Raw genomic sequence first — 144,179 nt, forward strand, 5'->3', positions numbered from 1 at the left:
GGGGGAAGGGGTGAGTAGGGTGTTCGAGGTGTGGAAGGGGGAACTATATATATCTATATACAGTGCTACAGTGCTCAGGGTTGTGAGGTTTTATACAATAATTACAACTATATTTACAAGGGACACACAAAGAAGGATGACGGTTACTCACGTGGCCCTCCGAAACTCTCCGGTGAGTCGCGGCCGCTCTCCAGCCACCTCCTGAGGACTCCACCAGTCTTCCGACCAAACGTCGCCGTCGGCGTCCTCCTCCTCTTTCTCGACTCTCCGACTCCTCGCTCTCCGCTCCGGTTCCTCCCTTGCTGTCTCCTGCCACGAGTCCGCTGGTTGGAACCTCCTCCCTTGTGGACCGTCGGCTTTTCTGTCTTCCGGGTCGGAGCTGGGGGTGGACCTTCCGGGGTCAGGGAGAACTGCTTCCGGTGTCCCGTTTTTCGTGATCGGGTCCTGTCGTACCTGCAGGGGATGAGAGAGGGGAGAAATCCTGGGGAGAGGGAACAAGGTGCAATCGGGGTTAGACACGCAGGATCCCGCGTGAGGACGCTTCCCCGCTGAGGTAGGGACCGTGACTTTTCCACAATGCCCCACCAGGATTGCAGTGGTGAACATTGCAGGATGTGGGGGTGTTGATATTAGCCTTGCCCATGGGGTCGCTAGTTTTGGGGGGTGAGTTCAACTTGACTATGGATGGCTCATGTGACCAACTTCCACCCAGAAGGGACCGGATGCAGGGCTCACAACTCCAGGAGTTCGCCAATGCTCTGGGGGTGGTGGATATATGGAGATGGTCGCACCCTCACCATGCGCACTTCACATTCCAGTTGGGGGTACATGGTAGCCAATCATGGATTGATTACTTGTTCACACATTCCCAGGACATACACGCTTTTACTGACTCCACCTGTCTGGCACGAGGCATATCGGATCACTCCCCATCTTGACAATATTTGGTGCACAACGCACTCGGCGTCCTGGCCCAATTATGATACACCTGTGGGCATTGAAGATTCCACATATTAAGGAAAATCTCCGACAAGACGGATTATTATTTTACTGAAAATGTGGGATCGGTCACGTCAGCAGTAACACTCTGGGGTGCATTTGGGGCAGTTATCAAGGGCAGGGCACTGTCCCTGATGATGGGACATAGAAATGAACGTATTAAAAGGGTGTCCGAACTTGAGAGAGACATACTGCAGATGGAGGAGGTCATTTCACAGACCCGTGATCCTGGCATCCAGCACAATATCAACATAAAGAAACAGGATTACAGACAGCTCCTCTTGGAGGAGGCCACTATGCGCTCGTTAGCTGCTCGCCACCGGATATATGAACAAGGTGAGCGCACGGGTAAACTCCTAGCATGGCTGGAACGCAAAGAACAGGGTGCAAGATGGGTGCGAGAAATAACAGGCCCTGACGGTACACTGATAACTGACCCTCAGGAGATTGCTGATGTCTTTGCGTCTCATTTTGAAGAAGTATTTAAGGTCCTGCAGAACTCCAAGGCTTCCCTGTCACAAGATCTCCTCGCCACCATCGAGGTAGTGAGTATCCCACAGCAGGATAGGGAGGTACTAGAGTTGGACATCTCCGCGGAAGAGGTCCAGAAAGCGATACAGGATGTTCGGTCTGGTAAGGCGATGGGTCCTAACGGCCTCCTTATCGAGTTCCATAAACCGATGGCAACGAAATTAGCTCCCTACCTGTTGCACTTATACAAGGAATGCTATAATTCGGGACATCTCCCGGCTGATATCCATACAGCTGCCATTCTGGTAATCCACAAGCCCCAAAAAACAGTAGAAGATTGCAAATCGTACCGACCTATCTCGCTGGTGGCAGTGGAAGCAAAAATCCTGGCCAAGCTCCTGGCCAATCGACTGCTCCCATATCTTAAGGATTTGATTCACCCAGATCAGTCTAGCTTCATGCCGAGTAGGAACACGGCTCAAAAATTTGCGATGGATACATGGGGCATTGGGACGAATAGCAACCCTAGAGGAGGAAGCGTTTCTATTGTCACTCAATGCCACAATGGCATTTGATACCATAGAATGGGAGTATCTTTTTGCTGTCCTGGCTCGCATGGGGTCGGACCCAAATTTATCAGATGGATCGAGTTACTATATACGCAGCCCAATGGCGCATTTCGTGGTGAATAACCATCATTCTGCCTCTTTTCCCCTTTGCCGTGGCACGAGGCAGGCTTGCCCACTGTCTCCGCTCCTATTTGCCTTCGTACTGGAGCCACTCACTGTCTGGATCAGATGAGAACCAGGTATAAGGGGCATGAAATGGACATGTGACCATGAGGACGAATATCGCTTTATGCTGACGATATCTTGCTATATTTGGCCTCTCTGGCACGTTTGATGCGACAGGTGTTACACATCTTCCATATATTTGGGGCACATTCAGGGTACCAGATGAACTGGTCCAAATCCCAGATGTATGCATTATGGGGTGCACCGCCAGCCAGTCCTGGGGGATATGACATTCCAGTTGAGAAATAAGGGTTTCGATACCTGGGCATTGTTATTATCTCCGACGCTAATCTCTTCACCAAGTGGAATCTGCAGGCTCCCCTTCAGCGCCTAAGGTCGGATATAAGGCTCTGGAAATCGCTGCATCTCACTCTCCTGGGACGAGCATCCCTGTTTGAAATGCTCGCCGTTCTGCGCTTTCTATACGTTAGGCAAAATGCTCCCAACCCGATTCCTGGTTCATACTTGTCGCGGATTGACGAAGTGGTGCGGGGGTTGCTGTGGGAAGGCCGAACTCCGTGGATCACCACCAATAAAATTACCATGGGGTGGTATGACAGGGGTATAGGGCTGCCAGATATGAGTCTTTACTAACAGTCTTCACAGATGTCGGCCATTAATAGATGGGTGTTTGGCCCGCACGATGATCCTAGTTTCCGAACGGACCACTGGCTCATGGGGAAGGGGGGCTATAATAGGGCATTGTGTTCTAATTATCGGAAGCTGCAACTGACTGGTGCCACGGCTCGAATGGCAGAAGTGTTGCATGGACTCCAGGGGAAGCTGGGATGGCGTAACCGCCTGACTAAGGCAACTCCTCTCTGGGAACCCGATATATTGGGACGCCACAGCACCTGTCTGGGGTTCCACAAATGGGACATGTTTGGGATCTCCTCTGTGGGTGACGTGGGTTAAGGGGAAGAAGGCCACATTGCAGGATCTTAAATCTAGGTATCAGCTCACCCCCTCAAGAGACTTTTCGCTACCTCCAAATTAGCCATACCATTGATTCAGCCCTCACAAGGGATACCCCCTGTAGGAGAGTAGCATCTGCTTACTATGGTTACCCCCACTTTTTCCCGTGTTTCACTGATTTATCAACTTTAGTCTGGCTGGGGCCCTGCTAACCAGGACCCCAGCCTAGCTGCTTCCTCTCAAAACTGATTGCATGTACACTTGGTACACTCCAAATTGGTTACTGGGTTACCCTTGAGAGTCCCTGGTATATGGTACCTTAGGAACCAAGGGCATAGGTACCCCAGAGGCCTACCAGGGGCTGAAGCATGTATTTTGCCACCCCTGGGAAGCCTTCCAAAATGACACCACAGGTCTGCTACTGCAGCCTGGGTAAGGTGGTGCTTGCACCCCTGACTTAGATATAGTATATCTATATCTACCTTTTAAACAGACACATATAAACCTATAAGTCCCTCCTATGGCAGGCCTTGACAATCCTGAAGGCAGAGTGCTTGGTTTTGTGTGAGGGGGTGCCCTAGCATGAGCTGAGCCCCTCTGCAGCTTTCAGAACCCCTTCCTTATAGCTTTTCTGTGATACAGCCATACCATATACTCTTAAGTGCATTAAAACCTCATGGTAAATGCCAACTTTGGAATGGCTAAACTAACAATACAAATGGCAGTACTGGACTAACTTAATTTCTAATAGCCAAAGAACTGTTATGAATAAAGCATAGCAGTCTAATGTAACATTTGTTACTAATTTATTCAAATAATTTTTCAAAGGTTTTTCTTATTTTTCAAGAAGAATTTCTTGTGCATATCACGAATATATACAAAATATACAAATAGATACAAACTTTTTACAAATTTTTATAAAACAGATCATAAACCACTCTATAACACATCCACACTGATACTTTCACACCCCAAACATAACATTTATATTCCTAAAACAAAACAAATACCTCTGAGGTATGGGTCCGTGTCAATATAAACATTTCATTAAATCATATGATACAATATACATTGTCATTTATAATGTAGATAACACCAGTAATTTAAACAAAACAGATCATATTATATTTTTGGCTCAGCACTTTTTGACTGACACTGGACCAACAAGGTCGACGCATTTCAAACCCCCTAGTTGCGGGGTTCTCCTCAGGACCAAACACGATGTCTTAATTCTCCTGTGTATGGAGGCACAATCAGGTAAGGGCAAGTCTTCACTCTGTTGGGTGTTGGCTTTAAATACCCGGTCTTTGGCGTGGTTGTCGTTGACCCGGGCTTTTACATGATGTAAGTAAACAAAATCCGTTGTTTTGGAAACGGCGGAGCCTACAAATAAATTGTGCTGCCGAGCGTTCTCCTACGCAAAAAACAGCGCGTCGTCAATAGGAGAACTGGCATTTGTATTGTTAGTTTAGTTTATATTTGACTTAGCCTTGCTGGTTAGGAGTCAAGACCCAGTTTTGTTCTCTTAACTTTGGAATGGCTGCATCGAAACATGTCGTGTTTGGTGTCAAACACTTTGGAATACTACCCCCTCCAGTTCTAGCGGCGGGGGTAGCATTCCACCCTTCTAGATGGAGAAGACATGTACACACTGGTCTAACCAGTAACAGTTAAATAGAGCCCCAGCTCCGGCAGGCGAGGCTTGGACAATAGGTTTTCTGTCCAGAGAGGTGTAACCACCTCCACAGACAGGCTTTAGTGTATTGGAGCAGGGTGGGTGCATTAACTGAAGGCTTTTCAGACAGTGCCTGGGGCACACAAGGTGTTCCCGTGCATTTCCCAGTTCAAACCGGTTGCTGGGGCACTCAGCCCCAGCTCTGGCGCGAAACTGGACAAAGGAGTAGGGGTGTAACCACCCCCTCCCCAGGTCCTCCCATAGGTGGGACCTTAGAGTTACTCCATCCCCTAAACTTAGTATAAGTACAGGAACCCAGTCCCTAGGACTTTAGATTACCCTGGACGAAACTCTGAAACATATATCTTGGACCTTCGACATTCCATTTCGACTGGAAGACAGAAGAAATCTCCCTTGGGGTCAAGGAGTGACTCCCCTGTTCAAACAGGTATCAAAGAAGCATCTTGCTGGTCTGCATTTTCGAGGCTCCCGCCAGATCCCGAAGAATCTGCGACACAGGACACGGACTACCAGACATCTCTGAGGTCGACATGAGTCCCCAGCAAAGCTGAGGCCTGTAGCCATCACGAGAGACGTGGGACCGGAACTCGTGGACATCCAGCACATTTGCTAGTACATCAACTTCCCGAGCTTTCCCAAAGTTGTACATTGGGCTACTTGTAGTCCAAGCCCTGAACACCTTTTGCATCAAAGATTGTGGGCCTACACTCCACGAGTATTCCGTGGGCCCGCTTTTGGCATTTCTGCTCGAGGCTCCTTCGCGATCCCTGGTCCGTTGACTGGTGGGTCCCTACAATGTAAATACTTTGTTTCTTGGGCTTTCCTGGTAGCTCCAGAAGTGCCCTGACTCCCCTCCAAAGGGTAAGTCCCTCAGACCTTGCTGGTCTGCACTGAAGTCAATGTTTCCATTCTGCGTGGGTTGCTGTTGCCAAGGCTTGTTGGGTCCAATCCGGATACCGACCCTGCAGCACTTGACATCCGACGCGGGACAGCATGAATCCAGCTCCTGGTTGCGTCAACGCCTCCTGAACCTCGTGGCTGAAGAGTCAACCCGACACGAAAAGACACCTATGCACCCGGCTTCCCTAGGTGAGATAACACGAGTACTTTGGTGCTCCCGTGGCTCATGACTCTCGAAGTGTCCAGTACCAAAGAGGTTTGTTCCTAGTCCACTACTAAGTGTGTCCTTATTCTTTAAAAATCTAATTGCGACTTTCTACATAGAAGTCAATGCTGATTCTCGGCTGTGTTTAGACACTGCACGCATCCCCGTGGGTCTCCTGCGTCTCTACCTTGGGTGGTTCCTGGTTGCCCCAGTGGTTCTACAGGCCCTAGACCTCGCTTCTATCTCTCTTGTGGTTCTTTTTCCACTTTCTTAGTATATGGTTTGTGAGGCCCCTAGGGCAAAACGTATACTGTACTAATTTACTGTGTGCTATTTAAGTAATTGTATTGTACTTTTGCCTCTAGCCTCATAAAGAGACTAGAGGGGTGTGCTTAGAATAAATACCCATATTTTATATATATACCTGGTGTGGTTCTCCTTTCATTTGATAATTCATGAGATTATAGACTGGTAAACCACGCTGCTTTACATTCCTTCAAGACTTAGCCTGAAGGCTGCACTCCACAGCTACCACTAGGATTGCTTTCTATAAAGGTTGTCTTTAAACCTACCATCAATAGGGGTCATTTGGACTGGAGCAAGGTGCCCACTAGAATAGTGAACAGAATATGCCAGGCCAACTTCTCACACCCCCCTTCCAGATTCTTCTCAGTTGGTGGACCGACTGCTGCTGGACCCAATGGACCACTAAGCTATTTTCCTCACATATAAAAAACTAGTAAACAATCGTACTGACCCAATGCTGAAACTGCGGCCACACTGGGAGACTGCCTTGGGAGATATAGATGATGAAGAATGGAGAAAGGCACTCGCATCTCCCTGAGAGGTGGCGGTCTCTATGCGACTACGGCTTGTCCAACTCAAAGTTCTTCAACGGGTCTATTTTGATGCCACTTTATTGTTTAGGCTGGGTAGGAGGCCTGATCCACTCTGTCTCAGACGCTGTAACTAGACAGGCACATTTACATATATCCTCTGGGACTACCCCCATATACAACAGTACTGGGAAGAAGTCACCCAACAACTCGCCAGGACATGTGACAAACCTATTCATACCTCCCCCAAACACTGCCTCCTCAATATCTGGGAGGTTACAGGCAGAGCAGTCCTGGACCTTGATGGGGTGGATTATCGGCAAAAGCAATATAGCCCAGAAATGGGGGAGAGACATGACTCCACGCCTTAGGGACTGGGCTAAGGACATGGACTGTGCCATGATTGGCGAAAAGGCGGTGTATATGCCTACGTGACAGTACCATTCCCAAAGGAAACCCCTCCTCTCTAGCAAGGTCTGGGCCTGTGAAATGCAGAGACCAACTGCAGTGCATGAAAAAGACACCAGTTCCCAAAAGTAGCCCGGCACATTTTACCTGTTCATTCACCAATACTGTAAATTCTCCCTATTCTATATACAATCTAATATAGCCTCGCCTAGTATTCAGGATTCCCATCAACTGAAATAGGAGGGACTGAGGGACTGGGTGGCATTGCCTTCTTAGCACGAAACTCATGCAAAACTGGATGGATTGTCTGTGACCAGACCGGTTCACCTTGACACCAGCAGGACCCTACTTATTTTGCTATCCGAAAAGGACTCACTTAACAAGGGGCATATGTTGGATGAATCACAGTAACGGAGAGGTAATCTGTAGAAATCCATACTGCATCTCCCACATTAACAGCCAGCCTCAGACTATGATGGAGGTCTGCAATGGTCTTAAATTGGCTTTTGCCAGTCCATAAATGGCTCAGGGTAGAGCTCTGTATTTTTGGGATGTCTTGGGTAAGATGCTGTCCTGATGGGACAGCAGAGCTAAAATAGTCTGGAGTCCAAATGAAAGGGTGAAACCTTGAGGAATCAGAGACGGTCCTCCATTAGCCAGTCTGAAGATGGTGGCATGGGCCAAGGGGTTTCTGGAAAAAGGATGGATTAGGCTTGCGGAATGATATGAAGTACTCACATATCCGATGTTATGGACTGCCAGTGGGGCAGGTGATAGCTGATCCTGCCACCAACTGGGTGCCCCTGATAGTAACTAAATTGGTTTTGAGGCTGCGGCTGCCAGGGGGGTTAGCTGACTGGGTTGACCTCGGGCTGATTGTTCCACAAGGCTTGTGGGAACTGTGTCCACAGCCACAAAAGGACTGAGGAGTCTGTTGGCCGTGGTGGCTGAGCAGGAAAGTATGCGGTTGGTAGCCCCTACTATAGCCACAGAAGAGACAAAAGGCAGAATGGGGTTGGTGTGGGGCCATGGGTAGGCTCAACCACCTGGCAGGGGTTAAGCTGTCCTTAAAGAACTTCAGAGCTGAACCTGCCTCGTTTCTGAAGAGAGGGGTACCATCGAAATGAATGTCCAGAAGAGATGCCTGGACAGCCCCAAAAAGCCAGCAAGGAGTGGCGTCTGAGTGCCACTGACAATGCAATTGCTCTGCCCGGGGAGTCAATCATTTCCAGTCCGCAGCAAATGTAAAACTTTGCTACATCTCTGCCATCTGCAATAGCCTGTCACAGTGTGGCTCAGTCTTCGTCCGAGACCATCTGCCCAAACGGCACACGGCGTTCACTGACCACAGTGCAAGACTGGTGAAAGAGAACGTCTTCCTGCCAAAGTTGCCCAGCCTCTTGGATACCCTCTCCAGGGGTGTGGTAGGGAATGCGCCTGGGTTGACTTTAGAGGTGGAGGTCAAAATGACCATACTCTGTGGCGTCAGGGCTGGGTGAGGAAATGTGGATCCCCACTTGCAGGGCGATGGTGGAGGGCAATTATCCTGTGCACAGGTGCCCCTGTGCAAGGCTTGGCCTAGGCCTGAGCAGGACATCAATCAGGACTTATTTAAAACAAAGAAGGCGTCCTGAGGGGGTGACTCCCGGGTGAAGCACATGCCAGTACCTCATAACAGTCATCATCGACTTCCTCAAGGGGTTTGTAGCTATAAGCATCCTCAGATCCTTCCCAATCATACTCCTCTCCAGGTGTGTTGAAGAAGGAGAACCTGGCTTTAACTCAGTAGGTTGAATTCTGATCGGGCTAGATTCAGCAACGAAGGTCTGGCTCCATATTAGAGTCAGGTATGATGATGGTGCCAGTGCTGCTACGAGGTGTTGGTGGCACTGGGAAATACGTCATTGGAATGGGCTCTGGGGAGGCCATCGTTTTCGGAGCCATTATGGATCCTGAAATGGATCCAGGGATCCCAACTGCCACCTACGGCGAACTAGCCAGTAGAAATTCATTAGGGCACCCACCAAACCTATGGGACCATAAGGCCCTCAGAGGGGTTGGCCTGCCCAAAAATGAAGTGCGTGGCCTCATAAAACTCATAGAGTTGGGCAGGGATCACTCTGGCTCAAGGAAACTCAGGGAGGCAGAGAGAAGACCCAGAAGCAGTCTCCATGTGGGAGTGGAGCCCAGAGTGACATTGTTCCCCCACCTCATCTGAAGATTTGGACAGGCACGGTGAAGTCGATGAGCACTTTGACTTATTACTTTGACTTTTTGTGGGACTTATCAGATGACTTTGAGTGCTATGATGAGCACCTGGAATGACTCTGCGAACGGGTTAACAACCTTTCTCGCGAGTGTGACTTGAAGCGCCATGGAGAGGACCGGCGTTGGGCAACTAGGTACTTCAAACAGCCTTGAGTTTCATGGTGCAGAGTTCCTCAAAAGTCTTGGAGTTGTGGTCTGAATTCACACAACACTGACAAACCAGAAGGGGGTCTGTCACAGATATCCATCTGTGACATGATCCATAGGGCTTAACCACACTGGTTTTTTGGGGGACATCCATACACACTGGGAAACAATTCCTAAAAAAAGAATCTCGATAAAATGTCAAAAAAGTCAGTCAATAAATGACTGGAGGTAGCCCTCTCTTGATCTGACTGGCACAGAAAGAAAATAACTGATGTCATCACGCTGGGGTGGTGCTTATATAGGCACCACACACTTCACTTCTGACGTGGACGACACCGAGCCAAAAAGACCACCTACCGGTGCGCAGAGGTATTAGTCAAAAAGTTTCCCAATCCAGTCTGATGCCTGGGGATTATTCAAAGGTAAGGAGACTGTGATTAGAAGTCTCTATCAGATATCGGCTCGCAGAGAGTGTAAACTGGCTCCACCACTCACTTTCCAGTTTTATCAAAGAATCTTCACCATGTTTACTGCCAGACCACTTACACCTGGTAACTTGGTCTGCTTCAGGCAAATAGTCTCTGTAGTGTCCGTGGGAGCTCCAGGGGATCAGTCTTCCCTGATCCTTTTTCTGGCAAAACAGACAGTCCTTGGCGTGGGAGGACATTACTACCCACAGTTCAGCAGTTTCTCGCTCACTTTCAAGTCCCACACCACATATGTTTGTGGGTCTCTCTGTCTTTTTTGTTCAGACTTCCACTTGGGGTCTATTCTCTTGGAAGTCACATAAGGCTGGGCTTGGTTGCTACTAGGCCACACACAAAATTCCAATACTACCCTCTAGTTAGGACATCTGTGTGTCCTGGCCTAGCAACTGTGGGAGTGAACAATCTTACTTTTATCTTCTACCCACTGTTTACTGCAGTCTCTGGCTTACAGTGAAAACTCAGTTCAATGAGAAGCCAGTTCAAAACATTCAAAAGATGACTTTAGAATCTTAAAATGGGCTGCCATTGCCCCATTTATATTGCTGCCCTCCCATGGAAAACCAAGGCTGGTGTCACCCTGAATGGTTTGGTGATCCCTAAACTTCCATAAAAGAACAGGTCAGAACTATATTTCTCTCTGTGTCCTCTGAAGCTTTATTGCAAAAGTGGAGCTAGTACCGCCTATACATATTCCTAATTTACTATTGTCTTTCAGGTCTTCCTTGGAGGGTGGCTGCCAACCACTACTCCAGCGTAAGACTTCAGACTGAGGTTGTGTTAATGGAATCTGCCCTTCAGCAAGTTGCTCGTGCAAAGAACAGACAGGTTGCTTGTGATCCTGCGGCTGAGAAACTAAATAAAATTAACTGAGGACACTCATAATGATCAAACCCTTCTTGCCACAAAAGGATTTCAAGCAGGTGGTACAATCACTGGTCTATCAAGGTTAGACTATGGCAGTGCAATTCTCTGTGGCCTTCCTAAATACGCCTTGGCTCCACTTAGGGCCTCGCTGAACTTTGCAACAAGACTGATTACAGGCTCCAAACGAAATGAGCACATCTCCCCAGTCCTTAAATCTCTCAACTGTCTACCTTCTGAAGCACAAATCCAGCTAAAGATTGCAATCTTGACGCACAAAGCCCTGCACTACAATACCCCCACTTATCTAGGGCAAAAACTTGAATTATCTTGCGGGGTGAGGGCTTCCAGAAGCGCCTCTACTTTCCTCCTGAAACCTATCATCCTTCGCAAATAGCGAACTTGCCACCGAGCCTTCTCTGGTGCTGCCCCTAAAATATGGAACTCTCTTCCTCCAGATGTACGCAGACTCGCCTGGACGACTGCTTTCAAACTGAAAGCCAAAAGATTCTTAATGAGCAAATTCCTACCATAAGAGGTTGTGGTACTCATAAGGTGGCTATCTCTTGGTTCCTGGCTCCATAGTACAGCTAACAGTCACGGACCATATTGTCTGTTTAATATTGTACCTTTTATGTGTACCATTGATTACTGTTTATCATTTTTTTCTTCTTTCTTTCCTCAATTGCTGTGTATATTTCATTTTGTCCTCTCCACCAACTTATTGTAAAGCGCTCTGATATCCTTCGAGATCTTGTTCGCGCTATATAAAACTTAATAAATAAAAATAAATAAATAAAAATAAACTGATACACTATATAGGAAACATATGCATTCAGAGCCAGTTATTAGTTTCACAATGCGCTGGTCAAAATTTTAGCCCCATCTAAAAGAGGAAAAGGACGGCTACTGCGTGAAACTCCAGATTTTCAACAATACATCAGTAATCAGAAAGCTTGTTTGTTCATTTATAGGTCTCTGGCACATTTCAGTGCCAGCTTGCCAGTCTAACAAAAAGCAGCAGATCAGAAGCATATCACAGGAGTTGAACTGTAAGGCATAAGCTGTTCCATTTTAAAGGAATGCCCAATTATTTCAGACCACAGACAGAACAGACCACAGTGTAAAAAACTTTTTGGCATAATATCAACACAATGGGAGGGAGAAACTGCACAAAGGAAACAGAACTCAATCAATGTAAAAAACCAAGTATCATTTAATAAGTGTATAAAAATTCATATTAAAAACAATCAGTGAAAACCATAAATACAAATCAATAATACAAGGAACAAGCTAAACGATATTCATGTAGTACATACAATATACATATATTAAAAATATCTATTATAACGGTGGCAACGGAGTCAGACAAACATATGAGAGAGCTATAGGCTTTATCAATATTTTTTGCCAAGTTCTACAGCACCATGGCTTCTGTGCAGTATTGTCAAAAAGTACATTTTAAAAAGCACTATGACGCGGCCAGCTTTGGCAGCATCATAGGCCTTTTTAGGTCTCGCCTAGCATTGCTGCACACATGCGTAGCACGCTCGGCGAGTTTTATTGCAGAAGAGTACTTTTACAAAAGGCTTTTAAGCCCCGCCCCTCTTTTCCATTGGCTGGAATCACCGTTTATGCTAAACGGTGGCCAGCCATTGGAAAAGAGCTATGTGTGCTGCCTCCCTTTGGCTTTTTGTGCCGTCCTACTTGGCCTGCCTCGTCTGCTTTCCTTCTGTCGTAAGCGATTTCTTATCTTTATGGAGCCATGTGCTTGAAACACATGGCCCCATAAAGACAAGAAATCGCTTACGACAGAAGGAAAGCAGGCCGCGTGTTTTTTTTTGCATTGCGATTTCACTTTAAAGTGAAAGCGCTATGCAAAAATAAACAGCGTATGACTGGCGAGCGCTTTTTTTTGCGTGCGTTCTTTATAGCGATTCGAAACGCAAGGCGATCTTCGGACAGGCCGATGAGACCCTGTGCTGGTCTACAGAAGCCTATTGGGAAATGAAAAGATTCCGGCCCAGCCATACCTGCCTTTCAGAGTCCGTGGCTTAGTAAGTCTGATTAATTTTACCTCCCTAGGTCCCTTTAAGGGGCCTTCATTAGGCAGTGTGCATTGCATAAATGCAGTTAGTCTGTCAAAATACATTTTAAAGAAAAAGAAACATGAAGAAATCTTACCAATCCAAAGAGAAGATAGTGCAAATAGTAATTAAGGCAAGAATGCGGATTTCCCATCTCCACGCATTCACACCTTCCGAGCCGCATTCCGTGGGTGTAAATCTCCCATGATCCCCTGGGCGCAGAGTCAGACCGCAGTGCCAGCGGCAGCCCCGAGTACGTGCCTAGCCTCTCCCCTCTCTGCTGGGGCTCGTGCGCATTGTTTCGCCCGCCTGGATAAGCGTTTGCTGATGCACTATGGCTTCTCTCAGAAATAATATTTACCCACAGATAAGCAACCTGCTGTTAGCATCCTATTTACAAGGCCGTCAACCGGTCCTGCCGGAGTTGGTGCTGAGGCATGTCCCGCCCACCGGTTCAGGCGAACAGGAGCAGAGGCAGCTGGGTGGCAGGGCTCAGCACCGCATCTTATTTTAGGACTAGCTTGACTGAAGTGGGGCAGGAAGGTAAGCAAGTAACCCCAGTCTAACACTATGTCCAAAGGTGGGAACATAAACCTGGTGCACTCTGGGACGTGAAACAAAGCCCTAGAACCAGAACCTATTGCATATCAACAAAATACCATGTCTGCAACCCTGAAATTTAATTTGACTACCTAAGGTATTCTGAAAATTGTAGTCCTACCTGTCAACTCACTCTCATTTGATGTCTCCACTCCCCCACTTTGCAATAATGTACACCCTCCTTTAGGATCATGCCTCCTAAACTTCCATTAAGCCGCCCTCTCCGCAGACATGCATCACTCTTCAAAATGTGTTTTTTGGGTATCTGCATCCTCCCAGACATTTCAAATTCCTCCATCGTCAGGACATCCTATGGGGTAGGCGCTATAAGGACTGATTCATCCGTTCATTCATTCTCCAACCAATTAAATATCTGACCCCACCCTAGTTTGAGGGGAGAGACAACTGATTAATAGGTATACATGAGGTGAGAAAAGTTCTGTAGCCTCGTTAGACCACAACCCACGCTAGTCTGACACAGTGACCACAAAGCTAGGACCAGAGCCCAGGCTACTCTGAGGCAGGGAGATCAGCTGTATAGGGCCAGCGTACAGAGCATTCTGGGATATAGAAGCCAGCGCTGAATGATCCAAATCCAGAGCATTCATGGGCATGCCTGAGAAGGGGAGTTTATTCTGGCTGCAAAGGAACTCCCTATTACAGCTCCACAATGAGACTGTTTAGAAAGTCAGTGCAAGATAGACTACTGAAAGAACTCATGAGGACAAGGCAGAATGTAGGAAAGAGGTGAAGTGGAAAAGAGAGAAATGGATCAGAGAGCAAGCACGTTGAGTTGTAGCACAGACAGGCAACCGAGGGGCTGGTCTTCAAGTGAGGGGTTTGCATCACTTAGATGAAGCTTGGTATGATCTTGGGAAACTCACTCAGTTGAGAAGCCCAATCTTAAATAAGATGTGGAAGGTTAGCCCCATGGGAGGACCTCTAAGGGGACACCCTCAATGGTGGCTTCTATTTGCTGCATCACTACCTGAGGAAGGGAGTGTCATCATATACCTGGCATTAAGCAGGCCAGCTAGTCTGGTGAAGCTGCTTCCTTGATGGACTACTCCTTCCTCCTAGCAAAAACAACAAGCATTTGCAATGCAAAAAGTCTTGCAGTTACACAAGTTTAAGCTATTGGCATTGTAAATGACAATGCCTTTTATTTATGTTTTTAAGACAAAAACAAAAATAAAAGGCATTGTTATTTGCAATGTCAATAGCTCAAACTCGCGTAAATGGGGACCTATTGCATTGTAAATGCTTGTTTTTTTATAGCTGGCGGGGCAGGTAGACAGGCTGAAGGTAACAATGAAAGAAGCAGGAAGGACGTGTCGGGGACAATACAGATGTGGGAGGGTGTGGGAAAAAGCAATATAACGTGGACAATGCTGCCTGCTGCATACTCCCACACTGTGGTACAGAAGAGATGAGAGTGCATGAGGCTTTTTACAGTAAAGTCACAGGTGAAGCAACCTGAGCTGCCTGCCTATGAACACAAAAAAATTGGACTTTCCTACAGTGATTTCCTAGAAAGGCTGAGTTTGTTAGAGTTCAGTAACAATATCCCACTGTCAAAAAAGATTATGCCTAGCACAGCTAAATACTGAATAGGCAGGACGTATCCCATTTTTTGGGTAGATGGGTTGCTCTACAACAAGTCTTCTATCCAGTAATATGGAGGCTGTAAGAGATTAATGGTCACTGGAACCCTTCCTGCAACTAGCTCCATGGGTGGCAGGCTCCCTTTCAAAGTGGTGGGACGGGTGAAGTGCCCCAGCACTTCACAAAACAAAAACCCTCCAAAACCCCAAAGTAAATCACCCATCCCTCCAAAAGATCAAAATAAAATCCCCCCTCCCTCCAAAACCCCCCATAAAACACCCCTTCCTCCAAAATTAAAAAAGCACTAGAATAACATATAACATTTTAAATAAATGAAATGAGTAGTACTTACCCACGGCGGCATGTACTGCGTCCTCATCGGTGTTCCGCTTCTGAATCTGCAGTCGAGTTCCCCTAACCAATCCAGACGCTGCTCTCATGCTGTTAACCAGCATGAGAGAAGCACCTGGATTGGATGGAGCAGGCTGGCTGGATGCTCCTTCAGACCCTGTCGGCCTGTGCTTGGTCTCCACCAAGCTGTCTAAGACAGGTGAGTGGAGAGCTTCAAAGTGTGCATGCCATTCTGGCTGGCACAAGACAGCTGGCCAAAATGACATGCACACTTCGAAGCATCCAGCAAGCCACTGCTTCTGTCCTCTGCTGCCAATCGGCAGCAGAGGACATGCCCCGCATGTCTCTGGACTCAGCTGGCTGCTGCTGTGCGCACGTCGGAAAAATAAAATGGCAAGGAAATCTTTTCATTGCCATTTTATTATTCCTGCATGGCTGGCAGCAGGTGGGTAGGGCGACCCTCCCCCATCCTAGTGCAGAAACAGCTTCTGGCTAGATAATGGGGATACTTTAGTATTTGAGGATGAATGTTAGACCTGTCACTGACTGTTGCCCAGACCCATTACGTTGGCTTCTCTTCCCAGAAAGGAGAGTATGTTAAACTACTTGAGAGGTGGAAATCTAGAGACCCAGAGAAGGAAAATACCTGTAAAGTATTAAAGATAGAGCTGAGTGGTCACACCGTATTGAGGTAATGGGATCCAAAGAAGATGTGGGCTAATGTACAAACAGTTTTGGGGTTTCAAATCTGTGATTCACAAAATCACAGGGTTTGAGATAGCAATTAAAAAACATTCTGTGTCTTTACTGTGAAATAATGTTTATGCCTGCTTAAAGTACTACTACAGAATTTGCATTTTTGTATATGATAATGCCTTTTAAACGTACCATCTTTTATTTCGGTCTTCCACATTGCACTATTAGCCTGAGTGCTAAAGTAAGGGTAACCTTGTTTTGAAGTTGGCAAAGACAAGCAAGAAAGTGCAGAATTGAGGAGCAGCTTAGCGCGCATCCAAGATGGTCGCGTGAGCTGTGAGCTCCCGAAACCCTCGCCGCCTCCACCGTCTATCCTGGATCGAATCATGTTTCTGACTACGGGTTATTGTAGCTGAGACTCTCCTGATCTGACTGGCCTTTTTCAAAATTTGAATCGGACGGCGGACACCCGAAATACTCCTTCCTGATGCCTGAAGGCCTACACCGTGAGTCATCCCGGGACTTGGGCATCCGAAGCACCCCGAAAGTAGTTGAACAACAATGGCGTATGGAAGGGGACGACTACCCGGAGTCTACTTTCGGTTTAGCTTTTCCTGTCTAAGACGGCTGGGAGACGGCTGCCTCTTGATCTAGCTGGCCTGTATGCACACTCGTTTGACTGCTCTTCACCGGTGCCCTGCACTTCGATTTCTCGCTCTTTTTCCCCGTGGGGAGCCATTTTCACCAGGTCCCAAAAGCCCCCAAGGGGCGCGCAGCCCACCATGGCGGGCAAGTCCGACAGCGACAAGCGGTCACTCAAGAACACGACTCGTGGTGGCATTACACAGACCACCATTATGGACCGATTTGCGCGCAACAAGGGCTCGCCTAGCGGGACTGGCAAAACCCCTGAAGACCTTGGTGGTGGCCCCCCTGAGCCGGAGGAGCTGACTCTTCGAGACGTGATGGGCGCCATTGCGAGTATGAAGTCATCGATGGGCCAACAATATGAAACTTTGGCGGCCAAGATCGACACTGTGGCTGTGGATGTAGGCTTGATTAGGGCGGACTTGGCCAAGACTAACTAGAGAGTTAAGTCGCTGGATATCAAAACTGCCAGCCTCACCACCGACGTCTCCCATCTCCAGACTGAGATCCGGACCCTTCGGACCTCGAGTGACCAATTTGCCCGCCGGCTTGAGGATTTCGAAAGTCGCGCTAGGCGCAATAATGTCCGCATCGTCGGAGTTCCGGAGTCCTCAGCCGATCAATCGGCGGACCTACTCGTTGAAGATCTGATCCTCAACCATCTCGCCCCTAAGGGCCTAAGTAACTTTTTTGCAGTGGAGCGTGCCCACAGAGTTCCGGGCGGAAGACGCAAACAGGGGGCTACGCCACGACCCATCATTGCGAGGATCTTCAACTACAGAGACAGAGACGCCATTTTACAGGCCTCGAGGGCTAGCGACCCCACCAAATTTGAGAATGCGTCAATCAGCTTCTACCCCGACTTTACTCAATCGGTGCAGAAACAGAGACTGGGATTTACTGGGGTGAAGCCTAGACTGAGTGACCTGGGCATGAAGTATGCTATGCTCTTCCCCGCCCGATTGCGCATCGAACATAATGAGCGTGTGCTGTTTTTTTATATGTCAGAGGTGGTCAGTGACTGGCTGGACACACTATCGACGCAACGGGACAATGCGGAACACTCCAACGGCGCAGAGGGAGGCCAACGGGACCAGGAGGAGTAGGGACACCGGCGTGTGTCACCATCGTACCGTGATGCAGTGGATTGTTATCCTTTTTTGGGTCAATGACACTCTTACAGACAAACCCTAGGGCGGCGGGGAGTTCGGGACTTTTCCTCCGCCTGGGGTGTTTCCTTTTCTTCCTGTAGATTAGTTTTCTTGGGTAGGGCGACAGGCACATTGCAACTTGGGGAGGATTTTTGTTTTATCGCAGGGGTGCAGGGCGGGGGGTTGTTTGTTCGGGGCATTTTGGGGGAGGGGGGGTTCTTTTTTTCTGTTTGAATTGTTTCCGAGGCTACGTATTGTTGCATAGTTTGATCTGTGTTTCCTTAATGGGGTTGGGGGGACCCTGCCACTGTTTCTGGGATGGGGGGTAGGGGGTTGAGAGTCTTGAGTTGGAATGTCAACGGCTTGGGGGACAAGATAAAACGGGGGATTGTACTTCAATGTTTAAAACGCCATTCCCCCGATGTTGTTGTATTACTACAAGAAACGCACTTGGTGGGGAACACGTTCCATGCTATGAACCGGAGGGGCAAAAGTTATGAGTCGAGAGCAACTGGGCCGTTTGTATGGTGTGGGCGACAAGGCGGGGAAGTTGATAGCTTGGCTGGACAAGAAAGAGAGACTGAATCAAGTGGTGCCGGTTGTTGAGCGAGTGGATGGTGTACGTGTGCCGGATCCGTTGGAGATCGTGGAGGAGTTCGCTTGCCACTTCCGAGCGGTGTATGCGTCGGTCTCGGACCGGCCGGAGGAGGACTCACATCTTTTGCTCAGGGATATCGCTTTGCCTTGGTTGTCCGACTCTGACAAAGAGCTAATGGAGGCGGACTTCTCCACCGATGAAGTAGCGCTCGCTTTTCGCTCCATCCGCTCTGGAAAAGCCACGGGCCCGAACGGCATACCCATCGAGCTGTACAAGTTGTGTCCGAACAAAATGGTGTTGTATCTTCGCTCGATTTTCTTGGAGTCAGGGAGAGGGGTTTGCTCCCCCATGATCAGCGATTGGCGTCTATCGTGGTGATACATAAAGAAGGAAAACCCCATGAGTTGTGTACCTCCTATAGACCCATTTCACTTCTTAATGTGGAGCCTAAGATTCTGGAAAAAATGTTAGCTAATCGTTTGATTAAAGTGATTGGAGACTTGGTGCACCCAGATCAGTCTGGCTTTATTCCGACCCGCAACACTGCGTTGAATTTACGCCGTCTCCACGGCGTGCTGGCGAGGGCAGGGACGCTACGCGAGCCGGCCATTTTGGTCTCTCTGGATGCTACTATGGCATTTGACTCAGTGGAATGGCCGTACCTATGGGCAGCTTTGGCGAAGTTCGGCTTCGGACCGGTATTCATTGGATGGATCCGGCTACTCTACGAAGAGTCCCTAGCCCAGGTGGTTGTTAATGGTAGAGTGTCGGCTCCGTTTGTCCTAGGGAGGGGTACGCGACAAGGGTGCCCTCTGTCTCCACTGCTCTTTGCCTTGGCTTTGGAGCCCCTGGCCGCTTGGTTGTGGTGGGAGCCATCACTCAGGGGTATCAGGTGGACTCCCGGTTTTGAAGACCGCATCTCACTTTATGCGGACGACATTCTCCTTTACCTCACTTCCCCTCGGAAATCTCTGGGGGTGCTGTTCGACGTCCTTAGTTCCTTTGGGAGGAACTCTGGTCTAGTGATCAACTGGGGTAAGTCCTGTGTTTACTCGCTCACGGACGATACACCACTCGTACCGCACAACTGCCCAATACAAATTTCGCCGTCCGGGTTTAAGTATTTGGGTATATATGTCTCGCGTGATCCTGCAGTCAGGTATCAGCGCAACTTGCTCCCCCCGCTTCTCCGCTTAAAGGCAGATGTGAAAGCCTAGGGCAGGCTGCCGCTGTCCCTTGTGGGCAGAGCAGGTCTCTTTAAAATGATGCCCCTTCTTAGATTTTTATATGCGCTTCAAAACACCCTGGATCTTGTGCCTTCCAGCTACTTCCACGAGATCGAGAGCCTCCAAAGAAAATTTCTGTGGACTGGACGTCCCCGGATTGCCTTGGCCAACCTCACGCTGCCTTGGTACGACGGCGGTATAGCGTTGCCTGATATCAGACGCTATTACTGGGCCTCAGAGTTAAGCTCAGTTAATCATGCAATGTGTGGCCCAGCTTCTAACCCGGCTTTTGCTATGGATAAATGGCTGCTGCCGGGCGGGGACTACTACAGGGCACTTCACTCTAAACGGTCAGATGCGGCGTTAACGGGGCCCACCAAGGTCGCTGTGCCGGTCTGGTACAACGCTAATGCTGCCATGGGCTGGTCGGACATTATCACTCAAGCGACTCCACTCTACTCTTCCGTGAGGTTAGGCAATTTGTGGACTACCAAGGGCTTTGAGAAATGGGACCTCATTGGTATTAGTAAGGTGGGGGACCTTTGGTGGAAGGACAGGATAAAGACTTTTGATGAGTTGCAACTTGAATATAAACTTGGCAATCGAGAGTACTTTCGGTACCTGCAGGTCCGACATGCCCTCTGCTCGGTCTTTCCGACTGGCACTCTTGTTCCGGAGTCCTCACCCCTGGAGGACAGAGTGCTCGACGGCCATGTCCCGGACAGTACCATCTCCCTTATATATAAAAAACTGATAAATGATCGAGCAGACCTTCTTTTACAGCTCCGTGCGGCCTGGACCAGCGATGGACTGGAACTTGACGATGAGGATTGGCATGCGGCGATATCCTCCCTGAAGGAGGTGGCAATCCCGGCCCGTCTGCGACTGGTGCAATTGAAAATCCTACACCGAGTGTATATGACGGGCCCTCGATTGTTACGTATGGGGTATGCTTCGTATGGCTTGTGTAAGCGCGGGTGTGGAATGGTGGGTACTTTCCTTCATATTTTGTGGGAATGTCCGGCGGTGGTTTCTTTTTGGAATCGTGTGCATGGTGTTATGGAAGAAGTGTCGGGTGTTTCGATTTTGCCTGAGGCCCGAAGGTGTCTTCTTAATGTGTGGGAGCCCAATGACTACAACGTGGCTCAGACACAGTGGGCCACCTTGGGTAATATGGTCGCCAAGCGTGACATTGCGCAACTGTGGGGATCGTCGAGGGCACCGAGTCTGTCGGCCTGGTCCAGAAACATGGACTGGTGTATGTTTCATGAAAAAACAGTCTACGTCGCTCGGGGCAGGCCCAAGAAGTGGGGGAGGGTGTGGAATGAGTGGAACCAGTACCGTGGTGAGATTTGCACTCCCCCTTTTGTGCCTCCACCGGAGGTGTTGCACTCCCCTTAGCGTGACGTTCCTTCTGGTCTTGATTTTTGTTCATATATTGCTTGCTTGCTCTCTTTCCCCTTTACCCCTCCCGCCTGCTCTCCCTATAGCTCTTTAGCTCACTTGTTACTGAGTAACAGCCTTGGATGTGGCACTCCCTCCCCAGAAGGATCACTTGTGTATAAGCTTTGTGTCTTGCCTCCACAGTTATTTCTCTTTTTAGTTTCATGGTTTGTTGTTTTTAAAAAAAACATGAAAGAAAAAGACCTTATTTCTCCTGTGATTCAATGTATGGCTATGACATGTTTGTTTAATTGCCGCCGGGCCCTCGGGTTGTCGGCTAAAGTGCTGTGTAGCTCACTCAACTGTTATGCTTCTTGGGAATGTTGACAGCCGACCCGGAGTGGCTGCATGCTTGCTATTGTATTTTCATGTTTGTCAATAAAGGTTTAAAACAAAAAAAAGAAAGTGCAGAATTAGTGAAGTCAACTTTCCACTGTACTTCTAGCCCAACGTATTGTTGTCTTCCCAAGAGACGAGCTAGGCATATGCTCATTTGTGACTATCTTGAATTTCCTATTAGATCACAAAATCTATCCTCGCAATTCTATTCTCTGCCTGCTGCATTATGGAAAACGTTTTCAAGAAAGTAAAAAATTAAAAGAATGTAACATTTTATGCTCCAACAGCTTAGTCGGTGAAGAGCTAGTCTGTTGAATTTGCAAATGCACACTTAGAATATTTTTGCATTAAAAATGTATTGGACTACAGTGGGCTTCTCAGAGTGTTTCTTTTATTCTACAGAACCTGGTATATTGTGTGCCAGGAAGTGTCTAAATTCTGACTGTTAGAAATGGGGGTCTCTAGTTGGTAGAGGTAAGTACCTTTGTCCAAATAGGGACCCTTGCTTCTAGTCAGGGTAAAGAGGATACACACTTTAGATAACCCCTGCTCAACCCCTGGGTAGATTGGCACGAGCAGACAGACTTATCCCAAAGGCAATGTGTAAAGTATATGTACTCAAAACACACAGTAATGTAGTGATAACCCTACAAATGGACATGACACCAGTTGAGGATAAATAAAGTATCTCTATCTAAACTCAACAAGACCAAAATGACAAAAATCCAACATAAATGTAATAAGAATATGACTTTAAGAAGGTTTAAAGTAAATGGGTTCATGGAAAACTATGGATGTGTGGTTTCTCACAAAGTACCTGTAGATGCACCAAAATTCACAAGGCAAAACAGCAGCAGAGATGGGAAGTGTCCAGAAACAAAGAGATGCGTCAGTTCCTGGGGGAGGTGATGTGATAGTTCTACTGCACGCAGGAGAAGTGATGCATCAAATCGGGTCTGTAGGGGGAAGTGATACGTCGACTCCAGGACGGTTCTGGTACGTGGATAATGCATCTGGAAAACTTGCCGCACCGGTGCGATGCGTGGAAATCCGGGATGCAGCAGTGATTGATGTGGCGTAGTCAAGCAGCGCTGTGTCGGTTTCTTCATCAGCAATATCTCGATGTGTCATTTCTTGCACTGGCGATAGGCACTGTATCGGTTTCAACAGTGGCGCAGCGATGCGTGAAGATTCTTCTCACACAGTGGTGCTGCGTCAGAAAAGCAGCCGCAAGAAGCGCGATGAGTTGATTTCTTCAGTTCTTCTTTTCTTCCAGCTCGCAAACAGTAGGGACAACCTCCAGAGGCCCAGAACTGGAACAGGCACCTTCTGGCAGGTCAGAACCCTTACCAACAGAGTTCAGGGGAGCTGGGGGTGAAGTCTTTGTGACCCTGAGACTTCAGAACAAGAGGCCAGCGCACACAGACCCTGGAAGATCTTCAAGCAGGTTCAAAGCAAAGTTTCAGTCTTTGTCCTTTCTTCAGCAGAAACAGCAACTGCAGGCCAACCCCACACAGCAAAGCAGCAGTTCTCTTCCTCAAAGCTCTTCAGCTCTTCTCCTTGGCAGAGGTTCCTCTTGAGTCCAGAAGCGATCTACCGTTCTAGGGTTTTAGGTTTAATACTTATTCACCAAAATGTCTTAGTTCTCTCTGTGCAAGGGTCTTTGAGCCCAGTCCAAACCAGTTCTGTCCTCAATGGTGTAGCATGGTCACAGGGGGTGGAGACAGTATTGTGCAAGGAAGACAGACCCTATTCAGGTGCATGGAAAACTCCTCCCACTACTTTAAATTCAGCCACGGTCTATTCAGCTCAGCTCTTAGTCATCTAGGAAGGGGCTGCCCCCCCAGTGTCTGTCTACAGTGAATTTCTAAAAGTAAAAGACACACAGATGATCGATGGAATGCAGAGCAAATCAAACATTCACCCCCAGTCAATAGATCTGGGTTAAATCCATTGTTCTTTTGCTCAGCATGCCACTCCAGTTTACGCACAGCCATATGCAATGCAGTCGTGACCCTATGCCCCATGGGAAAAGTCCAGTCTAAACTGCCAAGCCAGGTCTTCCCTGGACCGGAAACAAGCATCCTGGGACCAGTTTCGGTGCATCACCCCTCCTCAGCCAGGCTAGCTTGAATCCAGTCGCACAGTGAGCCCTGGGACCCATGTCTGGGCATGCCCGGCGCACTTAGGGCAAATGACACACAGATGATGGCTGAATGTTATGTTATGTTAAATAAATGTATATCGCGCGCAGCTACTCGGCAGGGTGTCCCGGCGCGTGCAAAGGTAAAGGGTACCAGGGGGACACGTAAAAGAGGAACGTTTTAAGCTTTTTCTTGAAGATAACATGATGCTGAATGCTCCGCAGAGCCAAGGGCAAAGCATTTCAGGCCAGGCTAGCTTTCCTGACAAGTGAACAACCGCCCAGCCTTTGACGATTGAATCTGGGGGTCTGCAGCAGAAGTTGAGAAGAGGAGCGCAGCTGTCTCACTGACAAATCTCTTCTGAAGATAGTTGGGGCCCCTGCCATAAAGGGCCCTGTGGGCAATGGAGAGCATTCTGAATTTATTTTGAGTCTCAACAGGAAGGCAGTGCAGAGAGCACAAAGGAACACGCACACTGCACCTATTGGACAAACCTAGCATTAGTCTGGCAGCAGATTTTGAACAACCTGCAATTTTCTTAAGAGGTAACCAGGAATGCCCACATAAAGGGCATTGGCGTAATCCAGGCAAGATAATATTAAAGCACAGCCCACCGTTTCTTTAGCAGGTCATGGAAGAAAGGGGAGAAACTTTCTCAGTGGTTTCAAGGTGCCGAAACACGTCCCAACGAGCTTCTTAACTTGTGTGGAGAACTGCAAATTCTCTGAAAACCAGATCCCTAGATTTTTAGCAGTATTGTTCCCTGCGCTAGGCAGGGGGAAGCCAGGGGGCCACAGCTTCGCTCTGAAATCGACCAGAAAGGTCCCATACAAGAGAACCTCTGATTTCCCTTTGTTGCACTTTAGCTGAGACTGTGCCAGCCAGTGGAAAACTGAGGCTAAGCAGTGTTGCGCAGACTGGACAGATTCATCGTCTCTTCCCCAAGAGAACAAAAGCTGAGTCTCGTCAGCAGAGCAAATCAAACATTCACCCCAGTCAATAGATCTGGGTTAAATCCATTGTTCTTTTGCTCATTTGCTCACCATGCCAACTCAGATTGTACCCAGCCATATGTAAATTACTCTTGACCCTGTGCCTCATGGGAACAGTCCAGCCTGAACTGCCAAACTAGGTCCTCCCTGGACAGGAAACAAGCATTCTGGGACAGGTTTCGGGGCATCACTTCTCATCAGTTGACTAGCTTGAATCCAGTGGCACAGAGAGCCCTGGACCCACGTCTGGGCATGCCTGGCGCATTTAGGGCGAGCAAGCAAAAGTCTTGACCCTGTGCCTCATGGGAACAGCCCAGCCCAAACAACCAAGCCAGGCCCTCCCATATCTCTGTACTGGGGTGAAAGCATGACATTATTCTGCATTCTGTCCATCAATTGTTCTTTTTGCATTTGTTAGAAATGGGATTTCTGGCTACTTGAGACTTGCGCCAAAGCGAGGCAGAAACCACCACTCTAGTCAGGATAAGGGAGTTACACTTCTAAAATAACCCCTGCTCACCCACTTAGTAGCTTGGCACGAGCAGCCAGGCTTATCTTAGAGGCAGTGTGTAAAGCATTGGCACATAACCAATAGTAAAACAGTGTATGCACTACAGAAGGACACCACACCAGATTAGAAAAAGATCCAATTTTTATATACTTAAGACAAGACCAAATACGATAAAATCCAGAATACTATACTTCAAAATATGCTTTAAAAATAGTTCCTTGATGTCGATAGCTCTGTCCGGGGCTATCACGGCATCGTGAACAACAAATCCAAAAACAGTTCTGGCTGACTGCGGGGTCGCAGGCCAACTACGGTGTTGGGAAGACCAGCAAACAGAACCTTTTGGTGCAGCGTGCGGTGCTCCCAGGTCACGGTGCGAGCAGCGGCTCGTGGCGGCATCAGATGGCATTGTCGGTGAGACCAGGGTCGAGGTGCGAGATGGAGGCGTTGCTAGTCATGGTGCTAGCAGGTCACTGTGCAAGCAGCGGCGTTGTCCTAGCTGAAGCATTGTCGTATGCTGATGAACTAGAGTCGATGACACCTGCATCAGTGGGCCAAGGCTGCGGTGCGGGATGAGGGCGGTGCGTCTTGTAACTTATGAGCGTCGCCCCCGAACCGCGGTGCAGGCAGCGGTATCTATTTCGGCGGGAAGTGGCGGCCTCAGCGTTGTCGTGTAGCGAGGCTGTGCGGAGGTCACGGTGCGAGCAGCTGCTCTGTGATGGCGTCAGCAGGCATCGTCGGTGAGACCAGGGTCGCAGTGCGGCATGGCAGCGGTGCCCTCTGCGGTGCCAAAGCTTCGGCGTGAAGCAAGGTGGTGCAAAGTGCGGTGCCCACAGGTCGCGGTGCGAGCAGCGGCTCGGTGATGGCGTCAGCAGGCGTCGTCAGTGAGACCAGGGTCACTGAGCAGCGTTGCGGCAGAGCCCTCTGCGGTGCCTTCAGGATACGGGTTTGGCAGAGTCGTTGTAGACGTTGTCGGGTGGCGTTCTTCGGGTTGCAGCACAAAGCACACAGTCCCCAGTGCTGCGGTCGGAAAACCTGAAGTCTCTGCTGTTCCTGAGACTTTGTGAACAGGGGGCAAGCTCTACCTCATGCCCTTGGAGAGACTCACCAATTCGGTTGAAGAAAGTCCAGTCCAGGCCTTTCACTGCCCAAGACAGAAGCACCCACTGCAGGTCAACCCAGCAAAGCACGCAGCAGAGCTGTCATTCCTTTCAGCAGTTTCTCCGGCTCTTCTTCTGTGCAGACTTCTTTATCCAGATGAGTTCTAAAGTTCAGGAGTCTGGGATCCAGTATTTGTACACAAAAATCCTTTGATCTGCCAGGCTGAGGGTGTCGGTGTCCGGCCAGAACCAGTTGGGCCTTCTCTGGCATGAATTCCTGGCAGGAAGTGGAGACAGCTTTGTCAGAAGCAGACGAGGCCCTTTGAGGTGCGAGGAAATCTCCTCCCTCTTCCCCATCGTATCCCAGGTCTATTTAGCCCTTTTCTGCCCTAACTAGACTATCGGGAGCCACCCTGCTTCCCAGCCCTCTGTCGTCCAAAAACCAGACAGGCAATCCACATTCCAGCAGAGGCACACGGGATGACCGAGCAAAATAATACCCACTTTCTAAAAGTGGCCTCTATGAACTCAGAACGAAAAGGGTATCCTCGCTAAAGGCTGCTTCTTTAGATGCTGAGTTCAGGCATACCAAACTTCAGTCACTTATACCTTTTTTGGGCTACGTACGTGGGTGGCGCAATCCGTGCTGCAGGCCCACGAGTAGCGGTTGACTCACAAGCCCCGGCACCCGCAGTGCCCTTTACTGGGGACTGACAAGTAAGTCACACATCCAATCATAACACAATTTGCCACAGAAGCACCAGCGCTTTACCACTGATCAGCAGTGCGAAAAGCCCGCAGAAACGTTATACCAGCAAAAACAGAGTCAAAACCGGGAGGGCAGTAAGCAAAAACTCGAGGGAAACACGCCAAAAGATGCCAAGTCTAACAGCATTACTTTCTAAAAGTGGCATTTTGAGGCACACATATTACAATCCATCATTATTAAAAGATGTATTATTAGATTCTGAGATCAGGGAGCCTAAACTTTATTTCTCTTTCTTGTCCCAATGGGAAGTTATACTTGTAAGATTTTCCAAAGTATTTCCCATTCCATCCTATAGGACAGATAGCCTTTCAATAGTGAAAAAAGAGATTGTTGATATTTCACTATCAGGACATGTCACACACACCAGTATATATCCTACCTTTTATGCACTGCACCCTGTCCAGGGGTGTACTTTGGGCCTACCATGAGGTGCCTTACATGTAAGAATAGGGGAGGTTAGGGAGTGGCAAGTGGGTGCACTTGTCAGATCGACCTGGCAGTTTAAAACTGCGCGCAGACACTGCAGTGTCAGGGCTGAGATACCTTTTCGGGGCTACTCATGTGAGTGGCACAATAAGTGCTGCAGGCCTACTAGTAGCATTTGATTTACAGGCCCTCGCAAACTCAGTGCACCTTACTAGGGACTTACCAGTAAATCAAATATGCCAATCCTGGAAACACCAATCCATAAACACAATTTATACAGAGAGCAATGGCACTTTAGAACTGATCAGCTGAGGTAAAGTGCCCAAAGTCCTATAGCTAACAAACCCAGGTTAGGAAAAATAGGAGGAAGAAACAAAAGGTTTGGGGATAACCCTGCAAAAAGGGCCAAGTCCAACACCGACACTAAGGTGGCAAGAGCTTCACTGGACTCCACACAATGACACCAGACACCAAGGCATGGGAAACATTTCTCCAGTGGGACTTGAGCTGGACTCAGTAATCTAGCTGGACAGTGTAAGCATGCTGAACTAAATTAAGATGAAGCCTGATCATGTTTACTATTTAATACTTTGCTTTACTTCTTCATAAGAGATGTGTTGACAGGTGCACCAAAGTTTTGTCTGGATAGGAGATCACATGATGACAGACTAGTTGGGTGGGCAAGAATTACACCTGGTGGGCGAAATTCAAATGACACCAGCGTAATTCATATACTTTCAGGAATTTCATGTTATGGTTTTTACATAACATTTGCAGCTTCGCCGCGAATTACGAATTTAGCGTGCATGCATGGGAACAACAGAACACGACTAGCTGTTATTTGCAGTGCTTTTGTTGAAATGCATCCTTGCGTGAAAAACTAATGGCGAAGATGCATTTAATGTTAAAATATAGTACAAAACCACAGATTTGCATTTCAAGTAATTTCGCTGTAATTGTGTGAAAGTAAATTAAATATACCCCCACTAGGAAGGGGTAGATTGCCACAGAACAGATGGTCTGTGAAATCTATGAAACTAACAAGAAAAACCTCTAGACTGACCTATATCTCTTTTGTTATGGCCATATATGGCTCAAGATTGCCCCAACCGCAACATCACTGTTGTGCGAAAAAATTGGTCACAAAAATATGTATTTTTTTATTTCGGGGTCAATTGAGGAGGAGTTAGCCTTAAAACCACTAAGGTACTGGCGACGGCTCTGGGTCACACCGGAGCTGATTAATTACAGACAGGAGCTCAGAGAAATACTTACCTGTACGAGCGCATGTAAAATACCCTGGCTCATCTTCATTAAGAAGGAATTTACAAGGTTGGGATTGCCTGTCCTATGGGCTGACCCTGAGAGGGGCTGTAAAGAGATTTCGCGCACCATGCTCGCGAAGGCATTCCGTGCTGAGAATCTGCAATCTCAAAAATGGCTCTAGAACTGCCTCTTTCCTTATGGTGAAAGACTCATACCACTTCGAACGATTCTTAGATGACATCTACCCAGCTCTAGCTAGAATATTGTATGTACAATGGAGGCATGGAGTATTACCTGTAAGAGCCTTTACTAGTAACTGGTCTACTCCTGCCCCGAAAAAATCTCTTTCCTGTGAATGTGAGAGCGAATCGGAGCTACATGTCTTCTTCTTTTGTCCTGACTATCATAAACCCAGGAAGCACTGGCTTGTTCCCTTATGTAAAAACCTTGGTTTCCGGCACTGTATACATGCATTTAGAGCTGTGGTTCCCAAACTGTGCGCCGCGGCGCCCCGGTGCGCCGTTATCAGAAGCCAGGGCGCTGCGCACAATGTGGGAAAGATAGCGTCTGGCCTTTGTAGGCAGTAAAATATTATGCATCTTTTTTAGGTCCTACCAGGGTCTGAATGCAGGATGAAAGTATTCAAGCTCAGCGCAAGATATGCAAAGTACCGGGGAGTTACAAATGCCACCTGCATCATGCCGGTACAATGGTTTGGCCCAAGAGCGTACATAGTGCGTATGTACGTGTTTTCACAGACGTAGCCTGTGCGCCATTACTGACAGAAGTAGCTTCCGCTTCATTACTGGCATACGGAGCTCGCCTGGCCTGTTCTGCCGTGCCTCGCGGGACCCTCAGCAGAAGTTGCAGATAGGTATGTGCGGTCAAGACAGATTAAAAAAAAGTTTATAAATATGTGCGCTAAATTCTCTACGCTAGTGTTCCTCTGTTTGATGACAAAGAGACCAGGTTTTAACGTCCGGGCACCTCCGCCATTGTAGGAAGGTGGACTCCTGACTATGGTTACCCCAGATTTTTTGTCTTGTGTTTAGCTGGTTTTCGACTTAGTTGGCCTGGCTCCCTGCTAATCAGGGCCCCAGGCTATCTGCTCACTCCTTAAAATGGACTCCATGCACCCTAGGTGCATAACAATATTGGTACTGGACACCTTGTCAGCCCCTATATAGTGCACTATAGGTGCCATGGGCATAGGTGCATCCAAGACCTACCAGGGGCTGCAGCATAGCTTTTGCCACCCCTGGCTGGTTCTTAACTTGACACAACTGGCTGATCACTCAGCTGGGGCAAGTTGGTTTAATCCCCTCTTGCTTAGATATAGTATACCTATATCTAAACCTATATCTGGACACATATAAACCTATAGGTCACTCCTATGGCAGGCCTTATCAATCCTGGAGGCAGAGTGCTTGGTTTAACGTGAGATGGTGCTCGAGCATGAGCTGAGCCTGTCTGCAGCTGTCGGGACCAACTCCCTAAGCTGTTCCGGGATAATGCCATACCATATACTCTTAAATGCATTATAATCCATCGCGGTTATGTGCTAACTTTGGTTTGGCTTTATCAAAACATGTCGTGTAAGGTGTCATACGATTTGGAATACTATCCCCTCGACAGTCCTGTCGACGGGGATAGCATTCCACCCTTCTAGAGGGAGAAGACATGTTACTTTGCTAAAACGCGGTTGATTTCTAAAAGAGCCTCAGCATCACAAAATGGATGCTGCTGCCACCGACACGAGTTTGACCTCCTGCTGCTGACCGAAACTTGGCAGAGGAGGCCTGGACAAAGGGTTTCCTGTCGCAGGGAGGTGCTACTCCTCCCCAGACAGGAGATAGTGTATTGGGGCAGGGTGGGTTGAATGAAACCAGACACTGCCTGGGGCGCACAAGGCTTCCCCTTGCATAATCCGGTCAAACCGTTTCTGGGGCACTCCAGCCCCAGTCCCAGCGCGAGTCTGGACAAAGGGAAAGGGGTGTAACCACCCCCTTCCATGGTCCCACCCATAGGAGGGACCTTGCAGGTGATCCAGCCCACTAGATTGGTATAAGAATGGGAGCAGTGCTAGTGCACTCAGATTATCCTGACTGAAACTTATGAAACGAAACTCTGGACCCTTCGACATCCTACTCGACGTAGAAGACTGAAGAATCTCCCTTGTGGTCAAGGAGTGACCACCCTGTGCAAACAGGCACCATCCAGCACCTCGACGTTTGCTTTGTTGCAGTTCCCGCCGGAACTTGAGCGACAGAGTTCGACAAGACCCAGCGTGCCTGCCTTCTAACAGCCTGATCCACAGTCCCTGCAGATCTGAGACCCGGCGACCTAAAGCGTGGGGCCCGCCATCTTAAAAAGACCCCGAGACGCTGACCGTGCAGCCCACAAGTGACCCTCGAAGCTGTGCATTGGGGTTTGAGAAACCCCAGCCCTGAGCCTCTCTTGCACCGAAGCTCACCCCTCTACACTCACCAAGTGCTGCGTGGGGCCCTTCTGCATCTTTTGGCTCAACGTGTTGGCCCGGTCATTTGCCCGTTGGCTTGTGGCCCCTGTGCCGACGAACCTTGAAAACTGACTTGTGAGTCTGGTTGCTCCAGACTTGCACTCGCTCCCCTGAAAAGAAGCACCCGCTCTGACCCTCCTGGTCCGAGTGATAAGCCATCTTCGAATCCTGCGTGGGTTGCGCTTGCCAAGGGTTGTTTGCTCCAATCCGGAAGCCGACACCACTGACAGCGAGAGCCTGCGTGGGACAGCTTGTGATCCACTCCTGGACATCCTCGGTGCCCCAGAGTCCACGTGGCAGCGGAGAGAAGCTACTCGTCAACGACCTGCTTGCGCCCGACATTGCCTGGTTCCTTCCTGGTTCCACCCTGGTCACTGCTGAGTGACCCAGACTCTGTCCCCCCTGCTTTCAGATCATCTTTAACTTCTATCCACGGATCACACCGGACACTTCTCGTCTCGACGCCTGCAACATCTTCAGCTCCAAGCACCAGCAACCTGCGTGACAAAACCCGACACTACTTCGCACCTGTGTACCCGCTTCCTGTGGGTGAGGTAACTCAACAACGCCGGTGTTCCTACACTGGTACACACCTCTAGTGTATGTGTCTAAAGTTTAGTCCTTCTAGGTTGAGCGGAAGTCTTCTTTAACAGTAACTTTATAACTTTTACGCACCATTGACTTTGCATTCGTGCATGTGTGTGCTTTAAGCGCTGCACCCGAATCCCGCTGGCTTTTCCCGACTTCAGCATTGCTAGTCCCTACTGCTCCCAGCGATTCCCTAGGCCTAACCACTGTTCGATTGGTATCTCTTATACCACTTTTTTAATATATGTTTTGCGTGGCCCCTGGGCCTCATCCATAATTGTGCATTTTTTTATATGTTTAACTGTGATTTTGTTTAAACGCTTGTGCCTCTGCACTTATAAAGAGTACAGAGGATTATTCAATTAATAAATACATATATTTTTATAATATATAACTTGTGTGGTGTCCTTTCATTTGATATTACAGGATTGTGATTGGTAAAACAGCTTGCTTAACGCGACCTCTTGAGTTAAGCCTTTAAGGCTGCTTAGTCCATGCTACCCTTAGGATAGCTTGTCTATAAGGTTGACTTACAGCCATCACCATAAGGGATTGTTTGGACTGATACAAGGTGCCCCCAGAATTGGAGACATCATATATCAGGCCAACTTCTCACAGCCATCATACACTGCTATAATGCTGTGCGTGCGGCCTCCCTCCTTTCACAACCTACGTGTCTCTTCTCCGTGAGCCCTTGCCAAGTGCTTTTCAGGTTTTAGACTTTAGGCCTCTTGTGAACTGATGTCAGAGGTGCAGAGCGTCAGGACATCAGAGTTATAGTGCGCTATAAACAAAGAAACACATGATCACACGCACACTCATGCATGAATAAACACACAAACGCCGTGCACCGGCTTCATTTCTAACAAGCCCCATTTTCTTTCTTTTCCTGGGGAGAGCGGAATTAATCAGGTGTCAAAAACATGCTTATACAATTTGTATTTTCCAGTTAGTCACAAAATGCATCCTCACCGGGAGTTCCACTCCTTTTTTCTGACAGTTTTATAATCATGATGATCGCCTACAAATGCCCTTTCATTAATTCAGAGTGCAATCTCCTCAGCCGAGTTGAGACGACTTCAGATCCTTTCCATTACCTCCCTCTTCTATGACCTTCCATTCTTTTCCTCTGCCTCCGTTGTATGTTCTCTCTTCTGTCCTCTTTCCCCCTCTTGCTTTCATTTCTCTTTTTCATTTTTGCATCTATTTCTTTGTTTTCCGCTTCACTGAATTCTTCACATATCCAGTGCTTCCCGTTCTATTCTACACACTCTTCTCTTTGACTCAGTTTCACTCTCCCCCTTTTTTACTCCCTAACTTCTTACCTATGTCTCGCCTCCTTCAAAGATTTCAAATGGGTCCTGGTCAGGTCAACGTAGCTCACCTATGCCTCGCTTTTCTTTTGGGTGCGTGCACTTTTCTACTTAGAATTGAAAATGCCAAGGAATGCTGCGTGAATGAAATAATTATTCCCACAAATGACATGGGACGATTTCGCCAAGTGATAAGCCAAAATCACATTGAGGATCAAAAGGAGAGCTGAAACCCACCGCATTGAGTAGGCTTCCAGCTCGGTTATGGAGCCTCTGCACAGCCGATATTCATTGAGGGGAGGGGGGTGGGTGCAAACACCACAGGACATGAGTGGCAGACTTACAATCGTTTGGGAGGCAGTGGAGAAATACGCATTGTTTGGCACAAAGTCTCCTACCTATGACCGCGCCTTCCCTCACATGGCGAAAAATGATTCAAAGTTGGCAAATCTACAAAAAAAAAGTGGCAGATAGGCAGGGGCACTGCACAACATTGGGCCTGAATATGAACAGCACTTCAGTGGAGGCACGTGAATGACACTCCATAGAGAGCGGGTGCTCTGTAGGCACTTCATGCGTTCTAATGCTTGACATGGGAAGTCGCATTCTGCCATTTGGTTATTGTCAGCGATTAATGATCTCTCCCTGCACACCTGCAATAGTTCTTATTTTTACTATTTGTACTGCAGCCACCGCTCCTCTTCTTGCAACATCTATTGCTAACACCCCATGTGTAGTTCTTGCCACAACACACCCAGCTGCAGCTCTGCCTCTCGCTGCATCTACTGCTGCTCCTTCAATGTACTGCATCTTCTGCGTCCGTTACTGTTACACTCATTGCTGAAACCCTACTATAGTTTTTTTTTTTTAGTTCCTCCAGTTGCATGGTCTATTGCTGCATTCCTGCTGCATCTCTTGCTTCAGCTCGTCTGCCAGCAGTTCTGTAATTCTATGGCAGGACCGGAGGCTCAGATTATGCTTTTCTTTCTCTGCAATTTATTACAATAGGAAAATCACAGCAGCCTCAGAAAAGCTCATAACGTAAAAATGCTCATATCAGAACAATGAAGCATTATCAATACACAATCCAGAAAAAATGTCTCTGGGACTACAACTCTCATCCTAACATAAACAGTCTGCACGGAGTCCTTCTTCTATGTCCACAGTCCATGGATAGAGAGTCCCTTCTCCATGTTCTTCCTCTTTCTTCGCTGCTCCCGCAGCCAGATAAGTGTTTTTTCCTTCCTCGCAGTGTTTTGATGCTTTTTGGGGGAATTCTGGTTTATTTATACTGTGTTTTGGGGGCTATGGGTCTCTGATGTCATTTTGTCTTTATAGAGCCCCAGACTAGTCGCGGAAGCGCCGTGGGCTTTCATTTCTGTGCGTGTTGCGGTGCGCTGTCACCCGCTAGAGGGTGCTGCTGCGTCTCGTTGGTCTCCGGCGCGGGTTTTCTCCTCACAGGGGAGCCGCGCTGAGGAGACCAACTGCCGCGGAACCGAGCCCTCAAGCTGCCTCACCTAACGCCCGTTTCTTCGGGTCTGTACTCATTTTCCCCTTGTTGAACGCCGTAGTGGGCGTTTGTACTGCGGTTTTCTGCCCAAGTTTGACGCCTTAAGGCAAGACTGCACTCGTGTCTGATACTGGTGTGGTAGCGCGCTGTGAGGTGGCTGACCTGGTCCCTCTGGGGTGGGTCTGCGCGCTGTGGGAGTGAGTGCACCCTATTGTTGCCAGTTCCTGTCATTAAAAACGTTATTGCAGTCCTCTGGTCTGCCCTAATTTACAGCGACACCCGCGCTGGTTGGGTAGTGTGTAGGACCCTTGTGTTAGCTTTGGGCAGCATGGAGGGCGAGTACTATGAGGATGATTCGCAGTCCTACCTACAGGATGAGGAGTTCTACCAGGCAGTAGACAGCTCCATCTACTGTTGCGTGACAGAGGTAGTAGCTCCTATGGAGGAGCGTCTCTCTGCGAGCATAGTGGAAGAATGCGCCAAGCTAGCTCAGGCGCAGACAGGAATCCCTTATGCCCTCCCAGGTCCATCAGGTGAGGGTCCCCCCGCTCCTAAGAAGCCCTGCAGAGAGGGATTACCGGAGGGCGCTCAGGGGGTTGACAAGGGAGCCTTTGAACGCCTGCGTGACGCTTTTTTGGCTAAGGCAACCGAGTCCCCGCCTGACCAACCTGCGGCCCCCGCCTCCGCGGTGGCTACTAGAACGGCCCCTTCGTCTCCGGGAGATTCCCCGGATTCGGACGGGGATGAGGAGTCCTGGCGACCTTCGAGCTCGGCCGCCGAGTTACCACGCGACAGCTCAGGTATGCTGGACCCGGATGAAATTATGCATCTGCGGTCCGCATCCTGGGCCCCGGGTGACAAGGTGGCAAAGTTTGTGGCTAGTCGGTTGCGTAAACCTCTGGAGAAAGAGGCCAGGGGATGCCTCCGTGGGGAATGTCCTAGGCCCACCTTGGAAGGGAAAGTTGCCATGACACCGGTTTTAGATACCAAGATGGCGACATTTCTAGCGAAATGTATGAAAGATCCACGTAAGGCATTGACCGATCCTGGCGGTCGTGTCAAGACAAGCTGCTTGATGCGGTAGGGCCCATTACAAAAATCCTTGATATGGCGGAGGAAGCTAAAGTTACTGGGACCGCCATTTCTCCCGACGTCCTGTCAAATTGGGCGCAGAGGGTGATTATATTCTTAGGCAACGCCAACTGCGCCCTTTCAACAGAACGTCGGAGGTCTTTCCTGATCAAACTAGACCCGAAGTTGGGAGACTTGGCCTCTTCGGAGGCAGGGGCGGTTGCCCAGGGCGGTCTCTTCGGAGAACCGTTTATTAAGGAGTTAGGGAAGTTTGTATCTACCTTCACCTCCCTTGATAAGGCCCAGACCAGTATCAAACGCGTGTTCCAACAGCGTTTCTCCCAAGGGGCCGGTTGCGGTAGGGGTCGCACGACCGGCCGTGGCAGGCAGAATGCCAGCAACAGAGGGCAAGGCTCCGGGCGAGGGCAGTACAACACCTCAGCCAATTTCAACTCCTTCTACCCTACAAGAGGGCAGCGTTTCGGAGGACGAGGCTTCAGGAAGAACTCCGGCGCCAACAACGCAAACGATGAGTGTTATCCCAGCAGAACGGGTTCAGATTGGCGGTCGGCTAGCGGCCTTTCGGAGGGCGTGGGAGGACCTTACAGCGGAGGCAAGGGTGCTGCAAACTACCCGCGGGTTTCATATCGAATTCTACGATCAACCTTTTCAGGTGAGCCCCCCGCGACCTATAACCTTCTTGTGTCCGATGCCCAGTTGATAGACGAAGAGGTCGCGGAGCTCCTCCGCAAAGGGGCCATTCGCCAATCAACTCGGCACCACTCAGGCTTCATCAGCAATCTTTTCTTAGTGGACAAACCCGGCGGTGGCTGTCGTCCGGTGATCAACCTCAAGGAGTTCAACGGATGGTTGATTTATCGTCATTTCAAAATGGAGGGGATTCATCTTCTTCGGGATATCCTCCTTCCGCGGGACTGGTTGGTACGGTTGGATCTCAAGGATGCTTATCTTGTGGTTCCAATCTATCCTCCACACCGTCGCTTCCTCCAGTTCCTCTGGCGGGAGCAGGTGTTCGAGTTCACGGCCCTGCCGTTCGGTCTATCCTCAGCTCCATGGTGTTTCACGAAAGTGTTACACCCCGTGGTGGAATTCTTGCGGGTGCAGGGGATTTGCCTGATCGTCTATTTAGACGACATTTTGCTGATGGTGCAATGTCCACACAGCTTGCTTTCCCAGCTGTGCCGGACTGTGGACCTCCTACAGGAGCTCGGTTTTGTCATCAATGGCGACAAGTCGGTTTTTGTACCCTCTCAGAAGGTAGAGTTTTTGGGATTTGTCGTAGACTCCGTCGACGCTTCCCTCAGCCTTCCGTCGCGGAAGTTGTCCAAGATCAAGCATGTCTTGCGACAGACAATTGCAAAGTCTCACACGTCTTTACGACAAGTTGCCAGAGTGGTAGGCCTGCTATCGTCTTTGATTCAGGCCATCTTTTCGGGCCCTCTTCACTACTGGGCCCTATTCAGCGTCTCAAGGCTTATCATCTGCGCAGGGGCATGTCATACGACCAGATGGTTCCCCTCTCGGACGAAGTCAAGGACGAGATGTCGTGGTGGCTGACTCACATGGAGGCCTGGAATGGCCGAGCGATTTTCGGGTCTACCCCGGACCTCGTTATCGAGTCCGATGCCAGCAGAGTTGGTTGGGGAGCGCGCTGTGGAGATTTTTTCACAGGCGGCACCTGGTCATTGGAAGAACAGAAGTTGCATATCAACTGTCTGGAACTTCTGGCGGGTTCGTTCGCAGTACGCTGCTGGACCGGAGACTCTGTGAAATCGTGTGTCCTACTGAAGATGGACAATGTGTCGGCAGTGCGATACGTGAACCACCTAGGGGGCTCGAGGTCCCGTGCACTGGCGAATTTGGCAAAACAGTTCTGGGATTACTGTCTAGACCATCACGTATCGGTAACGGCGGAGTATCTGCCGGGTCAGGCCAACCAGGTTGCAGACTGGCACGCCAGATACCTTCGGGACTCCAGTCTGTGGATGGTGGATGTTCAGGTCTTTCGCTGGCTCAACGAGCTGTGGGGTCCTTTCTCAGTGGACCTGTTTGCGTCCCGCTTGGACCATCAACTTCCGAGGTTCTTCAGTTGGAGGCCGGATCCGCTGGCAGAGGCCACGGACGCGTTTCTCCAGGACTGGAGCAAGGAGAGGCCCTTTACGTTTCCACCTTTTTCGATGGTGATGCGGACGGCGGCTCAGGTTCGCCGGCAGGAGGTGGAGCTGGTTCTGGTTTCCAGTTCTTCTGGAACTTTCCTGGGATTCTCCAATCCTACTCCCCCGGTTTCCTCACCTGCTCCTCAATCCGGATCGGGATCCGCATCATCTCATCGTTCAGGGCTCTCTCCGCCTCATGGCATGGAGGCTTTCAGGAGACGTTGGTCGCTCCCAGGCCTTTCGAGATCAGCTGAAGGTCTGTTGTCCAAAGCCTGGGCTGTCAGTACGTCGAAGAGCTACAAATCCGCTTGGTCTAAGTGGGTTCGTTGGTGTCTTCGACGCAACTTGGATCCCTTGGTCGCGGGAGTTGTTCCCGTGTTGAATTATTTGGCTGAACTGGCCGTGGATGGGTTTGCGTACCGCACAATTAATGCTGTGCGTTCGGCTATTTCAGAGGCACATCATCCAGTTGACGGTTCTCCGGTTGGAGTACATCCGTTTGTGTGTCGGCTTTTGCGGGGCATCCGATTGTCATTGCTGCCAGAACCCCGATACTCTGTCCTTTGGGACGTCAATGTGGTATTGAACCTTTTTCTATCTTGGCAACCTAATAGGTACCTGTCTGTCAAGTAACTCTCGGCGAAACTGACAATGCTTTTATGCTTAGTGTCCTGCCGGAGAGTGTAGGATGTGCGTGCTCTGGATGTCTGGCACGCGTGTTTTCACCGGATGGTGTCACTTTCACGATTGGTCACCGCACAAAGTCGGCTTCTAGAACCATTTCGTATCTGGCTTTCGTGGATGTTCCAAAGCTATGTGTTGTTCAGTGTCTAATAGCTTATGAGGATGTGACTTGGGACATTCGCCCTCCGGGCGAGAGACAATTGTTAATTGCCTTGCGAAAACCACACCATGCAGTCTCTTCCCCCACCATAGCCAGGTGGGTGCGCTGGGTCATGCAAGAGGCAGGTATTGATACCAAACGCTTCGGAGCTCACTCTGCCAGGGGGGCCATGGCCTCTAAGGCTTTCTCGGTGGGAGCTCGTTTAGAAGATTTGATGCGGGCCGCGGACTGGTCCTCTGATTCCACCTTTAAGAAGTTTTACTTTAAGCCTGTGGTGGATATTGCAAATTTGGTGGTGAGTAAGCTTTAAACAAGCATAATCTGAGCCTCCGGTCCTGCCATAGAATGGAAATTTGCCTAGCTTATGTAACGGTAAGTTTCAATTCTATTAAGGACACGGAGGCGAGGATTATCCCACCCAGGACGTCTTCGAGCGACATCCCGCCCGTATGGCAGTAAGTAACCAGGTTTTTCATGGTTTATCGCAGTCATTGAAGAGGCAAGGGGCTTACTGGATTCAGGAGGATCAGTGGCAGTGATCCTCCTGGATCTAAGTGCAGCCTTTGACACGGTCAACCACCGTGTCCTTCTGCATAGACTGGCAAATGCAGGACTCACCGGGACAGCAATCAAATGGATTGAATCCCTTCTGACAGGACGCACTTTTCAAGTATGGGACGACAACCACCACTCATCCACCCTCCCACTCACCAGCGGCATCCCCCAGGGCTCTTCCCTAAGCCCGACGCTTTTTAATGTCTATATGGCCCCCCTTGAGGACGTGGTAACACCATTTAACATCAAAATGGTGAGTTACGCTGACGACACCCAACTAGTCGTCTCCTTGTCCCAGCTGATTGACCATCCTGAAAACCTGACCAAATGCCTCATAGGTATACACAACTGGATGAACGACTCCTCACTTAAACTGAATGGGACAAAGACAGAAGTAATGCTACTTGGCAAACAATGGACAACCATCCCCCCCACACTTTGGCCCGATGTGTTTGGAGAAATTCCCCCCCTAAACCTGAAATCAAGACACTCGGGGTGTGGCTTGAACCACAGCTTACGATGAAAACCCAGGCAACCAAAACCTCGGGCACATGCTTTGGGCTTATGCGCACGACCCGTAAAATCCTGCTCTTACTTCCACCCATGTCCAGAAAGCTCCTTATCCAGGGACTAGTGTTGTCCCGTCTGGACTATAGCAATCTGGTCTACCTAGGAGCCCCCGAGTCTACATCACGAAACTCCAGCGGACACAGAACGCGGCAGCTCGCATAATTACCAACACCCCCTCCAGATTATCGGCCAAACCAGCCCTCAAATCCCTGCATTGGCTCCCTGTACGCCAAAGGGTGCACTTTAAAGCAATGTGTATTACACATAAGCTCTACAACGGATCTGGTCCAGCGATCCTTAGTAAAATGATCACACCTTACACAGCAACCAGATCACTACGATCTCAAAATGAGAATCTAGTCAGCACCCCCAGATTCAAAAGAGCCCGCACAGGAGGTCGACAATTCTCCGTTCAAGCGGCTAAGGCCTGGAACGCACTCCCTCGCGCCCTCAGACTGGAATCCAACTACCTCACCTTTCGTAAAAAACTTAAGACCCATCTGTTTCCCAAATAACACCCTTCGGTCACCTTACCTCCTCTCCCCCCCCTCAATAGGATTTCAAGTCACACAGCGCGGGGATGCCCTTTGGTCACCAGGCGCTCTAGAAATCGCTAAAATAAATAAATAAAATAAATGGTTTATTCCTCATGGTTGAATTTTGGTCATGTGATTGTTTTATTCGGCTGTAAGCATCTGTGTCTTCCGTTACAACGCTTACGCTGTTCTATTTTTTCTGTTAGGAAATGACGGTTCCAAATCAGACCAATGAACTGAGTGCGTAATTCGCGCGTAGAAAGAGGAAGAACATGGAGAAGGGACTCCCTATCTATGGACTGTGGACATAGAAGAAGGACTCCATGCAGACTGTTTATGTTACTAGGATGGGAGTTGTAGTCCCAGAGAAATTTTTTCTTGGATTGTCTATTGATAATGCTTCATTGTTCAGACCCTCCAGCATTTCGCGATTTCGCGATTTGCAAAATAATCGCGAAATCAGCAGAAGAGCGCGATGGCCGCGATATTGAACATTTCGGCCGCGAAAAATGGACTCCGGCAGGCAGCAAAAAAGATGGTGACAGCTTATTGGCTGTATGCGCACACGTTACTCCGTGGCACTGTACAGCCGTAATAGCCTGTTAACTCCTGTTGCACGCCTTAAGGGATTTATGTCCATGCGCTTTGGAAGATGAGGTGAGTCTCCGAGAATTTTGAGAAAGCCAGGCAGTGTTTGGATTTCAGCTCGAGAAAGTGCTCTTTCATCTTTCTCGGGCATTTTCTTCTGTTCCTACGGCAGCCTCAGGAAGGAAAAGGCGCGGGCGGGAGGGGGTGGGGGGGATTGGGGAGGATTGTTGGTCAATCGGCCGTGGAGCCCTATAACCTCCCACCTTCAAGCTTGCTGAAGGAAAACTGTGACTTCAGCAAGCGGCTCTTAACTCTCCATTCGTTGCCTTGTGAAATGGATCCAAAAAAGGAAAGAAACATTTTGTTGGTCTTTCCCTGGCATATTCTGTTCGAGCTGCAGACTCGGGACAGCAGGGGTAAATAAATAAAAGATACAATACAATACATGGAAAAAACTGCATCCAACTAGACTTAAGTGTTTGCAAAGTGACCAGAATGATTTCTGTCACGTGCAAAGACATTAGCGCCACTTTACAGATTGGGCCAGTTAATAGTGCTGGCGTTTTAAACTCTTTCCTGTACCAGCATTGTTGTCAGAAGAGAGGGTGAGGAGATGATGTCTCCATGGCTAGGGGTGTCTCCAACATCTCCATGGTCCGGAGTGTCTTTGACGTCTTCATGGTCAGGGGCGTCCCTGGGGTCTAGTGTGCTTGACTGAGCTTATACTCCTGGAATGTTACCACAAAGGAGAATATAGCAAAAAAACTCGAAGTTTATAATGCCTATTGCATAGTTAAATACTCTGCTAAATCAGTTTGCGTAGATTTAAGGCTAAAAAGGAATGATTAAGACTAAAATAAAGTGCCGCAATAATGCCGCTAAATTTTCATTTTTGTGCCGCTAAATTTGCAAATCTATGCCGCTATATCCTGGGGGGTCTGATTGTTGTGATATGAGCATTTTTACGTTATGAGCTTTTCTGAGGCTGCTGTGATTTTCCTATTGTAATAAATTGTGGAAAAAGAAAAGCATAATCCACGCCTCCGTGTCCTTAATAGAATTGAAACTTACTGTTACATAAGCTAGGCAAATTTCGATTCTTGACTTAGTTTCTCCAGCTGCAGTCAATAACTTGTCTTCTATTGGATTTAAAGCTGTACCGTTGGTTTTGTTTGCTCCAGCCCTCTTCCTGCAATTCCTTGCCCTACTGTCTGTTCATCTTGCTTGTGACCTCTCCTGCTGCACAACTTCTGTATTTCTTTTGTTCCGCCCTTCATACCCCCACATCTGTAGCATCCACCGATGCCCCTCGGCTATTGCATTTATTGGTTTTACAAATCTAGCAGCCAGACTCTCCTTTCATGTGTGAAAGTTTGAAAATGATTAGACCAGTGGACTCTGCCAATATTTATCAGAGTCTTTGGCATGTTCCAGCAGGTAAAATGCAAATCCTGAATAAAACATAAAAAAAGAAACTTGCTGCATTGAGGATAGAAACACAAAAAGGATTGCTTTGACCACAAAATGCATGTATGAAGTACAGATTATTAATCTGTGTGCTATCGAGATTTAAAATGATCCCTCCTGCATTGCAGTGCACAAACTCCATAATAAAAGGTGAAATGCCAATGGCATGAGGTGGGAGAGTGTGTTCTGTGTGGGCAACCATGTCAAGTCAACCCAACAAATACTTGAACCACCGCAATGACTAATGGTCTGCTGGTAGTTTGTGAATAGCTAGCAGCTGCTATCCTTTTTATCCCCTTTCCATTGCAATGCTATTTTTGAATGTAACACCAGAGCATACATTTCTCATGTTCATTTCCAACATTGCACTAGCAGCAGCACTTTGCATGACAGCGCTTACTTCAGTTATTACTGAGGTGGCATGCTGGGTGTGGTTAAATAAAGTTGCATATGGCTATTAATCTGTAGTATTGTTTCTCACTTAACGAGTTTTTATTAAACAACTGTTATCTTTTTATTTTGTTACAAATATGATTATAATACCTTTATTGCATCCCAATTTATTTAAGGAAGCCAACAGGAAGTACTCCTGAAGTCGTGCTTACATCTCCCCCACCCACCCACCGGTAAAAAAATGGTGGGGAGCCACGTCCAACTGCCAATTAGGTCAAGGGAGCCACGGGTTAAAAAAGTTTGGGAACCATTGATTTAGAGTATTAAAGACTGACACATCCGAACCCATTGTTTTTGCTGTTTTTGCATTTTCTAGCAACCATGTGGTGTATCCGCATAGTTTTAATCACTCATGGTTAAGTCTTGCATTCAAGACAAGTGACTAATTCTACTTTGTATAGTGTTTTTATTGGCAACTTATTTATTGCTGTAGTTTTTTAATGTCATATGTAAAGTCTCTTGCTATGTCTAACTGTGAATGTCACCTAATTGTATTATTGCCATACGTTTTAACTTGTGCTTTTATGGTATATTACCGAAATAAAGATTTTATGAGGATGATGATGAACATGCATTTGCAAATACGAAGCAGATTTACTTCGCTCAAAATTCAAGGTCGTGGATCCAGAAATTATCACGTTTACTTCCACTTAACAGTGGTTTCAACTAATAAGAACAGATAACACACTTGAGCTTATCTAAAAGGCCGAGAAGCCAGCAGGGCACTGGACCTCAAGTAAGCAAGAACTGGATACTGACCTCCCAGAAGAGAAAAAAAATGTCTCTTGTCCACAGAAGTTGCTCGGACCTTCTGTTGGCATGTATGGTAATTTTTACAGTGACAATCAACCCATCACTTCAGTTTCTGTACGTTTGTCTAAAACATGGTTCAAACACGCGTGGCTCGCCACAGGCCTGATCCCTCCAGTACTACCCCTAGTACTCTGAACCTACCACGGGCCTCGACGCACCAGGGGCAGCTGCGTTTGCACCTAGAGCTGCGTGTGGAGACACGTTGTGCAGAATCGTTGGGGCCTCTGCCTGGTGCAAGCCTCATTCTGCTTTGTAGTGGGCGTCCTGGTGTGTAAATAGGCCACGCTAAGCTCTCAGTAACATCACATAACAGAAAAGCCGCATGAAGCAGCAGGTCAGAGCTTCCTCATCCCGGCGCCGTAACAGCACCCGACGGTTCATATTTTAATAACATGTCGGGAGCCGAGCTCACGGGCATACAGTAGTAAATGGTTGGAGGACAGGGGCAGTTGAGCCTCTCCCTCTATGCCCCTCAGGGGCATCTCTGGCGCATTACAAACCCCGCATATCTGAGGCAGCTCGCTCCACACCGCGGCTGCCGCCGAGCCTGATCTTTGCATTTCCTCACTCAGCGCGCTGTATTGACTCGCGTCCGCCCCTCCCCCGGCACATGTGCCTGTGCAAGCTGAGCTCATCGCTCCCGTGTGAAATGTGTGTCAGTGGGCCAGGCGGTCACATGCCGCCGACACGAGCGAGCTGATACTGCAGCGGCTGCCAGCGCCGCCGCTCGCTGCCCGCGGGCACACAGGGAGGCAGGGCGCCGCATATATACACCGCGCTGAGCGCCGCCGCGCCAGTGAAGCCAGCGCCTCGACGCCGTCCAGGACACGTACTCTGCGTGCCTGCGTACGTACGTGCACCGACCCTGCTGCAAGGTGCGCTCCCACAGCAGCCTGCCCACGTACAAGTGAACGTACCACCATCGCTGCGCATCCACCCAGCCTGGACACTTGTCGTGCACGCGGGCACCTGCAAAAGACCCCCGGTTCATATCGAATCACCTGCAGGCCCTGGTGTGTCTGACTCCTGCTGTGTGCTTTCAAGCCCTTCTGCTCGGTATCCGGAGCGATCATTTGTGGTTACATTAGACTCGGCGCCTATGCAGTGGCACGTGGGTGCTGCGCTGCACTTCCTGCCGTTGGCACCGGGACAGAAGAACCCCTGAATCCCGGCCTCTGACGTCTGCCCTGCCACCTGCGCCACCACTGGACCCGGCTCTCGATTGGTGTCACCCCAGGCCGTGGCAGGTCATCCTTGGCGTGCCCCTGCCGGAGCTACCAGGAGTAAGGAGCGCCCTGCCAGCCGCGGAGCCGGCAAGGAGGCGATGGACGGCAGCCCAGGTAGGCATGTCTTCATGTCTCTGCAGCTGGGCTGGGGGTCGAGAGGGGCGAGCCAGCAGTAACAGGCTCTCTGCATACGCTTCACGTTGGGCATCGTCGTAGCATGCCAGTGGCCGGGGCAGTGCTGATAGGGACGGCAGTTTATGATAACGTATATTGTATTTTGTAACATATTGGAGCGCTAAGAAGCAGGCGCTTTTTAAAACACCCAAATGCTGAGATCTGAAGCTCTGCATCACGTTGCGATCCTGTGCCAGCTGAACTGCCTCTTTTATTAAACAGAGTTTTAAGCACAGGGCTCGGGAGTCGTAACTGGCAGGGAGTCCTCGGTGCCCCAGGGCTCTCCAAGGTGCCACGGATGGCAGCAAGCCATGCGTGCTGTCCTGACACTGGGCGTCCTGTGGCAGGGCGCGTCTGGTACAGGAGGGAACAGATGCTGCGGAAGGCGGCCTCCTCTGCGGTGCCAAGCGAGGGCTCTGCGATGCCCTGGGCATGTGGCAGGTTACAGACAGGTAGCCTTGAAAACCCTTTGCCTCCCGGGCGCCCGCCACCAGCGGGAGCTGCTTTTGACATACAATGTGGTGAAAAAGAGCTGGTCACTCCCCAGGGGATCTGTACATGTCTGGGGTAAGCTATGTGCCTTCCTTAAATAGAGACTGGAGTTTCTTCTAGCTCCCGACCCACGCCCACTCCTCGGACTCCGTGGGGGAACCGAAGGCTGGCATGAGGGAAAATTAGTCAAATTGAGTTTATTATGGGCACCGGGGTGGGGGGTGAAATGGGTTTTCGCCAGCGTGTGAGGAGAGATCGGAGCGGCTTGCCCGCAAGGGTTGGGGAGGTATTTGTAAAGGGCATTCCTGTTGGCAGAGGGATGTATATCCGGAGGGAGCTGGGTACAGGGTCTCAGTGCGGCTCGGGGTGCAGGCGGCACGGCAGGAGACAGCCGAGGTGCGGGCAGGGGGTAGGACGCGCCCCCGGCGGCGGTGTCAGCAGCCGCAGCTCTACGTGTGATTCACACATCGGGTGTTAAGTCTTGAGGGAAAGCTTACTGGCCTCGCGGTTCCTAGAGAGCGCGCGCAGGGTAGAAGGGCACTGTACAGCGAGGGCACCTGCCACTAGCAGTGCAGGGCAGCAGTGACTGCTAGGGCACTGCAAGGCTACAGCGGCTACCGGAGGCGCTGCAGGGAGAGAGTAAATACAAGAGACACTGCAAGGAGAGATTATCTGGAAGAGATACTGCATGGAGAGAGTAACTACAAGATACACTGCATAGAGAGAGTAACTACAAGATACACAGCAGGGAGAGAGTAACTACAAGAGACACTGCATGGAGAGAGTAACTACAAGATACACTGCAGGGAGAGAGTAACTACAAGATACACTGCAGGGAGAGAGTAACTACAAGATACACTGCAGGGAGAGAGTAACTACAAGATACACTGGATAGAGAGAGTAACTACAAGAGACACTGCAGGGAGAGAGTAACTACAAGAGACACTGCAGGGAGAGAGTAACTACAAGATACACTGCATGGAGAGAGTAACTACAAGAGACACTGCAGGGAGAGAGTAACTACAAGAGACACTGCAGGGAGAGAGTAACTACAAGAGACACTGCAGGGAGAGATTAACTACAAGAGACACTGCAGGGAGAGAGTAAATACAAGAGACATTGCGAGGAGACATTACCTCCCGGAGGCACAGCATAGAGATAGAACCTTCAAGAGACACTGCAGGGAGAGGGCAACTACCTGGGCACTGCAGGGAAGTAGTGACTGCCAGAGACACTGCTGCAAGACAGTAACTACACGAAGTACTGCAGGGCATTGACAACTACAAGAGGGACGGCAGGGAGAAAGCAACTACCAGAGACACAGCAGGAGATAGTAAATGCCAGAGGCATCCATGACATTTGGGGGACTGGATGAACTTATTATTAGTTCGAGGCACTACATGTCTCTGGACAGCATTAGTGACTAGTGTGGAGAAGTGTGGCTCGCTGGTTAGAGGAGGCAGACCTGGAAGCAGAGGTCAGCCCGGGACCAGGGTTCAATTCCTGGCTTGCCGGGGTCTTGAGTCCTAAAATGTCCATGGACTTGACAATTCTCGCTCTCTGCGACTCTGGGCAATAGCTTGCTTAATCTCCACAACGGCCCCTCGCGGCGGCATGTCTGGCTGCACCTTGCGTATACCCTGCTGGGGTTATCTCACAGGGGAATATCAGGACGGGTCCCCTAAGCAAGCGCTTAGAAAACCGCTTGGTGATTTGCGCTATATAAATTCCTGTACATTTACATTTAAAGAGCAGACAGTGCTGGTGATAATTTCCAGTGGTAGTGACTCTGGGACGTGAGGGAGCTGTCTCAAGGGATGTATGCGGAAATTAGGACTTTTTGCAATACATGGAGTATTAGGATAAACTCCTGGATGTTTGGGGGATCTGTTATGTACCTCACTTGGCAGGTCGGGATGGTCTCTTCCCATGAAGAGGAGAGTCAGTACTGATTTGCATAAGGCAGGTCTCTGTCTAGAGTGGCACAGTGGGCGAAAAATGATAGTTAGATGGTACTCAAGAGCGATTGCCAGTGTTTTATATTATTTGCAAGAATTCCTCTCATCACCTTTTGTGAGTTTGGTTATGGAAGTCAAGTCACATTTTGGTGGTCTATGAATTCTTGGGACTTTATGAGGTATTTGGAGTTGTGTGTGTGACTTTATGGTGTGTGTACACTTATTTGAAAGAAGTAGCGATTGGGTTCTTCAGACTATGATTATGCACACTAAGAGAAATGTCCTCCTGAGACAATATGGGACCCAAACTCATATGTCACCCTTTGGGTTTATATCCTTATTGAATTTAGAACTTGCTTGATCAAAGCGGTCGTGAAGACATGTTTGAACGTCTTCTGTTACCAGTCTGCAAATGTTTTCAATTCTGATTGTAATGGTGCTCTGGATAGCAGGAGCACCCACTCGCCAAGGAAAGGTTTTTATTTCTGTATATATTGAGTTGTGCGGGAACGGGAAAAGAATGTAGCCCAATCTCCTATTGCACATGTTCTTTGGGCATCAAAGTTTTTAGGTGGTAACGCCCCCTGCTCCTGATACTGTGATGGCAGACATGAGAGCACATGTAGCCAATTTATTCTGAACTCTAGTACACGCAATACTCCAGTTCAAAATACTCTGCTTGACATCGAAAGTTTTCATGGGATTCGCCTCGAGCTTGTAGTGAAGAAATTCTCCCATTTCAGCTTGACGTGGGCCATGCAGCCAGTTTCACTGCGACTACTGCAGGACAACAACGTGAATACATAGCAAGTCAGCGGCTGCCTTCCCAGAATTAGCTCCAACTCCCAGGCACACTCATGGACCTGGTAGCAGCCGAGGATCATTTGATCGTTCTTAAAAAGCTTCTGACTTTGCTCTTCCTACTGAATTCCAGGGTGGTGAACGCACCAGTTCCATCTAGAGCTCAGTTTTTTTCTGAGCCCTACGGCCACTTCAGTGGTATGTGGCGCAATATAAATAGCTTTCATACTATTAAATTGGGTAATAATAAAGCCGACTATCTGTGTCACTTAAAGGTAGCACAAACTGTGGTATGAAGCAAGATATTATTATTGTCCTCACCAAGAAGACATTTTTAGGGTTCAAAGGGAACTTTTGGCGTTACTCATGTTGAACAGTTAGACAGATGCCTTCAAGCACATAACAAACACAATTCCAAGAAGAGAATTTCCAATTGTTGTTGGTATTCAGATTTTTCGTAACACAAACATCCCAGTCTAGCCATTTCGTTGTTTGGTTTTAACCAATACATGTGTGAAAGGTTGGCCTGGTATATGATGTCCACTAATTAAAGTGGTCACCATGCATCAGCCCAAACAACATTTATTGTGATTTAAGAGGTCAAAGATAGCCTTAGAAAGCTATCCAAGTGGTAGCCGTGGAGAGCAGCCTTCAGTCTTAGACTTGAAGGAATGTTAAGCAGCTTCTTTTACCAGAATGTAACCTTAATGTATTGGTTAAATGAAAGGAGAACCACACAGTAGTAACAAAAATATGTATTTATTGTTATAACACACCTTAAATACCTCCTAGTATCTGCTACACGCAGATAAACACAAAGCACACAATACTGTAGCACAGAAACAAATGTAAGTAGCACTAATACACAGTGAGCTCCAGGGGGGGGGGACCAAACCATATACTAAAATAGTGGTATAAGGACCACGATTCGAGTCAAGACAATGTCTAGGTAAGTCCTTTTATACCCATGGGAGAGGGTTGGACAGATTCAGGGGAACCACCCAGGGAGGGTCAGGACAGTAGGGAGGATACTCCCTTGTCCTTTGTCCAGTTTTGCTCCAGAGCAGGAGCCAACGGCTCCCAGGACTTGTTTGAACTGGACTATGCACAGGGACACTAAGTGTGCCCCAGATGCAGACTTCCAGGCACTTTGGAAGTGCACCCACCCAGCCTCAATACACTAAATCCGGTCTAGGAAGAGGTCACACCTCCCTGTGAGAGGATGCCTATTGTCCTGCCTTACCCTGCTCGAGCTTGGCTCAGAAGCAGGGGGGCAGGAATGTGTCTCTGGTCGGCAGCAACCATTTTGTGATGCCCAGGTCGAGAAGGCTGGTACCAGGAAGATCAGTAACCCCACAAAGCTTGCTGCAGAAGGGTGGAATCATACCTCCCACACCGGTTACCGATGTGGAGGTATGAATCCAAGGTGTTTGATACCAAACAAAACATGTTTTGTTGCAGCCGTTTTCGAGATAGCATTTACAGCGAGGTTATAATGCACCTCTACCTATATGTCTGGCTGCATCCCCGACAAACCAGGCGAATGGTCTCCAAAGGCTGCAGAGGGGCTCTGCTCATGAAGGGGCACCCTCTCACGTAAAATCCAGCACCCTGCCTTTAGGATTATCAAGGCCTGTAAGAGGGGTGACTGTAGGTTTTAAGTGTAGTGACCTATAGATATAGTAAACCTATAGGGAGAGAGGTGTGGCGCCGTGGCCAGGGTGACTGACGTTGGAATCTGGGGATCACCGTTCGATCCCCAGTGCTGGCGGCAGATTAGCCCAGCACCATGTGACTCTGGGCAATAGCTTGCTTAATCTCCCCCCCCCCCCCCCCCCCCAGCGCCTAGAGACCCTTACGGGTGACTGTACGCGCTTTACAAATGTGTGTTAATTAATATCTAAAGTAAGTGGTTCATGCACCATCTTACACAGGCTGCAAGGGCAGGCCTGTAGTTCCATTTTGCATGGCCTCTCGTGGTTGGCATAATACATGCTTCAGCCCAATGGAGGCCTCTGGGGTACCTATGTCCCTGGTACATGTGCACCATATCCTAGAGGACCGGCAAGGGTACCTCAGTATCCAATTTGGAGTGTACCCAAGTACATAACACAACCAATTTAGGGAGAAAGCAGATAGACTGGGGTCCTGATAAGCAGGATCCCAGTCAGCCTAGTCAAAAACTAGCAAAACACCAGGCAAAAAGTGGGGGTAACCATGCAATCAGATCCTACCTTCCTACAACATGTTTCGTCAACCGACTCCATCAGAACTGTCTAATTCTAAGCTCAAGTTATCCAATTTCTAAGTGTTTATCACTGTCCGGTATCCGGGCATATCATCAAGTCCATGTTCCATATACAGTAGTTGTTCTCTATAATGTCTTGCTGAAAGAGAGTGCTCAAATTCAGCTACACCCACCGTACAATCGTTATAATTGTTGTACAATTGTTGTAAATGTATGTGTCCGATTGTCGGTGTAGCTGAATTTGAGTACACTCTTTCAACAAGACAGTTTATAAAACAAGACTGTAATTGGGAATTAGGATTTGATGCTATATCATGAGTTTGCAGAATGATAAACATCCTAAGTGATTGCATAACTTGTGCTCAGAATTGGATTGCCCTGGTGAAGTCTTTTGACGAAACACATTGGCAAAACCGAAACAACTGAATGGCTTGGCTGGAATAACTGAATAAAGTACAGTCAGAATACCAACAACGATTGACACTACTATCCTTGGACTGATATATATGTGTGTTGTGTGCTCGAGGGTTTCTGTTTAACTTGAGACCTATTTTACCTTTGTGGAGTGTTGAGTAGCCACCCCTTCCATATTGCGTGGTACCTTACTTATATGGAACTTGGTTTGATTATGGCCTGATTGTGCGCAGGCGTAATCTTCCTAGCTACTGGACACTTGGCAACTTTTGATAGACAGCTCATACAGACATCCATGGCCAATGGGATGGGAGATAGGAAGCTGCAGCACAAGTCCTAGGGTACAATGGTGACAGCTGGGACAAACTGTGCTGATTTCTTTTGTTCAGTTGTGCACTACTCACTTGAGTTGGTAAAGGGTGCTTTAGGAACATTTTGAAATAAATAAACATAATAATTTAGCCTGCTTCCTATGCTAATATTACCATGCTCTATGTTGGCCCTCCAGCTTACTGGTAGGCCGTTTTCAGGACCTGCATGATACATGGAATTTTCTTTCGCAGGAGATCGATTACAAGCTTTTAGCAGGGGGTGGCGGATATTCTGACAGAAGGACCTGATTGATTCCCCTTTAGCAGGGGGTTAACATGCTCCCTTTAGCAGGACCTGATTAGTTCCTCTTTAGCAGGTGCTGACCCATGCCCCATTTAGCAGGAAGTGACTGATCTCTCTTTAGAAGGAGCTTACTGATGCCTCCACCTCCACTGTTCCTCCACCAGTGGCCACGGTACACTGAATGCCTCATGTCAGCACTCTGGAGTGGGGTTTGCTAGCTGTGGCTCGCAGAAAGATACCCTATAATAGTGGGGTCAGGTCGGGCTGGACAGCAGCGCCCCTTCGTGGCTTATTTTTGGAATCAGCCATCCCTATTCACAAGATTACGCTGGGGGATTGGAAAGTCGACCCGTCATGAGGGGAATATTTTTATCCAATTCACTAATCAGTCGTTAATGAGGGCTTAGGGCGACTCGGATGGTGTAGGTGGGGATTATCACAAAGCAGCAAAAGATGAATGGACGGGGGAGGAGAGATCAGAGGCAAGCATCAGACAGGAGACGGAAAGAAGTAAAGGTCTGAAGTCCAAATGAGAGCACTTGTTACAGAGGAGTGCGGGCGGGGGGGCAGAGGAAACTGGCTCTAGAGGGAAGATATAGTTCCAGAGAGGACCGATTCTTCTAGAAGAGCAGTGGTTCTAGAATGGAGCGCCTGTTCCAAAGGGGAGAAGAATGGTACTGGTTCTAGAGGCTAGAGGAGAGATTTTATTCTAGATGGGGCGCTGGTTCCACAAGGGAGTGCTGTTTCTAGAGCAGTCTGCTGGCTGCATGGATAAGTGTTAAACCAGCGGCTCTATATGAGTACAGATGAGAACACCGGTCTCACATGGGTGGCCCGATTCCAGAGGAACCTTTCATTCCACAGGAAAGCTCTAACACCAAACAGACACTGAATTCAGAAGAAAGCTATACTGCCTATTGGGAGCCCTGATTCCAGAGGAGCCTATAATTCTAGAGGGAAGAACAACTTGTACAATGGAGTGCTTGTTCCAGGAACCCTTGGTTACCCTAGTGTAACCAGGAGGAGATCCCAGATGATGAAGCATCTCACCTCGGTGATTGGTGGGAATCTGTCCTCCTTTTAGGATGTCCCTTTTCCTTCTACTTTGACACTGTTGTAGTTTCTTTACAAACATTGGTCTATATCACTACTACCTGACATTTAATTTGAATTTATGTACGGCTTCCTGGGCCCTGTAAACCCGTGGATCTTTTATAGTGTTATGCTTGTTCTAGGAACCCCTGATTTCGGAGGGAAGCTCTAATTGTTACTAGGAGGCCTGATTCCAGAGGACCTCTGTTTCTAGAGGGGTGCAAAAACTGTAACTGGGAGCTCTGATTCCAGGGGAACCCCTTTTGCTGGAGTGAAGTTCTAAATGCAAATATGAGCCCTGATTCCAGAGGCATTTCTGATTCCAAAGTGAAGATCTGATTGTAAATAGGAGCTCTGATTCCAGAGGGAACATTTGGTTGCAAGTCAGAATTCTAATTTTAGTGGAATACTTTCATTCCTGATTGGACCTTTTGAATCCAGAGAAGATAGTAATAAAAGATACGTTTTTTTTTTAATGTGGCAGCCCCCCACTGTACATTTGCTTTTTCTAAGCCTTGGAAATAAGTCAGTTTTTATGATCTGTTTTCCTTACTGTGTCACAGCATACTACCGTTAGGGGCATTCAGGAGATACGTTAGCTTCATTTCATTTTCTACTAAGAGAGATTTAACTTAGTTTTAGAAAGGGCGAGTGTGATTGCTCAAAGTATTGTGATCATGAGTAAAACGATCAGAGAAGATATGAGCCAATTTTGTAACTGGAAGCATGAGCAGAAATTGTAGCTTCGTCCACTTGATCGAACTATATCACCCTGGGCATATCACCTAAGTTATCTTTGCCACATTTTTCGTACGTGAAAAACTGAGCGCACTACAAACAAAAGCATCACTCATATACGGTAGAATTAGCTATAGTGCTGTCCCATACATGGTGCTAATAATAGAGATAATGATTGCTGTTATAACTTCCATTGCAAACTGAATTATCAATTGGTTCTCTTTTATAGCTTTATTGATTCACCTCCCATTTAAATGCTTTTTATTAGAATTCCATCGACTTCATCAAAGTTGCTCCTAAATCTAACCTACATCGTTATCTACGCATTAGAGGGCGTGCTGTAGGCTAGAGTGGCACATGTTTAGAGATGGTGGAAACAAACAGGGCTTGAGAGGATAAAATGTACTTTGCCTACTGCATCAAATTGATGATCTTGGGGGCAAGCAAGGAATTCTGAATAAACATAGAGTCAGACACAAGTAGACGTGTAGTAGCAATGGTAAGATTTTAGAATATTGGGTTGATGGGACTTAGGCAAAGTCGAATACATTTAGACCTATGGGGAAATTGAGAAAGTGTAGGACAAGCTGGTGCTTTACTGAGCAAATAATGCTGGGACACAGCCAGACACAGGTGGAGATACAGTGAAATTCAGAGATTTATGGGGCGGAGCCACACCATGTTAAGCCAGGCTACCTAAGTCATTTGTATATGTTTTATGTCATGCCAGGGTAGCCAAAGAGTGCTGAAGGAGGACTAGGGAGATCAAAGGAGAGTACGAGAGATGAAATGAAGAAAAAGTCTTGGTAAAACGCCAGGATCTCAATGTGCTGTGGGTACAGTACAGTACAACAGTTTATTGTTTAGTTAGTTAAAACCATAACAGTCTTTTATCACAATAAAAAACATTGTACATAGTACAGCAGAGTTCATTGTTGGAAGAAACTTAAGAGTGTTAGGTCCATGTGCAGAAGTAGCCCAGACATTGTGCATTGTTTAGGTATGTTATTTGACTTCTGGCTGGTCGTAGCTGTGACCGCCAACTTCATTCTTAACAAAAAATTAAAAATTGAACAAGAAAATTGATAAGTTTGATCTGTGATTGATTGACTGTCAGCAATCTTTGAATAACTCTTTTGCAGAACCTAGTGTGGAGCTTTATATTAAAGTGGTTGTGTTTGTTTGAGTGTCTAGTCTAGGCCATTCTGTCCGTTAGAATGGCTGGTGCAAGCAGGAATGTTACAGATATGATTGTATAAAAATGTTTAAAGCTGTGCAAGTGCGCAAATATTTAAACGGCTAATGCCCGAGTAGCTAAATAAATGTCAGATAGGCATGTGCAAGCTTGTTGGAGTGTGCATGGTTATGGGAGTATCGGCTCGAAGTCCTGCAGGTTCATTGAGTTAAGACGTGTGGGCGGGTGGGGACCCTATTAGAGATTTATAGGATTGTCAGTTCCCCCTGGCAAAATGCCATCGTTATTGATCCAAACTCTCTCTTAGTAATCTACCCGCTTCTGCAAAGAATTTGCCGAACTGTGCTTAGACCTTTGGGTGTAACGGATGTGTACATGAGTAATAGTGCTTCCTTACATGATCTTATCTCATGCTACATGAAGATAGGCCTCAAATACCTGTGTCTCTGTTGTGATAAGCTTGCGCAGCAGCATACAATATGGGCAACTGATTCAGAGTGGTATTTGCACAGCTTACATTGCTCCTGCCCCGGAGCCCAGTTTTTCAAGTAAGCTTGTACTCCCTAATGGGTGATGTTAGCAGCCTAGCTAATAGAATGTTCTTGAATGTGTACTTTCCAATTGCTGCTCTCAAGTATGGTTGGCAGAGAGGCTTCATGGGATGCTGCAAGCTCCTCCGCACCTCTGATGCATCTTGCCTTGTTCAAGTCCAGAGCCCTTGAGGCCTTATTGGCTTGTGCCTTTACTTTGCTTTTCAATTTTACTTTGCTGATTGGGAGAGGTAACGAGAACAGGGTCCAAGTTTAATGGTGATCCAGCTAGTTCCAGGTACTTTGCCCAGGTGCTTATCTTATCCAGGAACATTGCCATAAGGGCACCCCATGGGGACTCAGGATCAGATCAGCCCTGCTCACCTAAAGATAATAAAGAATTATGCCCTTTTTGCTTGCTACAGCTACATCCATATTTGCTAGATTGAACTCCATACGTATTAAGGTGCACCAAGTGTTCCTTGGCATGCCAAATAGTTTCTTGTATGGCAGTGTGTGTTGTGGGTAGCCAGCCTAGCTTGCCTTGGCAATCTGTCTGCAGTGAGCGACAGAGCAGGAGAATTAAAGGGAGAGGAGCAGAGGGAATGACGGAACAGGAGCGGAAAGGAGGTGGAATCAATGGTGTGAGTGGGGAATTCGAAAACACCGAGGGTAACAGCGAGTTTGGAAATATGGTACACTGTTTAAGAAACACTAACGAGGTCTTTGGAAAAGGTGACCCCCTCCCACCCCCACAGTATCTACAGTTCAACCTCCAGTGTAGCCTTCCTCAAATTGATACATTTTTGTGTTATCCCATGGCAGAAGAGGGAGTTGGGGAGAGGGTGGCAGACTTGTAGGTTTTCCTATCCTTAATATCCTTAGGAGCACGAGCTTCCTTGTGGATAGTGTTTAGGATACTGCAAAAAGTGGTCCGCAGAGCACTGACAGCTGTAATACTCTTGTGGCCTATTGTGGTTTGACCGGAGTGCCTTGCTTGCTGCTCCAGTTAGGGCCATGTGATGTGCCCAATGAAGTATGATGCCCCTATTTAGGGCACGCCAGGCATACACATGCAATAAAGGATGCAGAACTACCCATTAGCCCCAGGATTTCTAAGGCAAGAACAGCACACAGAGTTGAGGGACCAGTTCCTAATATGACTAATGCACTGCCGAGACAATATAGGGGAGCATGTTGCTGCAACACAACACAAACATCTTACCAAAGTAAACACATGGGGCACTAAAACTGATACAGCAATCATAGTTTTTGGTTTTATGTGTTGTCTTTTCAGGCTGTGTTCTGTGATATGCTGTTGTTTCCAAATACAATGACTGCCACCTGTTCTGTTCTGAAGTCCTTCTTTAGACAATTGTATTAATATTGGCTACAGCAATGGGTCCAGTTCTGAAAGCCTAATTTGTAACAATATACCCTCTTCTGGAGATATGCTTTGATACACACTCAAATTTGGGGGGCCCTCTGGCGCATTCCACCTAGTTCTAGAGTTCTAATATAGACCATTGTTTCCAGCTTGGTGGCCTCCAGTACCGTGTTGCTTCTAATTTGGTGGGACTTCCTCTGTGAAGGTCACTTCTCAAGTGTTTGTTACTAGTATCGGAGTTTGTGTATGTAGTTGTGTGGATCTGGGGCGTCATGGACCCTCTCCCTTGCCTTCCTCTTTACTAGCTTGAGTGAGGTGGCTGCCACTGAGCAGTTCTGTGTAGCATAAAATACTAAATGTGTTGTTTACAGCTCCTTTGATGTGAGGGAGGGAAAGAAGGAGAGAAAGGGAGAAGGGGAGAGAAAAGAAGGGATGGAGAGAGTGTGCGGATGGATGGGTGAATGGTTGGGTACAAGAAATGAAGAAAAACGAGAGAAAGAAGGAGAAGAGAAGAAAAGGTTGGTGGGGGTGGATTAAGTCATGGATGGAAACAGAAATATGAAGAGAAGGAAGGAATGATTGAAAACAATAAAAGAAGAATGGAGAAAAGCATAGAAAGGTGAAAAGATGCGAAGAAAAAGGAAAGAAAAGAGACCGATGGAAATAAATACGAAAAAAGCACTAGGAGGAAGGAAAGAAACCAAGCAGATAGTGAAAGAGGTCTGATGGCCTCTGCGAATGTTGTTTATTTTCCCAAAACCCACTGAGGACCCACTCGCCTGTCCCATGATATTTACAATTGGGTGAGTAGAGCAGCGGAGTGGAGAACTGTTAGGAACCTCAGCCGTAGAGTCCCTAAATGACTGAGAGCGGATAGCCCTGCGCCCGCTGTCTGCCACGAAGTGTAATGGACGTTGCGAGTGAGTGAGGGAGCTTTCTCTGAGCGCCAGTGTGCTCCCTGGCACTGGCAGCAGGGGGCGGAGGGTGTGTGCGCGCGGGGGCTCTGCCCTCAGATCTGTGGAAGTGTGTCACTGGAGCTGCCACGTGAGGAGTGAATCGCGCGGGTGCCACGGGAGGCAGGCCGGGAAGGCTGGCTGGCTGGCTGACCGCCAGTCTGCCGCTGCCGCCTATCCCGCTGCAGGGCTGCGGCGGGCGACACGTGAGGCTGCAGCTCCACGCACGGCTCGCGCGTGCGTGGGTGGAAGCGAAGGAATCCGACCCGACCTGCAGCCGGGCGGGAGGCGCTGCCGCAAAGGCGCCGCTGTCTGCAGTGCTGCACGTGGGGTCTGGCGCACTTCCCGCGCAGTGTGCACTGCTGCCTGGCCGACCGGCGGTTCTGTCCTCTACCCATGCCATGCGCAGTGCTGGATGTCCGACCTGCAGTGCAGACAGTGCTGCACGCGAGATCTGTCGCGCTGCCCATGGTGTGTGCAGTACTGCATGTCGAATATGCTGTTCTGCCCATGCTGTGCTCATACCACCTGCAATGCTGCATGTGTAATCTTTAATACTGCTTTAATACTTGCAGTGCAGCCCATAGTGCCTGCAGAGTTCCATTTCAATTGACTGTGTAATAGTGTCCATATCACCGCAGTGCAGCAGCCAGGATACCTGCAGTGCTGTTCATATGGAGTGTATGTCTTCACGTCAGCAGTGCTGCCCGTGATATCTGCAGTGCTGTCCGTACTACATTCAGGGCTGCATGCCAGACCGGCAGTGCTGTGCATACAATCTGGAGTGCTGTTCATTCAAGCTGCTGCTCATAATACCTGTAATGCTGTCTGTGACATTGACCGTGCTAGCTCCTGTGATCTCTGCAGTGCTAGTATAATACTCATGCAGAGTACAGTGGTGCATGATGTCTATAGAGCTTCAGCACCATCTAAATCTGCAGAGGTGCCTGTGATGTCGAAAGTGTTGCCTGTATACTACCTGCAGTGCTCCCCGTGACATACAGTGCTGTTTGGGTACCTCTGCAATCCATGGGCCCTGCTGCTTAGTTGTCTGAAGTGCAGCCTGTCACATGTGGAGGGTAGCTCTTGCTCTCTGCATTGATGTCCGCGCTATCTCCATTGCCTATCCCTTCTGCAGTGCATTCATGATTCTGTGGCGCTGCTGCACAAATTCTGTGCAGCGCTGGCAGTGAGATCCGCAGTGCTCCCCACGCAGGAGTACTTGCCACAGATTCAACAATTCGTTCCTTCTTGTCAGGGCTGTAAGCCCCACTGCTGGAAGCCCTATTCCGCGTGTGCTGTAGTCCCAGACACACTTATTTCTGCAGTGCTCCTCATGCAGCTGACCATATCGCAGACACTTTCATTCCAGCAGTGTTGTCCATACAGTAGGACACACACAGGCACGCGCTGTTTCCTAGGCTGCAGGCTTTCGCAGCCGTGATCCCTTTGCATATGCAGTAGGCCCTGTTATAACCCCACACGATTCCTGCGGTTTTTCGTTTGCAGTTGCCTGTGCTGCATGCACACTGCCGCCTGCAGTGGTATCCAGAAGCGATGTCCTGCCGTAGACCTGCAGGTTCTTGAAGTGCTGTCAGTGCTCCATGCTCGGCGACACACATCCTCCTGCAGAATCGCCCACGCTGCACACCCAGCTGCAGCCGCTCCTATTCCCGTAGTGCTGCGGATGCACATGAGGGGACTTCTGCCAGAGACATTTATCTGCACTGCTGCCAGTGCATTATGGCATGTGGCAGCCCCTCGCATCTTTCTCTAATGCTGCCCATGCAGATGCCCCTCCCAGGCACACATTGATTTCTGCGGTGCCATTGACGCCATTCTCCGGCTCTCCTGCTATTCAAAAGGCAAACCGTAAGCGGTTATGACGCGCTATGAAAATGTGACAGTACAATTCACTATAATAAGATGCTGCGTTGAGGAATGCGGAGGGTTCAAGTGTAAAGGACGTGACGTGTTCCCATTCCCAGAAGTCCATGATTCAGCATTCAATGAGGAATAATGAGTCTCCTGGACTTGGGCTTCATCTGAAGTTCACCGGAACATCTCTGGTAATTAATAATTCATTACAGAGTGGATGAAAGTAACTACTGGAACCCCCGACTCCTCTCCCAACAGACGTAGGAAGTTTTCAGAAAATAAAGGGTACATCTAAGAAAATTATGTTCTGAGAATAAAGAAATACATCTTTCAACTGACTTAGTGATTTTAATTGTCGAAGGGGAACATCTGCTACGTTACAAAATACATTTGAGGAGTCTGCTCAGAGCATGCTCTCTTGGGTGATTTTGGCATTTACCAATCTCCAGCTAGATTTAAATTGTAGTTTACAAATTCATTATCCTCCCTGATGATGTAAACTGGAGACGCCAGAGAGATCCCAAAGCAGGTGAATTTACCTCAATGCTTAATGTGCCCTCAAGGCCAGCGTCTCTTGGTTTTCGATGCTGTCCTAGTAATGTACGCCTTTAGGGTCCCTAGAATGCAGACACTTGCATTAGCAGACCACATGGATTGCTTCCACAGCCAGGTTTTATGGGAGTCTCCTGGTTTATGTTAACCATGTTTTCTCCTCTGCCCTTAAATTTGGAAAAACCAAATGTTTGGGGAACTCATCTTACAGTAAAGTTCAGTTATGGGAACACATATCTGATGATACCATTGAAATGTGAAGAAACCATATTTTAGGGTACCTGTGAGTTGAAGGAATGCATGCTTTGCTGTACCTTCGATGTTAAGGAACCTTGTAGTTTTTGGAAGAATTTATGATCTACGTAGAGTTTTAGGGTACTCTAGGATGTGAAAGATCCCATGTGTTAAAAGACTTAGATTTGCAAAGAACCCATATCTTAATGTATCTCTGAGTTTTCAATAACTTATGTCTTAAGATAGGGGGAACCCATGTCTTATTGCACCCGTGTGTTGTGAAGCATGTTTGATGGTACCTTGGAAATAAAGGAACCAATGTATTTTAGCACTCGTGAGAGTGGAGGAACCAATGTTATAAGGTACTCTGGAGATTTATGCATTTCATGTCATGGAGTAGCATTGATTTTGGGGACTCTAAATCTTAACTGCTCTCAAGAAAAACTCTTGTCATATTGCTGCCTTCACATTGTGGAGATTGGTGTCTTACAGTATGTTTGAGTTTGAAAGAATCCATGTCTTATGGTAGGTAACCTTGGGATTGTGTAACTCCATGTTTTATAATCGTATCCTTGTGCTTGGAAGAAGCAGGATCTTGTGTCCCCATTTAATCTGTAATTACACCAGTCTAAATATACTTTTGAGTTTTTCCGGTCCACCTCTCACGTTTAAGATTGAAAACATGCATGTATCAACTGTCTTACAGTACCATTTTGCTTGTCACAGGATAGCCTTTAGAGTAGAGGAATCCATGTGCTACTGTAGGATTGACTTTGTGGGGATTATATCTAATGGCAGACAGATATTGCAGTGAACCAATGAATTAGGGAACACATGAATTTCTGGTTTTACTTATGCATTTAGCTGTAAGCTATGTTTTAAAGTATCCTGGAATTTGGAAGGAACCATATCTTACCTTACCAGCAAGTTTGCGGGTGATGATGCCTTATGGTATCCCTGAATTTAGAGGAACTCAAAACTTGGGGTATCAACGAGTTATGATACGCCCGGGTTTTATATTTACTTTGCTCTTACAGGAATCTTTTTCTTACTTTTGTGCATCTGAGTTTGGAAGAAGCCCTCTCTTACAGTGCCATAGTAATTATGATTTTCTTGTGTAAGCTTTCGGTATTGGGGGACTTTTAACCCATTTCCTGGAGCACTTTTGGTATGTAGAATCTATGTGTTGTTTACTTTACCTTGGGGGTCCGCCTGTTCATTTAATTTTTGGAATTACCCATGCCTTTTTGTACAAGTGGGTTTCTTAGAACTTAGTTCAAGGTAACCTTGATCTTGTACGAACTGCAATAGAATACTCCTGAGTATATAAGAAAACATGTATTGTTACCCTACAACTTTGACCACCCTCAGGTTTGAACAAACACATCTCTTTCAGATAACTACGGTTCTGAAAACTCTTGTTTTCGAGTTGATTTTATTCGGGCTGATTTCTCATTACTTTGACTTTGGGGAGACCTCTGCTTGCAATGAGCATCTGTTTTACAGTACAATTGAGAACTTGGGCTACCAATGCTCTATGGTTCCCTTTAGATTCTACCACACTGGTTTCAGGCAGCAAAACTATTTTTAAAAAGGGAAAGTATATGGAAGAGAGAACAACAATGTGTGCACATGACAGCTCTGCCAACTCACGTGCAAGGCGGAGACAAAAAGCTGGGCTGACCTCACCTTTTTCCTGTCTCGTGCAGGGCTGGGCCTGAGGCCTGGGTGTGTGAAGTGATGCAGGCCATAACATGCACGTTGCGGAAGCATGTGCCACATAACCCTAGTCCTGACGACTATACAGAAGTAGTAGGCTGCCTTTATTATACAAGGCACCTTTTAGGAATTTAACTGTGAAGCAAACTCAGTTTGCAAGTGTGGTTCTTCCTGAAAAGACTCCACTGGCCTTTCATACCAGTTCTCACTAGTAATTTTTTACTCTCTTCTAGATTCATACCGTTTTTCTTTACAATTTCAAATATTGGGGTAAACGATCAAGTTCCTGCTAATGTACCCCCCACACATACAGAGAGAGCAAGAAAGAGAACGAGGGAGGATGTATACATGGCAGATAATGCACACTGCTCATGTTCTTCTAACGATCCAGAAAACCGTTTTTGTCTTTGAAAGAGGAGTGACTCTTGGAAGAGGAACTGACAATAAGACTGAAATCTAAGGTAAAAAGCTCACAAAACTACTGATACCTCTTTGCCAATAGTGGCACGTACAGTGGAGAGGGGCTTGAAGGGCGTGGCATGGATTCATGCTTGGAGATCTCTCCATCTCAAGATTGTGCTCCTGTTTGCCCCTTGCTCAGTCAGGAGTTATATTTTAATATGTTTTGATTTTCTGAAAAATACAGCAAGGGAATACAAAGAAACCAAGACATTCTCTGAACATGAATCTATAACTGCGGCTCTGATGCCTGGACCCGAAAAAAGAAGTGGAAATTAGCCACTGAACACCCACCTGAAACACAGCAGGACCAAAGCATAGATGCTTATGTCTTCATTCGAATGGCACAGCATATTAGAAACTGAACAGACAGAATGTAAACCGTGGTTAAATGTATGTATATTGGGCTTGATGCTGGCCTTTCAGGTGCTTATAATGACTTGTTACATAAACTGGAGCCACAGAGCTCGAAGCATTAAAACATGAGGCATAAAGACCTTAATTCTAAAGTCAGAGAATTTCCTAGTACTAGGATAGAGATTAAGGCTCTACTCACTGTTTTTTCCTTTGCAAGATTAAATCGATTCCTAATGAACAACAAACTCCAGTAGATATACGAGAAGTACAGAAAGAGAAGGTCAGCCAAAGGTTTGTGAATGAAGTCCTTGATTATTCTCAGCTATTGTTTCATCAACAAATACACAATTGAGAAAAGGAGTAACCCAGACTAGACCGATTACCTGCAGTCAATAACTTGGCAGAATCCAGGAGACCAAGAATGAAACAGAGGAGGAAATCACCCCTTGAAAGGTTTCCATGGCCAATGGATCATTTCAACCCATCAGAAACTGGAACTATGTTGACTAATGAATCACACATTAGGCAATTCTCTGGGCTGGGTGCACAAGTGGCAAATTATTTGCAGAGTGAAGTCATGATACACCAAGGCTGGTCAAATAAATACCAAAGTGAAAAAGCATGTTTTGGAAAGATTATCTCACTGAATGATGGTGACTAATCTCAGAGAAGATTCTATTGATTATGTTATATTGTACTAGAATGTTACACGTGAGGCTGGGTTATGTCATCTATGCTGTATTGGGGTTCTATCTCTGAGCTCACTGTCAAGTGTGGTAGTGACAGTTTAACCAGCTGCGTCTGGTTGGGTGGTTCTGGGTTTCTCCTAACATTAAACTTCAATCAAGATAAGCCGTGAATGCGTCTAATTCATTACAACAGATTAGAGTTGCTTTTGGGCTCAGATCAAGCTGGCGTCAATCACTCGGCATCATTTGTAAAGGAATAAAATTAGTGATCATTATGCAGAAGTGCCATTTCTGTTGCTACACTAGATGGACATAAATCGTTTGGTACTTGTCAATGTGCCTGGTTCTGATCCCTGCTAAACTGTAACATCAGATTATGTTCAACAAATAGCTTGGGTAGATTCAATTGATTTTCCGCAGTCCAATATGATACCAAAAGGCATGATGCAATAGCACTATCTGCCTCCCTTTATTTAAGCCATTTAAAAATGAACTATTTTGTGTACAAAGTGAAAGGAAACAATGCATTTAGTGAGAATCAGGGTAGGTAGCAGGATCTTGAAATATTTCTATTTACCTTTGTATTTCCAATTAACTATTTCTTACAAAGAGCAGTTTATTTCTGAACTAACTAAAGTATTTGAGATGTTAGGAGGTTGAGAGATAATCAAAACTTTTGCACTGCACCATATAATAGATTAGGGGCCTATTCGAATTGCACTGCATTTTTAGATAAGCTTAAAAGAAAGTAAAATCTTTTGGCTTCCTAAACTTTCTTCTTATGATGCGAACACATTTTCAGGCAGAGGAAAAAAAAGAGGAGCTCCATTAACCACCTGATTTATATTTTGTCTACAAGGTGCAATTTTTTCAAGCATTACCGTCCAAAAAATTGAAAGACACGTCATCCTATGAAAAGAAGATTCATTTCTGTTTTGGGGCTGTCATACCTTCTAAGAATGCAGGAAAAACTGTGATTCATTAAAGGTAGATTCGATGTGGAACGGTATTGTAAAACATGCTAAAAACAGTGATTGTTTTATATTTCGAAACAGAAAAGTAATTCCGTCAAGAGAGAGTGAGTTTACCCTGAGAGCACTGATGTGGCTGGCGAAGAGAAATCACTCAACAGTAATCAATACCTGCCGCATGCCGGGGTACTATAGTTGTATGGCGCTTCCCTTGTAAACAGCATTATGTTTTCTCACCCAAGTCTTCAAGGGCACCAATGGCTTAAGGAAATAAAAGGACTGACAATTTCTTATCAGGCATTGGCTCAGCAACATACTTCAGTTCCTACTTTGACAGAAATAAGTATGTTGTTTTATTTATTACCTAATGTGTATTCATGAAAATCCAGGAAATGCTGTAGCAAAAAAGACAGAATGCAAAAATACAATTACGAAACTTTATACGCAATAAAAATTAAACAGATTAACACACTAGAAATGCTGAAAAAGAGGGCTACGATATTTTTGGCCTGGTTAGGTAGACAACGTCTGTAGATAGGTACAAAATGCTATTAAGGTGAGAACTGAGACAGAAGATGGACAAGGAAGTATTGACTAAGACACCTCCAGGATATTTGAAAATGCGCTCTCTATCTTGTTAAACAAGTAGCTCAAGGCAAACACGCGCATCTAAAAATGCAAACCAGTGTGTTCTAGGTGCAATGTTTACTGACTTCTGGAGCGTTGCTGTAAATACATTTTTGCAAAATGTATGCAAATGTGCCCAGAGGAGCCCACCCAACAATGATGAGTGGGATACTCGCGCCATGGAGGGCGAAAATACGGATGCTAGAACTAACAGTGTTTTAAAACATGCAGCCTGGTTTGAATAGAATCCTCAAGCCCAGTGAGAAGCAATGTAACGAGAGGAGGATCACCATTGTATGGTGACTGCAGTTTATATAGCGATCCATAATTAAGGTTAGCAATCAATAGCAAGAGGGAATACATAGTGCCCTCCACTGTGGTGGGATGCTTGGTTGGAATAGTACAGAATCGCAGTGCAGTCTGTGTGGGAAGAGCTTCGATGTTGTGCTTGAGGGACTAGAGTGGTGCTCTTATCTTGTCTTATGTCACTGCTCCTAGGTGTGTGATGGCTGGAAGACGAGTGACAGAATTTAGGCAATTTACATTCCTTCCTTATTGTTCCTTAGTGAGGCGGTCTCTATGGAATCCACGAGTGACAGAGGACACTGACCAATGGATGAGCGGCCTGCAGGTATCACTGTGTACAGCCAGCCATGCTACAAGGTCTGAGCCCATTCAGCAGCAACGAGGACAAACCCACATACATTTACAGAAGAAACACAGCAATAATAATACACTTTACGGGCTACCCAGAAAGCACAGAGGAGTTCCTCTGACTAGTGCACTGGTTAAAAGCAGCCAGGATAAATTCCCTATCGAAGACTCCAAGACACAGCAGAGGAGAGGCCAACAGAGGTGCCCTGGTAACCGGCAGCCCCAGTAGATGCTTTTAATGGCCCGCAGAGCAGTAAGGATAGAGATACCCATGGGCCTACACTTGATACAGGAAGTCAATTGTAAAGGATGTAAAGAGACTGTCCAAGAGTCTTAACCCCTTGGGCGCGGGCGTGATTCTGCGCCTGTGCAGCACTTTTATTGAGTGGGCGGGTTCATGACGGCCCCCAGCCGTCATCAGCACACGCCCACCGTGGTGCATGACGGCCAGGGGCCGTCATCAGCATGGAAGGGGTTAAAGAATAAGATACAGGCAAGGAGCCACAGTGATGCTTATAGAAGCTGATAGAAGTGACAGAATGGCAATGCAAAGGATTGCACTGGTGATAGCTAGCCAGGGCCCTAGTCAGGTATGCAGGCCAATAAAAAGTCTGTACAATTGAGAGAAACAAATGTGGCAAGTCACTCAGCAAGAAGGCTATGACTTAATGTCCAGCTCATACAAATGACGTTCTCCCCTGTGAAGGGGGAGGGCGTCAACTAGTAATGAAGACAAAGCCCAAGGTCTACCAGAGGTGCCACAGTAGCGGTCCTAGGGAGTTCACCCAGATGCTAAGGAGGGAAAACACAAGGATTATTGCAGGCACATCAGTAAACAGTCGCTGGTATTCACCAAGAGGAGGTGGAAGCACAACCAAAGGTTACCACACGCACACACCTCAGCAAAGGCTATGGTGAACCATCCAGAAGCAGTGGTGGCGGAATTACCACAAACATTCAAGCAGAAGGTCCACGTACCATCCAGAGGTGGTGCTAGTACATGTTCAAACCTCCTGACAGCCACCACCGTCCAGGCAAGAGCCTGAAAAGCTGATTATAAAGAAAGCAAAGAACATTAAGGAAGACCATTTAGGAGTGTAGTCCCGTCATTATAATGCAGAGAGGACAATAGCATCAATAGTGATCTGAATGTGGGAGAAGGGGTTTGACTTTCCATAACTGATTATATATATATGACAAACCTTTTGGAAGTGCGAGAACAGGGAATGACAGCTGTCCCAAAATCCCTGTGGGGACACTGAAGCTAAAACAATGGCTTCCGCCTTCCTAACATCTAAGAATTCGTCTTGAAAGACCATCTACAGATGGTATGTCTCACTCCATCCTTTATGCTACTAAATCCATATTTCCAGATTGCGCCGAAACTGTACGTGTATTGATGGAATGTGGGAGATAAACACATTTTGGGTAAGTAATATCAAAATTGATTTAAATAAAAAATGGTGGTTTACTCCCAAGTCATTCTCTTTTTATTTTGTTAAGAGCAATATACAAAATCGAACATCACAATTTGATATTGTCAAACAGGACCGTGACAACGTACCCTGTATCACTATAAAATAACCGCCTTTCGGAGACAAAGCTGAATTTTTTGCAGGAGCAAAGAACTTTTTGGCAAATAAAGCGGAGAGAGTTTATGGATAAAAATGGCCTAACACCTAGACCTAACAGGCATTGTCAAAGCCAATAGGTCTTGCCTTTGGGACCTACTGGCTTTACCAGTGCATTTTGCTGATTCTGTACAGCATCAGCAGAAGATTGTATGCAACATGGCCAAAAGACAAAACAATAGTATTAAAAAAGTCACATTAACTCAGCGGCTAGAGGTGGCAGTGTCATTTTGTAGGCATGCGCATTCGTGATGATGTACAAGCGCATATGTGTCTGCGAAATGAAACGGGAGCTATTTTTAAATTAACAGATTGAAAATGGATTGGTAGGTTAAAAAAAATTAAACTAAAGTAGTGTGAAGCCCCTTTTTAGGTCTGGCCTCTCAATGCGTATGCGCATTGAGCGGAGCGAGACTATAGGGGCTTAAACAGAGGTTTAACTAGACTGGCGATTTGATGCTGTGCCCGTGCGCTTTTAGGTCAATGCGCAAGCGCATTGACCTAAAATGCGCGTGCACAGCATCAAATCGCTAGCCATCTGTTCCCCAGCAGCTCTTCCCGCTCCGCCCCACAAGCTTCCCCCAGCGTGCGCTCTGCCTCAGCCTGACTCTTCCCACACCTTTGAAGTGAAGCTTAGCTTCACTTCAAAGGCCCCTGCTGCTTCACACTATTCACGGCCGCCAGGCCGTGTCTCCCTCATCGCCGCTCTCCCCGCTCCGCCCCCTGCTGCGGCCGTGTCGCATTTCTCCTTCCCCTCCCCACAGCAATGCCCTCCGTCTTGTTAATTGAGTAAGCTTTGTTTGCTTGATTTTTTCTTTAAGGTGAATCGTGTTTGGTTCGTTTACTCTACCACATTTTAAACCACGCGTTTGGTTGTGTCAAGATGGGTTTTAGAGGCGCCCACCGAACGTGCAGTTTTTCACACTAAATTCTGTGAATTTTTCATCGGGAGTGCCCATAATTGTAGGAGTGAGTAGTGTGTGCCAGTCTTAATAGCTTGGTTCGCACACAGCTCTTCTGAGAAACCCTTCTGTCTGGCGATGTTGATTCGTCATCGGCTTGGCTATTCCTCTTGGATTCCCTCTTCCCCACGGGTTTCCTGCAGTTAGGAAACAGTTTATTGAAATGGGATACACATATTTTTGTACGAATCACGAATTGAGAGAATAGCTCCAGGCTTTCGAAGGAAAGACTGATGTGCGTTGAACTGTAAGGTGAACTTGCTCCAGGCAATAAGTGTGTACTGAACGGCAAACAGATAGATTATTGATCAGAAAACAAGCAATCTCAGGGGACTCTATTAGTCTAACAGCACATAGATATTGTATGATAAAGTTATAGGAGTGCATGTGTTTCCGCTGAGGACTGAGTTACTGATTTTTAAGAAACTAAAACAAATTAATAAAAAGCAAAACTTGCCATAGTCGATATTTTTGAAGCATGCATTTAGGTCTGGCCGTTTATGAATGTTAGCTGAACATTCTCTTCTAATAATGTTGTTTTAATAGTGTTGCTTTTGCTAGAAGTTGAGTTTGTGCGTGTGCCTTTCAACCTACATGGTCTAGGGCATGCTGTGTTCATTTTGTACCTGTGCCAGGGATATTTTACTCAAGGTGTTCATATTACTTTGAGCTACTTGACTGAGGCAATAGCGTCTGTTTTATGTTTCTACATCTGCATTTTTGCAGTAGACATTGCTTTTATTCAGATCCTGATGTAAGGACCATACAGCAGTGACCATTGTGGGACAGCATATGTTCAGTGCTGACCTTTTTCCATGTGCTTGGCCTGAGAGGGCGAGCTTGGCCTTCACAGCCTTCTTGATGCCCTTGGATAGTCTTATTTTGCTTATATTTCCCCAACTACATTTGTACATGCGCATAAAGCACACTTAATCACCAATTGCAGTTTTTAAACATTTTGGCACGTTTTTATTTTAAAATTACAAACTGGACCCCAGCTCGCCCCTCCCCCCTCCCCTCTCTCCCCTCCCCTCTTCCCTCTCTCCTTACTCTCCCCTCTCTCCTCACTATCCCCTCCACCCTCTATCTTCACTCCCCCCTCTCCCCTCCTCTCTCCACTCCCTCTATTCTCACTCTCCCCTCTCTCCTCGCTCTTCCCTCTCTCCCCTCCATCTCCCCTCTCCTCCATCTCCCCTCTTTTCACTCTCCCCTCTTTTCACTCTCCCCTCTTTTCACTCTCCCCTCTGTTCACTCTCCCCTCTGTTCACTCTCCCCTCTGTTCACTCTCCCCTCTGTTCACTCTCCCCTCTCCTCACTCTCCAATCCCTCTCTACCCTCCCTCTCTTTCACCTCTCTCCTCACTCCCCCCTCTCCTCACTCTACCCTCTCCTCACTCTCCCCTCTCCTCACTCTCCTCTCTTATTCTCTCACCTCTCTTCTCCTACCTACTCTCTACCCTCTTACCTATCTCCTCTTGTCCCTCTCCCCTCTCCTCCCTCTCCTCACCCTCCCCTCTCACCACTCTCCCCTCTCACCACTCTCCCCTCCCCTCTCTTCCCTCTCTCCTCCTCTCTCCCCTCTCACCACTCTCCGGTCTGTCCCCTCCACCTCCCACCACTCTCCCCTCTCACCACTCTCCTCTCACCACTATCCTCTCACCTCCTCTCTCTCCCCTCTTCCCTCCCTCTCCCCTCTCTTCTCCTCTCTACCTCTCCTCACTCTCCCCTCTCCTCACTATCCCCCTCTCTTCTCACTATCCTCACTCGCCCCACTCTCTCCTCTCTCATCACTCCCCCGTCTCACCACTCTCCCCTCTCCTCACTCTCCCCACTCTCCCCTCTCCTCACTCTCCCCTCTCCTCACTCTTCCCTCTCTCCTCTCTCCCCTGTCCCCTCTCTTTGACTCTCTCCTCTCTTCTCCTCTCTCCCCTCTTATATCTCCCCCTCTCCTCACTCTTCCCACTCTCCCCTCTCACCACTCTCCGATCTCTCACCACTCTCCCCTCCCTCTCTCGCCTCCCTCTAATCTCAATTTCCCCTCTCCCCACTCTCTCCTCTTTCCCCACTCTCTCCTCTCTCACCACTCTCTCCTCTCTCACCTCTCCTCACTCTCCACTCCCTCTCACCTCACTCTCACCACTCTCCCCTCTCACCACTCTCCCCTCTCACCACTCTCCCCTCTCACCACTCTCCCCTCCCTCCACTCTCCCCTCCTTCCACTCTCCCCTCCCTCTCTCACCTCCCTCTCTCCCCTCTCCTCACTCTCCTCTACTCACTCTCCTCTCTCCTCCCTTTCCCCTCTCTTCTCTTCTCTACCTCTTCCCTCTCCTCACTATCCTCACTCCCCCCACTCTCTCAACACTCTATCCTCTCTCATCACGCCCCCTCACCAATCTCCCCTTTCACCACTATCCTCTCTCTCCTCACTCTTCTCTCTACCTCCCCCCTCTCTCCTCACTCTCTCCTCTCACCTCTCTCTCCTCTACCCTCCCTATCTCCCCTCCCCTCTCTCCCCGCCCGCTCTCCCCTCCTCTCTTCCCTCTCTCCTTACTCTCCCCTCTCTCCTCACTCTCCTCTCCCCCTCTCTCCCCACCCTCTCTCCACTCCCTCTCTCCTCACTCTCCCCCTCTCTCCTCACTCTCCCCTCTCTCCTCACTCTTCCCTCTCCCCTCTCTTCTCGCTCTTCCCTCTCCCCTCTTTTCCCTCTCCCCTCTCCTCACTCTCCACTCTCTCCAAACCCTCTCTCCCCTCTCCAAACCCTCTCTCCCCTCCCTCTCTTCCCCTCTCTCCCCTCCATCTTCCCTCTCCCCACTCTATCTATCTATCTATAGCCCTCACTCACTCTATCTACCACCCTCACTCTATCTACCGCCCTCACTCTATCTACCGCCCTCACTCTATCTATCTATCTATCGCCCTCACTCTATCTACCGCCCTCACTCTATCTACCGCCCTCACTCTATCTACCGCCCTCACTCTATCTACCGCCCTCACTCTATCTACCGCCCTCACTCTATCTACCGCCCTCACTCTATCTACCGCCCTCACTCTATCTACCGCCCTCACTCTATCTATCGCCCTCACTCTATCTATCGCCCTTACTTTATCTATTGCATCACCACAGCATCACTCAGCACCACCACAGCATCACTCAGGGGGACCACAACATCACTATGCGCCACCACAGCATCACTGAACGCCACAACAACACTCGTCGCCACCACAACATCACTCAGCGTCATCACAGCATCAATCTGTGCAACCATTCAACAACAACTGGTTCAAATATGTTCTCTCAATGTTTCAAGCTTTATTACAAATGTCACAAAAAGATGTTAATATTTCACTTCTGTTCTTGGATTTTCGTCACAATAAAATACACTGAACTAATCTTCATAAGTTATTTACAAAAGTTTAAGCTATTGCCATTATAAATTACAATTACTTTTATTTAAGTATTAATTAATAAAAAAATTAAAAGCCATTGTTATTTGTAATATCAATACATGTAAGTCACGTAAATACAACACATATTGCTGCCTAGCCCTTCCCCCAAAAAACATATTTAAAAAAGGACCACGTGGTGGGGAAAGAGGGCCAACGGAGGAGTGAGTGGGTAAAAAAAACAAGAATAAAGCCAGGAGGAGGGGAAAAACAGGGCATGTGATTAAGAAGTAAGTATATTTCACTGACAATAAAGCCAGTCGATGGTAAGCACTGAGCGGCTCTGAGCCCTCTGTAAGTTCAGAATAGATTCTTTATAACCAAATGGCCTATACTGTCTGCCGAGACCTAAAAATGATGTCCTCTCTTAGGGCGGAACAAGATCAGTTTGTACAGATCCAGGATGTTTTTATTTTTGTGCAAAGACGATAAGGGAAATGCGAAGGTACATGCATCTGGCTTGACCGGATTGCCACCAGGAGTATCGATCTCATAATGTTTCCGAAGCTAGGTATATTTATAAAGTGGCCAAAAAGTGAATGAGTGATGCAGAGCCATTAGGACGCCCAGCATTGAGGATGGAGCAAGGACGACTGGGGAAGCCAACTATAATGTTATGCATTGAAATAGAGTTCTTTTAATGTCATAATCAATATGGAAGTGGAAAACATGTTGATTTGGCTTATGCTATAACTGTCATTGCGTCTGTAATGTATGATAACGCTCAACTAAAGTGGCATTTTAAATTCAGATAGCCACTAGGGAACACTGACAGGCCTGATAAATTCCCCACAACACCCACCAGTTTGGTTTGTAGTTGTCTGCACAGCACCAGAGTTCACTTCCTGGACAGCAAACACTTATCAGTGTCCCTTCTCTGAACAGCACCCGGAGGCCAGGGTACCCGGTCCTTGGGGCACATGGTTCCCCACAGGCCAAGAGGCCGAGGTCTGGATGCTATTGGCCAAGACATGGGCTAAGTCACACATACAATCTGAACAGGTGCTTGGGTCGTGGCGAGTTATCTGTGCGGTGGGTGCTCCGGCCGATGGGTGTTGCAGAGGTACCGGCCTTATTGAGACATCTGCCGTCTCCCTTTTCGGCTGATTCTTCACTGTGCTTGCAGAACAATCACCCGATTGAGTCCCCCACACAGCCCATGTGACTGACCACCTCAGTTGTGCTTGTCTCACGATCCTCCCAGAGGTGACCGACTCAGCCACTGTTTCAGATACCCCACCAGTCAAGGGTGCTTTAATTCTCTCCATGCGCCTGGCTCCAACCCTACCTGTCCTGCGACAGCCCCTTCAAGACTTACCTATCCCCCGCCATGCGACTAACTGCTGCTGCCAGCTCTGCGCGCGCGCCGGGCACGAGGGAGGCGGGGCGGCCTCGTGCGCCCGGGGCGGGCAGGAAGGGGTTAGCGGCCTGGCACAGAGGCGCGCGCGCTGCTGCCCTACATTCCCAGTTCTTGCTGAGCTCGGCTTCTCTGGTGTCAGAAGTGGGGCAGTGTGATGGATTGTGGGCCGGGGACTGCAGCACGTTCCCGCACAGGGGCCCAGGGGAGGGGAGAGGCAGGGAGAATGCTGAGGTAACGGTGTGAAGCCCCAGGACTGGAATCTGGGCCACCCGCTACGTGTGACTGGGACGTGAGCAAGTGAATGACGGGGGAAACGGGCAGCGGCGGCACTGACGCTGCCATTACAGACTGGTCAGAGACTGGAAGGTGGCATTCCTTCACGCGTGGCAGCGCTGGCGGCCCTTCCAGCAGCTTAAGACAGAAAGCATCACCGTGGTGCGGCAGGCACTCTGGCTAAATCACATCAGCGTCCGGGCCTGCGCACTTTGTCCGTTCAGAGCCTCTTAGTCTTTATACATCCTCGGCTGATGATGCTGCTCCTAATGTTCCTTAAAATATCTTCGACTTCCAGTTTACCACAGAGTGTGATTCTTCACTCATTACCAGTGAGAGGTTCGCATTTGCATTTCAAAGGCTAACACCGCCCTCTCTGGTTAAGGCTCTTTAACTCTCGATTGCCTACAAAAAGGCAGACTGTCACGAAGGAAGGTTATTCGCATTTTACAAGTCACCCCAGTGGCACTATGACGTATGACAGCGTCAGCCATTCTTGGCGTGTTGTATTGTGGAGCTTGTAGTTTTGAGTAAACACTTTCATGGACTCATATCCTCATCATACCTAGAGCTGTGGGCTAAGATACCTGAATTGGCTGTAGGTTTTACACACGAGATGGACTGAGAGGATCTGGCTCCAAGAATGCACTCTTCTTAATACTAAAATGTACTCCATATTGTATATGAACTTTGCAAATTTTTTTTAAAACGTGCAGCAGAAGAGGATCTTCTTCCCTTGGATATCAACGTGGAAAATATGCAAAGCTGCTCCCCAAAGGATATGGGTTGTTGCCCCTTAGCACAATGGTAAGTGGTCTCCCCTGGCCTATTTCTTTTGATAAAAAACTATAAGGTGGTTCTCAGGTCGGACACCACCTTTTTGCCTAAAGTAGCACCCCTTTTTAATTTGGCCCAAGATTTAGTTCTCCCTGTTTTTAACCTCTCCATCTTCACAGCAAGAGAGCCTGTGGCACAAACGAAATCTCAGTGGGCAGGGCTTTAACCCCTTCGCTGCGGCGGCAATTCCACCGTAGCGCTAGGGGGGGAAGGGGGCGAGCGGCGGCCGCATGCTTGTGACGGAGCCGCTCCGTCACGAGCCGCGGTTGAGCTGTGCTCGTGACGGAGCGGTTCCGTCATGGCCCCGCCCGCTCAATAGAACGCGCCGCGCGGGCGCGAAATCGAGGGTTGGGGTGAGTGAGTGTGGGCAGGGCTAAAAACAAACAAAATATCTCTACATTTTTTCAGTTTTTCACCTTCTGGTAACTACATATAAAATAACACACAGCTTACATGAACATTAATATATTAATCAGTGGGAAATCCACTATCTTATAATATGAAACCTCTATTAGTTAATGCACTGCACCAAATCCTGGTTGATGCAATGGAGAATAGTGACTTGTGTTTGTTTAGTGCTACAGGGTCCCAGTCGGTGACAGAAAGCACTGCGAACATGCAAGACATTATTTCAAACTTGCATTACACACAGTATAAGATAGGCTGCTACGGACTCAGTTGAAGATAAAAAGTGTTTCGAAAATATAGATTTTTTGCAGGGTGTACATAGTGCATTTTTGTTATTTTATATAACTCTCTTTTAAAAGCACACAATTCGCAGCTTAGCGTGTTACTCCCTAACGATACCCCTCAAAAAGAATAAATGTGTGTCATCAGGAAGCAATTTTTTATGGTAACTGTCTTTTAAAAGAACAGACTTTACATCTTAGCAGGTAGCTTCCTTACAGTACCTCTCAAACGGAATAAATGTGTATCACCAGGAGGTTTCAAGGGATTCCATCCGTTAAAGGCAATACTGGCTTCCAAGCGCCCTTTACATTTGCAGATTCAGCATTTGGCACATTTACACTTCTTTCAGTCAATCGGGCACCGTGCCAACTTGCCAAGAAGGCGTGTTTAGCTGTCTTCACCTCTCTCGTTTTCACAGGTCAGGAGGCTACCTGAATGTCACTTTAGTTGAAACTTTTCAGCTCCCAGAATTAACCGTCCCGGGACGGTTGACTTTTGACAAGAAGTAGGGGAACTGTTTTCCTAAAATTAAAAAAGTAAGGGTACGCCGTGCCCCTACGATCCCCCCACTTCGACTACTGCTTGTATATAATATTGAAAACACTTCCACCGTCCTAAAGCCCTGGTGACACCATGACAATGTTGCTGCTCCTGACGTTCACAAAGAGAAGTGGCAATTTGCAGTGTACGCTATTCAATAGGGACCCGTACTCGCAACAACCCTCGGAGTCTTGTGCTTTAAAAAGCAGACACATGGGAGATGTAAGAAGCAAGGGTTTCCCTTCCCCTACAACGCTCACTTGGCATTAGGTCTTGCCATAACTTCTCCACTAGTGAGAAGCGCACATCAATGTGCCTGCTGTCACTGCAGTGGAATGAAACGGACTGCCTGTGCCTGGGGACAAAATAGAGCCCAATAGAGACTCGTTTCGAGGCCCCGTTTAAAAAACGGCCAGTGCAGACCCGGTGAGACCCGGCCCACTTAAAGCCCTTTCAGTATTGGTCTTTCTGTTTATCTGAATAGAACAAATGCTCTGTTTCAGGGAAAGGCCATAAACCCTGTACATTTTCGTTCGGTTGGTGGACAAAAAACACTATCTCACTTACCTGTGCTAAAGCAAGTGTTGCTTTACCTTCGCCGGCTCAAGACAGTTCCACCAGGAGTATTTCCTCAACTTGGGCAGCTTTCAAGGGTGCTTCATTGATGCACTTACCCTAATACCTTTATCACCCACTCGAGACTCAGAGTGGGGAATGGTAGAGGATTTCTAATCTTCTTTTGGTTAAGTTGTTGTAATCCGGTTTCAAATGAATACATTTGTGCCACCTAATAAATTTCACTGGGTGTTGCATTAACTAGTGTATGTATATGTGTTAATTTTTTTCTAAAGCAGTTTTACCCAGCTGGGGTACCTGCTCACTAGGTGAAGTACTAGGATTGCAAATTGTATTTAGAAACAGCTTACTACTCCCAATGAGACGTTGAAGCCCTTTATGACGAGTAGCACACTACCCTGGAACCCAAAATTAGGGTTCAAGTTAAATAGTTAGTACATTAGTATATATGCTGTATTTTTTCGCTGTGAATTAGTTGTGCTAAGTTTGTTGAGTTTGTGCTCTTGAGCTCTCCTGTATTTAGTAGTGTTTTGAGAATGGATAGAATGTTTTTTTTATTGAAATCCATGTAACAAGAAGTTTTTTATCCATATATATATCCATAAAATTCATTAAATGTGTCAAATAATACAGAATTGTTAAATAGCACAGATTTGCCGGGAAGCAATACATTCTCAAGTCAATAAAGAATAAACAATATAAACATTTTCAGCCAGTATTTGAAAAAGAAAAGAAAATCAATTAAATGCATAATATCTTGGAACTGCATCCGCTGCCAAATGTTTAACTCAAACTAGACAATTGATTAAACCATAGAAATCTTAAGCGTATACAGAGACTTCAGCAAGTGTGGCTAAAATACTAATTCGAAAATATGAAATGTATAATAAAAATACTAATTACATACTAATTACAATACCTAGGAGTCGAGCATGTTAAAAATACCTCATGAGATATAAACTAGATTTTGAGATCTTAATCAAAATAGTCTATCCAGACCTTCACAAACTTCTTAAGTCCACCACTTCGCAGTGGATAGGCTCGTTCGCTTTTTTTGACCTGCTTCATGTACCGGACCCATTCAATTTTAGATGGTATAAGAACTGATCACCATCTCTGTAGCAAAAATGATCTGGCGACAGCCATTGCAATATATAATAATTTGATCCTCTTCTCTGAAAGAAGAAGGTCTGGGTCATAACCAAACGCTATCAGCCGTTTATTCAAACCTGTTGTAATAGAGCATTCGGCTTCCAAATGGTGAAAAATGTCATTCCAGAACCTCTGGCTCAAGGTACATTGTAGCATAATATGTGTCCAATTGGCTAAGGATAGTTAAGGCAACGAAAGCACTGCCCTGATTGATTGGGGTTAACCTTGGATAGAAAAAGTGGAGTTTTATAAAGTAGCCATTTACTAAAAAATAACGTCCTTTGCCAAATCGCCCCCCCCCTTAACGTACTAAAGTTGAGATTATTAACTACTGACCACATACTTGTTGTAATTTCCAACTCCTCATGTTTTCTCCATTCGTTATGGCCTTCCCCACCAGATTAATAGCCTTGATAGAGGCTAAACTATTTTTCCATTCCCCGGGTTTCTTAAATGTAATGTCTTCTACTAGACCATATACTAAGCATTTCTGTCTGATGATCTGGACCAAATCAAGTTTACTCAGGAATCAACTCAAAATGTTATATGACCCGAGGAGAAGGAAGTCGTTTGGAATTAAATGAGACATTTCATATATATTCCTTAAAAAATCAGAGATTTTCCCAAAGCCAGCCTTGGCCCATTTTTGTGTGATCACGGAGAGATCCCTGATCCCAGATAGTGAGATTGGACCAGATAACAGAGTTGAGGAGTAAATTGCAGGGATAGAGTATCTTCTATAAAAGGCCTGGCGTTTATGGAAAAACCACTCTATACACTTATATCGTACTAATTTAGGAGATTTAAAAATTGTTAGTGGTCAGTGGATCTGATTCTCTTTGCAGATTAAGTTCATAAAATAATTAATAAAAAGACCTGATTGTAATTCTAGCTTAAATCTGGACATATATTGTGCAAAGTATGCAAAATAATAATCCCTAAAATTTGGGAGAGCTAATCCACCATTTTCCAGCTCCTTATATAAAGTGCTAAGTGCAATTCCGGGGACCTTCTTACCCCACAGAACGCATGTGAACATAGACTCTAATTTAGTAAAAAAAGAGGTAATTAAACACTGGGGATCGGAGAGAAAAGGAAATTAAACAGCAGAAGAACAGACATTTTAATCAACGCAACCCTACCCAAAATGGTTAATGGAAGAGAATTCCATTGGAGAAATAAATCCTTGACTTTTTGCAGAAGTGGGGCGAAATTTAAATCATATAGTTCAGAAATTCACGCCGTAAAGTAAACTCCCAGATATTTTTTCGGTTTGGTATTTAGACAGGGAAGAATATCAAGATGTAAATCCGTAGGTGCACCACCAAACTGTATTATTTCTTTCATTTATTTTATATCCGCCAAACGACTCAAAATTCTCAAAGATCTCAAAAGCTTTTGCTTGAACCTCCTTCTCAGGCTTCATAATGAGCATGATGTCGTCGGCGTAGAATTTAAACTTTGCCAAAGTTGGGAGTGGAAGGCAGATATCCATACTGTTCTTGATGGCTATTGCCAATGGCTCGATAAAAAAGGGGTATAGCACCGGGGACAATGGACAGCCTTATCTAATTCCCATTTTAACCTTGAGTTGACCAACCTCTGTGGTGTTAATAATAATTTTGGCTTCTGCATTCGAATATAATATCTGAACTAACCCCGTAATTTTGGGAGGTATGCCAAAATTTGCCAAAATGAAAAAGAAGGTCTCCCAGACAACTAGGTCAAAAGCCTTTTCGGCGTCTAATAGAAGGACCTAGGCTGGTATCTTCCGAGTCTCAAAGTAGTCAAGTGCTTCCGCTAAATAGTGTGTATTAGTACAGAGCTGCCTCCCGGCAATAAAACCGTTTTGATCAGGAGGGATCAGGTGAAGGGGTAGAATGACTGATAAGGAAGACAGATGATGAGGTAATACTCAGATTACTCATCGGTAATGCTTAGATGAATTATTGGTAAGCTTCATTACTCTGAGTCATTGACTTAATCGTTGCAGTCCTGCTTCCTGCTCCCCCCCACCCTGCGGTTGAGTTTAGATAAAATTGCTGGCCTGTATTTGTTCTGTGGAACTTTGGTATTTCAGGAAGGGTAACCGTTCCTCCTGTCTTTGTAGGTTGACGCAGGAAGTACTTGCATCTGCCACATTGGTGGGGGATTAATTTATTACCGGTATAAGAGACGTCTGAGGAGGAGGGGATTGACACCCACTGGGTGAAACAATGTGGCAAGAAAGACAATGACTAGGAGTAATGAAGCTTACCTGTGAGTATGCAAGCATTCTCAGCCACTTCCGATAGTCTCTTCAGATGGACAATGCCACATGCCCTGTGTAGAGCAGTACTTGTGAGTTGCAGCTCCTCCTATAGGACTCTATTACACCGTACATTGTGGCAGCCAAGGAGACACTCTTCAAGATGACACCAATTAAAATATTCTAGCTAGACCTGACACCAGTGAACTGGCTTTGCGGGAACCTCACCCGTAACATACTCTCCCTGCAGCCACAGCCTCACCTTCTGCACAGACCGTTGGACAGTCACAGGTGCAGCTGGGTAGGACTCTAGATTAGCTAGCATAGTGGACATCATCAGGTAAATACAGGAGAACTGAGCAGCAGTTGCCATCCCAGGTTAGACCAGGGGTCTCCACCCTTTTCTGTAATAACAGCATATCATCTTGAATACACACTTTTCAATTTTGGTACACATATGATCATTCATCAAAGCAATAGCCTTTAACTTACTAGACTGGGCTTCACACAGGAGACCTACTTACTCTGGACAGCTACTAGTGGCTCTCAATCTACTCGTTGGAGATGCCTGGGCTAGACAAGCCAGTGTACACAACTTTAATGTTCTGAAGTACAGACCTAAGTGTGGGAGAGCTGCGTGTGAGAAAGCACACAAAACCGTGGAAACGTGAGAGACTGGAATAAGTGTAACAAATCGATCCTGTCATGATGTTCAATGGCAGTGGTGAAGCAAAGTTTCTGCTGTTCATTTCAACGTGGCGTAAAGTGTTTCAATGCCCTGAGAGGTAGTGAGCACTATATAAATGCAATTACAATACAATATAATATTATTAAAGTGCCATGGGCTACAGAGGAGATACAGTCATATAACAGAAATTATGTCATCTAAGGGCTAGTAGCAGGGCAACACAATTCAGCAGTAGCCTGAAGGGAGGACGCACACTCACGCAGAACTCAGGAGCAAGAACGGTGAGTGTGCTCTAGGAGACCCAGCATAGCTGCTGCTGACTCACAGTGGTCACCTGAAGGGAGGACGCACACTCACAGGGGTCGCCAGAGAGGAAACCAGAACTGAAGACCAGTTTTTACACATATTTGAGATGTGCAGAGCCGACTAGGCTGCTGAATAGGACGTCCTATGTATTCATTTGTATAAATGTATAACATGCTATTTACAACAGGGTCCCATTTAAATTATTTATTGCGATTGCTTCATATAGGACTTTCAAAAGTACACCTCCAAAGTTAGGCTGCAATCCTAACCTGCAGAGTATTCTTTGTTTCCAGGTAAAAGAATGCCTTTACGCGCCAATTGTCTCAACATGATTATATGTGTATCACCTGCCTGTATAGATGAGCTGATGAGGGTGGGAAAAAATTTGTAAGGACTCTGGTGGAGGAATGGAGGACAAAGGGAAAGGGTTTGAACTGCCAATGGGTTTCCTCATGCTGAACATTATTTTTCGTGTGAATGTGGATACTAAACCAAGCGTCATGAAGTCCAGCACAAACGAGGCCCTAGAATGTGGGATCCATCAAGGAGCAGCCGCACCATCACTTATATTAAATATATGCCCCCATGTGAGTAGACTAGCGGCCCATGGCCTTTGGTGGCAGCTGGGTGTGGACAAAACCCAAATCTTAACCTTCATGAAGACTCCAGTGATACTAAAGATTTGTCAGTGTTTTTAATGTTCATAAAGAATCCAAAGTTTGTAACCATTTGTGTTTGAATCTAAAGTCTTGCTGGTAGGCAATATGTCAAATGAATGACCTGCTCTGGATTTTCCTCCCGCGTTGGGGCTTATGCCAAAATCAGTTGTCTTAGTGCAGATTCCGGGACATATTTTAATGCTGATTTTTCCTTCACCCTGCGAGCTTTGGCCTACACCAGTGCCCGCTTCCAAATGTATGGCAAAGAAAATTGTGGTTCAAGCTATTCTGTTGTTTTCATTGCTGTAGTGCTCAGCTTCTTATCTGAATATTCTACAACGACCTATTGGTATATACAGACTAGAGCCACAAGGATCCTTTTCGGCCTTCACAAATTGACCATATTTCAAAACTCTGAAGAATTTCGGATGGTTGAGAGTAGAGAAACAGTGCTTTCATGGAAGGCCATCCATGTATAAGCCTCCTAATACTTCTACAGGCATTTTTCTGTTAACAAACTAGTGGGCCTGTTCTCAAACTTGGACCTTAAACTATGTGTCATGAAGTGGCACTCTAAAAGTTATTAGATAAATATCCGGAGGTGGCAAGACCCACACTGTGGAATCAACTGCCTACCTCCAATGATTGTATTAATTGTGTAACCGTTTTAAGAATGGACTGAAACGTTATTTTTCAACCTCGACTGCTAAATTGGATTTCTGTTTGATTTATTTTACTGTTATACTTATTATATAATTATATTATTTTGGGATGTACCGCTCCATGAGGCAAGGTTAAGTCCTGACATTTTTGTGGAGTATACTACCTAAAGTTACATGTCCTTCTTCCTGAAGTCAAGGTATGTTCTTTAAGAGTAACCTTCTACTTTCATATAAACTGGCCTTTCCTCGTGCGAATGACGAGATGGCACTGGTCATTTTCTGTATGCGGAAGCACCTGGAGTAATTGTCTCGGTTCCTATTGTGGAGTAGATTGGCCTGAATAGCTTCTTGACGAGTGTAGTGGCTGAATTTCCTCTTCCAACATTCCTGAGGCGCATCTTCTGAACTTTTCAAAGTGCTGTCGGTCGAGGAGATAGATTTCTTTTAAATTCCAGAGCTTGACCTTAAAATTAGGATACAAAGCATCCATATGTCGGTTAAGATTTCTTCCCACTTTGAGCCGGAATGGTAAATGCCCCTCGCTCTGCAGAGTTGTGGCTACATAGGTTGCTTCTGCTGATAGCCTCGTGGCTGGCTACCTCCTCTCCTGGAATAGTGCAAGGATGTGATGCTTTGCTGTCCCAGCTAGACAAAATCTAGTCTGGCCTAGATATCTGTGCAAATCAGAGCAAGAAGCACTTCATAAGATTTTTGTTATGGCACATATAATGGAAGTCATGTCTTCGTGGTTCAATGACAATTTCATAACCTGTAAGGAATTAAGGGCCACATGCATCAAGGTATTTAGGAATCGCAAACGGTGCGATTCGGTAAAATCGGCCGTTTGCGATTCCTAAATACCTTTTTAGTATGCATCATGCATTTTTGGAAAAATCGCTATTTTTAGCGAATTCCAAAAATGCGATTGTTCTTAAGGAATCGCAAATTTGCGATTCCTTAAAAGCAATGCATGATTAATTTTAAAATTGCGAATTCGCAATTAGGTGGGGCAAATTACCACGAGGGTGAACCTCGTGGCAATTTGCGAAAAAGGTTTAAAATGCTCAAATTAGCATTCAAAACACTGTCATGTTACAGACACACATGTCCTTAGGACATGTGTGTGTGAAACATCCATTTAAAAATACATTTCAGGGGTGCAGGGGGGGGTCCTTTGGACCCCCCCCCTGCACCCATGGAATGCGTTAACATTTTGCGAATTCCAATTTGCGAATTCGCAATTCCCATTGATTCCTATGGGCCTTTTGACCCATAGGAATCAATGGGAAGGTTTTCCTTAATTGCGATTCGCAAAATGTGAATCGCAATTAAGGAAAATTAAGAATTCGCAAAAATATTTGCGAATTAATCATGCATTGCCGTTTGTGATTTCTAAATTGCGATTCCTCAATTTTCGCAATTTAGGAATCGCAAACGGGTGCAAGGATGCATGTGCCCCTAAACCTTTCTTCAGATTCAAGCTCCGATTTGACATATACTACATCCATTGTCCTATCTTTGTTTAAGATCCTTTGACCTGTGTCACACTTGGGACATCATGGAAAGTAGCATAACATTTGTTGAGGAGGAAGGTCGTCCTCAATAGTGTTCCTCTTACAACACTAACCACAGGCATTCTTTTTTAGGATCAAAAGAAATCCAACTGGCATTTGTACGGGACTGTACAGAAGCACCCCTCCTCAATTGTGCGAGTTTGCTTGTTAAATCCTCATTTCTTCTGCATAGAAATGTCAAATAGAGCGATTTCTTTGATAGAACCAAAACCGTTACAGGCACAATAACGAATCTGGCTAGGGCGAGTTCAAAGCACACGAAGTATTGTAATCTCCTGGCTCAGGTCTTAGAAAATGACATACCGTATTTCCTATGTTTTGTGTCAGAAGATTCCTAGCTTTATATGGAGGAATGTTTTGGAATGCTGGAAAACCAACGTCCAACCAAATACAAGAGAGAGTCTCAGATCCTCTGCCACAGCTACCACAATCATGGCCAAGAAGATGAAAGCAGTCTTGGTTAACATTATCGAGTGATACTATCAGCTGTTTTATGCCACAGAGCAGGCAGTGTAACTCTTGTTACTCAAGGTTCTTTTTTAGTTTTTTTTTTAGAGTTTTTATATAGCGCGTACTAGACTCACGAATACCAGGTATCAGGGCGCTCTACATGAGCACCAGTTTCCTTACAGATGGACACATTCATTTTTGTTAGGCGCAGGGAGATTAAGTGATTTGCCCAGAATCACAGGATGTTGAGCGTTGTTGCCGAGACTCGAACCAGGTTCCCCGTCTTCGAGGTTGACTGCGCTAGCTGTATAGTTACATCTGTATAGCTACATCCTCTCACCCAGACCCTAGGATCTGGATGAAAGAAGTTTGGTCTTATTTGACAAGTGTTGATCTACCACTTAATAAAGTGCTTAAAAAGTAAGATGAATACCAGAGCCCGAGTGGTGAAGGGGTCAAATAAAGTACAGCAATAACTACAGAAATATCTATTGGTGTCGGGAACTGGAAAGCAACGCTTTCTGATAGCAGCAATGTTTATGCTTCATTTTATAGCAGGTAGCATTAAACCATGCCTTGAGTTACACAGATAATGTTCCTTTCTCCAATTTATGGATAAATCATGGCTTTGAGGGCTCCTACTTTATTTGAGACTAATGAAGACAGTATTGTCCATAACCTCGCACAGATCTGTTTGGGGGGCCATCTGACTGACTGTTCTTGTTGTCTCTTTTTAGGTGGCGTCATTTTATATGTGGGCTCAACGGCATGTTCCTCCCCCTCCCCCGACAGCCCAACCAATGGCTACCTCGTGCCCTCTCCTGGCTCACTGCCCTCCTCGCCTGAAGAGATGACGCTGATGGAGATTGGCGCAGTGAAGCCACTGGAGGCTGCCACCCCACCTTCGCCTAAAGCTGGATTCCAGTTTCCAGATGGCGTGACGCGGTACCCAATCAAGGGACAGGCGTCCTCTGCCCCTGGTCGTCTGACAGGCACCAAGCAAAATTTAATCAGTGGCAGTTTCACTAGTAAGTGGATATTCTTGTGCTACTCTCCTTGAGAACAACAGGTCACTGACGGGCCATCTGAATATATGACATGGGCCATGTTACTCTGCTTTTTCATTCTTTATTAACAGGGAGCAAGTAAAAAAATGCTATGGCAGGAATGTTGGGGTAGCCTGGATTGAGTTTAATTTTATAGCAACTGAAGGCAATTGTAATATTATTTCTGCTATTGTAATAAATAGTCTATATCCTTGTTATTATGCATTAAAACCAAGATGCACAATCAATATGTAATAATTTCCTTAAAACGTATAAATTGAACAACAAAACCCACTGGAGAATAGTTGGAAATCTGTTCCTCTGCTGTTGGTCCCTTGAATGGATAAGATTTCTGACTTTTTAATGGTTCATAAAGCAATCTATGACGCATTGTATGTTTGTGGTATTTGTATTTACCAAACCTAGCCAAAAGGCAATGGAGTACTTTGCAGGGTCAACACGTGATTTCAGATGTAGCTGGTTTGTTGAATGTTATTACAGTATGATATAGTGTGCTTCAAAGAAGTGTGTCTTCAACTCTTGCCTGAATTAGAGCATAAAAAGGCCTGGCCACCTTGTCTTTTTTTACACCTCTGTGTCTCAAATCTGATGGTGACCTCGTTGAGAGTGTGCCCCAAGCCACCATGGAGATGGTGAGCTTATCAGCCAGATATGCGGAGTGCAGGTCATGATAGCTTTGTAAATGATGCAGCTGGTTTTGAAGATGGTGTGGGCCAGCAAGGGGAGCCAGTGAAGTTCCACCTGGATGTGGGTGATGTGGTCATATTTCCTAAGACACTGAATGAGAGGTCGTGAGGCATCTGGGATGCCCTTAAGGGAGGCTAGAATGGTGTCTGGGAGGCCTTGGAGCAGGATAGTTCCATCATCTCGATGCAAGATTACAGAGCCGTGCTGAAATTGCTTTTAGGAGGATGTTTCACTTTCTTCAGTAGAGAGAGTGTTGATATCAGGCTTTATTTGTTTTCGTGGCAATGGGATCTTTGGAAGGTTTTACCCTGGCTGAATTCAAGTAACTTGATATTGGGTGAAAGCTGAGGTTCGGAGCCATCATGGTTCTTGTCTACGAGTCAGCTTTGTACTATTTCTTGCTTGTTTTCTTGGCCAATAACAGAAATTGTGTTTTGGTGGGACTGAGCTTAAAAAGTAGGTGCTGGACATCTAGGTCGGGATGAGACATGGACAGTGTTTAAAGCATTGGAAGTCTGGAACGGAGCAGATTTTCAAATAGAGTTACGCATATTGGTGAATTATGAATTTATGAAGCTGCTATCAGTGAGTAGAGGAGGCCAAAGGGGCTCTATCTAGAGGTGAAAGACGACAGGGACAGTATGGACCCTGTTGTACTCTGTCACTGATTTTCTTGGACCAAATGGTGTGCATTAGAATGAACTGATGTCAGTTGGAAACGTTGGAGGAGAACCATTGAAGGATGTTACCAGTGACTCATTTGCGACTTCAAGATACGGATGAGCATGGGATGGCTGATGGCGTCAGCTTAGAGGTCGAGCAATATTGGGAGTCAGGGGTCCTCTTCATTTGTGGTCAAGAGGGTGTCCTCTTCAAAGTACTTATAGAAATGAAGTCATTAATGTCCAGGAATACTTAGATGTTCAAAAGTTACGTGAGCGGAATATCCAGTAAGAAATTTCTGCAGCGGAAAATGATGCACAAACGCTTGTTAATACACATATCTCATTCCTCGGATAAAAAGTAAGTTTCTAGATGAAGAATTTGACTCCTGTGCACCTTGTTTAGGGTTATTCCCTCTTTTCCCCACCATAGAAAGGCACCAGTTTGTGTCGTTGGTGGCAAATTTGCTTGATTTTGCAGGGTGGGGATCTGCCTTCAAAAGGTTACTCACAGGGTTGTTGGCGTTCACTTCTGCAGAACGCCACACTAATACGTCCACAATCCCGTCTCTAGCCCTACAATTGTGCCTGCAGCAGTCCGGTAAATAGGAACATTGGATTCCTTGAATCAGGATGCGGCTTAGACGTTTGGAAGGTGTTTTTTGTAAATTAAGTCTGTGAATCAGGCCCGACTAGCAGCCTTAACACCTGATAGCCTACGTGTACATTGAAATGATGTATTGACATGTAAGTAGGAGCTCTATACCATGAATGGAAGGAATGTTAACATGGACTTACATTTGAAAACTAGAATAACTATGGGACAGCACAGGTTGACTCTCCCTAACTGGCTTTAGAAATGACTAACACAAGGAACAAACATGAATCCAAGACATTCAAAGAAAGACTTATTTTTAGAACCGGACAGTATGTTTTTATAATTTCTGCAAAAATACTTCTTCAGGGCATGTTCAGCTCCGAGATGAAGAAATGGGGCAGTTCTTTACATTTCTGCTGCACTGCACATAATACAGATACGGCATTGTGATTCTGTGCAGGAAGGAGAATGCAGACTCTGCAGCACAATCCGTTTAAAACAATTCTGCAGTCTTTACAGAGTTCTAAGGAAATCTGCTCACTGGGTTGCACAATGTCACCTGGCCCCAAAAACGCTATTATGTGCAGTCTACAAACATTAGTTTTATTTGTATGCGCTCAATGTACTGCGGGTGGATACATTTAATGTTTAAAAGAATTCGCATGATGAAATATCTACAATTGAGGTTTTATTTCGCTCATATAAAAATCAAGTGTTATAAAAAAAAACTTTGAAGTAAGAATGACGACCTGCTGGTCTCGGTCTGTGGGAGGTATTCGCTAGCAAATACCTACTGACGTTTGTTTGATTTCATTGGATACGAAACAAATTCGAAGGTCCTGGACTCCAGCGGGATTGCGATTTGAAATGCTGTTGTACACATATTTTGAAATTGTGAAAAAAAGGGCTGGTCATTAACCACATATTGCTCACAGTAGATTAATGTTGTTGTTGCTGATGTACAGTCTTGATTAAAACTGCTTGGGAAGCCGACGATGCCAGCCAGAGAACCGGGCAGACCGAGAGGTGAGGGCAGGTGGGGTGGAGCAAAAGGACATTTCTGGCCTGTGAGAGGGGATCTCATTGTCCTAGACTCAGAGGGAGACGCAGGGTTTTGGGGACACCACAACGCACTGAAATCCACTCAGTGAAAGGTGAGCAGTGAGAATTTGGTTTGGGGTTAACTTAGGCTAGTAGAGTAGAATAACGAGCTCCTGAACAATGGGTTGTTGCTTTGAATATTTCAAGGTTATCCTCGCGTTTGGGGTATTTTAAAAGATTGACTGTGTTAGAGTGGCTTGTAGTTGTGCATCTGGATATGGGTATGGATCTGTTGTCACGTTCCTGTAATAATGATGTCCTGTCTTCCTTTTCAGAGGCTGGTGGGATGGTCTTACTATGCAAGGTCTGTGGTGATATCGCGTCGGGCTTCCATTACGGGGTGCATGCCTGTGAAGGCTGCAAGGTGAGTGATAGTCTTGAGTTGACGTACTGAGTGAGCAAGGATTTCTCCAAGTTTGGTGGGAGGGGTATAGAGACTGACGAAGGGGTGCTTTCCATTAAACAGGCAGAACTGGTAATGATGGGAGTAAGTATGTAGGGCTTTCAGCTTGCAGGATGAATGCGTGAATATCAACCACATGTGCTGAGAGGGCCCTGCACCCACTAGGAAACATATGCAATGTTAATAGAAACCAGGATATGAGGAGTAGGGGTGGGTGGTTTTAAATGTATTGCTGTCTGTACTAGATACTGTGTAATGTATAGCGGAGTCTTTGCATATTTGCATTATTCATATTTTTAGTTTGAGGCAATCTGAGATAACATGATTGGATTAGAACCACACACTTGTTTGCTAAAGTCAAAGTAGCTATTATGATCCAAGTCTCCAGGTTTCTATGTCAGCAGCTTCGTCTCCGGACATGTCGTTGCTGTGTGTGTGTCCAGCTCATGCATCTGGGCCCCAGTTGAGGTGCCCATCCCTCTGCAGGACTGAAGTCGCTGGGGCTCTGTGTCTCAGCGAGAAGTGCTTCTTTGATCAGAGTTATCCTGGGGTTTAATTCTGCTCTGGTGGTTGTGTGGCCAATGCTTGCATTTATCCTGGGGTTTCAAGCTACTCTGCTGGTTGTGCGACCAATGCTTGCAGTTATCCTGGGGTTTCATGCTGCGCTGTTGGTTGTGCGGCCAATGCTTGCATTTATCCTGGGGTTTCATGCTGCTCTGGTGGTTGTGCGGCCAATGCTTGCAGTTATCCTGGGGTTTCATGCTGCGCTGTTGGTTGTGCGGCCAATGCTTGCATTTATCCTGGGGTTTCATGCTGCTCTGGTGGTTGTGCGGCCAATGCTTGCAGTTATCCTGGGGTTTCATGCTGCGCTTTTTGCAGTTATCCTAGGGTTTTATGCTTCTCTGGTGGTTGTGCGGCTAATGCTTGCAGTTATCCTGGGGTTTCATGCTGCGCTGGTGGTAGTGCGGCCAATGCTTGCAGTTATCCTGGGGTTTCATGCTTCTCTGGTGGTTGTGCGGCCAATGCTTGCATTTATCCTGGAGTTTCATGCTTCTCTGGTGGTTGTGCGGCCAATGCTTGCAGTTATCCTGGGGTTTTAAGCTACTCTGGTGGTTGTGCGGCCAATGCTTGCAGTTATCCTGGGGTTTCATGCTGCGCTGTTGGTTGTGCGGCCAATGCTTGCATTTATCCTGGGGTTTCATGCTGCGCTTTTTGCAGTTATCCTAGGGTTTTATGCTTCTCTGGTGGTTGTGCGGCTAATGCTTGCAGTTATCCTGGGGTTTCATACTGCGCTGGTGGTAGTGCGGCCAATGCTTGCAGTTATCCTGGGGTTTCATGCTGCTATGGTGGCGCTACGGCCAGCGCTTGCAGTTTTCCTGGGGTTTCGATACTCCTCCTGCGGTTGGGTGGGCAGGACTTCTATGGTTAAAGTTGGTCTAGTGCTCCCATCCGTGCACGCTGTTGTTGGAGCGCAGTTATCCTGAGGTTGCTGTTCCTGCTATGGCTGTGTTGGCAATACCTGCTAGTCTCCACTGATGACGGGGTTCAGATCCCTGTCTTATGGCTTTAAGGGCCAAGCTTTTTGTGCAGTTGAACTAGGGCGCCATGCCCCATCCTCTGATGCCATGTGGACAATGCATGTTTGGATGCAGTGGTATAGGGATGCCACCCGGTGCCCTGGATGAAGTGGGCAATAGGTTTTGGGTTACAGTTGTCCCGGGATTCCTTTCCTCCAGTGGCTCTGCTTAGGCAATGCTTGTTGGTCTGCAGTTATCGCGTGTGTGCACCCACCTCCAGTGACTCTGTGGTGGCAGTGCAGTGTCTGCTGTGCTGGGCTATGGGGATGATGATCACTTTGCTGTGAGCTACCAGTGCAAACCTCTTTCTACTTCTTCCACTCCGTAGGGCTTCTTTCGACGTAGCATCCAACAGAACATTCATTACAAGACGTGTGTGAAAAACGAGAACTGCATGATCATGCGCATGAACCGCAATCGCTGCCAGCACTGCCGCTTCAAGAAATGCCTGGCCGTGGGAATGTCCCGTGACGGTAAGTTGTAATACCAGGATGTGCCTTTGTAACGGGGCTTCGAGGAATTACTCCCGCGGGACTAGGGACATATGACACAGACAGGGCATGGTAAGCAGGACCTCCTCGGGGTCTGGTAGAGCACCGAGCCACCTAGGCCTGCACTGATGGGATCAGAGAGTACGTACCTCCTCTGGAACTGTAAACATGGTGTCTGGTGGGCCATGCAGGCATGCGCCCACCAACCTCTTCTGGAACAAGTGGGTATGATCTACGTCACACAAAACTCCTCCTCTCAGAGGCTGTTCTGGACAGAGCAGTCGCGCCCCAGGTCCTACTGTATTCTGTGCAAAGAACTGAATGAAGACCAGGTTGTTAGCCAGATGATCCGATTAAATCAACACCATGCGGTAAGTAATAGATCTGGCTTGACTAGGTGGGATCGTAGTTGTAGAGTGTCGTGTTGAGTTAAACTTATTGGCGCATATAAATAGAATATGCCCAAATCGTCAGGATATTTTCACGGCATTCTACAGGATAATTTTTATTAGCTAATGGATGAACATGTCTCTTTAATGAACAATGTGCATATGTGTTAAAGTTGGTTACTGCGTGAGTGGAGTATTGTATCACAAGGATGCATTGGTTATATAATTTGAATCAATTATGAGGAAGCTTCTACTAATAACGAGATACTGAGCACTAGCCTTATATGCCCTACTATACTCACCTGTCAGACCACCTCCACTCTTCTCCAGATGCATGGCCAGAGACAAAGGGTTTCAGGTGATGGGAAAGGCATCAAAAGACATGGTGACTCCCCTCGTCCTAATGCTGCTCCATAGAAACCCTCAGAGGATAAATGAGTGCTGGGAATGATTCTTTAAAATAAACACACCGACCCCAGGAGAACATTTCTAATGAGTTTGAGAAGTGTGCGCGGGCTCCAGCTAAGCCAGACTGTGGACGCTACTGGGTTCAGGGGTGGACACCAGCAGCTGCATAAGGAGTATGGATCAAAGGCACTGTTTCCACCGGTGTGAAAGAATGGTGCAGAGTGGAAGGTGGTGCGCAGTGGAAGGTGTGCTCAGTGGAAGTTTGCGCTCAGTGGAAGTTTGTGCCCAGTGAAAGGTGGTGCAAGTGGAAGGTGGTGCACAGTGAAAGGTAGCGTTTAGCGGAAGGTGGCACGCAGTGGAAGGTGGTGCACAAATATAAGGTGGTACACAGTTAAAGGTAGTGCACATGGTGCATAGTGGAAGGTGGTGCACAGTGAAAGGTGGCGCATAGTGGGGCACAGTGCAAGGCGGAGCATAGTCGAAGGTGGTGCACAGTGAAAGGTGTGCTCAGTGGAAGTTTGTGCCCAGTGAAAGGTGGGGCACAGTGGAAGGTGGTGCACAGTGAAAGGTGATGCACAGTGGAAGGTGGTGCGCAGTGGAGGGTGGGTCACTGTGAAAGGTGGTGCACAGTGAAAGGTGGTGCAACAGCAGGAGCCGGGTCCACGGGTAGCAAAGTAGTTCAGTTCGTATAGACAAAGCAGATGCAACAGCAGCCGGGCCTGGTTTCACAGGAGGTACAGTGAGCTCCAGAACTAATTTGCCCAGTCCCTACCTACAGCACACACACACGTGCACGCTTTCACCACATTCTTGATGTATCTACTGTGGTTGAGAACATTTTCTATGTCACTTAAAGCCTTGTAAGCGCTCCCACACACGCATGAATACCCCTGACACTCACTCACGCACACTCACATGCAGCTATGACTGTTGCGCTCTCACATATGAGCGATATACCCTCAAGAGCGCCTGGCCTTGAAACAGAACCACGTCAATTGTAGAGGGCTTGATCCACAGTAGCGAAGGGCACCAGGCGCCCTGACTGAGCCTGCCAAAAGCAGACAGACTTGAGCCAGAAAAATGCGCGCAAAAAGCTCACTTACCACGTAACCACATCCGCCCCCTCTCTGCCCTTGCCTTTTTAAATAACGAAATATCTTATTTTACAGTAGCCATCGTGCGACTTGCAGCCGCAAGTCGGCTCCTATGCGCGCCGGACAGGCTCCTCCCACTTCATTCGTCCACCTTCGCTGTCACTTGGGGTTTCCTGTCCCAGGCCACAGGGGCAGTTTGTGTGTTCTTAGCTCCGGGGCGCCAGATGGAGTAACTTTCAGTAACACTTGCTGGCTTGCGGCCGCATATGTCAAAGTCTACAACCCCTTCCTTCCTGCATCATCAGACGGAGCAGATGTCAGGGCAGCGGGGCTCGGCACAGTGTGTGGGGCCCTCCTGGAGGGCGGAAGAGCAGTGGGGATGAGCATATTTCATCGCTAACCATAGGAAACCCATGACATATTGCCTAATAAATGTGGGGAGGTCGTTAAGACCCTAAGAAAGACTGCTGGCAAATACCCCGGTGCTCACTGGTACCCTCAAGGTTCTCCTTATCAGATACAATTGCCTTAAAAATCTCACCTTTATAACATTTTTCTCAAACTCATTTAATCAGGGCGTTAAGTGGGATGAGAACTGGGTGAGGTCTCTTAAAGGGACGTGGCCAATGTACTTAAGGGTTACGCTTAAAACACATAAGCTAAACATGTGTGCTTAGCATAGTGTGCCGGCTGACTTGTATTTTGCCGTTTCTCTCATTGCATCCGAATATATGATGCAACAAGTAACATCATACCTACAACAAGTCAGGACTATTAGCTTTGTCAATGGTTGTTAGTGGCCTAAGATAAATAAGCAGCAGCTATGGCTAATACTGAAAAAGCTTCCACGTAGAGCCCTGGTGACACCACCATCATGTTGCTGCTCTTGAGTTTCAGAAAGAGGATGGAAACCCAGAGAGAAAATGACTCTCTTTAAAGGATTTTCCTTCTCCTACAACGTTCACCTGGCATGACATCATGCCATAATCTCTCCACCAGTGAGAAGTGAGCAGTGTGAGCAGCGCACATCGATGTGCCTGCTGTCACTGCAGTCCGGCAAAAATCAGACAGCCTATGCCAGGGCACAAAACAGAGCCCGATGGAGACCCGTTTCAAGGTCTCCTTTTAAAAACTGCTGGTGCGCATCACCTGTGAGACCCGGCCCACTTAAAGCCCTGCATTTAATCCACACAAAGAGGGGGAGAGGTTGCATTTCTACCCCGAGCTCCCCAGTCAAAATATAATTCACACAACAGAGAGGTAGGAATATGTACTATGGGTTTGTAGGGGCATGTGCTCTGTGAAAAAAGACTGCCCTCACTCACAAATTGTGACATGCTTCATCATCAGCAGGGCCCCGTTAAAGATAAACCATCCATAGATTACAGAGTTTAGAGCTTCACCTTTGAATGAGGAGCCTCAGAAACATTCTTAGACTTGCTGGCGACCGGTCTTTTTCTGTATTTTAACTGGTCCGAGTCCATTCTCTCCTACTAGACCGAGGAGCCATGTGAAATCGTATACTGAAAAGCAAAGTGGACAAAAACATCTACTTAAAACCATCCAGTACCAAATTCTTGGCTGTACATAATTTTTCTATGGCATTTGCAGGTATGCACCAGATGGAGGGTTTTGGTGCATAGTGACATTTTTAAAGAGAGACATCTTCGTGTGGTCCACATTTTGTCATGCTTTCGTTTTTAACTGTTTTGCATTCTGTTTTTTTCACTCAACGTTTTCACATTCTACAGAAGCTTTGACACTTCAAAGAATGGTTGACCTCAGTTTCTGCGATCTGACGCATTTATTTCCAGTGTGTTAAGTATAGACGTATTTAGATTTCTGGAAAAGGATTTCCTCCCTGAAAACGTGCACTGAAACTTTGGCCAGCACCACACTGCGGTTGCGTTGACTGTGGGTGGCTTAACTAATCGGTTGTTAGTCATAACCGTCTTTTTAAAACTTTATTTTCAGTTATGGGCAAACACTGTAGAAATACATTCAGATAATATCACCAGGGATCAATAGCTCATACATATTGTACATCACAGGTTGAGTTTCAATATTTAATGCTGCATGCAAAGTGAGCCTCAACAATAAATGATCTTATAATCTTCACAATACATCCCCCCTCGTGTGACAGTCCGCTTCAACCCATATCAATTTGTGATTCTCTTGGAGATTAGCCCGTCTTGTTCATTATTCTCTCAACATGTGTAGTAGACCCATATGTCTCTTGGTCTAGATGTACTCGAAGAAATGTAGCATATATCTCTAAATGTGTGTTACATTGTATTACATCTTGTAGGTAGTCATCAGACCTAAGGGCGGGGGCGCCTTTAACCCAAGCCAGGGCCCCTATGCGCTTCCACAACATGAATGCCATTGCGGTATATTTCCTGCTCCCCTTCTTGAGGATATTCATCAACAGCGTAGTACCATTTAAAAGTAAGCACTGGCTAAGCCAATAGGTCTTGGCAATGCAGGAGTTATTGCTGTTGTCAATGTCTTTTAGCCATGTATACACACATTTTCATATCAAATGAACACTTTTCAATTTTGGTATACATATAGTAATTCAACCAAACAAAAGCTTCTATTTTAGTAGGCTGGACTGCATACCCGAATGACCTAACTATAGGACCTAAACGAAAGGTCCTAACTATAATGTCACTTTACCCTTTGTTTTTTTTGTCAGTGAACATAATATATATATATAAATATAATATTAGGATGTTTTTGGGAAGCATGCGGCTGGCAAGACAGCTAAAGTGACTGGTAATACCTAAAAAGAACATACAATGTATCCTACAAAAGAGCCAGAATTAAGAAACTGTTAAAATAAAGTGTAAAGAATTGTATATGGTTTAAGTGCAGGTGTTCCATAATCCGCTGCCCCCTGTGAGGCAGTGCCCCCCCTGTTTTGCGCATGCGTACGCATGCGCATATTACGGCCGATGACGTAGTACCACGCCCACCATCATTCCATGACATCATCATTGCGCATGCTCTATTCGAACATGGCTCGCGTCTCGGGCAGAAAGCGCCCGCGGGGTCCTTGTGCCGACCTCTATACACAGCCCGTCTCCGTTCCCCCCACCTGCAGGCCGGTATTGCCCCGCATTAAAGCTGCTACATATTTATTTAAAATGTATGTGTTAAACACATTCCATTTCTGACAGCTCTCAGCGTATCCCCAGTAAGTGTCCTCAACTCTTTAGCCTTTCCTTGCTATGTCCTCTGATCTGATCGGCCTCACTCGGACTTCTTCTCAGACCCCTCTCCCTTTCCTGCTGTAATCAAATCTCCATCAGATAGATGGTGATTAAATTGGCATTAATAAAAATGATTTTTGAAGTGTTCCAGCCTTGTACACCGCCTCGGGCTGCTGGCGGCTCGAGGCTGTGAACAATGTTGGCACAAGGACCCCGCGGCCGCTGTCTGCCCTTCTCCGCCCGTGACGTAGGGTGTGCAGCCACTCACGGGGATACAATGGTTCTCAGAACACAGGCACTTACAATAAAGCGCTTCACTTCCTTAGCTCCCAGAGGAATTAAAGTCGAAACAATGTGTTTTTAATATGAGTCCTATCATATTTATGTTTGTTTCAATGTATTGAATATATTTATGAGCAAATGAATTCCAGCAGAAACCCATTACATAGTAACAAGGGGGTGCGTGAAATAGAAAGGAGGAGAATAGATGCGTTGATCAGCAGTAAAGGTCATTGATGATAAATGGGGCCAGGTAATAACAGTATATGAACATTATGTATGTGGTGCACGTTCAAGATATTTTTTCCTTACACAAGCTTACAATTTAAGAGAGCCAGTGATTAAATAATTTGCCCAGAATCACACGTTTGGTCATCTGACAAAGCTGGGGATGCAGCCTAGATCCCTAGAATTCTAAGTGAGCAGCTCAACTACGAGATATAAGTGGCTATATCTGACACCTTGGACAGGTGACCATTTTATGATGTCCTGCAGCGAATTAAGCAACTTTCTGCAGCCTTATATAATCAAGTTTTAATTTTCTATGCTTGCTAGAAAGTCCCTGCAAATCATATGTCAATACCTGCTGCCTTAACCACCTTCAAAAACAAGAAGTAGCAGAAATTGACAAAAAATGCAACATATTGATTTTCATGGCCATACACCTACTTTTTATCCAGCACAACATGATTTGGCTAAACTCCATTTGATTAACAGAATATTCTGAAAAACACATTGATATTCTTGCATTATAAACCCTAAAAGGCACGTATCCCTCAGTAATTTGAATAGCAGCAATTGTGCCACCAACGCAACAAGCAGAAAGGCAGCAAGAGATGATATGAACTTGGACTGACTATGAAAATGTTCTGCACATCGACTTGCTATTGCAGGCTGTCCTTCAACTGAGTTGAGTGTATAATACACATCCTCAGTTGTTCAAGGGTCTGTGTCATGTTATAAGCACAAAGGAACACTTGCCATAGTACACATACTAGATGCATTTTTCTCTACATCTGCACTGTAAGCATGCCAGGCACTGTAGAGCATTGTAAACAAACCTAGCCATGTACAATTATCAGAGACGTACATGGGACATCGCATGGACCATGTACACCTTGTGCTGCAGGAGGAACATGAGAAGCACCTGGCACTGAGTAAGCATAACAGAATCATCCAGCACTGCACGAGCAGCAGAAAAGCACCTTAAACCGCATGAGTACAAGTCGGATATACCTGCAAATGTCCAATGTGCAGCAAATACACAACTCGTGTAACCAGTACTACAAATGCACAACTTATACACCGTGTGCAGCTAAAACACAACTCGTGGGCAAAGTCGGATATTGAAAGCACTACACTCGCAGTAATCATGCACTTACCATTGCAAAGATCTGAAGCAGTGTACCAGTACTGATCGACACCCCTCACGTAATGTTTGGTTTACATAGCTGGGAACTGCACAGAGCGTGAACATGGGCTACTAATGCTCCCTTTGCAACACACACAAGGCACTGCACACACAACGCATACCCCTGCAGCTCCACTAGCACCATGATGCACCACGACTGCACATTCTTCACCCAGACACCAGATGACTCAGTACATGCTCCACTCATACACCTGGAGCACTGAAACATTCAGTCCAGCTCATTTTTATGTGGCTGCCAATATAATTCACCTGGAGTTGCTTATGTGTACATAGGAAGTAGTTCTGCAAGAGGCACTGCATCAATATCGCTCACACCATTGCTGCGGACACCAGTCGTGTCCTTATATTTCGGACACCAGTCGTGTCTCTATATTTTGGACATCAGTCGTGTCCCTATATTTAGGACGTGTACCATTCATGCCCCCTGTGTTGCACATGCACAAACTGTGCACATGCATCATTCATGCACACCTTATGCTACAAGCTCATGCATATCTAAATGCGGAATATGCGTCACAAGTACCCTGTGCTACACGTGCAGCATACAGCACATTTATCAAGCACAACCAGTGGTTGAGCTGTGCATAAAGCACCTAAACATTCAATTGGACACACATATTCATATTACACAAGCACACATTGTGCACCCGGTGCCTGATAACACTTTCCTGGGCTTACTTGTCCAACATGTGTGTTTGGGGGGGTGTTGGTGTTTGGAGCCCTGGGATGGAAGCTCAAAACAAGTTTAAATCCTTGTGAAAAATGAAACAAAACAAGCACTATTCCACACAGCGACAACGAGAGTTACACCAAAATACCCTCACACATCGATTATGATGCGCAACACAATGACTACACAAGTTACACAAAAATACACAGACCTTTATTATGCAATTATTTTGCGCGACCTAGAAAATTGAAATGTTCGTCTTTGGAGCAGCAGCGTTTATGACCCGGTCGGAGTGAGTGAAAAAACGAGCACTCGTGTAAAACGCTCTTTAACAAAGAAAAAAGTAGTCCCAAAAACATTTCCTAAAATGGCCGCTGTTTATGGATAGTAGTAATTGGATCATGCTCTCGGGGAGGGCTAAAGCCCGAAAGAGGCATGACACATGCATGCCATGGACAAATGGGAAGGAAGAATAACAGAGACCTATGGACGGGCTTAAGCCCACAAAGTAGATACAACATATCTCTTTTCGAGACAGCGCATGCTCTGGCTAGAGCTGAGACCTAATGAGGTTTCTGGGTTACATCAGTGTCAAACCTGGATTGCTAATGGAACAAGCCTGGGCGAAGTCAATAGCATTAGAGTTCTGACAAAAGCAGCAATAATACTAGCTGCATTGCAAACCGATTAAAAAGGGCTTGCTAGGTGTATACAATGTATGAATGAATTAAATAATTACATTTATGATTAGAGTGTACTTTTAAGATGTAATGCAGTCCCTCATACATTCCAGTAGAGACGGAATCACATACCCAAACAGGCAAAAGAAAGAAGGTGGGAAAAATATTCCTGTGGGCTGCTCTAAAATGTGATTGACAATGTTTCAAGCCAGTGGTGAGTGTTCTTGAGTCAAAGATACCAATGGCTGAAGGAGGCTAAACCAAAGCGCCTTAGAGTTTGTATAGAATACAATATGTTCACCATTTATGGCGCAATACACATTACATGATAAAGTTAACAAGCATTTGCAATGCATTAGGTCTCGCATTAGTGAAAGTTTGAGCTAATGGCGGTGCTAATAATAATGTAACACCAATAGTTCAAAATTTCAGTGATTCCAAATCTATTGCATTAAAAACCAACTGCGGCACTCGCACTTTAGCTTCAAACATCTTAAGCTAAAGCGCGGGTGCTTAAATTGCTTTAAAAGTAAACAAATAGAAAACATTATTTTTTTCTATTTCTTTACTTTTGAAGCAATTGCTGCACTGGCACTTTAGCTTGAGATATTTAAAGCTAAAGCACCGGTGCCGTGATTGTAACAAAAATAAACAGATATTAAAAAAATGGCGGCCACACACTTTAGATGCAACATGCTGGTAGAGAAAAGAAAACTCTATGATGCGGCAAGAATTGCCTGTGTCAGGGCGTTTTTTGAATGCCAGTAGGGGGCCAACATGGGCAACAGAAGGAGGGTAATTGGGTGGGAAGGGGCAAGACAAGAGTCATAAACAACAACCTCACCACGTTTCAAGTTATAGGAAAGCCTGTCGGAGTCCCAATGCCTGTAGGAAACACCCGCCTGCGCACTGAATTAAGTTATAGGACCTACTGGCGGGACCAGCTGCTTAGCAGCTGAAGGTGATGAAAGTGCAGTGAGTGGACTATGAGACAGAATGCTGCACGTGCTCTGGTGAATCCGGAGTCCAGGTCACGCACTGTGCTCTAAAGGTGACAGGCGTATGCCTAGGGACTCCGGAGAGCAGAAATGACATGATAAAAGTGGGCCTGACATGTTATCAAGATGTCGGGCAAGGGAGAGGATCTCGTGTTACGACCAGAGCTACCAGGTTATTCTGGCCAAATCCCTAAATCTCTCCGTACCTTAAGGAAATATGAGTGACCTTGTGTGATGTAAATAACTAGCGCTTATTATTCGGGTGAAGTATAAGTTATATAAAATGCAACAAAACAATGTCTTGAAAAATAAAAGTGCGAGGGAAGCTGCACTGCGGACTAAGCGCTATGGCTGCAAAGATACGCAGAGTCTCAGTAATCACGGCTGAGCAATCTATTTGGCTGCAATGTGCTCCCGGTGAAAAAAAATAATTTGTACATGATCCTCAGCACTATTACGCTCACCCACCTTACTGCCAGTACACCACTGCTCCTGCCTCCTTTCTGTAAACCTGGGGAGATTTAGGATTCTCAAGGACAAGATCGCTAGTGTAAAACAAACAAGCCTGTGAGTTGTGCGCGCGCCACACCAAACCAAACCATGTGGTTTCAATTATCGTGCCCGTGTCTGGGCATGATAATTGAAACCACATGGCGGTGGTGCGGGTAACTGACACCAATAGGCCATGGGCGGAGTAATTTTTTTTTTTAAGGGGGTGCTTATAAAGCGCACTGTCACCGTGAGTTTCCTGGCGCTGATAGGATGCTGAAAGGAACAGAGGGACTTTAGCTAGATTGTGGAAAAAGCCAGGTTTTTAGTGATTTACGGAATTGGATGAGAGTGTTAGAAATCCTAACTGGGAGAGGAAGGGAGTTCCAAAATTTGGGGCCAAGGTAGGCGAATCTCCGACCACCAGATCTGCAGAGTTTAATGGAGGGGACAACCAAGAGGTGTAAGTGTGATGATCTGAGGTTACGTGAAGGACAGTAGTGCCGAATGAGGGATTTCAGGAAAGCGGGGCAAGAGCCAGAGAGAGACTTAAAAATAAGGCAGCCAAGCTTGAAGGCTGCCCTTAGGCTAACAGGGAGCCAGTGCAATTTGATGAGAAGGGGTTTGGCAGACTGCCATTTTGGTATCCCGAGGGCCAGTCTCGCCGCCTGGTTTTGAATGATTTGCAGCCTATAGATGGAACATTTAGGCAAACCATGATAGATGGAATTCGAAAAATCCAGGCGGGAGAGGACGAGGGCCATGATAACTTGCAACAGAGCATCGGGGGTGAGGAGGTAAGCCACCTTCCTAATCCTGCGCAGCTGGAACATGCAGGAGGAGACCACCGTCCCCACCTGAGGCCCGAGAGATAGCCCAGCGTCAATGGTGACCCCGAGGCTTTTCACCGAGGCCACCGGGATAGGAGGGGGGCCAAGTTCTGCCGGCCAGAAATGTGGACCCCAGTGGGCAGCGCTCCTACCAGGAAGGAGGAGCTCCGTCTTTCCTGGGTTCAGTTTAAGCTGGTTCTGACACATCCACTGAAGGATATGGGACATGACTGCCTGGAAATTGGGAATAGCAGAGGGAGAGTTTAAAGAAAAGATGAGTTGCAGGTCGTCCGCGTAATTAAAGACAGTGATGTCCCACTGCCTCAGGGAAAAGAGAAGAGGACGAAGATAGAGATTAAAGAGAAGGGGGGATAAAGAGGAGCCCTGGGGGACCCCACAAGGCAGGTGCTCCCTAGGAGCCCTGAATGTGCCTAGGCTGAGGGTCTGAGATCTCCCAGTGAGGAAGGATTTGACCCATGCCAGCGCCAGGCCCTGGATGCCGGCCTGTTCGACAATGCGCCCACCTTTGGCCAATTGCGTGCTGTCTTAGTTATAAAGATGCAGGCAAAGGCCAATAAAGCAGCACAAAAGGAAAAGCACACGCTTGTGCGTGTGCTTTTCCTAGGTCAGTTTTCAAACCCCCTACCAGAGGTCTCGCGCTGCACGAGAAGTGCTGCGCACTGCAACACTAGGCACGAGACCTAGAAAGGGGCCACATCACTGGAAAGTTGAAGTATGCATAGTCTTGTCCTCAAATTCCATAATCTTTATTGAATCAGTTTCCCAACCTGGGTCTGCCTGAGCCTGTGTACTAGCCTCTTCAAAGAAGGAAAAAATGTGGAATGTCATGTGATTGAAATACAAACTGCTGTACTTTGTCTTGTTTACAAAGATATTATTTACTGAGGTCATCTGGTGCTCCCATTGGTGGATGCGGAGTGCTTCCCACAAGAACCAGGAGGCAGTGTTAGGTCAAGGTTGTGTACAAGTTTCCTGTGCCAACTCACAAGGGAGCACAGACCCCCAAGCAAAACCTGTAGAGGCATCGGGAAGCATAACAATTCCATCCTTTCGTCTGTTTCATAGGAAACTACAACCAATGCAAGATTTTAAAAATCACATTTTGCAAAGTAGTCTGACCGAAAATGACTTATTCTCAAGACATTGCCATAGCTTCAAGGCTTTCCACAGCCCTTTGCAGGCTGGGAAGTTTAGGCCATATCTGAACTGGCAAATGCAAAACGAAATGCCTCGAAATAAAAGTGCTATTGGCTACAAAGCCATGTGACTGTGTCCTGTGTGACATGAGAAGGTGACCTCTGATTGCTTGATAGCTCAGAAATCCACTCCTGCAGGAGACTTTGGGGATATCATCTGTCAATATTTTCACGACAAAAGGGTGAAATTACACATCTCACCTAGTTCCCTGGTCAAAAAGGATTTAAGGTTGTAGACAGCTGGTATTGCAGGGGTAGTGGACTCTCTAAAGAGAATTCTTGTGGAAAAAAGGACCAAAACTGGTGTGTATCCGTAAGCGTGTTTGGGTCTCGCCTGAAAGTAAACATAGCCATGAAATTCATCCAAAATATACTTGGTGAATTGCTTCGATAAGCCGGGTGACTTTAATAATGACTTTCTGAAATCACAATATGTAGAAGGTGTCGTCCCAGAGATTAATGGCCTTCAGTGGCGCGGGACATACACATTCAATGCCACCAAAATGTATAACTCCATGACATTTCAAAGGTGTGTTCCCTAGAATGCGACTCACTAATAGGTTATTTATCGCCTTAGTTGCAGGTCGCCGGAAGTTGATAGAAATAGACTAAATATTTATAAAACACATTACAGCAATAATCATGAAATGTTTAAAATTTAGCCACACTGACTGAATTGAAAAACACGAAATTAGAGTTTTTCTAGGAATTGAATGAGTTGTGCCTAGAAGTTAACAATTCATCGCTCTGTGTCGCCCTGAAATCCATCTTATTCACTTTAGCTATCCGCAAAGAAAGTCACATTTGTGTAGAAATATTAAACCACACAAATATACTTACATTCTGCATGCGTCAACTTTAAGGCCTCATTGCGTAAACGAAAACAGTAAATATCTTTGAGTTGAAGTTGCAGCCCTGGTATCTAGAACTGACCATGTGCGGTGTCTCATTCCTCTTTCTCCTTCTTACAAATACACTCTCCTTGGGAAGATGGAAGGTGTTCTTCTTATCCAAGATCATTCTGTAACCCTCTGCATAAGCATCCTGTCATGGCACAAGCAACTTTCTTTGCAGAAATGTAAAAAGACCCAGACGATTCAGGGGCCTAGGAGTGAGCCTAGATGAATGCCACAAGGAGTGCACAATTTACTGTTTTCTGAGGTAGACGCTTGTCTGTGTATTAAATGACACACATTGTAGTTTTCAGAGGAAGCCTGAATAAAAGATAGCCTTTACACTAAAGGATTTAGTTTCTACACACTGTGCCGGACCATTCCATGTGTTGTTAGCACTGTTGTACTCATTCTTGTGAACTGAAAGCTTTAATTCAGCGAGGGGGTAAAACAGTTTTACATTGCTTTCAAGTAGTACACAGTGGCATTGATTTAAAAACAAAAAGTTAGTGTTAGAAAATACAACAATCTGAAGCACTCCCGTTTTGAATTGTGCATTGATTGTGGTTGATTAAAATAGGCACGCATATCTAAAAACCTTTCAGCATTCCAATGCTTTGCTGATTGATATGCAATTCATACAGTTAGTTGCTTTATGGTGCGTTGCAGTGCTTTGGCATTTACTTGGACTGTCAGCACTTTTGAGTGGAACCTGTCTGTGTCTGCGAGTTTGCCTAAAGCAAGGGACATTGTGGAAATGGGGTGTCAGGGACTTCCCTTTTGCTGGTAGGAGTGAGTGTGGTTTTGAATGGGTATAAGGTTTTCCCTGTGGATGAGTTCGTCCATGGCTTGAGGAGAAAGGTGGTTTAATGTGAGTCTTACTATTCCCATCCACTCCTGCAGTAGTGACCCGTAGTGATATTTTGGGCGCTGCAGGTGTATTTGTTGTAGCTGTGGGGCTGCGAGTCGGTCGGTGTATGATTCAGAATGCCTGTAGGTTCTGCATCCATTGAATTGCTCCTTTGGGCATTGGGGGTGCGGGGAGGGGGGGGGGTCAAAAGCGTTTAGTACACAGAGAAAAAATGTATCATTATAATAATGTATTGTTTAGGTTACAACACTAGGGCTACTGAGTTCTCTAAAGTGTACGTTGATTGTTCCTTCCAAGTAATGGGTAAAATGCAGCGAGTTGCCTTATTGTCTGACATACTTGAAATTTTGTCACACATTTGAAAGGAAGACTTTTTAAAATAATGGCAACGGGTAATTAATACGTTAGAGGGTCTGCATACATGTGGCGAATGAGAATACAAGGCAGCACTCTGCTGCTATTCCAGATCTCATCTTTTTATTGTGCTCGTCCCTGTCTGCCCGTGCAAGGCCGAGCCTTGCCTCGGATTACCAGACTCTGCCCACCAGCCACAGAGTGTGTGGCAGCGTTTAGGGTGTGTGGAACAATCCCAGCTCATGCAGTACTGTTGGATGTTTAGACATGGAGGATCAAGTTCTCCTTACAATTTTTGGGGAGCAGGGGTTCAACACCCTTGGAGCAAGATGAGCCACCTAAAATAGGCTTAAAGCCTGCTGCTGAGGGCTGTACCAGTTGTCGGCCTTGAACCCGATTTGTAGGCCTGCCCATACGCGAGGGCATATATTGAGGGAGAGAGTCTTTAACAACCTGCTTAGCCAGAGGCTGAGGGCTATAATGCTATTAGAACGTTCCACGCACTGAGGGAAGAATGTTCTAAATTAAAGAGGGAGAAACAGAAAGACAAACATTGGAATGTTGGAGCAGAAGCCTATATCAGCCATTTTCAGTCCTGAGCCACTTCACTGTCTTCAACAGAGCACCCAACATGTCAGTGTTCTAATATAGGCTCATAGCTATTCTGGCCATTAAAGACCTGCTCCAGTGTAAAAAGGCGAGGGACTTTAACAAGGGTGCGGGACTTTAATGCTGGTAGAGCCCAGCTACAGAGGGCTATAAGGCTAATAGTACAATTCGCCACTAGAGGGCATAATGTTCTAACAAATTAAACAAAGGCCTTACAGAGGCCTTTGTTCACAGCAACAGCCGTGAACCACAAACATTGGAATGTTGGAGCTCCAGGCTTCTACTGGCCATTAGAAGCCCTGAGCACTCCATTGTTTTAATTGAGGCTCCCAAGATTCCAGTGTTCTAATGTGCATTAAACCTGTTACAGGCAGACCTCTGGATGCTGCACCTTGTTCCACGAGTGTGTAGGCTTAAGGGAATGATAGAAATAAAATGTTCTACTGCACCTCTTGTCAATCCCGGATTAGAACTTTAGAATATCGGGAGCTCCTTTGAAGACAGTGAAGTGGCACAGAGCTAATAATGGTGTGTATGTGCCTTCTGCTCCAGCATTCCAATGTTTGTTATTTTGTTTCCCCTTGTTTAATTTAGAAAATTCTTCCCTCAGTGGGAGGAATGTTCTAATAGATTTGTCTCGGGCTCTCCCTCGTTATATGCCCTCACCTACGGCTTTGGCCTATTACTTGAGTTTAGGGCCTTAAACAACTAGCATAAACCTCGGCAGCAGACTTTAAGGCTAGTATGTGTGTTTCTTTGGTCTTAGCACTGTTTTTCTCCATGCAGCACCTTTAACTCATTACTTTTCTTGCTTTCTACAGCTGTGCGATTTGGGCGCATACCCAAGCGTGAAAAGCAGAGGCTCCTGGATGAGATGCAAAGTTACATGAGTAGCATCAACGAGTCACCCATGGACCTAGATCTGGGACCTGACACCCCCCCAAGTCCTGACTCCCAGGCAGAGGAAGCAATTGGAGCAGTATCTCGTGCTTACCGGGACATCTTTGTGACCAACCAGGACCACATAGGCAAATGCTGCAAGGCCGACAGATACTCCTCACCCCAGCCTGCAGATCACCAGCTTAGCAACTGGCCAGGCTTTGAGACATACAACCAGGCTTCTCTTCGTCTCTCTGGCTATGTTTGCCCGCAGGACTCGCCAGGTTTTGTAAATAATGGCCAACATGTTTTCGGCAAAGATGTCTACCAAACACACCATGGGGGCTTCCACCAAAGTTCTGGCTGCTATCCGCCATTCGAGAACAGTGTTGCAGAATCCACAAGCCAGAGGTCTTGTCCCTGGAGACCACTCACCAACAAAGGCATTGTAAGTGTGAAATAGAGGAAGTGCACTGAGACTTACTGTGTTTATCACTTAAGATGAGTAATCCTAGACCTGCTTTGTTCATCTGTGGGTGCAGGGGAAGTCCTTGGAACATGCTTTGTTCATATGTGGGTGCAATGTAAGTGCTCTGTTTTTTTTGCATTAGCCCAAAATTTTGCTAAATTTAAGATATTCCGTGTGCTCCAGGTACTGCCTTGTGGTAATCATGAAGTTTTGATGTTTTTGATTCAGAAGTTCTTATTCTTTTAAAGAGATTAGCAAACCACATTAAGATAAGGAAATATATCCCCAATACAAATCTCCAAAGGGAAGCATGTTTAATCTATGTATCGCCCAATTAAAAGCTATCCATTTTCAAAATTCAGATATTGACTGACTACCATTGACGGATTTCAAGTAAATAATTGTTTTCTGTCTCAACAATAAACAAGGTTCCATAATAAGATTCACGGAGGAAGCAGATTGTTTTGACTTCCTGCAATTTGCAGGTTCAATGAATAAACCTGAGAAACATTTTAATTGGTCTGTTTCATAGAGAAAACCACGTCCCTCTTTCGGGACTTGGACGTGCTTCTATTGGCTGAAATGTTTGCTTGCACCTCTTTTGGTGGCTGACTGCTGTGTTCATCCCTACAGGAGTTGATATGGGTCTTGACGCTTCTCTGTGTTTGTTTCCTAGGCCTGCCCGCTGAACTCCAGCCCCTACTGCAGCAGCTCGAAGACCAGCCAGCAGATCTGGGAGGAGTTTTCACAGTGCTTCACGCCCGCCGTCAAGGAGGTGGTGGAGTTTGCCAAGAGTATCCCGGGCTTCCAGACGCTGTGCCAGCAGGACCAGGTCATGCTGCTGAAAGCAGGCACATTCCAGGTCAGTTGCAAAAAACACAGTTGATGGACAGAATGCAGAACAATGTCTTACATTCACCCCAGTACACCACACCACCCTAGGTCAGACAATGGCTGTATGCAAATCAGCCTTGACCCTGTGCTTCATGGGAACAGTCCAGCCCGAACTACCAAGCCATGTCTTTCCTAGACCGGAATCAAGCATGGAAGGACCGGTTTCTGGCTATCAGCCTTCTTCAGCCTGGATAGCTTGACTCCAGTGATGTGGAGAGCCTGGGTCAGCGCCGAAATGGACGTATTCATGTAGATGTCTCTCCTCTGAGTGCTCCCCTGTGTGTGTGTGTGCTTCAGTGTATCCTATGTGGCTGTTACCAGACTGCAGACGCAGAGACTGGCATGGAACCTTGCTTGTTGGAGAAATGGTTTGAAAGCAGTGCAGCATGGATCAATCCCATGCTCTAATCCACTGCGCCGTATAGGCAGCCACAAGGAGACCCAGGACATTTGAAATGAAAAACGCGCGCCTTTAAAAGCTCAGCGAAGATTAAAAAAAGCAAGCATTTGCAATGCAACAGGTCTCGCTTTTGCGCGAGTTTAAGCTATTGGCATTGTAAATGACAATACAATGCCTTTTATTTATGTTTTAAAAACCAAAATATAAATAAAAGGCATTGTCATTTACAATGTCAATAGCTCAAACTCGCGTAAATGAGAGACCGATTGCATTGCAAATGCTTTTTGTTGTTGTTGCTTTGTCTCCGAGAAAGTTGATCAATCATTTCCTTTGATCGTGATGCTGCTAATCAGAAGACAGTCTTCTCTTGTAGGACATTATAAAACCTTTAAGCTCTTTTTGTCTAAAACGGACGATCGGGTTGTATTTTGCAAAATTAAAAAAATTGCATGAGAGGTTTTAGTCCTCGGAATGGCAGTACTTCAAAATGTTCAATTAATAACAGACAAGAGGGAAGCAAAAATAAATAAACTTCCTAGATCGGTTCCATTGTACGTATCCAGCACGATAGACGTCCGGATCACATTTGGGTAATGTAGTTGCATATTACGTATGTCATTACTGGTTTAATGTACATTACTAGTTAATATCACAAGGCCCGCCTCCGTAATATTTCACATTCCTCTTTCAGTAAGTCCTGAAAAGTATAGAGCGCATCTTACTTTTTATTTCCACTTTATGGACATACTCATTTCCTATCTTGGATTAATAACGGGAATAAAGACCTTCCCCTACGTACTGTGCACCTAAACAAGCTGTCTGCGCCAGGAAGCTTTTTTAAACCAATAGCTATTTTTTTTTGCACTTAAAGATAGATGACTAAAACATTTGGGCCACTGCTTCGAGTACAACTTTTTTTATTTCAGGTAGATCGCTCGCGTTCCTTCTATTTCAAAATCTATAAGTCAACTATTATTTTTTACTTTCATAACGGGACATCCTGAGTAACATTTATTTTTTTACGTTAAAGACGTATAGGGACAATTATAAGTGAGCATGCATACCTGCCAGCCAGTGACTAACAGGGAACAAGTGCAACCCGGCACTTTGAGCTATGGGTTGCATACAGACATATCCCCTGAGAGGGGCTTTTGCGTCATAGTGCCTCTGCCCGTTTCGCATAAAATCTTGTGACCTTCTGCAAGACATGACCTGCGCCTTACCTTCACAGCGCCTCTGTTATGTTTACCACCTCCACTACCTTCCATCCCGGCCCCACAGCCGCCACCAGCCCTGTGGCTGACAGTCGCTGCAGCCATGCTGACATGGCAACGATACCATCTGCAATAGCCCCAAAATGGGGCTGTGCAAGGACATACGTCAATCAGACTAAAATAAAAAGCACGCCGATAGCCTTGGCGTGGTCTCTGGAGCAGCATAAACAGCCACCTTTTAGTAAAACCTGACTTTGTTAATGAGAATTTCAGCTTATTTTGATCAAATCGTAGATTACTCACACCCCCATGTGTTTAGTCGAGTGGTGTTTTCTACAGCCTACTCTTAAAGGGCGAGTTCGCCTGCGCAGAATTTCGAACTAAGGCACTGCACTCTCTAAATAAGTTTGTGCCTTGTACGTACAAAAAAACCGGACTGGCAAGTAGATGGGAAGAAACCAAACGGGAGCGTCATTTTACTAAATCCATGAAGAAAACAAGGATTTATCAAACACTTATAACGCAATTGCCATTGTCTCATTTCAAAATAAGCTATATACAATTGCAAATAAGACGTTTGCATTAGATGTATATTAGAGCACATTTATAATGAAACATATATTGCCTGTTTAACTACATGATTTGCAACTTAAACAAGTTTGCTGCACTTTAGAAAGCTGGGCTTTATTTAGTGTAAATAAAGAAGCTGTTGCCGCTTGTTTATATTTGCATCGTGCTTCGTGGCCGATTGGAAAAAAAAAAGTGCTTACCGACTAATTGAAGGAGACAGTATAACTCTGCAAGTAAAAGAGCCAGTCCTGATGGGCGGTCCCAAATGGAGACAGGGCGGTAACAAGGAGGGACTAAGAAGCCTCATTATCAATCAGAAGCCAGCATTTACCATGGACGATGACGCCAGCCAATGAAATATATGGGCGGGGCTTCCACACCACTTTAAAAAAAATATCGTAATACCGTATGCCTAGCAAAGCGAGCAGCGCATGTGCTGCAATGCTAGGCTGGACCTAAATAAGCATCTGGCTAGGTTTCTACTGAGTTGGCAGACAAAGCTGCTAAAGGCCTAGCAGAGTGACAAAGAAGGCTGCCGAAAGCCATCGATATAAAAGAAAGCTTGACGCTGCCCTGGCCAGAAAGCTTGTTAACTCTACACAGCAAAGAACCAGTGCCTTCTTTTGCGCCATTATTTTTTTCTTTACCCTTTTAATTCAGTATATAATGTATAGTCTTGCGAAAATTCAAAGACATTTTGTAAACAACTCTAGCTCTGGCAGTATTTAGACATCTAGCTAGGCCTACCATTAGCACGTTGAATTTTATTGACTCTCAGCAGGCCAGAGCAGGACTTTTCCAAGCTACACATCTCTGTGCTTGTGTATTCCAGTGTCACTTATATGTGTCGAAGCTCATTTGTGGGCGAGAACATGCTACTTTGTGGGAGTACGGTGAATTTAAGACTTTGTCTTGGGGCCTGTGTGGATAGTATTCAGAATTCACACATAACCACTAGAGTTCTGCTCTTATAATTTTTGTTGCTGTGCCTAAGAGGGAATTTGAGGGGATATGACGCGTAAGCATAAGTTGTTGGTACACCAGCCATGCTGTATGACAGGGGAGTCTGCTTATGTGTGGTAAAGAGCAGCCAGTAGGCATGGGGATTGTGTGCGTTGTTGGTGTCTTCCTTTGCGCGTGTGAGTGGGGGAGACCTGTGCTCTGCTCTCTGAAGTGTCTGAATGTGGGGCCGTTAAATACTGAAGAGAGGGTCACCTTTGTGCTCACCGGAGCGGGAGTCCTTGAGTGGCTAATGGTGGAGCTTGCTGTGAGGTACATTACTGAAAGTTAACCTCAGTCCAGGCCTCTGCAGTAAAGGAAGAAAAAAGCCTTCCCGTGGCACTGGCTTGTGTGATTCCATCACACAGACTTTTCTTTCCCTTCTTGGGTGAAAGGTCATGATCTTTATAAGATTTAAGAGTTGGCATTATTTTTCTCCTATCTTTGGAGAGAAGTATTTTTACCAGTTAGAAAATGAATGACCTCAGCAATCCGAGTTTTTTTTAATTAAAGTACCACTTGCTTCATTTGCCTGTTTAGTTCACTCTGCCTCTCTTTCAGTATTTTGCTTGTCAGTGTTTCTCTTCATGCCCAGGTCTATATTTCTAAAACCGCACTTTGTTGCTGACATCTATGTAAGCCTCGGTTTCTGTTAGCTGCTTTTTCTCAATGCTGCCCTAGTGATTTTGTCTGGCATCGCACCCTCAAACACAATATGTTATTGTCTCTTTAAGTCATTCTTTCTGTTTATCCATGCATCTTGCAAGCTTTCCTTCTGTGGCTTCTTCTCAAGGACTACCTGCCATCTGTCTTTCTGCATCGTTCTCTGTTCCTTCTCAACTCTCCCACCTTTTCATACCTCCTTCCTTCTCCCTATATCAGTTCTTTCTTGCTTTCTCCCCGACCCTTTTTCGCTCTGGTACCCTGTACTTTTTCCGAATTCTCCTTTTCTCTGTTTGTCTCTTACCCTCTGACGGTTATTTTCTTTCATTTTCACAGTTCCATTTTAATTTTTTCAGTGACTCTGTATCCTGTACGTTGGTAGATTTGTTCTCTATATCTGGCAATTTCTCTCTCCCTGGTTTGTCTTATATCTCTCTCTGGTTGACCAGGAGTCTGTCCTTGGAGTTGATTGTCCCATTTCTTTCTGTCTGTCTGTCTTTTCAGATTCTTCCCTATCTCTGTGTGTCTTGTGTTAATTTATATGTGGAGTGGATTGGGGTGGGTTAAAAAGCGCTGCATAAGTGAACAAATTTATTTTCTCTTATGCTTGGAGAGGGTCTGGCTGAATTGTTTGAGGGGAGTGGGCTTCACAGACTATTCTCCTTTTGGTTTTCTGGCTGTAAATGTTTTTTTCTCTCACAACTGTGTCTGTAAGTCTTTGGCGCATAGGTAAGCACTAGAGAAAACAATTGCAAAAGTTAATGAGGCTGTTTTTTGAGTGTAAAAGCAGCCTTTGTGCCCCCTATCTGCAGCACTGGTAGTATTCAATGCTTATGGGTGGGACGACTGACAACTAATGAACTGTGCACACTTTCCTTTTGCAGGTGCTGATGGTCCGCTTCTCTACGCTTTTCAATGCCAAGGACAAGGCGGTTACCTTCCTGAGCGGGCAGTCATACTCAGTGGGCAGCTTGCGCTCTGTTGGGATGGGCTCGCTACTCGATTCCATGTCCGAGTTCAGTGAAAAGATGAGTTCGCTGGGTCTGGATGCCCAAGAGATGGCACTCTTCATGGCTGTGGTCCTCGTGTCTGCAGGTGGGTTCAGAGCAAGCCTTGTGCCTGTTAGTGGAGTCCTCCCCTCCCATTCATCATATATATATTTACATACACACACATTTCCAAACCCAATGAGCTGTCCTTCGTTAATACTGATGTCCAATGTTAGTGACTGATGGCACACATTGTATGGGGAGTTCAGAGATGGTTTTAGGGCGGTGTCAACGGTGCGGCCGCACAGGGCGCTGACCTGGAGGGAGGGCAGTGACCTCAGGACGTGGTGCTGTGTTGAGCAATAACATGATTTATAAGCACCTGCTTCAGAGTTCCTTGTGCATCCAATTTTCAGGCAGCAAAAAAATATGTCAAGGTAACTTATGTGATTAATGTTCCTGCTACAGAGAGAGATCTGTGTTTTGACTCGTGGCGGATTTACTCCCATAAAGGATGAGCCAAGAAAGATTGTTGCAACGGACGCCACCAGCGCTAAAGCCGGCCCTCGCAGAGTTTAAACTTAGAACTCAAAATGCATCTAAAGAAAGCCTGGCTCTTCTCTCTTTGAAAAGTCTAGCTCTTTTCACGTAAATCTAGTTTAGCATCATTTTTCGGGTAGTTGCGCGCTGTTGCCGGGTTACAAAGTTAGTGTAGGATGCTCAATATATTTTCTCCTATTGCTGGGTTTGGACTTAGTTGTACTGAGCTTGCATTAACATATGTTCTCTCACTCATTTATTTTTTGCAGATCGCTCAGGGATCTCAGACGTGGATGCAGTGGAGACTCTGCAAGAGACCCTCATAAGGGCCTTGAGGATGCTAGTGAACAAGAAGCATCCCAATGATTCCACACTCTTCCCAAAACTCTTACTGCGGCTTCCTGACCTCCGTACCCTCAACAACCAGCACTCTGAGAAACTGTTGGCCTTCCGCATTGACCCTTGAAAGGGGGTGGGCAGCTGCCCTCTGAGGTACAGGTTGTCGCGGTGTAGGAGTGAAGTCTGGGTGCCTGAGTATGGACTTTGATACGGAGTTCCTGGCACAGCCTCCTTGAAGGAGGACGGGCTTCTAAGCACAGGAATGCACAGATTGTGTCCGCTAAGCGCCTTCCGAGAAGGACCTAGTGTGTGACAAAATCACTCATAGAAAATAGAGGCGACGGTAGGACCAGCCTGCCCAGAAACTGGAGATGGACTGATAAAGGAACTTGGAATGCAACTGGTGTGTGCAGACACATGCTTGCGTGTTCAGACGCACACCTAATGCCTGGATATGGTCTTTAGAGTTTCATTTGTATATTTGCTGACTCGAGAATCTTTGTAAATAAAATTATCTAAGTATCTCATATCCCCAGAGTGCTCTCTTTTGTCAAATTACACAAGTTTTGATGTTGCATTCACCTGTGAACTTTCTTACTATCCATACACAAATAACCATGGACACTATCCATGTTAGGGAACCAGAGGCTGTGTGGTCTCAAGGGTGAGCTGTCCTCCAATCACAACGTTTTTAACGCAACCGAGCCACCCGAGAAACTATTTAAATCAATGCCGCACCTCACATCAGCCTATTTCTGGCATCTAGCATCTTTCATGATAGGCTTCACCATTCTCTCAGTTGACTGTCTTTAGCTTCGTTTCTGTGTAGGTCTGCATTTATCCATGAGCTAGGTCAAGCTTCATAATCTTTAACATTCCAAGATCTGGCATAGATTTCTGGTGTAACTTGTGAAGCTCTGTAAGTGGAATCTCATAGTGCCCATTGTTCGCCTAAATACTGGGATCATGGGAATGGGTTTGAACAATAGGAGAATGGGCAAGCGAAGCAAAATGTTCTCCAGCTTTTTTTCTTCACACTTTTACTGAACTGTCCAGCAAACTCAGGGCTGAACTTGAGCTGTCTTGTTCATTGCCTAAAGCTAGTTCAAAACACATCGCTCCAGCAAGTCATGTGGCTTAGAGAACGAAGTTTCCGCCTTCATTTGGTGGAGATGACCCTCTAAGGAGTGTTGCCAGTAAGGTGAGTTTGTGGAGGACAAGAATGACTGGGAACCCCACCCACCCCAACTGGGTTTCTGCACCCCTTACAACATGTTATAGCAAGACCAACCTCCCTGCAGGTCTCCCGGGAGTTCTGGCTACTAGTTTCTCAAATCCATGTCTGGATTCAAGCGGTGCTGCAAATCTGGAACAATGTTTCATTGCTGGCCTCCACTAGAAAGATTGAATCTTGACCTAAAATGGGTTCTAGGTTCAAGACTCAGTGATGAAAAGTAAAACAACAACATATTTTATTTATTTATTTTATTTTATTTTAGAGTTTTGTATAGCGCGAACAAGACCCGTGGGTATCAGAGCGCTTAACATGAGAGAGGAAAAAGTGTTAACATATATATAAACAGTTAGCGAGCAACCGCTGTGAGGTAGATGATATATATAAAATCGTAACACCTGTGAACGTTAGCGTGCATAAATAAGCTATGACAAAATTACTAACAAAAGCATGTATATATAACAGATATGACAAAATTACTAACAAAAGCATGTATATATAACAGATATGAGGTAGCTCGGTATATGTTCATGAAAGATGCTGTTCTCCTGTTCAATCAAAGTAACCATTACTAATGGCCTTTCGGTTGTTCTCATATCATAGGATATGTATTCCAATAAAGAGTTGCCTATGTCTCCCTTCCTAATGGCGTACATGATCCGTACTAAGCAGTAGTAAATCCAAACCCAGAACAATGTTCTAGGTAATGTATCTATTCATCAGCAGGCTCTTCACTTCCCGCTTGAATGTTACCAGATTCTGGATCTTCCTGATGTTTGGAGGGAGTGAGTTCCAAATTCTGGGGGCGGCTCCTGAGAACGCTCTGTCATAGGTTTTTTTCTTTCGGAAGAAGGCTGGCCGTAGAAGCAACTCCTTAGCACTCCTAGCTGGTCTGTTGCCACCGGACAGCTGAATTTTCTTGGCTAGATAACTTGAGGTGTTCTCATGTAGTGCTTTGTGTGTGACGCATGCTATCTTCATTTGGATTCTTGCTTCATACGGTAGCCAGTTTAATACTTTCAGGTGCGGGGATATATGATCATATTTCCTGGTTCCGGTGATAAGTCTTGCCGCAGCGTTAAGGCAGGCTTTCAGTGGTGCTGTGGACGTTTTTGGTAATCCAGCCAAGGTAGTGCAACCATATTCAATCCTCGAGATAACTTAGGATTGGATTGCCACTTTGAGGTCAGACTCTGTGATGTATGGTTTCAATTTTCTTAAGTAGTTCAAGTGAAAGCGGGCACTTTTCGCCATTGAATTAATGTGGGCTTTCATGTCTAGATTCTCGTCTAGGGTGATTCCTAGAGATTTAGCTGAGTTGACAAGGGTTGGGGTGCAGTTTAGCGCAGTCACGACTTTCGTCCAATCCTTTATTTCTGTATGGCTCCTTGGTGGAGAAATTAGTAAGAACTCTGTTTTATGTGCATTCAGCTTCAGGTGGTTTTTGGTTAACCATTGAAGTGCTATTTTTAGTGTCTCATTCATTAATTCCAAATCTTTTAGGGATGCGATCTTTAAGTATATTTGCGTGTCGTCAGCATACATGTGATAGGATATTTGAGATTTTTGGAGAATTTCTGTGAGTGGTTCGACGTATAGGTTAAACAGATCAGGGGATAATGTCGAACCTTGAGGGACTCCAATTGAGATAGGGCATGGAAGTGAAGTAGATTGGTTAACCAGGAAGCGCTGCGTTCTGTTCTGTAAAAAGGACTCGAACCAATTCAGCACAATTCCCGATAGTCCCATCCTGTCCCGTAGCCTGGCCAGTAATGCCTCATGGTTTACCGTATCAAATGCCGATGACAGGTCTAGGAGAATCAGTAATCATGCTTGATTTTGGTCAAGGGCCTGCAGTGCGTCATCAATAATATGGAGAATCGCTGTTTCCGTGCTGTGCCCTGCTCTGAATCCCGATTGACATTCGTCTAGCAAGGAGAATTTGGTGATGTGTTGGCTCAGTTGATTCTGCACACATTTCTCAGTCAGCTTGGCCAGTAAAGGGATGTTGGTCACTGGGCGAAAATTATTTGGATCTGATGCATCCGCTGTGGGTTTTTTGATTATGGGAACGACTTGACCTGTTTTTAGGCAGTCGGGAAGGATCCCTTGTGAAAGTGACGCATTTATTATTTCGGTCCATATTGGAATCAGGATGTGATTGATTTCTTTTACGCATTTTGCAGGCAGAGGGTCTTGGTAGTGGTTGTTAGGTTTGATTCCTGCGAGCGTCTTAGCAATCGTGTGTTGGTCATATAGTTTGAATGATTCCCAGCTCGCCTTGTTTTTTGCGATGGTGCAATCCGTTGCGCAATCCGTTGTAGAGTCAGCATCGTTAGTAAGCGGAGGTCCGTTGGGAAGGTTTGACGCCGAGTTTCTAAGCTCTACTTCGAGTGTTTTGGCCTTTTCCGTGAAAAATGTGGAAAATTCATCACAGTTTAGAGGTGTTTTTGAATTTTCTAGCACTGATTTGGCTAGTTTGTTTGATTGCGCCTTTAGGATTTCAAATATTTTTCGTGGTCTGTTTTTGGCATTATCCAGTTCTGCTCTTATAAATTCCTTTTTTGAGTTGATGATCTTTTTATTATATTGGTTCCTTATTTTTCTGAGGGCTTCCAGTTCAGGAGATGATGGGTGTTGCCTCCATTTTCTTTCGGCCATTCTCAATTTGCGTCTATCTTCGTTTAGTGCTTCGTTAAACCATGGGTTTTTTGTCTTCTCTGAGATTCTTTTCAATTTTAATGGCATGGTGTTATTAACGATATTTTCAACAGCTGCTATGTAGTGATCCGTCAGCTCGTTAACTTTTTCCAGGTTGTTGGGTGGCTTTAAGTCTCTTTCGCAGCTTTCGACCAGTAGTTCCATATTTGCTTCTTTTGTGTCCCGGGTCCACTTTTTGGCTTTGAAAGGTTGCCTGGTCCTACCGTTTCTCAATGTGGGTATCATGAAAGTTATGGCATGATGATCAGACCAGTCACACGGTGTTATGGAGTGAATTGTTGCAGCATTGTTCCTTGAGATAATCCAGTCTAACGTCGCTCCTTTAGAGTGTGTGGGTAGTGTGCACGCTTGAGTGAGGTTTAGTTCAGTGAGGAAGCCTTTCAGCATGTTGACCAGTTTGTCATTGCAGTTCTCCCAGTGAAGGTTGAAGTCGCCTAGAAATATGTTATTGGCAGCGTTGTTAGAGTTGGCTGTTATGATCTCCATTAACTCTACTATAAACTTTTCATTATCTCCTGGTGGGTGGTAGAATGTATGCAAGTTGCATTGTTGAATGTTGGTTGATCTTATGTTAAGACCAAGATACTCACAGGATTCTAGCGGGTCGGCCTGAATTTGTTTAACCTCTATGTCAGATCGATGAATACAGGCTATCCCTCCCCCTAGCTTTATGGGTCTATCAAGTCTCAAAATGTTGAATTGCGGTGGTACTAGCAGATCCATGGTTGGGGATGAAGATTCCGTAAGCCATGTTTCTGTAAGGATTGCCAGGTCAATGTCCTTGTTGAGGATGAGGTCCGCTATGTCCGATGCATGTTTGGTTGCTGATCGACAGTTGAGTAGTAGACAGGTCAGATGTTTTCCTTTTGTACTAGTGTTCGCATTTTCAGCTTCGTTTGGAGTAAGCTGTATATGTTGTAAGTTGTGGGGGTTGGATGTTCTATTGTTTTTTCTCGAAGTTCTGTTAGCATCAGGTGGTAATGGTAATTAAGAGTAATCGTTAACTCATCGGCATCAGAGTTTGCACAAATATTTGGCTATATGAAGGCCAGAGTGCCTAGAACAAAATTACAATAAGAGGTGAATTTCAGTTGTTGAAAGTTTGAAATGCTTCCCACGTTCCATAATAATGTGTTTTAGGTATAGAAACATACAAGAAAACTAATTTTAACTATAATAAATGAGAGCATGCAGAAAGGTTACACAAAGTAGTTGTTTTTGTACTCCTAGTAAGAAAAATATGTACGACAAAATTAGAAGGAAGCATGTAAATTTACAAAGAAAATAATGGAGGTAGGGACTTAGTACGAAAGTGTAAATTACTACAAAAGTGCAGTTTATGAATACCAAAAAGAAGTTTTGCGATAGCACAATGTGTATTTTGTGAATCAGGCCCGGGGAACGTCGTTTACGACGCAACTTTTAGCACGCAGTGCTATTACAACGCGATTTTTAAATCACATTCTATTACAACGCATGACTCTGGGGGGCGCTCAAGGATAGGGAATACTTTTAATTTACTATCCAACACCCTCCCTAGTGTCAACGGGGACTGGTGTTGGAATAGTAAATTAAAATATTCACTATCCAACACCCCTTTGGATTATGCGTTGTAAAAGAATGCGTTATAAAAAGCGCGTTGTTACAGCATGCGTGCTAAAAGCATGAGTTGTAACAACGTACATCCATCAGGCCCAAGTTATGGATAAAGCAACAGGAATTGTGGACCAAGGGAATGGAAGGAGAGAAAAAGTGAAAAGGAGTGAAATGACCCACGCAAATGCAATCATCATTCCCTAAACAATAGTGTCTCATCTGTTAAAGAAGTCCTGTTTTTCGTACAGCTAACCTCTGATGTCTAGCCAGCTGGCTATCTAGGAAACTCCATTACGAGAAAGAAGATTTGATAGCATGATGGACAGCAACTGGGGCCAATATTTTGTAAAGGCCAAGAAAACATGGATAAACTCACGTGTAGAGAAAAAAAATTAAGAAACGTAAACCTTTTTGAGTGATAATGAAGAAATTCCATCGAATATTGTAAACATATTTTGTTCTTTATTAATGATTTCATCATTGCAGTGCTAGGGCTGGGGTAGGGAAGGAATAGTTGCCAGAATTGTTTTTGGGCTATCTTAATATTTAGATTTAGTGCTGATAATTAAGCTTGGTAAATGATTAAGACTAACATTTAGATTTGGATAGTGTAAGGAACTTGCCTTTCTTTTGTGGGATTCCCTGATTTTTCACTTTCTACCAACCTTACTTTTGCCGGCCTTCATTGCCTCAGCGTATGTGTTTTGTCCATTAAACTGGCTAATGGCAATTGGTTTATTGAACTTGTAAGGCCAGGTTAAACTGCCATAGGACTTGCTCAAGTGGTGCAAATGTTAAGTGTTGTTTGTGAGTAGCCTTGTGTATTTACTCCAGTCACATATATGACCATAGTTAATGGCTCCTGGAAACACCAATGTGCTGTTGCTGGGCTGCACTTTAGAATTACCCCAGTGACATGTGACCGTGAAAAGTGCTTTGCCAAGTAGGAAAACCTACTTTCCTGTATTTGCTAAGTCCCCCATAAAGAGTTCATAATCTGCTCTCAGCCCAAGGGGCTTAGTTTATAGAAGTGGGAAATGCTAGATATTACAGAAGTGTACATCCCCCACATTTGATCACAAAGCGGTTCATCGCTTTGTAGGCAAAGCTACATTTTCAGGAGCAGGTCTGGTTATAAATAAAAGACAATTTGACCAACAAAATCACAAGACTCATTCAAATGTACTTTCCTCTTGATTTAGAAAACATTCAAGTGTGAAAGTTGAGTGGAAAAGCAACTGTAGTTTGTGCTGCCTAGGAGCACACTGGTTATAAACCAGTTTGAGCAGTAGCCTGGACCCAGAGACTTAAATACATGCCCCAGACTGACTGCTAATGACTCTGCTCCTAGAGGACAGTGGGCCTGCCTCCTGGAGCAGGAAGTCTGAAGTGGTTTCAACAGTAACCACCAAGCAGGGATTAGCCACCTGGAAGGGGGCAGCAATAGCTGCCAACACAAATGACAGTTTTAACAGTTATTCCTGTGCAGTCTGAAAAACAGACAACAATCATGTCTAGACGTTCTACTTGTGTTTCAGCAGGAGACAAATCCAGTAGACGACTGGGAGAGGGCGAGCTACCTCAACTTTATTTTGGACTGGCTGGAAGGGAGGATAATGGTGCTGATAAATTAGGAATGTAGGAGGAAATTTCTTCAGAAAAATAAAGGACTTTCTCCTCTCAGCGGTAGGATCGTCAATTAATGGTACACACCACACTGACCACAAACACGTGAACAAACTACAAATGACAAAGACTCAATTCAGATTGAAAAACTCATGTGGGATATATTGCTACACTTTTATGTTACACATTTCTATCTTTATTCTTATGTTATGTATAATGTGTATTTGCCCTATCTGAGATTACTATTGATCTGTCTTTTACCACCTACGATATATGGATTTCAATATATGGCACCCAAGTTTTTCAATCTGAATTGAGTCTTTGTCATTTGTAGTTTGTTCACGTGTTTGTGGTCAGTGTGGTGTGTATCATTAATTGATGACCCTACCTCTGAAAGGAGCAAGACATTTATTTTTCTGAAGAAATGTCCTCCTACATGGCAGAACCACTGTCTGTGTATTGTTGATATCCCCCAGGTTCTGCATGATACTGGGATACTCTATTATTAATATTGATAACGTGGGAAGCCCTGGGTCATCTTGGAAGAGGAATTCTAGGGAGGTTTGCAGAACATTGAGAAAGGAAGTGCTGGAAGAGGAGGCTCCGTTTAGATGGGAAAGCTGCAAAGATTGGGTTTTGGAATTCTTCAGTCACTGGATAATGCACAGGATACGATTGTACCTGACCACCACCACCTTAGAACGTCTCTTGGACCCGATAAGAAACGCCCAGAAATAAAATAATCTTTCTCAAAGTTAGGTAATGGAGAATGAATGCGTCATCATTCCTGCCGTCACCCAGACACTGGAACAGCTTTTAAGTGGTTGGTCTCCTATTGCTGCAGGAGGAAAAAAGGCAGAAATGTTCACTGTTGTGAAAAAAGCCCAGTTGACCACTTGGGACTGTACCCAGAGAGGGTCCTGGTTGGAGAGAGACCCTCTGATCCTCAGCCTTTGTGAAACATAATAGTTTGCGGGTTAAAGTCTCCTTATTTTAATTTATGGTGAAAGAAGGACATCTAGTGGCTATTTTTGTGTAATACAAAATTACTACGTATATTTCTCCCATGGGTTCTTTAACCTTAACATTCTAACAATCCTTTAGATCCCCTTATCAGATTGTAACCATATTTTGCCTATTCATTTCATTTCCTTGCTTTTTTAAGTTACTTTGGAAACGTTACTGTGTTCTTAACATTACTGTTGCCTTGCACCTAAGCCTACTGTTCTGGTGAATTTCCTTCTGCTTGTGCCGCAGCTGCGAGGGGTTAATACGATTCACTCAGAAATGTGTTGCGACCCACCCAGTTTATTTTGATTGAGTTGGTAGGAGACTCCTGCTCCCAAATTAAAAAAAACAAATTCTTACACGTATGATTTGGGATGAGGGGAAGGGGCAGTGTTATGTTAATGGTCGAGCTTAGAGTTATGTCAATGAGGAGGGTTAGATTTATCATTTATGGGTTAATGTTAGTGCTGGGGCCCTGGTCAGAGGGGCTGTTACACTTTTATGGCTGTCTTTAGAAATAGGGTTTGGGATATTGGCAAAATAAGAGTAGGTTTTATACTGAGAGTTATTCTTCGCTATCCAGAATGTTCTTCATGCTTGTTTCCTTCATAAGTGCTAGTCCGATGTACAATCATTTTTGTCTACAGTGAGTTCTTAGTAAGGTTTTCATGAATTAATTTCTTAGGTTTTGCATTATTCATTAGCATATATTACATGGGTCCACAAAGGTCAGGTAAAGCAGAAGCCCCCCTTTCCCCCCCAATGCCCAGTGTGTGACTTTTAAAGTTGCCTCTCCCTAATCAATAAAGTTTCATGTGTTGATATAGACGAAGACAGGAAGGGGTTGACCCTCAATTCCATAGTTGTTCATGGTTTAAGGAAGAGCCCACCACATGGTTCTTGAGACCAGATCGTGTCTCATGAGGGGCTCAGGAGGCCAGTACTAAGTGTCCTCACTCTTGGTTGCTCGCAATATTGCTAGAGAGAGAAAGGCCCGTTTGCTCTTTAACGTCTCTCCTCGGTGTGTCACTGCCACCTCCTCTGTTGTTTTGCCATAGTAATGTCATGAACAGCAATCCAGGCCCTTTTTCTCATGCCAGATATACTGTGCAGTTAACTGAAGGCCACTAAGGGGATTAGGGGGAAGACCAGGGCAATGCAGTATCTGCAGAGGGCAGGTAGCGCTCCTATAGAATCCACTCCACCTCCCTACTTCCAATGGTGCCAGAATGTCTACCTTTGTGGCTCATGCAAGCAGGCATAGAGCGGTGACCTCAGCATCCCTAAGAGGTCCCAGCCATTCATTAACACAGCACATAATGCTTGCCCATAAGCCGTCTGCTGGTTCCCACAAGAGTGGATCCCACAAATTACAGACTTACAATATTGTTCTTGGGAAACGACTAGTAATTGGAGTCATTTCAGTAATTTTGCGTTACTCTTTTGACACAAAAGTATCATAAATTACATGATTACGCCTTTTTCATAATTATGAGTAATTTGGCACAAAAATCCTCTTGCTGAAGCACAGGAACTATGAACTTAACGAGTATGAGCAGCTGCTGGCTGCTACTGTTCATGTTCTTTTGCATTCAGCGCTATTTTCTTACTGCCAAATGCATTCTCTGACCCATTTTGGATGCAAGGGTGCATACTGCCCTAAGACAATAGCACAAAATTCAGGCTTACACCCATCTCATAATTCCATGTAATCTCGCGAAATTTTGATGTCATTTTGCATAATTATGCTACAGCAAATTACGCAAGTTATGACCACCTCTAATGGGAACTCCTTAATGATGCTCATGGACATGCTCATTCTCAGAATGCATTGCCCGTGTAACCACAGAAAACAAGAGCTCCACTAGATGCCTGCGAAGCTTAGCATGTGGACCACCTCTAGGCAGAACTCCGGGAATTCCTGAACCTTTGAAATGACCAGTCTGAATTGTCTTGTTGATGGCGGTTATCCTCTCTGGCGAAAGGAAGGCCTTTACCATGTTGAAGTCTTCATGAACTGAGTCCTTTTGTGGGCCATTCAAAAGGAGGTAGAGTTTTTCGCACAAAACCCAAGACAGAACCGGTTGCTAACGGTGGGTGCACTGGAAACTTGGTATGTAGGAATGTTTTGCGACCAGGAATGTGGTTGCAAAACACTCACCGTTGCCACCAACTTCAAGTTAGTGGTAACCCATTCGCAAATGGGAAGGGGTCCCCAAGGGACCCCTTCCCCTTTGTAAATGTGGGCACCAACATTTTTAAAGAAAAGGGGCACTGCCTGCTCTTACTTAAAAAAATTAAAAGGTCGCTTTTCATTTTTTTTTTTTTGGGAAATGTATCCCATTTGCCTTTAAGGAAAACGGTCTGCATTACAAAAATAAATTGCTTTATTTAAAAAGCCATTACAGACATGTTGATTTCCTGACCCCAGCACACCACCCTCCCTGTGAGTGCAGGCCATAACCAATGTATCGCAAAGCGTGGCCTACCTCATGAATATTCGTGAGGAAGGTCTATTTGCGACCCACTGGGAATCGCAAAATATGTCTAAGACACATTTGTACATCAGTGTTTGTGATTTTGTAATTACAAAAACCTAAAATTCTCAATTAGAAATTTGCAGAATGGCTTTTATAAACACGTGGCCCTATTTTCTCTCCCTCTTTTAGTGGGTGAAATATACGCTATTCTTCCTATGAACATGGTTCTCTCAGTCTCCTTAAGATACGGACTGTGGTTGGGATGGTGTGACTGATGGTGTCTGAGGCAGCAGTAGAACAGAGCCTTTCAAGGCTACTGAGAGGACCCACACCTCAGTGGTAATCTTGGTTCAGTGATGCCAGCAGAGAGATAGCCTTGCCTCCCCGTGGAGTGGGCCTCCTGAGCTGGGGCAAAGGATGACAGCACATCCCGGTAGAAGATATTGGGACGCCCTAGCCTCTGCTCTGGCTGGCGGAGTAGACTCTATCTTTCAGAAATCTCCTGCACAGTCAAAATGCTTGTATTCTAATTTGGCGGAGGTTATAGAGGGACTCTTGTGCACGTAGTAGCTCTTTGGCCGTACTATTTCTTTTGTAATTCTATGTAAAACACCTGTTTTCTTAAAAAAACAAAAAAAATTCCTTTAGTCCTTGAAAAAGAAAAAAAAAAAGAAAGGTCTCCTCCTCCACAATTGTTGGTTGGAACCTGTCGAGGTGTATCATCCAGGAGCTTTGAGGAAAAGATGCTGGCCTAATCTTGAAAGGCTAGGAGACTTGAAAGGAGCGGGTACTCTTCACATTCGTGCTCGAATGCTGCTGATTCATTTGGTCCTGTCGCCTCCATTTTGAAGCGCTGTAGTACAATCTCAGCTAAAGGAGCAAATTATGTTTTATTGGATCTTTGCCTTAAGGTCTCATGACTTATACTTTACTTGTTGAAGAAATGACAGACCATAGTTCTAGTTCCGAGGGCCAGTACTGATGAGACTCTGGGACAAGGCACATTTCGGGTCAGAGGCCTCCTTGCCAAGGTTGAAAATAGATCTGCGACCTTCCTGTGCATAGTTAGTGTACAAAGGGTGCAGCAGTTACACGTTTACAACAGGTGCAACGCGTAGCTGGTCATGAGAATATTCATTATTAGCCTTGTCTAGGGAGACACTGCCAGGACGTTACATTTTCTTCCCATGTGTTTCGAGACATTTTGCCTCTTTTTGAATGTCAGAGAGGGACACCTTGCATTTTAGGAAAGTGTCCATCATCACCATAGGTTTTGCTAGTGGGCTCCCAGAGGTAAAGACCTTGCCATATGTGCAAACTGGGTACATACTGTACAAAGACTTTGAGATTGAGAAGTACAGTTTCCTCGTATTTCCTAAGAATGTTGGAGTACAAAGCACAGTTGTCACCTCAGTATGAATGCCCTCACTCTCTGCTATGGGCTCTAGGGCTTCAAAGGACAGAGTCCATCCCAAGCCTTGCCAAAGACAATGGTGGTGCTTGGTCACCACAGATTCACGTTGTCCCATTTTCAGGTGCCTCGGTCACTGTCCAGATCCCTCATGCCTTGTCTTTTGCATGAAAGAGGCTAGAAGGACTGAGACCTTGCATCAACGCCCTTCACTGGGGATGGTCCTCTGGCACCAGATTCTGCATAGGCTCTTGCACGGTCTCCGTCAGCACTGGATGCTGAGGAGAAGGATCGGCATCGTCATCATTGGCTTTTAGCTTCCATACATGAAGCATATAAGAAGGTGTGGAAGCTGAACCCCCGAGGCCAACATAGAGGAAAAGCCTGCAATAGGGTCAGAGGGAAACTGGCAGCTGTTGGGCAATTTGGGTAACAGTTTCTCTAAGTCTAATGGGTCGCCTGAGTCTGACCACCAGAGAGTACACCTTAACCAAGAGAAATATAGCCAGGGAAGAATCCAGACGAAACTGAGTTCAAAGGAGGACAAACTCTGGTACCATAGAGACCCTTGAAAGTCTGAAGCCTGTAGATGCAGCCGGGAGCCTGGCGCCCAACGATGCCCCTCCAAGAACTGTAATAACGTAGCAAGGCCACGGCGACAATGGAGTCAGACATATAGCCTGGAGCTGGCCTTCTGGTGCATGTATCTTGTACTATCCGCCCCAGGCCCATCTCCCCTTGTAGTTGATCAGAAGTCGACAGAGGGCGCCTGTGAGGATCTGAGTAGCCTGAGACAGGCATTGAGGCTGCATTCCGGGAACCCCAGCGGGCCGGGACTTGCGCGGTGTGGAGGCCAACATGGTGAGCTGGTCAGTGGTGGGGCCCTCGCCGTGGCCCCTGACTGCAGATGGCTCAGAGGAGTGCCAGACGGCATGGAGGAGCCATCGGGGCCTAGAGGGGCGCAATTCATGTGCTGTGGGGACTTCTGCTGGCGAGGTTTGTTGAGCCAGGTGGTGACACACTCGAGAGACCTTAGGGGATGCATGGGGCTGCCCCCAAAGGGAGATACCAAAGGGGGCCCAGAGGAGTGTGAGGAGCCAGTCAAGGGACTGGCACAGATCTTGAGGCCTGTGATATCCTGTGCTGGTGTGGCGAGGTCCAGGAGGGGGCATTGGGAGGGATCAGGTGGTCCGGATCCCGGTTTGGAGCTGTTGGCGAACCTGGAGGAGGGACGGGCCCTCTGTGGGGCTGGAAGAGACTTGCTGAGGAACCTCCCCATCTGGCCCAGGGTGCAGGGTCTCTAGAGGGAGCTGGATGAGGGCCATTCGGACATTGAACAAATCAATAGCCTCCAGTGCAGACGCTGTGGAGATGGACCTTCCGAGTTGCACCCCCATGATGGCGAATGAGCTTGCTTGATGAGCCACCTGATGGGAGGGGTGCCAGAAAAAATCATGGGGAGTATCTGGGACTGTGGGGTGTTGGTTTGGTGGGGTGGATATGCCCCGGATGGAGCTTGAACCAGCGGGGCTGGCCATGCAGTACTTCTGCTTGGCAAGTTGGACATAGTGGTAAGCAATAAGCAATAGCCAAAACTGATGGGGCGACAGGCACCTCGAGCGTTGGAGGTAGGGAGGTCTTTCAGTACTCACAGTATAATTTAACAGGAAGGGGGTTGGGGCAACAGTTGAATGGAGCTGCAGCAGTTGTAGCTGAAGTGAAGACAACATAGTAGATGAAGGAATTGTAATCTCTCAGATCGCTACTGATCTCAGATCACCTGTGCCCAACTCATGGACCTTCAGTACCAGGGTGTTAAATCGGCTTGTCTGTCAACACTAGATCTTTGCTTCACACAAGCAAAGAGGGAGGAGGAAATTGCCTTACTTCGCCCTCCTGAGGGTAAACCTTATCACACACTTAGAAGTAAGGACATGTAGATCGCTTCTTTTATGAGAAAATTAAGTGAAAAGGGTAGCAAAGTGCAATGTTTTGAAAAAACTGCCCTCGCCCACAAAAGTTTGTGGCATGCTTCATTATAGGGCTGCTGTGAACACCTCTGGAATCCAGGAATAAAATAGTTATTGGGATATCCCTTAGTTAGTTTTAAACTTTTCAGCACTTATTTTTCTTTAGGTCCTTTTCTTTTCTTTTTGCTTATATTGTCTTCCCCACCTTATTGCTCCACCTTTAGCATTGGTCCTCGTAGAGGTGTTCCCTGCAGCCCTATGATGAAGCAAGCCACAAACTTTTGTGGGTGAGGGCAGTTTTTTGAAAACATTGCACTTTGCTACCCTTTTCACTTAATTTTCTCATAAAAAAAGCGACTTACATGTCCTTACTTCTCAGTATGCGATAACACTGGATGTTTGTAACAACAAAATCAAGCACTGTCTTAGCTGCTATTTCCACTTTAACATTTGTGATGGTCTTGTGGTCTCTTCCTTAACGCCTGCAGAGCATATACCTCTGGTCAAAGCCACCAGTCTTAGACCCCACAGCCAGAAAGAGCTCACCGGAGCCAGGGCTCGAGTCGGGGCAGGGGCGGCTCTAGGCTCATGGCGGCCCTGGGCAGGGAGCGTAGGTAGGGGGCCCCGGAAGAGGGGGTCCGGGCGGGGCGGAGTGCTGAGGCCAATGAAGGGAGGGGGTCAGGGTGTTTGGAAGTGGAATAGAGCCAGAGGCCGCCAAATCCCTGCCAGGGGTCACCACGCTAATATGTATCCATCCTCAGAGGATTATTATATTAAGGATATATATTGGCGTGGTGGCCCCTGGGGTTTGGTGGCCCTGTGCAGGTGCACAGCTTGCACATACCTAAGGCCGGCCCTGGTCGGGGTACCACGCGGGTGGACGTCGTCCCCCCCCTTATTTTACCGGAAGACACCGTCCCCTCTGCTAGACAGCTGGACTTCACTCTTTGGCCTCTCTGGGACGAGATCGGAGATCTCCGATCTCGTCCCAGAGAGGACGCAGTGGTAAGGTGGGCACATTCCATGAGCTGATGGGGATTTGAAGGGAGGTGGGGCGGTGCACCTCTTGGGAGCCGTCTCTATCGGGTTTGGAAACACACGGGGAGGCAATGGGCGTGACGTCACTTCCTGTCGTGACTCCACTTCCGATGACAGTGTCCCCCCACTTCTTTTTTTAGGACTTGTTCCCTGACTGGAGCTCTGCTTAATACCAGGCCCCTCATAAAAAACAAAGTTGAAATGCACGATATGATTCTAATCCTAGCCCTGGACTGTCTTTTCATAACTGATACTTGGGCGAGAGGGCTCTGGCCCTGACCTGGTAGATGCCACCCTGCAAAGTCATTCCATCTTTAGACTTGACTGCCAGAGTCATACAGGAGGTGGGTTAGCAGTATCATCTGTACTTTAGATGCTGTGGCCTTGAGGAAGGAGGATACCACGGAGGCTGCTTTTGTCAGGCTTAAAATCTCGGCCAATTAAACTTTTTCGAGCCTTTTGGTATACCATCCTCTTTTTTTCAAGGAACAATTTTCTAGAAATCTGGGGCCAGATTGTGGAACCTTATCTAGTTAACACATTAGCATTGGGGGGATTTTAGCTTCCATCTTAACGACTCTCTGTGTAAGGATGCAGCCTCCCTCTTTGAACTTATGTCTAATATTCGGCTTTCCCCGCGGGTCTGTGTATGTACTTAGGGGCAGATTTACAATTACTGGCGCATCCCTGCAAATTAGCAGGGATGTACCAGTAATTGTGCACCGCAGCTCCGCCACCCATGATGCGCCGCATTTACAATGCGGCGCACCATGGGGCCAAAACGGCACAGATGCGTCACGCATCTGTGCCATAAAAGCGGCGCTTTGCTGGAGTTGCGTCGCAAGCGCGACGCAGCTCCAGCAATGCTCTGGGGGGCCTATTCTTTCAATGCTGGCTCAAGCCTTACGCCTGCTTCAAGCAGGCGCAGGGTTTTGACGCAGCATTGGCCTAAAAGTGACTGAGTGAAATCTTGTAGATTTCACTCAGCCACTTTTAGGAGGCGTTCCTGCGCAGGAACGCCCCCCCCCCCCCCCCCCCCCCCCCCCTTGCACAGGAACGCCTCCTAATGGTGCAGGGCTTTACAACGTGACACATCTCCCAGATGCGCAGATGCGTCACGTTGTTAATACCCCACACCATGGTGCATCTTTTGCGCCACTGCTGCATCACAAAAGTGACGCAATGGCGGCGCAAAAGAGGCGCAAGGGGTTTGTAAATCTGCCCTTAGAACTCAAGGACGTCTTGTTGTTTGGCAGTTCGTTGGGGGCAGGAGGAATCGCAGCAGCAGCTGCTCGCCGACGCCGTCATGCCCGCAGACGCTTAACAAATTGGCTGCTGGGCTTCCGCAGCATGATACGCCCTGTTGTTTGGCAGTTCATTGGCGCAGGAGGAATCGCGGCAGCAGCCGCGCGCCGATGCCATCATGCCCGTGCCCAGAGGCGCTTAACAAATTTGCTGCTGAGCTCCCGCTGCACGGGATGTGCGTGGGTCGCGCCTAGGCGCGTGCCCGTGCGAAGACCAGGCCAAAAGTGGGTCATCTATGTCAGTCAGAGGCCAGTAGAGGCTGGGCTCAGCCCTCACTCCTTGGTTCAAGTCAAGCATAGAGCAACCTAATAAGGTGACAGTGCCGTTCTGCTGTGTGAAGTAACTAAGGGGAAAAGAACGGGCCCATTAGCTTTAATTCCAGCCTCTCCAGGATTGCGCGGCCCTCAGTTACTATTGACAGCATGCTGGCCAGGGCGGTTAATATAGAATGCAGCGAAATAGAACTCACGGAGCGCAGATTGTATCTGGGTTGTGAGGCACTACCTTTTGAGCTACACCAAACTCTCAATATGATGGTATCACCCCCTTCATATGGTTATTGCTCCTAGTGTTGTTTCACAAATTGACGGGTCTTTTCCTGGATGCGGCTCATTTCGACCCAACATGTTATGGCAGCCCCTTTTGCACCTATGGCTGGCGTGGCAAAACGCAAAAGGATACAAGGAAAGCACACCTGTACCAAGAGGAAGCAACCCCGCGCACAGGCACAACACAAAGTGACTTGGCTTCCTGGATACACCCAGCATTGAACTCTGACCCAACACTCAAATTTATGAATGATACTGTTACCCAATCTTGTAGCACTCAAACTGAAGTCATTCCTGTGCTACTTGATATAGAGCAAACTCCTATCAGCACATTTTGTTCTTATATTGGTGATTTATTAGATAAAAAACGTAATCCTTTGCTGAACCACCTGACTAACTTGGAAACTCTTTTGAATGGATGCTGCGATCATGTTGTGGCTGTCATCATGCCCACTCATGATGCAAAGGTGGGAGGTGGCCAGTTGACAAGTGTTGCATCTATTGATTGTGTCACTAATTTAAATCTTCGCCCCCTAGGAGGCCCCCTTATTGTACCTCCCCCCAAGAGAGGTACACAGCAAAATGTTCAACCACCCCTAAATGCCACAGCTTCGTGCACCCTAGATGGAGGTGGTCAACCTGAGTTGAGCTCTCTAGTTCCTCTTAGGTACACAATTGGCTTTAATCCTGCACCTATACTTACCCACCACCTAGAAACATCAAGTAAAATAGTATAGATTAAGTGAAAAAGAATTACACCAGGTATTTATAAAAATATGTATTTATTATAGAATACTCTCTAGTCCAATATCTCCAACATGGAGATAAACACAATCATTTAGCAAAGAAACACAGTAAATAGCACGAAATACACAGTGGCCCCAGAGAGGAACCAAACCATATACTAAGAAAGTGGTATAAGAACCACTACTCGAGTCAGGACAATATCAAGAGGACGTGGAATTGCTGGGGACCCACAAAACCACCAAAGGTAAGTAGCTAGGGACCCCATGATGAGCATGTGCAGTGTGTGAACACAACCGAATGCTCCGTACAAGTGTATGTACAAGTCGTGGTTGGATTTTTAAAGATTAAGGACCCTTCCCAGTGACCCTGGCAGAACCCCTTGAATACAGAACGTTGTAGAGCCACCCCACCTGTGGATACCCTAGTACCCACGTTACCTACACCAGGGAAGCCGGATGCTTATGTGTGAAGTGGTGTTGGAAACCACAGTAGAACCCAATGGAGGACTTCAGGAAAGTGCTGCCGCTGGAAGAGGGGAAAGTGTCTATGGGAATCCAAATGTGGATTTTGAAGAGGAGTACCTGAAAGCAGAGGGGACAGTCTATGTAACTCAGGCGTGACCAGGAGACTTGGAAGACGGATGCCCTCTAATGTCTGGTGCTTCAGGGAAGATGACGATGACCTTGACTCTGCAGCTGTGAGGACCTGGCGGCGCTTAGGAAGACCAGGACCTGGGTATGAGTTGTCCCACAAAGGATGTCGAGAAGGTGCAAAGTTGGGACCAGCAAGGTCTAGGGGACTCACGAAAAGGAGGGGAGTCAGGGCAGGCCCGAGCGATGCACACGGTGCAGTGTGGCTGAAGACTCTGGTCACGAGGTGCAAGAAATTGGGGCTAGCCCGAATTTCTTCTTGCAAAGAAGCCAACAAGCCTTTGCAACTGCAAGGTGGACGCGTTGCACAGGAGTTCAGTTATTTCAACCCCCACGACGGATACTGTCCTCAAACTTGGTGAGAGGACAGGATAGGCCTTGGGAGCTGTGGAAAACCACCACCTGTGTTGCACAGCCCACAGAGTCCGGAGGAGCTCAGTATCTGCAGACCGGTAGACTTAGTTGCAGTGCCTGCAAATGTGGGGGAGTGACTCCTTCACTCCAAAGGATATTACTTCAGGTGTCTTTGATGCTTAACAGGCCTTGGAAGGTTTCTGTATGATGCACAGGCACAGACGATGCAGCAGACTAGAAGGGAGACGAAGCCAGGCACAAACAAAGTCAAGAGTGCCAGACGGTAGAAGTGCAGTGGTGTCTGATCTGAATCTCATCCCTTGACGAATCTAGGGACCTACATCCAGGTAAGCCCTTAAGTACCCTTGGCCCTCCCAGGGGAGGAAGGTCTGGACAGGGGGGAGGTTACTCCCATGTCCTATGTCCAGTTTTGCGCCAGAGCGAGAGCCAACTGCTCCCAGGACTCGTTTGAACTGGACTATGCAAAGGGACACCAAATATGCCCCGCATGCACACTTTCTGGCGCTGGCAAGCGCACCCACCCAGCCCTAATAACACTAAATCCTGTCTGGGAAGTGGTCACACCTCCCTGTAACAGGATGCCTATTGTTCTACCTTCCTCTGCTCGAGCTTGGCTCAGCAGCAGGAGAGCAGAAATGTGTATCTGGTCGGCAGCGACCATTTTGTGCTGTCTGGGTCTGAAGGCTGGTACTGGGAACACTGACAGCCTAAGGGAGGGCTCTTCCAGTGCTTGGAATCATACCTCCCACACTGTTTATTGTGTGGGTGTATGATTCCAACATGTTTGATACCAAACATGATAGGATTCGTTGCAGCTGTTTTCGAGATGGTCATCGCGTAATCACGCAGTGTCCCTCTATATAGTATATGGCAGCTTTGCTGACAACCCGGGAAAATGGACTCCGTAGGCTGCAGGGGTGTCCTGCTCATGCAGGGACACCCTCTCACTTAGAACCAAGCACCCTGCCTTCAGGATTTTTAAGGCCTGCTATAGGGGTGACTTATAGGTTTTTAGTGCAGTGACCCTTAGATATAGTAAATCTACATCTTTAGTAAGTGGTGCATGCACCAACTTACACAGGCTGTGACAGCAAGCCTGTAGCTCCATTTTGAAGGGTGTCTCTTGGGTGGTATAATACATGCTTCAGCCCATGGGAGACCTCTGGGGTACCTGTGCCCTGAATACCCAGGTACCATATACTAGGGACTGACAAGGGTACCCCAGTATCCAATCTCGGGTGTACCTAAGTTTAAGGAGAAGGCAGATAGACTGGGGTCCTGATGATCAGGATCCCAGTCAGATTAGTCAAAAACAGAATCCCAAAAAGCAAACAAGCATTTTCAATGCAATAGGTCTCGCATTAGGAAAGTTTGAGCTATTGGTACTGTAAATGACACATTTTTTATTTGTGTTGGTTTTGAAAATAGCGAAATTAATAGCTTTGTCATTTACAATGCCAATAGTTTTAACTTTTGCAAATGTGACACCTATAGCATTTGTAATGCAATATGTGTTATATTTACGTTACTTAGATGTATTGATATTAAAAATAAAAATGGCTTTTAATTTTTTTAAGAATTAAAACTTAAATAAAAGTTATTGTAATTTATAATGGCAATAGCTTTTGTAAATAACTTTTGTTCATTGTATTTTATTGTGATGAAAATCTAAGAACAGAAGTGAAATATTAATATCTTTTTGTGGCATTTTTTAATAAAGCTTGAAACATTGAGAGAACATATTTGAACCAGTTGTTGTTGAATGGTTGCACATATTGATGCTGTGGTGGCGCTGAGTGATGTTGTGGTGGCGACGAGTGATGCTGTGGCGTTCAGTGATGCTGTGGTGATGCGATAGATAGATAGTCAGTGCGATAGATAGATAGAGTGAGTGCGATAGATAGAGTGAGGGCGATAGCTAGATAGAGGGAGGGCGATAGATAGATAGAGTGAGGGCGACAGAGTGAGTGCGATAGATAGACAGATAGATAGAGTGAGGGCGATAGATAGATAGACAGATAGATAAAGTGTATTTATGTTGCATTGAGTAGAGTGTAATTATGAGGTGTGCAATTATATGGCACTGAGTGGTATTATGTGGAGTGTATTTACGTTGCATTGAGAAGAGTGTAATTATGTGGTGTGTAATTATGTAGCACTGAGTGGTAATATGGGGAGTGTATGCTGTATTCAGTAGAGTGTCATTTTGTGGCGTGTAATTATGTGGCACTGAGTGGTATTTGGAGTGTATGTTGCATTGAGTGCTGTGTAATTACGTTGCATATAATTATGTGGCACTGAGTGGTATTTGGAGTGTATGTTCCATTGCAGAGTGTGTGAGGGTGCAGAGTGTGAGGGTGCAGAGTGTGTGAGGGTGCAGAGTAAGGATCTCAAGGTGCTGGGGGGTGTGTGGGGGGACTGCTGGCCCTTTGAAGGAGCTGCGGTTCAGTCAAAGAGGTTTTGATATTTCCATGTCCAAAATTCTGCCTAACTGCTCTGTTGTTCCCTTACTTTCTAAGTGTTAGAACTGGCTATTTCTGGTAGGCTAAGGCTGACGCCAAAGCCAGGCAGAAACCACCATTCTAGTCAGGGCAAGGAAGTCACACGCCAAGATAACCTCTGCTCACCCCCTTGGTAGCTTGGCTCAAGCAGTAAGGCTAAACTCGGAGGCAATGTGTAAAGCATTTGCGCCAGCGCACAACAGCAACAACATACTAGGCACACCACAAAAGAGACTCCACACAAGGTTATTATAAAAAATAACTTTTGTATTGTAAAAACACATCAGATAAAATCACACATATACATGGTGCCAACTGGCACAGGCAATATTCACAGGGATTATGTACACAAGACAGGGCCACAAGGGCCACTGTCATAGTCAGATATAGCACTTCTAGAATAAGAAATAATAAAACATAAAATGGTAATCACAAAGATAACAACCAGTAACCACTGGTAACAGGAACCAGGACCTTACTAGGACCACCTGTACTAAGAAAGAAGAACCACCTAAGTATCACACAGCATTAGGGGTCTAAGAAAGAATACATTACTCATGATGCAATAAACCTACATTCAGAGGAGTAGAAAAGACAACCACCTAAGTATCACTCAGCATTTAGGGGTCTAGGAAAAGGACACATTACCCATGATGCAATAACCTACATTCAGAGGGGTAAGAATAGAGCACATGATGCAATAAGCTACATTCAGGGGTGCAGCGCAAGAAGACACATGATGACTAACCATTCAGAGGTGCAGCGCATGGAAAGGAAGACACATGATGCAGTAACACATTCAGAGGTGTTAAGAATAGGGCACATGATGCAATAAAATACATTCAGGGGTGCAGCGCAAGGAAAGGAAGACACATAATGCATAAACATTCAGAGGTGCCTAGAGTAAAGCAATAGCGCAAAAATCACATGAGGCCTAAGAACCTTCAGAGGTGCAGGAATAACACATGATGCAAAAGATCACATTCAGAGGTGCAATAACCATACCATTGCGCAGACTCCCATAAGCCACCACCTGTGGCAGTCCCTAGGCCAAGGGCCTTGTTGGGGCTCAGACGCCCTGAGTCTCAGTGTCAGGGTTGCGCTGCCATGCAGCGCCAGTCTTAAAGTTCAAAAAGCCTAAACGTGGCAGGTGCCCACAAAGTGCTGGGCACCTGGAGAACAAAAGAACTGCGCCAGGGCCCTCACTGGCCCTTAGGAGCAAACTGCGCCCAGGCTGGAGCCTCACAGGCTCTAGAACACATACACTGTGCACGTTGGAGCCACACAGGCTCTGGCCAACACTGGTCAAACGTTGGAGCCACACAGGCTCTTAAAAACACATATGGCCCCTCTGAGCCACACAGGCTCTCTCAAAGCGTTGGGGCGACCCACTGCCAAACGGGGCCGCCCTGACTCTCCATTCACTTCATAGGATGCCCCCAGCGCCTCTCAGGGCACGAAATACAACCACAAATGGGGCGGGGAGCCTCTCCGGGCTCCGTGCACGTTGGGGCGACCCACTGCCAGCCGGGGCCGCCCATGAAGCCTTCATGGCTTCCTTCTGGCACTCTTCGTAACGTTGGGGCGGCCCACTGCCATCTGGGGCCGCCCTTGAAGCCTTCGTGGCTTCTCTCTCGAGCGCGAGCTCGCGCTACTGCGGGGGAGGGGCGGACACCGACATCGCGTCCCGGCGCCCCTCCCCTGCTCTGCCCCACTCCAGCCCAGACTCACCGGGGCTCTCGTTGCTGCCGGTCTTCCTCCTGCAGCAGGGCTCCCTCGCATCACGGGAGCCCTGCGATCCGGCCGCCATGCTGCCTCCTCTCTCTCGCCGGGGAGCCTCGCGGTGGGGGCAGGCACCGACAAATGTGCCTCGCGCCCCCTCCGCTTCCGTCCTCAGGCCGCTCCTCTCGCTGCAGGGCTCCCTCCGCTCACGGGAGCCCTGCAGACCAGCCGCCATCACTCGTCCTCCTTCTCTCCCCCGGGCAGCTTCTCTCCTCTCGGGCTGCGGGGGCGGGACTTCCGGCCGGCCGCGCTGGGATTGGCCGGCCGGCCATCCACTTCCGGGTCGCTGCGGGCAGCGCAGCGGCCCTTCTCCTTTAGGCAGGCAGGCGGGGAGGCATTTTAAAAGATCGGCAATACCGGCGTGGGCAGCCGAAGTTTAAATAAAGTAACAAATAAGCGAGGTGGGCACTCGCCAGGCTGGCAAAGCGCTCCTCAGCGCTAGAAAAAAAAATAAAGCGCTCGAAAGCGCTATGGGCAATAAAGCGCTCCCAAAGCGCTAGAATAAAAAGTAAAAAGGGTCCTTCCAGCAATGCAGCTCCACCATGCTGCACAAAGGTCCAGAGAGTCCCAGGGGGCAAAGCAAAGTCCCCCCCATCAGCCCAGCAAGGCAGAGGGGTCCTCCAGGAGTCCAGGAAAGTCCATCAGGTGCCCAGGGGCTGGGCAGGGCCAGGGATTCCCCTTAGCTCAAGCAGCAGCAGCCCCTGGCAGATTCAAGTTGAAAACAAGAACAATTTGGAAGGGGATACAACCCCTTTTTATACAGTGCAAAACCTTTGAAGTTCTTTGAAGTCCTTTGAAGCAGGCAGTGTGAGAACCAGCTGGACTGGTTTAGAGGGAAGTCCCCTTCAGTATCAGGGACAGAGGTGTCAGTCGCCCAGTGGGAGGTGGAGCCAGCTTTGTAGTTACACAGGAACAGCCCTTCACTATCAGGTGCCATCTCCTCCCACTTCCCTGGCAGCAGATGCTGCCTTTCATCCATGGGCTGACTCAGACAACCTCCTGGGCTCTCCAGCCCCTGTCATCCTCAAACCAGACAGTCAATCCACAAGCAGGCCCATGCACTCTGGGCCAGGCTCACCAGCCAATCACACGCTAGCACCAACTTGCACAAATATGCCAACTTCCAAAAGTAGGACTTCTAGACTAGACACAGCCATGTCGCATACATCATTTTGCGGCATTCATTCTCACGAGTTCTCTCATACCAAACTCGCCCCTGCACTCCCCACGCATCAGGAACTACCATGGGCATACATATTCCCCATTCATTCCTATGGGAGGGCAGGTCACTCACCATTCATCCACAGAGAGCTCAAGCACTTTACACTGTACCACAGTGAAAAAGTGCGCAGAGGCCTAAAATCACAAATACCAGGTTCCATAAATAGGCTAGGAAAACGCAAAAAGTCTAGGGGTGAACCTGCCTAATAGGCCGGGTCCAACACAACCCCCTTCCAGCCAAAACGCAGGGTAGACCAATCACACCACTGATGGGCTTCACTGCTTTGGGCGACAAAACCACGGACACGGCCTTGCACAGCAGGGACACCGTCCAGTTTTTCGCCACTCTAAACCTACATGGTTTCCTCCAAATAATAACTCTCTGACTCAACTAGGGTACCCCACTGGTACACACTAGTCATCCACAGCCAAGACCAGGCCATAGGCCATCCAAATCACAGGTCCTAACTAATCCACAGAGTGGGGGGTAGTAACCCCTGGCACACAATAGCCATGCTCCACTCTCTCTCTCAGTGTAGCTACAACCACCACTGATCCAACAACCTAGGGACCATACCCTCAGGCTGACCAGAGGTCACGGGCAAGAATGCCCCACCCTACCTCTACTTCTGGGTTTCCGCACCCTCACAGAAAAGCACTTCACCAGAACACAATTCTCCTACCAGATCAGGACCTCACTCCATCACTGGTCTACCACCCGGAAACTATTTCACTTCTGAGGTACAAAGCACACAGCACAGTTCCTCTTCAAGCAGGTGGGGGGACACAGCACACAGCAAAGCCCCCTTTCCTCTACCTTGGTGGAAACAACAAACTGCAGGTGAGCCCCAGAACACACAGCAAGGGCAGCCCCCTCAGTCTCTTCAGCTGATCCACTTTGGTAGAGATTCCTCTTGACCTAGAAGTTTCCTAATCTCCCAACCTAAGATCTAAACCCTCAGGTTACACCGGGGTCAGAAGTAAGGACACCGTCCCTCTGCACCCCCTTCCAGTTCCAGTATGTCTCAGGCTAGACAGAGCACACGCCAGCGGCGTATCAGCGACACACTCTCCTCCAGTACTCCTTCCAGGTCAGGCCACACCCCAACCTGGCTTTCCCCCCTCCTCGGGGAACGACCTCCAGAGGCCCCACAAATGGTCAAGCACTCTAGACGGTCAAATGCTCAGCGAGCCAGGACTTCTGCACCCTCCACTTAGGAGCGGTACTGCCCAACACTAGGACCGCCGGAGTTCTGGTTACAGACACTCCCCGTCCTCTAGACACAGGAAGATCCTCCTCAAATGACCTATGTACAGCTTAGGCCCCTGACCTGGCGCTCCCTTAAGGAACCCTCCAGGCCCTGAGATAGGGTTTCAGGCCAACGTGGGACACACCGTCCCACACTCACTCTGCCTCCACTGAGACAGGGCGTGAGCCCCTACACCCCTACCATACTACTGGGACCAAGCTGGGTTACACATGAACCTCTTCCCCTTTACAGGATCATCAGATACACAAGCCACTCCTTTTGGAACCACTCCCTAATGCCTCTGCAAGACATCTAGCACACCGCCAGACATCCACCTTCCTGTCCAGTGCCTCTGCAGGACCTCCTGCACACCACCAGAGGTACACCTCTCATGCAAGCTCTTTAACAAAAAGAAAACTCACACCAACTCCTCCAGTTCAGCACATCACTCATTCGCACACTCCCCCCCCTCGGACTGGTAAGGCAGTTTCCACCACCCCTGATCACTCAACCTGACCACACGTGACACAGGTACCAAACTCTGGGAGCGGGGAATGGGAATTAATACACTGGACACATTTAAAGCTGCCACCACTGGATCCTACCACACTGGGGAATCCAGACACACACACTACACTCAGGGAACAACCACCCTCCTGAGCTAGTCATTTCTCCTCCACACCCCTTCTCTCTCCTATCTACCCACACACACACATGGGGACAGGATTTGGGATTGGACACGGGACCCAGCAAGGAATTCCTAATCTATGGGAACCTCCCCCTCTAATGGCGTCCCGCCCTGTCAATTTCTCTCATCTGCCACTAAACATAAAGTGCAGAAACACATTTGAAAATGACACTCCTGAGGAAAAAAAAACAAAAACAATAATCCCAAACATGTGACTATCTGAAAAAACAATTGTAGAGTTTTGTAATGTAGCCAGTTGTCGCTATGGCACTGCGCAAACACATGTCCAAATCCGCACCGCTGACCAACAATGTTAGAACTGGCTATTTCTGGTAGGCTAAGGCTGACGCCAAAGCCAGGCAGAAACCACCATTCTAGTCAGGGCAAGGAAGTCACACGCCAAGATAACCTCTGCTCACCCCCTTGGTAGCTTGGCTCAAGCAGTAAGGCTAAACTCGGAGGCAATGTGTAAAGCATTTGCGCCAGCGCACAACAGCAACAACATACTAGGCACACCACAAAAGAGACTCCACACAAGGTTATTATAAAAAATAACTTTTGTATTGTAAAAACACATCAGATAAAATCACACATATACATGGTGCCAACTGGCACAGGCAATATTCACAGGGATTATGTACACAAGACAGGGCCACAAGGGCCACTGTCATAGTCAGATATAGCACTTCTAGAATAAGAAATAATAAAACATAAAATGGTAATCACAAAGATAACAACCAGTAACCACTGGTAACAGGAACCAGGACCTTACTAGGACCACCTGTACTAAGAAAGAAGAACCACCTAAGTATCACACAGCATTAGGGGTCTAAGAAAGAATACATTACTCATGATGCAATAAACCTACATTCAGAGGAGTAGAAAAGACAACCACCTAAGTATCACTCAGCATTTAGGGGTCTAGGAAAAGGACACATTACCCATGATGCAATAACCTACATTCAGAGGGGTAAGAATAGAGCACATGATGCAATAAGCTACATTCAGGGGTGCAGCGCAAGAAGACACATGATGACTAACCATTCAGAGGTGCAGCGCATGGAAAGGAAGACACATGATGCAGTAACACATTCAGAGGTGTTAAGAATAGGGCACATGATGCAATAAAATACATTCAGGGGTGCAGCGCAAGGAAAGGAAGACACATAATGCATAAACATTCAGAGGTGCCTAGAGTAAAGCAATAGCGCAAAAATCACATGAGGCCTAAGAACCTTCAGAGGTGCAGGAATAACACATGATGCAAAAGATCACATTCAGAGGTGCAATAACCATACCATTGCGCAGACTCCCATAAGCCACCACCTGTGGCAGTCCCTAGGCCAAGGGCCTTGTTGGGACTCAGACGCCCTGAGTCTCAGTGTCAGGGTTGCGCTGCCATGCAGCGCCAGTCTTAAAGTTCAAAAAGCCTAAACGTGGCAGGTGCCCACAAAGTGCTGGGCACCTGGAGAACAAAAGAACTGCGCCAGGGCCCTCACTGGCCCTTAGGAGCAAACTGCGCCCAGGCTGGAGCCTCACAGGCTCTAGAACACATACACTGTGCACGTTGGAGCCACACAGGCTCTGGCCAACACTGGTCAAACGTTGGAGCCACACAGGCTCTTAAAAACACATATGGCCCCTCTGAGCCACACAGGCTCTCTCAAAGCGTTGGGGCGACCCACTGCCAAACGGGGCCGCCCTGACTCTCCATTCACTTCATAGGATGCCCCCAGCGCCTCTCAGGGCACGAAATACAACCACAAATGGGGCGGGGAGCCTCTCCGGGCTCCGTGCACGTTGGGGCGACCCACTGCCAGCCGGGGCCGCCCATGAAGCCTTCATGGCTTCCTTCTGGCACTCTTCGTAACGTTGGGGCGGCCCACTGCCATCTGGGGCCGCCCTTGAAGCCTTCGTGGCTTCTCTCTCGAGCGCGAGCTCGCGCTACTGCGGGGGAGGGGCGGACACCGACATCGCGTCCCGGCGCCCCTCCCCTGCTCTGCCCCACTCCAGCCCAGACTCACCGGGGCTCTCGTTGCTGCCGGTCTTCCTCCTGCAGCAGGGCTCCCTCGCATCACGGGAGCCCTGCGATCCGGCCGCCATGCTGCCTCCTCTCTCTCGCCGGGGAGCCTCGCGGTGGGGGCAGGCACCGACAAATGTGCCTCGCGCCCCCTCCGCTTCCGTCCTCAGGCCGCTCCTCTCGCTGCAGGGCTCCCTCCGCTCACGGGAGCCCTGCAGACCAGCCGCCATCACTCGTCCTCCTTCTCTCCCCCGGGCAGCTTCTCTCCTCTCGGGCTGCGGGGGCGGGACTTCCGGCCGGCCGCGCTGGGATTGGCCGGCCGGCCATCCACTTCCGGGTCGCTGCGGGCAGCGCAGCGGCCCTTCTCCTTTAGGCAGGCAGGCGGGGAGGCATTTTAAAAGATCGGCAATACCGGCGTGGGCAGCCGAAGTTTAAATAAAGTAACAAATAAGCGAGGTGGGCACTCGCCAGGCTGGCAAAGCGCTCCTCAGCGCTAGAAAAAAAAATAAAGCGCTCGAAAGCGCTATGGGCAATAAAGCGCTCCCAAAGCGCTAGAATAAAAAGTAAAAAGGGTCCTTCCAGCAATGCAGCTCCACCATGCTGCACAAAGGTCCAGAGAGTCCCAGGGGGCAAAGCAAAGTCCCCCCCATCAGCCCAGCAAGGCAGAGGGGTCCTCCAGGAGTCCAGGAAAGTCCATCAGGTGCCCAGGGGCTGGGCAGGGCCAGGGATTCCCCTTAGCTCAAGCAGCAGCAGCCCCTGGCAGATTCAAGTTGAAAACAAGAACAATTTGGAAGGGGATACAACCCCTTTTTATACAGTGCAAAACCTTTGAAGTTCTTTGAAGTCCTTTGAAGCAGGCAGTGTGAGAACCAGCTGGACTGGTTTAGAGGGAAGTCCCCTTCAGTATCAGGGACAGAGGTGTCAGTCGCCCAGCGGGAGGTGGAGCCAGCTTTGTAGTTACACAGGAACAGCCCTTCACTATCAGGTGCCATCTCCTCCCACTTCCCTGGCAGCAGATGCTGCCTTTCATCCATGGGCTGACTCAGACAACCTCCTGGGCTCTCCAGCCCCTGTCATCCTCAAACCAGACAGTCAATCCACAAGCAGGCCCATGCACTCTGGGCCAGGCTCACCAGCCAATCACACGCTAGCACCAACTTGCACAAATATGCCAACTTCCAAAAGTAGGACTTCTAGACTAGACACAGCCATGTCGCATACATCATTTTGCGGCATTCATTCTCACGAGTTCTCTCATACCAAACTCGCCCCTGCACTCCCCACGCATCAGGAACTACCATGGGCATACATATTCCACATTCATTCCTATGGGAGGGCAGGTCACTCACCATTCATCCACAGAGAGCTCAAGCACTTTACACTGTACCACAGTGAAAAAGTGCGCAGAGGCCTAAAATCACAAATACCAGGTTCCATAAATAGGCTAGGAAAACGCAAAAAGTCTAGGGGTGAACCTGCCTAATAGGCCGGGTCCAACACTAAGCATGTCCTGCGGCTGCCAGTGGGACACGCTCATTCAAGAAATCCAGGTGTTCTACAAGTGACTTTGTTCAGCACAAGTTTCTTTTACCCAATTTCAGGACTCAGTCCACGTTGGGCAATGCCCCCAGAGAAACCAGGGGCATAATGCCAACCCCTGAGCCCCTGAGCTGCAGGATGCCCCTCAGCCCTGGTCCCATTCAGCCTAAAGTCACTGGATATCTATCAGATATAGAAGTCTCGGGCGTCCCTCAGCATATTCTACAGTTAGACCCCAAAAATTGTTCGTAATGCCACTGCCAGAAATGACAGCATCAGGGTAGGTTCTCATCCCTTATGTCTCAGACGTGAACAACCACCTGGATAATTCAAGCAATTTCTGGTGGAACCCTGGCGTAGCACAGGTACATTCATTCCCAAATGGCAGAGTGGGTTCAATGAAGGTTCTTAATATCAAGGCACTATGGATCCCTCCTGCGGTTACAGTGGACAATACACTCATGTCTTTAGGATGTCCCCATTATGAAAGTACTATTCAGGACAATATTCCCCCAGAACTGAGCTGACTGAAATGATTCTCAAACATATAAGGATGCCTGACCAGCTGAAGCCCCGTTCTGTGGTTTCCCTACATTTTGACTAAAAGTGTGACTTGTCACAGCAAGTTGGAAATGGGACTGAGAACCTATTATGATCCTGTTCTGCCTGCACTTGGCCGCTTAAACGGTAGCTTCCGCAGACTATCACGTTCACAGATCAAGTGATAAACGTACGAATGCGATTGCGTGTGAATGGGGGTTGAATCGTGCACTCTAAATGGGAGCGAACGTGTGAAGGGATGATTTGAACACAGGGTTGTGAAATAACAAATAAAATACACGTGCAACCAAGCGTACATATACATACAGATGCGCGTGCGCGCGCGCGGAAACAGACACGAGAACAACAGAGGATGCATAGTTTGCGGCAGGAGTGGACAACGGACTCAAAGAATACAAAACAAGTTGAGCAGCTCCACTTCCCGATGGTCTGATATTGGTATTTTTATAAGCACTTTTCTTTCCTGAAGGTGCTGCCTCTGTCCATTCCTGCAGCTCTGATGGCCAACTCTGAACGGAGAGATCAGGTTTGGTTGCAGAAGAAAATCGCAATAGTTGAAAACCGGACTATTTTATGTGGCTGCATTTTTGCCTCGCTGTGTCCTTTCACTGGACATTCTTGAGTTGTAGAAAACATTGTGCCACGTGCACTCCCACAGTGCGAACTACACTTCACACTTCAACAGGACAGAAGTATTAGAAAAGGTTTTGGGAAATCGAATGCAACTTATTTTTTCCTGGTCCATCCCCTGTGAGTCCTCAAAAAAGAGGCAACTACTTTCCCAATTAAAAATAAAATCCAGCTAAAGTCATCAATATGGATCGCAAGGGATTGAAAGCAAAAGTCAATGTGTTGGCTCAGGAAGATTCTATCATGAAAGGACATCCTTGGAAACAACAAATGAGTAGGATAGATACAACGAAGTAAATGCTTGCATTACATGACATGTGTTGTCAAGTCGGACATTCGACGCTGAGAGGG

At 46.7% G+C, this 144,179-nt stretch overlaps 1 protein-coding gene across 1 annotated transcript; it reads left to right on the plus strand.

Annotated features, from left to right (window-relative positions):
* The first annotated feature begins 44,551 nt into the window (after nt 1-44,551).
* LOC147749041 (nuclear receptor subfamily 1 group D member 2-like) lies at nt 44,552-113,456 on the plus strand. The gene is made up of 8 exons (XM_086965461.1): nt 44,552-45,283; nt 84,695-84,985; nt 88,348-88,436; nt 90,381-90,525; nt 105,793-106,298; nt 106,996-107,181; nt 111,944-112,154; nt 112,858-113,456. Exons 1-8 carry the CDS (start codon nt 45,268-45,270, stop codon nt 113,052-113,054), a joined length of 1,641 nt encoding a protein of 546 aa, XP_086821587.1. The 5' UTR covers nt 44,552-45,267; the 3' UTR covers nt 113,055-113,456.
* Nucleotides 113,457-144,179: the final 30,723 nt, after the last annotated feature.

This window comes from Lissotriton vulgaris, chromosome 1_1, assembly GCF_964263255.1.
Source record: "Lissotriton vulgaris chromosome 1_1, aLisVul1.2, whole genome shotgun sequence".
Taxonomy (NCBI): Eukaryota; Metazoa; Chordata; class Amphibia; order Caudata; family Salamandridae; genus Lissotriton; species Lissotriton vulgaris.

What these genes read in the sequence shown, in the direction of transcription:
- LOC147749041 (XM_086965461.1), top strand. An exon ending in AATCAGTGGCAGTTTCACTA is followed by an intron (nt 84,986 to 88,347) that starts GTAAGTGGATAT and finishes CTTCCTTTTCAG; the next exon opens with AGGCTGGTGGGATGGTCTTA. An exon ending in TGTGGTCCTCGTGTCTGCAG is followed by an intron (nt 112,155 to 112,857) that starts GTGGGTTCAGAG and finishes TATTTTTTGCAG; the next exon opens with ATCGCTCAGGGATCTCAGAC.